This window comes from Aulonocara stuartgranti, assembly GCF_965226115.1.
Source record: "Aulonocara stuartgranti genome assembly, chromosome: 17".
Lineage (NCBI taxonomy): Eukaryota > Metazoa > Chordata > Actinopteri > Cichliformes > Cichlidae > Aulonocara > Aulonocara stuartgranti.
In genome coordinates this window covers 12242322-12371225 of record NC_138953.1, presented here as the reverse complement: position 1 = coordinate 12371225, position 128904 = coordinate 12242322, and the positions used below count along the sequence as shown (strand labels likewise).

General features: G+C 38.7%; 1 protein-coding gene and 1 pseudogene across 3 annotated transcripts; both read right to left on the bottom strand.

The window, feature by feature from the left end:
• Window positions 1–8476: 8476 nt before the first annotated feature.
• LOC309692176 (regulator of G-protein signaling 8-like) lies at window positions 8477–36691 on the bottom strand. 2 transcript variants are annotated; one of them, XM_082510419.1, is made up of 5 exons: window positions 36458–36691; window positions 17278–17387; window positions 15498–15559; window positions 11795–11961; window positions 8477–11206 (listed from the first exon to the last, which is right to left on the bottom strand). In XM_082510419.1, exons 2-5 carry the CDS (start codon window positions 17376–17378, stop codon window positions 11012–11014), a joined length of 525 nt encoding a protein of 174 aa, XP_082366545.1. In that variant the 5' UTR covers window positions 17379–17387; window positions 36458–36691; the 3' UTR covers window positions 8477–11011. The 2 variants fall into 2 exon arrangements, with proteins under 2 accessions (XP_082366545.1, XP_082366544.1); XM_082510418.1 differs by having other exon boundaries at window positions 17278–17391; window positions 36458–36688.
• Window positions 36692–49678: 12987 nt separating this feature from the next.
• On the bottom strand, window positions 49679–59046 carry LOC309693077 (annotated as a pseudogene). The gene is made up of 3 exons: window positions 58856–59046; window positions 50717–50792; window positions 49679–49839 (listed from the first exon to the last, which is right to left on the bottom strand). The product of its transcript is annotated as an uncharacterized misc_RNA (transcript).
• Window positions 59047–128904: the final 69858 nt, after the last annotated feature.

Genomic DNA, 128904 nt, shown 5'->3' with positions numbered 1-128904 from the left:
TTTTACCCCGTGTAACCTAAAATTGCAAGTCATTTAACATCAAAGGCTATCCATCTTAAGCCTAGTCAAGATCTTTTGGTTTCATTCAGCCTCATATGTCGATGACAAAAGCTCATCTTAGACTCAGCATGCTCTTCTCACAGTTCACTTCTGTGTAGGTTTTTGTTGTTGCGATGAAAAGACCGCATTGAGATTATCGCATCTACATGAGCTGCTGCATTGCTGCCTTCGCAATTACCATTGCCAAGGAGAAAATGAAAAATGACACTGTGGTCCAAATTCACCTACTAAAAACATGACCAGCAGGCAATAATATCTGGTTATTTCATAGTGAATTATACCCTGATGGAAATTTTCATAAGAAATCTTTTCATCTTTTCTTCACGAAGCTTCCATTAGCATAAAAAGTAGGTCAAGGAGCTAAAGAGATTCTTCTTATTCTTCTAATTAGGTTCACAGAGAGGCATACCCAAACTTTTCATCGTTTGATATAATTACGTGTTCAGGTTTAATTTTTCAATTTGAACAAAAGGCAGCTGAAAATGTTAAAGACACCTGTGTTCTTGTCCATGTGTCTGCACGTAACATGTTGTGAAATTCACCTACTTTTGCTATTATTATTAGATGATGTTACTTACCACATGTACAGCATCTGGATCTTGCATGACACCTGCAGTTTTTTTCCTAGTTGCTAACAATGGGGTCCTTTCACGTGTCAAGCTGTAATAATTCCCACCATCTGGTAATTAACTGTGAATACTTTTAGGAAAAAAATATTTTAGGGTGTAAAATTTAACTCTGTATTGACAAAAGAGCCCATAAAAATACAGATATAATATTAAAAATTAATTCATTATTATTTTGTGCAGTTGAATATTGTACCAATACACATCCTTCAAAATCCTTCAGCACAGCTAGGCTTGCCTCCCAGCATATTGTTTGGGGACCACTGGTCTGCAGTTTGTGACTTTGGTGGTAATGTCATTGTCATCTTACAGCTAGCTATGGTTGGGACACTCTGTTGGATATTCTAGGTCCTCTACATTGTTTGTGAGTCATTGCTGTCCATGCTAGCAAAGTTGCTGTTGCAGTTGATGGATACCATGGTAGGTAATATATGTCTTGTATCCTCTACAAAGCGTAGCATAAATGTATAAAAGTGGTTGCCATGGGTGGTTTTCATTCTAATAATTTGGATTGCACTGTTGTTTCCACATGAAGCCTTAACCAAGGGTTAAATTGGCTTCGCTATGTGGTGCTGATTGTAAATCACTTAAGCTGCAGAGTACAGCTGCAGAGTACATTGAACAGCTGATGACACTTCAAACTAACTAAACAAGTTGTCTGATGTGTAAGCTTTCAGTGTACTGCCTGGCCATAGATGTTTATGTCAGTGTATAGCCAAAAGTGAATCATTGTGTTGCTCCAGAATGACTTTACACCCGAGGAGCTGATGAATTCGTAGCAATCATTTTTCAAATAACAGCCCCACGTTTTCCTGCTTATCTGGTTGCTTGTGTTCATGGGCAGTTTGTGTTGAAGACAAGGTCAGCTAGAAACTCCCCCTCCCTTCCCAAACATCTGAGTCTCAGGTCATTGCCAGTGTTTCCTGGCATTACATCCGCTTGTTTGTTTGTTTGTTTGTTTGTTTGTTCTTTTCAGAAGGTCCATCAGAGTGGTGACTCAGTAAAGAGCGGAACAGGAGAGCAAAAAGCCCATGAATGGAAATATTTAAACAGAAAGATGAATTTCAGGGAAATTCCTGCTGGTTAATCTGCCCAGTATACGAGGTTTGCCTAAGAGGTGTTTTACAGGGATAGCCAAAATAAGACAAACGTCAACAAATCAAACAAACCTTTTTTTTAATGATTTTGTGCTGTCTTTTTTTTTAATATGCTCCACTATGCATAGACTTCCTCACCTGTTTGCACGGCTTCCTGGCTCAGAAACTGTAAAAATGATCATTTATATATTTAACAATACATTTACCCTGAGAATGAAAGAGAATGATTGATAGAAGTCGTTATTTAGTAAAGGCAATGAAACATTATGAAAACACCCCACTACACATAATGTAGATTGCTGACAAGTTGTACATAAATTACTGAAAGTATCCCATCAGTCCTATAAGGATTAATAGCACCGCTATAGATATTTGTACTGTGTTGAATAATGCAAAAAATGCACCATTCAGGCCTGTATTGTAGAGTGGTCAGTAAAATGCACACGACAGCACATCTGGAGTTTGTCAAAACAGACCTAGACTCTCAGACGACTAAAAATAAATTTCTCTTGTCTGATAATACAAAGATTGAACTCTTTGGTCTGACTGTCAAGTGTCATGCCTGGAGGAAACCAGGTACTGGTCATCACCTGGCCTATACCAGCCCTACAGTAAAGCATGGTGGTGGCAGCATCATGTTGTGGGAATGTTTTTCATCATTAGGAAATTAAAATCTAGTTGGTGTCATTGAAACATTCAATGAAGCAATGTATAGAAACATCCTTGATAATAACCTGCTCCCGAGCACGCTCGATCTCAGACTGGTGTAAAGGTTCATCTTCCAACAGGACTAAGCATACAGCTTGTGAATGTCCTTGAGGGGCCCGGCCATAGCCCTGAGTTGAACCCGAGTGAACATCTCTGGAGATATCTGAAAATAACTGCACAGCGATACCTGCCAAATCTGATGAAGCTTGAGAGGTCTGCAAAAGAAGAATGGGAGAAACTCCCCAAAAAGGTGGGCCAGTAGGTGTGTCAAGCTTGTAGCATCACACTCAAAAAGACTTGAGGCTCTAACTGCTGCTAAGGGTGCTTCAAGAAAGTGTTGAGCAAAGACTATGAATTCTTTTTTATTAATTTGTAAGAATTACAAGCCAACGTTTGTACGTTTTTTACATCACATTATGGGGTAATGCCCACTGATGTGAAACAGTGTATAGGTGTGAAAACTACATGTGAAGATACCTGACAACTGTAGTTCTGTAATAAATTGTATTCTATCTAGACAGACGCTTTTCATTCACTAATTGAACCAAAAATGCTGGGGGATTTTGTGCTTGGACAATTCAACATTTGTGTAGTGGTCATGTTCGGTCTCTCTGGGAGTCATCTGGCTTTGTGCATGTAAGAGCCTCATGGTGCTCATCTGTCTGATTGTTCTCTGGGGAGGAAAGAAGCAGCCTACAGCAGGGCCAGCCAGATGCTCTCTGTGACTGTTAAACAATAACTACTGAAGTGTGCTCCTTCTTCAGCAACACTATGATCTGTAACTACTCCCAAGGGGCATTTTAGACAGAGGTCAGACAAGCCTACAATGTGCAAAATGTCCTGACATTTGAAGTGACAATCTGTTAAATTCAGTTTTTCATTGCTGGTAATAACTGATGATGTGTGTTTTTCGAATAAAATGAATTAATTTATAGAGTTTCTTTTTTCTCTCCCTCAGTTCTAATTGTGATTTACATGTTTACACCGCTTACATGATTAGCATTCTTAAATTTCATCACTTGTGACTAGGAACTATAGAAGAAGGCTGGTGCACCAGTATACAGTTACAGGCATTACAGATCTGATTAAAAACGACTGCTTATACTAACAGCTGTCAGTCATTGTGACACACTTATAATCACAAAGATAAAATACCAGCGTGAAACAAGCAATGCCCACCAATGCCCACGTGTCACTTGACTTTATGCTGGTGCATGCTAACATTTGGTAATTCATAGTGAATTCTCATTGATGGCAATGTCATTAATCTGGCAGATGTTTGTCTACTAATTAAACTAAGGGGAAATTAAAATTTTCAGCTCATGATGGAGCAAGATGAAAAACCACTGCACAGGGATTCACTATCAAGAAGCCATAATGATCTTTAGCTTGTCCCAAGCCATTTTGTCTTGCAGGTGCCATAAAATGGAAACTCAACCTTTGGAAACATAAATATATTTACCAAATGTTTTGACAGGTCAGTAATACATGTCACAAAAATGGCAGAATCCATCTTTGGAGGAACAGAACTGGGCCTAGGCCTTCGAAAAAATAAATAAAATAAAATAAAATAAAATCAATCAATCAATTTAATAATAAACACATTACGTTTTCATTATGTATTAAATACATTCCCATATTAAAACTACCCCATTACTGTGTTTGTACGTGATATTACTGTGCTGTTTCATCTGTGAGCTGGTTTCTTGTCTATCTGTTACATAATAGAAAAATATTTTGGGGAGTAAACTCTACCACACTCCAAATCATTTGTTCAGACCTAATTTGAGTTGTCTAAAAATAAAGTGAAGAGCACAGTAGAGATACAGACAGTCCCCTCTAGATTCAATACTGTGCTAATGATAAAGGCCAGTGGTATTATAAACCCTTTCAGAATGCATTCCGTTTTACAAGTGTGTGTTTGTATGTATATGTGTGGTGTGTGTATATTGTGAAAATGTAGACTGTAATGAGAGCTGAGCAGGGTTATCTGGCTGAGCTGAAACAGATTTCACAGCAATGAATAACATATGATGCTCCCCCAACAAAAGCACCTCCTGCAGTGAAATGACAGACTTGTATGTGGTCCTTTACCAGCAGAGCATGCCTTGGAGAAATCACTGCTAATCATTAACTTGAAGCTGGATGGCTTTGTTGTTTTCCCCGCTGTAGCCCCACGGTTGGATTGTGAAATATCAGGCCCAGACAACAACACCGTTGATATTTGACTCTTGTCAACATCACATGCACACAGTATGAATGTACCTGCTACCTTGGAGATCCTAACAAACAGTCAGCAATGACAATATCAGAGAGCAGCAGGTATTATTGCTCCTACAGGCTGTTGTAACTAAAAAATAGGAGCTGACACACAAATGCATTAGCTTATATAAAAAAATGTTACAATTTGATTTCCAAATTACAAAAGAACATTCTTATAGCCGATATAATGCTGTATCACTGTGAATTTAAAATAAATCAGCGTTTTTCTTGCTTTGTGTTTAGAGTTGGACGTTAAAGACAGCCTCATTCACACTGGATCAAAAATATGAATATGAAAATATCAACATCCGTGTGACTAGAAAAAAACTGTGGGTTGCTCAATGATTGCATTCAAATATTTTTGCTTTCATTCACAAATAAATAAGCAACCAACTGGTCACCCAGAGGTTCATGTGAATACTCTTGATTGGAAGGCAATTCAGTGTTTCACCTGGTAGGAGGCAATAAATCACTATCCTGCAGCAGCTACATCACTGGTTGTGGAGACATTTCAGTTTCAATTCTGGGTCTGGCTGGACCAGAAGTGTCAAACATATTTTAAATCATGGCCCACATACAGCCCACTTTGTTCTTAAGTGGGCCGGACCAGTGAAAGTCCTCTTCCTGTTACATTTAATCTATAGGATAACTCACCTTTTCTATAAGAAATGGTTTAATTTCAACAGCACCATTCATTCTTTTTCCTTTTTTTGATAAAGTAACGCTATTGTTCAAAAGTCCAAAATCTATGCCCTCCTTCACTCATGCAGTGGGCTGGACTGGAGTCATTGCGGGGCCGATTTTGGTCTTATGTTTAACACCACTCTGACTGTAAGAATGTGAATATCTGTGTAATGTGAGTTTCTCTGCATGTACATAGTAACAGGTTTATGATTTTTGTAGATTTTCGCCATTATTATCTTAAACAGATTACTTATAATTGCTAACCTGACCACTCTCAGCTACAAACAGACAGTTTATTGCACCAAAATTGCTTTGGTGTGTCAAAATGGCAGCTTAATTTGAATAGTCACAGACTTCGTACCCATCTTTGAATAATTTTAAAGGCAGCAAGTTTGCAAGTTCCTGGTGTCACAGCTTCCAACCACTCATGTGGATACGCTTTTGTCACTGCTAAATGCTACAAAAAGAAATAATGTATGGCACTTTGATAAATTAAGTGTATATTGATGATGTCACTGTATTGCTGTGAAATAATGCATTAATGTTCCAAAATCCAGCATTTACAAACAGTTACATCAAGTGTGTTACATAAGTTCATCATCATTAGGCGCCCTTTCCTGTGCCTTTTTTTAGCACAAGCATTCACCCGATGTCAAGGAGAGCAAGAACAAAATGCCACAGACTAAGAAGTCTATTGGATTGGGAAGTGCTGTAAATGTTTAATCCTAATGGCTTGCTTATTTGAAAAGTGATTAAACAACTAATAGCTTAAATGAACAATAAACATATTGTGTTATTAAAAAGTACTAAGGAGTTAGTTTGTATTATGTTAGCCTCAACACTGTTAACAATTAATGTATAATATATTCCTTCACAGTAACAACTCCAATCCCCAAGTTAGCTTGTATCTCTACTACACATCGTTGGGTCTGTGTAAAGTCGGGTGCATCAGTCTTTCCTTGTTTTGATGTATGGGATGAAGACTGAAATGCATAGTAAATGTACCATAAAAACAAAACACATGGCTAAAACATTCTGTGTTCCAGTAATTTTGTATTTTTTGTGTTCCTGCACAAAATGGATCTTCGCGTTTATAGTACATCTCCCATTACCAGTGAAGGTTACCTAATAGAAACAAATGGGGTTTTTTTCAGGTTGTTGCAAAACAGGCAATCCAATATGCTTTGTTGTTTTCCCGACACTGCTTCTGTTGTTTGTCTCAGGGCTGAACAGGAGGAGTAATTAAATGTTCTCTCATCCTCACCATTATCCATAGTCAGGGCAATGCTTCGCCATGGGTATTGTGCTTACTATTGATTAAGAGACTAGAGAAATACAGACTGATTGAGAAACAGAAAATATATTTTGAAGCGAAAGAATAGATGGAAAGATAGGAGAAGATTATAGAAAATGAGCCACAATTTGCCGTTTGTTGCAAACCACCCAAATTATCTTTGTAGAGCAACAACTGGTCAAGACGCATATAAAGCCTTATGACTGTCCTGTACATTTACTGTAGAAATCTAGTTTCTGCACAGGGACTCACACGCCCCGATATTATTTTTTTTTCTAAAAAGTGCATGTTTGCCTTTTAGACAAAATATTCAATTTTTACACAAGTACAATGCTTTTACAGCTGCAAGAGCACCAAGACAGGGCTCATAATGGATCGCTTCGAAAGCTCCAGGAACACCTTCACGTAGTTTACGCTATCTCTTATGTTCAATTACATTACTGTAATTTACACTTTCATAACCACAGACAAGACTGGTCATAATGTGTTGAGTTGATGCTCTGCTTGCAGTTACTTCCGTTGTGAGATATGCATTGACTGCTTGCAGTCTGCTGGCCCAGATAGGCTTGTGTTGTGTCTACCGAGCAGGGCACTGTCCCACATTCAGACTGCTCTTCATTCCCAGAGTGACTAACACATTGACAACAACAGTAAAGTAAATGGATGTGTAATGGGGCAGCGGGCGACTGCGTCACCCGAGTGCCCCAAATACAAGGTATATGTGGTAGTTTCAACTAAGTAAAAATAGCATCATGAATGTTTGACGATGCTTCTGCTCTTTGCTTATTTGCTTACTTTTAAAAGAAAAAAACCTAAGTCATCTAGTCATCAGTCATCATATGAATCACTGCTGATAAAACTTAAAAAAATCTTACTTAGCATAGGATGAAAGGTGAAGATGCTGAGCAAAGTTCTCCATACCTAACCCATCAGCACGCATTTTAATTTAGTTTAGAATTGCAGTAGTAGTTATTGTGAATTAAAATGATCGACTCTGAGTTTAATAACTGGTAACTGTAATTCTTGAATGTGATCATCAAATAATCAAATATCAAACATCAAATGATTATAGAATAATTCTAAATGTTTTGAAGTATCACTGTTCTCTGGACAAGGATGTTTATTGCTAGAAAGAACAAAATGGAAATTGTTGATGTGGCTGGGAATTTCAAACTCAATATAAAAAGTGGAATTAAAATTGATCATGACATAAAGTTTGCATGTAGCTGTTTGTGGTTCAGGATGTTTGTAGGTTAGTTTATGGCATATACATAAGAGTCCTATTGCTTCATTTTTAAAATTAATCATTTAAATTTAAAGAAATAAAGAAATGTACATTTCTCTTGTTTTTTCAATTACATTCAGCTCATTTACTTCTTTGAATTTATGTGAGAAAGACTGAAAAGTCATTAGCACATGTGCTCAATAGATTGTATTTACTGAATATTTAGCATGCAAAGTCTTCTAATACAAAAAGCAAAATTGAACAACCAACAATTTTGCAATTTTGAATCTGTTCTTCAAACATTTAATTTTAACAGAGGTGTGAATCATGCAGATGGAGAAGTGGCTTCTCATTAATTAGAAATGTTTTGGTCTGCTTTCATTGCTGTTATAAAATGGCTGGGAAACGAGGTCAACCCGTCTGTCTGTGTGTCTGATCAGTGGATGAGTGCATTTTCATAACTCTAATACCGTTTTGGTATAATGAGAATGAAGTCACACAGTGCAACAATAAATGCAGATTAACTTTTTTTAATGCAAAAAGAAGAAGAGGGAGATTACGTTCATGTGGAGCACAGTAACATACCATATATGGCAGTATGCTTTTTTTAGTCTTTATCCGTTTTCTGGCATTTCAAACAGGCTGGCCTATGTGGTACACATGCACTAAAGAAAATATTTACCACTCTTTAAGTGCTCAGGAAAGTTTTGCATTTAATTCATTTAAAGGATTGGTAGGTTAAGGAGCACATCTAATGCAGAAACACATCAAATGCTGAAGGAGCACACTGACATATTATAAATAAAGTTATATGCAGTATTTGTTTAACATACTGTACATGTTTAAGAATATATAAACAGTAAATCTGAGTATTGCATCATGCAGAAAACTATTTTCAGCAAAGATTGGATGGAATTCAGTGGAAGAGTATCAGCAGGACATTGTATTTCACTGTAACCTTGATGGAACGTCTGCTGTTTATGCTGCTTGTTTTGGTTAATTGGGTATCAATCCATTATAGAATGGATTTAAATTACTCTTTAACTCTACTTGCAAACTTTTTTGCTAGTCGATAATCCGTAAAAAACTCATTACAGTTCAGTAACATATTTTAAACCGACCAAATCACCAGAAATGATGAAGGGAATCTCATTCGGGAATCTTTGACTGCCTAAACAATTTTTATCATTTAGAACAGAAGTGAAAGCTAAACTGCCTGTTGAGCTGAGTGAAATGAGCTGACAGATTACCTGCAGTTTAAGATACACAGTATTATGCAATAACAACATCGAAGTGCAATTGATTATTTTGGCACAGTTTCAGATATTAAGTGGTCACTCACTTAGTTGTTCATTGTAAACACACAAACTACCACAGCAGGTATAATTACCTGCATACAACAGTGTCTATTTCACAGACGAGGTAAGACAAGTAGTGGCAGGGCTGAGCAATAAAGCAATAATGATAATTACCACAATATAGTTTCCTCAGTGATAAAATATATCAGAAATATTCATAAATCCAGTGAACTCTTGAAAAGAGAGAAAATAAAGCAGAGAGACCCTCTTCCCATTGAAAAAGACACCCTGCACAACATTTGTGCTGCTTGCTGTGACCCATGTTTTATTGTGATAGCAACTTGGCAGAGTAATATAATGAAAGCAAATAAGAAGGATGATGCAGGGCTGCAAAGTCCACAAAGAGAGGGTTGGGAATAGATGCATAAGATGGAAAAGAACATACAACATGTAGGCCACCCAGTGACTTATATATAACCGGTGCTGTTTATTATCCAGGAAAACTTTATTTATTAAATTATTATATAAATTTATTTCAACCAATGAGTACTTGAAATGTGTTGCTTAAACCAACACCTGGTTTCTATGTGTAATAACCATTCAGGTTAGGAACAGTTACTGGTTGTAATATATGTAAAAGAATGTGAACGGGCCACAACTAGACAAATCATTTATTTTGCTATGAAAATTCCTACAAATTTCTGACCAACTGCAATCACGGAGGTAAACAAAGGTGCGATCAAAGAAAGAAAGAAGAAAGAAAGAAAGAAAGAAAGAAAGAAAGTTCAGTTATAAAAAAAAATAATAATAATAACTCAGTTTTAGTTTTATCTGCTTTTTGCAGATCAGTCCAAGTGGTCACATCATGACTACTTGGACTGGACAAGTCAAATTTGGGAAGTAGGCAGCTGGTGAGAAAAAATAGAGTTGGCAAGGCCAAAAAGCTTCAGATTCAGGTTGCAGAATGTTCACTGTTAGGATTTTGAAAATTCACAGTGCACAACCATAGTAATCAGTCACACACACACACACGCGCGCGCGCACACACACACACACACACACACACACACACACACACACGTACACAGATATGTTCTTGGTCATAATCCAACTACTTGCTGTGATATGAAGTTTGGTGTCTGGTCTCTCAAGTCTAAGGACCATTGTGAAATCACAGGTTCACAGTTGGTCACAACTGTACTTCCATGTAGTGATCAAGCAGTAACAATCCAGAGGTGCACATGGAGATTACCATAAAGGTTTTCTTTTGCTTTTAGGACTATTTGAACAACTCATTTGATTTCTTTATTGACTATAAAGTTTCTTTATTACAGAAATGCATATATCAATTCAAACCACCACTTACCAGTCTCTATTTGAGTCTTTTATTTGAGTCTATAGCCTATAATCACATAGTGCATGACTGATATAAAAATAAATAACTTACATAGCTAAAGAACTAACAAAACATAGCAAATATTGTGATAACTATCATTATTGCATGATACTGTACTTTTATTTTGATATTTCAGACAGATTGCTCAGCAAACCATTAGCTTATAATCATCCACACTCATTGTATTGTATATTGCAGTCCACAGAGACACGTTTTATCTAGAGGGATTGCATGCATGGAGCTGGTGTTGATAAAGGAAACAGTCAAGCAGGTCACCCCCATCCTTGCAGATTCACAGTATTAAGAGATTTCAAAGGATAAATGATCTACAGTAAAGGTCCAGTTTTATTGCCACTGTTTGTCAAACAGACCTTCGTTGTCCTCGCGCTTGTGCCCTGTTGACTATATCCTGGTACATCTTGGACCTGAGAAACCGTGGGTAGGAGTCTTTCTCCATGAGGCTGTAGATTTTACCTTGGACTTCATTGAGGCTGGTTGGGGTGGGATCCGCCAGGCTCTGCTTAGTCTTCTCCCTGGTACGGTAGTCAATGTTAATCTGCCAGGACAAAGAGAGGAAAGAATAATTTTGAAGAAAAGAGTCATTTACTTTCATTAATGTAATAGTCAGTTTGTTAATTTGTCATAATGAATAATAAAATGTCCCCCTTAACTACATGCATGAACCTTCTCTGACGTCTTCTTCTTTTCCTCCTGCCTGGCAGCTCCATATGCAACATCCTTTTCCCAAAATATGCACTATCCATACTCTCCAGTATATGTGCAACCAATCTTGGTCTTATCTCTCTTTGCCTACAAATTTTGTCTACAAACCACTCAACCTGAGTGGTCAGTCCCATCTTGGTCAGTCCCAGTGGACATCTTAGGATCCTCAGCGCTGCCACCTTTAGTGCCAGCTTCTGTCTTTTTGTCAGTGACACTGCCAAACCATCATAGCAGGTCTCACTACCATCTTGTAAATCTTCCCTTTCAGTCTTGCTGCTATCCTTCCTTGTCATACATCACTATCCTGTTACCATGATAAGAATCTTTTAATTTCTTTTGACTGGGTTTATCATGGGTTTAAAGTAGTGAATCATGGGTTTAAAATTAATAGTCAAGTCTGTAGAAAACTGCATTAACTCACCTCTCTTGGTGCCTGAACCTCAACAAACTCCTTAAATATCTTGTTTGCTTTTGACACCAGCTTAGCTGAGCTCTTGATTTTTTTGTAGTCTTCACAGGCCATCCAAAACTCAATATTCTCATCACTGAATTCTGACTTAAGAAATGTCCGGAAAGCTGCCAGCCCATCTGAGAACAAAAAAAAAAAAAAAAGAATCAAAAAGTTAAAGAATGTAAAATATAAAAACACATAAGACTCACGTTTCTGTACAGCAGCTCATTTTACCCTTTATTATCTTTTGGTGTATGATGAACATAAGCAGGAAATTGTATTATAGTTACAGCATAAATAAATCAGAACAAAATATTCCAACAAAGAGAACACATTTTTGGCAGCCAAGATAAGTGAGTAATTAATGTGCTCCCTGTTGACATTATGAGAAGTGGGGCATGTTTTTCTATGTGCCTCTGTCATGCTGACATGTCATTTCCGCCCTTTCTGCTGTTTACCTCTTAACACAGTGCAATGCAACAATACTGTTTTGATTGGCCTCGAACAGCATATACGCTTACTGTGGTGCTTAAAAATTTGTAAACACATTACAATTTTTTGTTCTACTTACCAACAAAAGCATGAGAAAAAAAATCTTACATTTTTTTTTCCAAAAAAAAGGAGAACTCAATTAAACCAAATGAGACAAAAAGTATCACACTTCATTTATTTGAGGATGACTGACAGAAGAATATGAATATGTTTTCTGTATCATTTGGGACCTCGTTCATCACAAATGAGTGCGAGAACTGGAGCTAAACATTTCCAGTAAAAATCACTGTTGGATATCAACTTAATGGACATTTTGCCATATTTGTCTCTAAACAAGTATAGGATGATGTCAGGTTTTTGCACATGAACTGTTACGTTTAGGTCGTTTTGCAGATTTTTTGTGTTATTTGAAGGTTGTTTGTAGATAAATGAAACAAAAGTAAACCTGTTTTACGTTAAAGATACACGAGCAATCCACTTCTATGGCTATATAAGCACTAACAAGCACATAGGCACAATTCTAGGTTCCTGTTAGACACCATCACCAGACTTCTTACCCCTGCTCAATCTGGTTTTCCTACCATGACTGTGATTTTTATTTTTTATTTTTTTGCTGGTAAGGTCAATGGTATCAGATCACAGTTCAAGCCAGGAACCTTCCAATCTGTCCAAGTGTCTCAGCCCACCCCATTGTCTGAGTTTTATCCTATTTCCATGACAGATCTGCCAGATATAGTTTGCATATGTGCACTTCTTCATGCCCAATTGATATTCGTTGCAAATGAGGTTCTACTTATCACCTCCACCTCCTGTCCATTATCAGCCTGTCTCTATCTTCTGTGTGCATGCCAGATTTCTTTAAAACAGTCACTGTCATCCTTTTGCTTTAAAACCTCTCCCCAGATCCCACCATTTCAGACATTTACAGCCCATTTCGAAACCTCCATCAATTTGCTAAATCCTTAAGAAAGTCGTGGACCATAAGTTACATATTTCTCCTGTCCTAACCCTTTTAGACATTTCTGGTACAGAAACATTAACGTTTTTTTCCTCTCGGTATTTTTTCTCCTAATCTGTTATGCATAAAAAAAGGTATTGCTTGTTATTTTGTTCTAACAAGTCACATATAGCTAACAGTGCCCACAGGTTGAATGCATCCAGATGAAACACACAGTATTCTTTTTAAAGCAAATTAAGGTTAATACCTTATTACAGGAACATCCAGCACTCTGTTCCTATTGATTTAACATCACTTATGTAATCCAAATATGTGTGTGTTTGTATCTACATTTTGTAGTGTGCTGCTCTAATTCTTGGTCAGTGGAAACAGGATACACAGGTGCATCACGCTCCCTGTGTCTAGGGAAATCCTCTAGTTTTGCCTGGGAAACATTATTTTGTTGTGTGTCAAACTGATGTGTTATGTCATAACCTCAATTTTAATGAAGCTGTTCAAGTGAGTATGACTTTTCAAGACTACCATTTGTTAGCCTAGTGTTATGGAGTTCATCACTGAACAAAACTGGGATGCAGCTGTTGCCACCCACCCTTTGGACTCCAACGCTTATTAATTTTTGCAAAAATCTTGTCCAAAACACGCTAATAACTACACGCATATTACTGACTTGTTAATATTTCAGTGTCTATTAACTGACAGCAATCTTAAAAGTGCAAGTAACACCGTGCAACAAGGATACATTGATTTGGATAGCACTTCAGTTTTGGTGTATGTATGAGAATTATGGTGTGTTTTAAAGTCTTGTTCTTTATTGTCTTTGCTGATGAAATGATGAGGAAACAACAGAGGGAAATATGTGTTTTTTAATCTGCCAGGTTTGTAACTGCTCATAAACCCTGGTATCTTTCACCTGGAAAAGCCCTAAATTGTACCGTATGTAAAGATGAATGAATTTCATATAATTGTACTAAGAACAGAATTCACAGACACCCAGCTAAAGCATTCACCTAGCATTTCAATTAAAAAACAAAAAAAGAGGGTAACTGTGGATTGACATTTAGTTAGCAAGGACACTAAAAATAAAGATGGTCCTGGGTGAACTTTAAAAAAGTGAAATGATACAATGATGGACACCCTAAACCTTTCCTGTAATCGAACTACTGGGATAATCACGTTATGGTTTTAGACATTCATCATTCACCCAATATCCAGCAGTTCAAGCTCACTCATCTTTGGTTATATTCATGTATAACAAAACAATGATTTTAATTATTTGAGACAATATTTGGCAAATGAATTGGCAAAAAAAGACAAACAAATAGCTAGTTATAACCTCATGTGTTTCTTTATCAAAAATTTTTTTTTTATAGTATTTCTCTCACCTTGCTACAGATACTGACACATTATTGCCACAATCATTGGTCATATAACTGGACAGGTATACAGTGTTTTTATTACCATTTTTAGGGAAGCATATGTTGTAAATTGTGTGCTTGATCTATGTACATGTATGCATACGTACAATAAGGAAGACAAAGCTGTCAGCTCATCAAATGTTACTTGGGGGTCAACAGTCCCAAAGGTATCATTAAACTCATCCAGTACTAGTTGACTGACCCAAGATTTTGAGTTGTTCCAGGAAACGTGGATAGGACCTCAATCAGCCTAGATTAAACGTTCACTTCCTACAAACGACGATTGATTTCTATATCAGTAAAAAAAAATTGATTTGACCTTTGAGGTTCAGCAAGACACGAGCATCCTAATTGTAGGAGGAAAATGTTCGAATTTGATTTGAGTTGATCCGACTCTCACCAAATGAATGTGCCCTTTACGCTTTTAGTTTAGAGTTTTCTGTCAAAGATGCTACGTCACATGGCTTGTCAGCAGAAAATAAATCCATGACCCATTTGTGCAGACAGACATGTGAGTTGTGAGTGCGTGCTGCTGTCTTTTTGGTCCAAGGGGAAGGTCAAAGACGAGGATGTGACTCATTATGCGGCACGGACTCTTAACAACAAAGAAATGACACACTTGCATAACATGGGCTTGAGAGGAGAACAGTAAAATTTGTTTTTCCTGAGTGAAAAAAGGAAAGTATTAACGAAACTGGTAGGGGCTTGTTTACTTCTGTATAAGGTGGCTTTCATTTTCTTGGGGCTGGCTATGAGTGTTCTGTGCAGTATGAACTGTTCCCTCAGAAAATAGAAAGTGTTCACTTACACTTATGAGTGAGGAGGTTATCGAATGATTCAGACCATCGAACAACTTCATCGGTTGATAGTCTGATGGAGAGAAAGACAAAAAGAAGTGCCTCAATTACATGCTAATCAACAACTATGCTTTAATGCATTTTGAGTCCCCTGCAGTGTTTTATATAAATTCTTGAATGGCAACTGAGTTTAATGCATGATTAATTCCTCCTCATACTAATTCTTCTTCTCAAGGCCATAAAATATTTCAAATAACAGGTTACTTTTAAAGATTGGAGGAGACAACAGAGCTACAATTAAATGATTAATGTCTTCCACAGCATGTGCAAAGCAGTCTGAAATATTTTAAAACAATGCCACAAGTTACTTTAGTGAGGATGTGTTAGAACATCTGACAGTGTACCTTTTTTCCAACTGGCCAAAATAATATTTACTTGATTACTACTAGCCTAAGTGCAAAAAGGTCTATGCTAAACAGACAATTATGCTGTACAGTTTGCTCTGTCTGTGCGTTCAGCTCATACAGTTAATGACATTGAGAAAAGATTTTTAAAAAATGGGGTATTTATATATATATATATATATATATATATATATATATATATATATATATATATATATATATGAAGATAAATATCGTTAGCTTCATAGCATAAGTGCCTAAGTCATTGACTTAGTCAAATGACTTAGGCAATTATGCTATGAAGCTAACGATATGGAACTCAATGTCCATTTATATGCAGCAACATGTAAGTAATCTATATATGATTAAGGGACTGTGTGTTTCATTGTCAAAAGAATAAAAATCATAAAAAGTGGCATGCAAGATTAAATTCAATGAAATACTTTGTAAGCAGATCTATAAAAGAGGACTTTTTCATTTCCACCATGAATCTGTATTTACATGCATTATGGTGAACCTGTACATATGAGTAACATGCACCTGACAAAGAAATTTCTTGGACATGCTTTAAAAAGAGACTGGAAGGTTGGCTAGATCAATTCACACGGCTTGAAATGCCATCGCCTAACATACATTTAGAAGGTTACTGATCCAACATTAAAGTTTTGATGTAACCCCAAAGTACAGTAAGCTTGACTTCATAATATGTCATATGATATAATGTAATTTCGAGGCCGTAAACACAATTTGGAAATACCAAAAATGGTTATATTTAACATTATATAATATTATTATATTATTTTGATATATTACATGTCATTGTGGTGAAATTAAACTGACCAAAGACAATGTTATAAAATGCTATACATGCTATAAATTTCAGCCAGTTGATAGGTGGGTGCTAGGCAATATGATGATATCATAATATCTGATATAGATAAGAATCAGACAGTTTCGAAGCCTAAAGTGCATTTGTTTGCCAACTTAGGTTGGGCAGACAAACAAACAATGGTTTAGTGCAGCAGTAACATTCATACAGTCATTACAGCGGGACATGCACCGCTGAAGTTATCTCCTCTAGTAAATGCCAAGGGTGATTCTTGCAAATATGTTATGACTTAGGACTTGCATTAATAATAATAACTATAATAATAAAAATAATACTTGTGTCATTCTCAGAATGTATAATACTTTTGCCGACATACTGCTCAAATGGAAAGCAATAAATTACATTCATATCACCTCAAATTAAAGAAAGTCTTAAAGGCAACTTTTCCTTGAAAGGTCTGATAATTCTAATTATTTCACACAACAACAGGTCAAGCACAAAAATAATTTGTAGTCTTATAAAACCAGCACAGGAAGGCTTGTTTTCTGGCAAACTCACTTCAGACACCTGGCTGTGGTTTCGTGGGCTGGAGGCAGGAATTCTGAGAAGTCATTGTAGGAGTCAGATTTGTGGGACAGGCAGCCTAGTCTGGTCTTCATGGTGCAAATCTTGCTGAAAAAGAACACAGTATTTAATGGTTTTCAACATTTATTTTTTAAATCATGAAAACTGACTTTTGCATCATTTTCCATATTGTCTTGGTACTTTGCAAGAGTCGCCACTTTATGTAACACTACCTGCATCAGGACTGAACTTGTGCTCCAAAATCATTCACAGCACTTTAACCACAACACAACTCCAACCTTCTCCACTGGACCCCCTCCCCCCAACCCCTTCTTGCTTTTCCCTGTGCCATGCTATTTATAATATACCAGAAACACCTCTGCTATCAAGAACCTTGCTCTTACATAGTTGCTGTTGCCAAGGTGGCTAATCATATGTTTTGTCTTTGCGTAATTGGGCTGTTCCTTCAGATGATGTATTTATGTTCTCAAATGTTGATGGATGGCCTGCTGAATAAGCTGATCATAAAGAAACAAGATGCAGGCCAACTGAATCCAAAAGACAGGACTAAACATGGACAACAGGTGCAACTCCATATGCAATGGCTCTGCCTCATTCAGAATGAAGCTTCAAACATCACTGATACCCAACTTCCCTTCCTGAGAAGGTGTTTTGGTGTGGCTGTATAATGCACGTAATGCAAAGTTTAAAATGATTTTCACAGAGTGTGAAAAGTAAAGATTTTTCATTTTTCAATTTTTCTGATCATTTTACCTGCACTATAGATAATAAAACAAATAAAAAATTTATTTTTGCCGCTATTCTGCTCATCATCTTATTTATTACCATTAAACCAATCACAGTGATAGAACTCCCACCCAATAGCTAGGCTTATTTGTGATTTCTCTATAAATGTATCATGTTTATAGTATTTAGATGACCATTCAACATGTGGGGAGTCTTTAAAAGCCCCACTGTGTATTAACACTCACCCCACCCCCATCGCCCACACCCAACCCCCAACAAAAGAAAAAAACAGCATCTCTCATGGACCACACTGAAACAAACCATATCTCCATCTCTCATCACAGTCTGTCCTGTTTCATTTGTACACTGCTGCTGCCATGTACAATTTGTCACTGTTCTGCCTCTGGGACAGATGGGTCACTCCAGATGGGGCATGGTTATAAAGATGCTGTTTTTTAAAAGTAAGTCTATACGGATAGTCTCAATAAACTGTTATTAAGTCTCAGTGTTGTCATTAGTACTACTTACTTCCTTACGTAATTTTAACTGTAAAATGCTACTGTGCTTAAATACTGTGTATTTAAATCCAGTGATGTCTGTCATCACTGAGGAAAAGACGTACCCTAACTAATAATTCTATGCTATATTTATTATATATTATATATTTGTGTAATTTGGCTTTCACCATGTCTTGATATTGTAGATCATTCATTAAATTTCAGGTTTTAATTTTCATAAAATATTTAGTTTGCTAACTGGAAAAAAGCTAAACTAGTTATCTATCAGTTGTTATACATTACATGAAGAAAAGTACTGAGCTACCTACACGTTACACCTGGAGAAGCTGCTCTGGAAGCTCATACTATGAAGCTCCCAGCACACAGTTTTTGTCCCGATGTGAATGCCAAGAGGAGTTTTGGAGAAACATTGGTGACTTTATGTGGCTTTTTTTCTTGGTGACTGAGTTGTTGTCGTTGGTAAACACTTCCACTTCCACACATACATTTGAGCATGGAACACACAAATGGACTTATTGTTTGCAAATACAGACTCAGTGACTAGGTTCTTGATTCTATTCAACTGTGGCACCTTTGTGACTGAAAAACCTTGAATCCAAAGATAAAGAGGTGCGGAAAAGTATCATTGTCCCTACCGTCTTTGACACTTTACCAGATGACTGCATGACTTTTGTTTTATCTGTAATAAAAGCCAAATAAAGTCACTCTTTGTTTGTTTCCAGTCTTTCAGCTGATCTACGGTAAACAGCTGCTGACAGTAGCACGTATTTGGGTAAAGATTTGTCTTGTCCACTCACTTTGTTGCAGTGTTACATCTACAGGATGTTTGCTTGGCTTTGGTGATAGTCCTGGTTTGTAAACATTTCCAGATTGGGCTACTTTATTAGACACTGTTGAGCTTTAGAATGACTCAAGCAGCTTGTGTCTCCATCCTTCTTTCCATTGTAGTTGTCCATCCATCATAAAAAGCCATTATCCCAGTTTAGTGTCCCTTTTTCTTCGATGATATCAGTGCAGCAGAGGAGTTGGAGCACTGGATTGTTTTGATGTTTGGACCTTGAAGTGGGAACATTGCATGAAATGTACTGTTTATTAGCTGACCGAAATCCATTTGTTGGACATAATGGGCTTCGTCCACCACATGAATTCCAAAGCTCTTTAAAATATCACTTTTTGTTTTCCATCTATCCACTCCTGGGTGTTTTGAGGGGTTGCATGCATGTAAGAGAGTGTACGTTCACTTATGTTTGGGCTGCACTAATGCAGAAGGTTTGTGGTATTGCTATTTAATGAAATTTGTTCAGCACTCTGCCATTAAGTGGAAGAGGTAAGCCAGTGAAATAAATCTATGTTCACAGAGGAGAACATGAGGTTACAAAACAATCAATGAAACCTAGAAGATTGCGCACTGACAGATTTGTTTGGGTTTCAGTTAAGAGTTAATGCTCTGTCAAAAACCTTTTCTATTCATCAAACGTAAATCTAAATAAAGAATGTAGGCGGGTTGTTTCAGATGCACTGCAGATGTGATGCAGCTTGCCCCAGAAACGCCCAAGTTATATATCGGATGTTATATATAAAACAAATCCACTCAACTAGAAAGGCAGCTTATGTGTCATCTATATGAGTCATAATCTCAAGGTGCACTTAACACAAGGTATTATTGAAAATTCATTTTCAGAGAGGAAAGCTAAAATAATAGGCAGGGATATTTTAAACATGATAGACTATGTATAGACTTGTAGTTAAGTAAAGATCACTAGTGAGGGCTGAGTTGTGCGTCAGTAGTTAGGAACATTTAAAAAAAAGACTGATGTTAGAATGAAACAAATATAGCAATAACACCAGAAAGATTAAACTTTAAAATATCACATGACAAATTTGTAATGTCATTTTTTAAATCAAAATTGTCAAATTTAGTGGCTGTTAAGCAGCTTTTACACACAATTTCCCCCACAAGATGATGCAAAGCTTTAAACCTATTAACATCCACCAGATTGCTGCCGATTCCTCTGATGCAGTAGGAGCATTTGGTCTCATTAAGCTAAAGAAACATAGTTTCAGATACTTAAACATACTTCCCTTTAAGCTCTCTTACATGTGTTTTGGCCTTGCAGTTCTTCACTTGTAGGATTTTGATTTGGATCTGCCATATAGGTGAAGATTTCATAAGAGTTGATGTGTATATAAGCAACCAATTGAAATATATGAGCTTAAGTGTTCAATGGTAATAGGATTGGTAAATTCCATCACCTGGATGGAAATGTACATGTGTCAAGTAGCCTTAAATCAGGTGTGGAACACGGAAACATAGATCTATACATTGCAGAAGGTGCTAACTTTTTTTTTTTATCACTGAAGTAATGTAATCACCAAATCCATTTACTTGTGTATATGTTTGATTCAAACCCGTTTTCAGTTCCAAGCTGAAATGAAAGCATAATGTATTTCTATTTAGTACTGTCTGTTATTAAATTCAATTTGGGAATACTTATTCATATTCAGCAACATAGTCATTTCTATTCCATTTTAATTTTGACTTACATTATTAAAAAGCTTAGCTTTGTCTCATATTTTCTTGGCTTAAAAGAATAACCAGGCTGTTTCTTTGAGATTAAAATCAAATGTTTTTCACATTTTATTTAATTCTATTAGTGGCAGAGGGCGTGCACAGGGCATTTAGGTGTGTGGAAACAGCAAAAGGTAATGCACATGCTTTCCTACATGAATAATAAAACAATAGTGTTTATAAGCTCCTCTTTTACAAATATTATATTTGCCAAGCAGTTTGTGGCAATAAATATCTAACGTAATCAGCTGCTTCTTCAATAAATTTCAATAAATGCTGCAAGTAAACCCCAAATCCACTTGCTGCAGGTGCTGTAAAGTAAGAGACCTTCTAGCCAGCAGAGCAAACGGTGCACTGCAGTCAACAGAGTCGTGTTTGCAGTGATGAACTTTTCAAATGTAGTAGCATGGCCTACTAGTAAATCACAAAAGTGTTGTTCACTCAAACAGGTGATTAAAAAAAGGAAATGAGTGAACATCCTTAGGTGTCAATTAATAATAGTAGTAATTAATTAATAATAGTCTGTGAGTGAATTTTACAAAAGCAGTATAAAAGTGAGAAAACTGAGAAGGGTGCACTTAGCAGACATAAACAATGACGCAAAGCTGCAAGACTCACAACAAATCTCACTTAAAATGCTCTCCAAGAGAATGAAGACTAGTTAGAGAATTGATTGGGATTCAATCCATTTTAGTGGTGCACAAGAAACCAGATCTGCCAAGGTTAGAGCACAAATGGGGAGTGTCGACATTACTTATTTGCTACTTTACTTAACATAATTTGTAGAAACCAAGCTATGCTTTTAAATGGCACTTCCTGCAAAACAGTGCAGTCATTTAATCATCCCCTTTATGATCAGTGAAAATGAAAGGTTATTTCATGCAGATTGCATAATATATTGAACATATTGCCTTTAGATCGCAATTAGTGATTTAAATTGAAACGCATCTGGTCATGAATTCATGTTTGGCAATAATACTCGAGCATTTAAATTTGAAATACTGGCACGTTAGGCAGCAGCTTTCATCCATTAGAAACTATGCATTATAGTTAGATTTTGTTTGTGTGCCCGTGCCATTCTTTAGCAGGCAGAGGCCATCAAGTGAAATTGATAAGGAGAGACATTTATATATTGATAAGCTTGTTTGGTGAGTGATAAAATTGTCAGTATCATGGCAACAGATACCCTCCTCCTGTCTTTTCTCCCTGCCTCTTCTTTGTTTAGACAAATCTGTATGTCCGTGGCTGTTGTGAGGTACATTCTTCATCTGCAGTATGATGCAGACACGTGCTGCTGCTACCACTGAGCTATTTATAAAAACCCCTGACAAATCCGTGTAGTCAGGGGGAAGCAGTGCATGTTCTATTCAGCCATGCAGCAAGGCTGGCTCCTGGAGGAAGGAGGCTAAAAACAGCAACAGCGCTCGAATGCCTCGGATACACACAAGTACGCCTCGTGAATCTAAAAGTACAGGAAGCATCCGCTAGACTTCCAGTGTCTGAGTTCCCTGGTGGGGTTGGTGGATTAAGATGTTAAAATGTAGATCATGGAAGCTGCGACTGTGTGTGTGTATGTATATGAATATTCTTTGATGTTACCTAACTTGGTGCAATGCAGGTTTTAAGACGTCTCTCCATGTCCTCATTTTTGCATGCCGACAAGAAACACTCTGCAGTTCTATACACTGTATGTGTGTAGTATCAGCTTTTAAACAAATCCTGTAAAAAGGGATTAGATTGATGTACATATAGCATATTCATCCAAAGATTTTCTACTAGTCAGCATGCTGGTGTATATTGGTAAAATGCATTTATTTGGTGCTAAGGAGAGGGACCGTATTGATTAAAAAATTTATGTTGTACTATTCTATACACTGCATGACCGCGTAGGGTACATGTACAGGGCCCTGGTGACTATGTCGGCAGTGACGCTGCGTTGACGTTAAAAGCAGAGGGCATGCGTGTCAGGTCATCTCTCAAGTTAAGAGAAGATAATCTTATGCACAGGTCACATCCCTGCTCTTGTTCCTGTTGAGTGCCAGTAAAAATAGCAGCCTGTCAAGTTAAAGTTTTATACATTGCTCTTACATTTTCTTCCTGCTTCCGAGCCCATCTCACAGCATACGTCATACTGTTTCGGCACTCTGTTTTGCTAAAAGACACTCACACTTTATTCCAACATTTATATGTTTCCCATTATTGTAAAGTTATTGTTTTCCACCATAGGTTTGTCTCTTCTTGATTGCCACTACTGCTATTCTGCGTCTACTTCTACTTTTAGAAGTACTCTAAAAATTGAAAATAAAAACTCTAGAAATCCTACAATACTGTGTCACCTCTCCAAAGCCAGACATCCATCTAACAACCCATGCATCCATCCATACTCGACTGCTTATCCAACTAGGGTGTTGAATTTATCTGAAAGTGTGGTCTCCATGTCTACCATCATGGACAGGTTACCAATGCCTAAAACTCTACCCTGAATATCAAATGTTTAGTCTAATTTAAAAAAAATTAAAAATCAAAGCTCATAATAAGAGCTAAGAGGATTAAAATAAGTAATTATTTTGAAAATATGTCTCATTTTGAAAATATATTTTCAAAAATATATTCATTCAAAAACACTTTAAATAAACTCTTTTAAATAAGAGCCTTAAAAGAAAAAATAAGACAATCATATAAACTAACGTAAAATGTGTAACAACATTAACTCCCAATGCTTTGTAGAGCTCACATTGTGTGACAGGTCATTCCAGTTCCAGTAAGAGCTGTCTATCTTGCCATTAAATTAAAGAAACAACTCTGAATATGTCACTGTCTAGGCCACACATAACACTGATTGAAATAATGAGGAACTGTTTCACTTTTAGCAGGGTGACTCAGCCTTCCCACTATTTGTTAGTATTATATAAAACCTTTTAAACCCCAGACCATGTTAGATGTCAGTAAAATGGTCTATTATGAGGGGAACTCTTGCACTGATTACTTAGGACATGAGACTTGTTAAGGTTGTTCCTGAGTGGTTCATACGCCAAAATAACCAGCTGCTGTAGTTCTATTTTTGTAAATTATATAATATGGACACTTTTTGCTCCTCGGCTCAGTCTGTTGTGTATAGTCATGTTCATAATAGAGCCATCCTTTAAAAACAATGATTTTGCAGTGTCTGTAGTACTGTCATTAATAATCATCATAAAGAAAAGCATTTGAAAAATATATAGTTATTATTATATGCCTATTTTATATGATATTTATATTACATAAACAATATATTATGCAATGTTACTTATGCTATTATTTTTTCACTCATAAAAAAAATCTTAGTTCTTTGTCTCAGTATCACCACATCACAATATCATTTGAGTACTTCACATCCACACAGGAACTGGCATTCACACATCTTTTAATTAATGGATCTATGAGTTGCTTAATTACTCCACTCACTCACTGTCAGCCTTACACTCACTCTTTTTCACACACATTAAGGAAAGTGTACAGTTGCTTATGTTATCTCTGCAGAACCACTTATGCATCCTGGCTGATTTGCTTCTGTGGCACTGTGTCACCTTGATGTGTGTGTGTGGACCTCTCGCGCTTTAGAGAACAAGTCAAAAATACTCTTTAACGATTCAGCAAGTTCTTCTGGACCAAGTATGGCAAGAAAAATCACACAGAATCTTTTTATGTACATACATTTAGTACATAGATAGAAGGAGAAATGCTACTGGAGTGCTAATATTATGCTTAAATTATTAGTGAAGAAACAACAAAAGAAAGTATTTTCTTTTGTCATTCAAATCCCCAAAGTACTAGAAAACTCTCAAATATTGGCTAGTCTGCTGCCAAATGTCACAATCAAAGTGCGATTGTTTGTCTAGCTCTACTCTCCATTCATTACATAAGCCTGTTTTTGCTGTTTTCGGGCTAATTAAGATGCACTGTGACTCAGATGACAAGTTATAAGGGTGACTTCTCGGCAGTTCAGCTTTGGCAAGTCCATCCATGTCCGTTCCCTCTCTGCTGCAAACTTGTCAGATTTGATACTTGAGTCACAGTAGCACAGCTGTGGTCTTGCACTTGTGCCTTCGCCTGTGTGCATTTGTGTACACTTGGCCACGAGAGCGGAAAACCGACTGCCCACAGAAGTATGTGTCAGACCATCTGATGTGTTGCCACCTTTAGCAACAACAGAAAGAGAAATCATGGCCGATTTCCGTTTTATTACTGGTCTCAGGACAGGCCAATTCACAACATGCATTGCCCTGAAGAACTGTTAGCTGCCATTCTGTTCCAGAAATGTCTGCAGACTAGATTCTTTCTGTTGTCAGAATTGAAAGCCAGTTCAACAAAAAAATGAATAGGTGATAATCAAAGTGTTAAAGAGAAAATAAGGACTGTTTTCTGATATAGAGTTAAGTCTATATATGTTTGGACACTGAAAAAAGTTTAGTTTTTTTAACTGGTTACAGAAACATATTTGGCCTGGAGTTGATTTGAGGTGTGGTGTATATTTTGCTATGGACAGACAACATTCAGTCAAAGGAGGTCCCCATGCAGGTGAAAAAAGCCACCCTTAGGCTACAAAAATTGAGAGAAATTGCTACAATAGTAGCAGTGGCCAAATCTACAATTTGGTACATCCTGTGAAAGAATGAAAGCACTGGTGAACTCGGGAATGCAAAAAGACCTGGATGTCCACAGAAGACAACAGTGGTGAATGATCACAGAAGTGAACAACACTCTGAAGGAGTATCTACCAAGCCTACCATAAAGAAAAGATGGCATGAAAGTAAATACAGAGAGTTCACTGCAAGGTGCAAGTCACTCATTTCATTTTATTCATTTATAAAGCACATTTAATAACAACAGGGCGTTGACCAAAGTGCTGTACAACATAACAATTAAACAGTGACATTAACAACAACAACTGACAAAAATTAAAAACAGATTAGGATAAAAGAATTGGTAACTCTCCTACTGTTTCGAAAGCCAGAGTAAAAAAATATGTTTTAAGATGCGATTTAAAAAGAGTAACAGTTGGGGCCTTTCTAATGTGGAGAGGTAGATCGTTCCACATTTTCGGTGCCACAACTGCAAATGCCCGATCTCCTCTATGAACCATCCTAGACTTATGTAAAGTAAGGAGCAGTGTTGGGGAGTAACGGAATACATGTACCGCCGTTACGTATTTAAAATACAAAATATGAGTAACTGTATTCCGTTACAGTTACAGTTTAAAAAGGTGGTATTCAGAATACAGTTACTTTTTTGAAATAAATGGATTACACGGCGGTACTTTCCTGTTTCATATTGTCGCAGGTCAGGACTGTTTGGGTTTTGTTTGACAGCTACGTTCTGTTGTTCCAGGTGGCAGCGTTGCGGTTGCCATGGTTACAGGGCGACACTCTCTCTCTCTCTGCGACTGTGTGTTTCCTGGGTGAGAGAGCGCCTTTTCATTGTTGTTGTTGTTGTGCTAAGTTAACAGGCAGAATGCTACAAGCATAGCTCTAAAGAATGTAGCATCATGGGCAATGTAGTCCGTGTTGCAGGGAGAATGGACTGCCATACACGTTATGTGTCTGTGAGCGCGAGGAGGGCGAAAAAGGGGAGTGGAAAGGTACGAGTTGTCATCGAGCAAAAACGGGAGCTGGAAGCATGTAAATATAATAATAACCACTGCAGCCAAGAAGAGTGCCTGACGAGCCCAGTTGTAAGTAAGCTATTAAGACTCGACTGTACACCGTGTTCATGTTTTCCTCCAAAAACAATAAGTTCCGTTGGAGCAGCCTTTCAACGCCTCTCTCTGTCTCTCGCAATAAAAGTTGACCCAGACAACAAAGTAAAGCTAGTTTTCGGCTACGAGCCGACAGGGACCCCGCCGTATTAGTCAGAGGTCCCTTTACTACAGTTCGGAGTCGCGGACCTTCAGTAATAGTAATAAATCACACAGCAATAGTACATTCACGTTGTTGTAAAAAGCATGATAATATATTAAGTAATCCAAAGTATTCACAATACGTTACTGTCATTGAGTAACGTAACGGAATACGTTACAGAATACATTTTGGGGCATGTATTCTGTATTCTGTAATGGAATACATTTTAAACGTAACCTTCCCAACACTGGTAAGGAGTAGGTGATCACTTGATCGAAGGGCTCTAGAGGCCGTATACAGCTGCACAAGGTCAGACAAATAGTCCGGTGCCTGGCCATTTAGCACTTTATAAGTTAAAAGTAAGATTTTGAATTTAATTCTAAAACGCACTGGAAACCAATGAAGGGAAACAAGCACCGGAGTAATATGTTGGTGTTTCTTCACACGAGTCAAAAGGCGAGCTGCAGCATTCTGTACAAGTTGGAGCCGGGCCAAGCTGGACTGACTGACACCCACATACAGTGAATTGCAGTAATCCAGTTGAGATAAAACAAACGCATGAATTGCTCGTTCCAAGTTTCTAAAGGATAGAAAAGATCTCACTTTGGATAGGAGCCTTAATTTAAAAAAGGACCGCTGGACAACTGAATTAATTTGTTTCTCAAATGTAAGTTTGCTATTCAAGAGAACCCCCAGGTTTTTTTACATGCATTTTAACAGCACATGTTAGGTTACATAAGTCCAAATCTGGGGCATTGAAATTACAGCTTGGTCCAAAAATAATTACCTCTGTTTTTTCCTCGTTGAAGGTAAGAAAGTTTGAGGCCATCCAGGTTTTAACTTCGTCGAGAGATTTGACTAACGATTCCATGGGCGTAGAGGTGTTTCTATTAAACCGAAGATAAATCTGGGTGTCATCGGCATATGAGTGAAAGCAGATGTTATGTTTCCTAAAGATTAGACCTAGGGGTAACATATAGATTGAAAAAAGAATTGGGCCTAACACGGATCCCTGCGGGACACCACAAGTAAAAGGAGCTGGGGAAGAAATAAAATCATCAAGGCTCACGGAAAAAGTCCTCTTGGAGAGGTACGACCTAAACCATTCCAAGGGGATACCTTTGATGCTCCAAATGGGAGATCAGAATGCTGTGGTCAACAGTATCAAAGGCTGCAGTTAAGTCTAGGAGCAGGAGCACGGCTGGGTCTCCTGAGTCAGTGATTAATAAAATATCATTAAGTATTTTTAAGAGGGCAGTTTCTGTGCTGTGGTGGGTTTTGAAGCCCGACTGGAACTTCTCAAAAATATGATGACTGTTTAGAAAGGATTGTAGCTGCTCAAATACAATCCTTTCTAGCATTTTTGACAGAAACGGTAGCTTGGAGACAGGTCTAAAATGAGCAAAAACAGAAGAATCAAGATTCGGTTTTTTAAGCACTGGCTGCACTACAGCGTGCTTGTATCCAGTTGGTACTACTCCAGAGCTGAGACTGCTATTAAAAATAGTTAAAATGTCAGGACCGACTACCTTAATAATCTTTTTTAGAAAATGGGTTGGGACTCCATCTGAGGGGCAGGATGATGTCTTTATGCTATTGCAAAGCTCTTCTACCTGGTTAAGACATACAGCCTCAAACTGGTCAAAAGCAGCTGAGGGGGTATATGTTAATGAGACATTATACAGCGATGGGATAGATGTAGATCGAAGCCTTTCTATCTTATTAATAAAAAACTGCAAGAATCTATCGCAAGTTTCAATGGAGCTATCTATATGGAAAGTGGGGGAGATATTCAAGACCAATTCAATAACTGAGAAAAGAGTTCGGGGGTTATTAGAGTTGGTCTCAATAATGCTTGCGAGAAACTTAGATTTTTCGGCTTTTACGATGACTTGATATCTAGATAGGCTCTCTCTCAGCAGCAGGAAAGAGACTTGTAACTTTTCTTTTTTCCATTTTCGTTCGGCCTTCCTGCACTGTCGCCTAGCTGATCGAGTTGAGTCGTTTATCCACGGGTCTGAGTAAGCTGTTGATCGCACTGATTTAAATGGAGCGATCTCATCAAGAATAGTCTCATAAGCCTCAAGAATAGAAAGGCTGGATTGGACTTTGCTAAAAATATCTAAAAAAAATAAATAAATAAAAAAATCAAACAGCACAGTTCTGGGAAACCATTGTTTGGAAAGATGAAACCAAGATCAACCTCTACCAGAATGATGGAAAGTATGGAGAAGGCGTGGAACTGCTCATGGTCTAAAGCATATCACGTCATCTGTAAAACACGGTGGAGGCAGTGTGATGGCTTGGACGTGCACTGTGACACTAGTGTTTATTGATAATGTGATAAAGGACAGAAGCAACCGATGGAAAATGTAAAGTGCAAAGAAGTGGAATATTATTGAATGCCCAATTTAGTCACATGATCTTAATCCAACTGAGCATGCATTTTACTTCTTGAAGACTAAACTTCACACATAAAGACCACAAACAAACAGCAGCTGCGGTGAAGGCCTGGCCGAGTATTAAAAAGGAAGAAACCCAGCATCTGGTGACATCCATGAGCTTAAGACTTGCCAGCAAAAGTTTTCAACCAAGCATTAGAAATGGCCAATTTATTTTCAGTTATTTAATTTGTTTTTTTGTTCACATGTGAATTTTGTTCCATTCCATTTTCCGATAACTTTGGTGAATGCTGTTTACAGTAAAGTCTGTTGGATTTTAGGCAGTGTTTCCCACTGTAATTGCATTGTATTGTACTGTGGCATGCTTTTATGCATAACAGCAACTCGAAATGTAGAGGGAACGTAGAGAGGTTGTACAATGGTAAATTAATGAATGAATGAACTGTGAAGGATAGAAGAAAAAAAATATTAAAATACTACAGCAAGTAACTGGGTAGCTGTGTGGACAGCACTAAAAGAGCAGCACAGAAAATGCTCTGCAGTAGAAACGGTACTAAGAAAAAGCATGAGAAAATACAAAACAGGGACAGATGTAAGCAATCCAATGGGCCAAACATACGTTTATGAAATCTAGGTGTGATGTGCGAGTGAATGTGAGTGCGAATGGTTGTCTGTCCCTGTGTGTCGGCCCTGCGACAGACTGGTGACCTCTCCAGCGCCCCCCGCGACCCAGACAAGAATAAGCGGAAGCGAATGGATGGATGGATGGATGGTTTAATTGTTTTGGGTCCATTTTTCTGATTCTTTTTCTTTCTGTTGGATTCATCATTTTATTATAACTTATTCTATTTATGACTGATAACTTAGACATCGCCATAAAAATGAATGGGTCTATATATAGTCACACCCATAAGCTAAAGTTGCATGTACAGTTGTGTTGATATGTAGCGAACCTTGATGTTGTTGCAAAATCAGCAAAAAAAAGAAAGAAATCCTATTATTTTTTCTTCGTTAGTCAAATAGCTTTAAAACTACAATTATCTGCCCTCTTTTGTGCCTTAAAAAATGTCATATCATTGTTATTATTATTATTCTTTTCTTCTTAGAACTTTGTAGTCATGGACTTTTACATCTTCCATCTCAGAAGCAACATTCTAAAAGCAATAATGAGTTCTAAAACTCCTCTCAGGTTTGCCGACCCCTGACCTAGGTGCTTATTATGGGTTCATTAAGTTGATTAAGCTCATGGTAAATCAACCTTATGATTAACAATTAACTTAATCAGATACATTAATAAACCAACTGCAGAGTTTGGTGATACTTTTCTTTGGCAATGTTTTGCTTTATAAGTACAGCTATTAAATATTTTGCATTACATATACAATATTACACACATACAGACACACAGACACTTTCATGCTTTTTTATACCAAAGTCGACCCCAGCAACAGCTGATGATTAGTTTTCTAAAATTTTCATTTAGTTAATCATGTTCCATAACGCCACAGTTCCTCAGTCCGCCAAGGCCTGCCATGAGAACACCTGAGCTCATTACTCACCTCACGACTCAACCTGGGGTAAGAACTGCCCAGGGGCTTTTCAGTACATAACACCCTGTTACTATTTTCATCTTCCTTTTACTCAAAAAAGTACATTCATGTACGGTCAGATTATTGTCACTTCCCTGCTGCAGGCTTCTCTTTTTTAGTTTATTGTGTAGGAACATAATCTGTGTTCACTTCACAAGCTCCAGCGGATTATAACTTAATCTCAGACAGAATACAAATGTACAGCACTGACCATTTAAGGGCACAGAACATTATCTGTTATTGCAGTTAGTTTAGGATCCTGAAAAAAAAGACCCATCTGTTTTATGAGTGCTACTACACTTTTCATGTCAAGCGAATATATAATGACACGCACAATTTTGGTCACCCACAGTTTGGTCAAAAGTTCATTGGCTGTGAGTGTATATGTAAAGGCTGACCTGAGCAGCACTGCTCTTTTATTTCCATCTTTTACAGTTTCAAAGTAACAAAGAAGGAAGATTGCTTGAAGCAAATGTTTGGGCACACTGCATGGTCTGTACTTAGTAACCGTCCCCCTCACCCCCAGCAAGTATCACAGCTTGTAAACAGTTTTTGTAACAGCCAAGAGTTCTTCTTGTCTGGGGGAATGTTAACCCACTTTTCCTGAAAAGTGCTAGTTATGTGAGAATTTTTGGGCCATCTTGCATGCACTGACCTTTAAAGGTCGATTTTCAGATTTTCAAATCTGATGTGTGGTGTATTGCAAATTAGAGGCTTAGAGAGTTTTGGCACCCCTTTTGCAAACATACTTTTGCTTTTTCCTGCTGAAATATACTATATTTAAATACCTTCCTTTACAGAACTTGTTTGCAAAATGGAACAAGCTTGTTTAGAACTTTACTTGATAGTTCCTAATTTTGTGGCGAGAATGCACAAAGCCTTGATATTTTTCCAAATGTGGCTGAGTGATGGACCAGAACACCACCAACCTGGATTCTCATAAGCTCTTTTACAGTTAACTGGAGAAGCAGTTCTCCAGAAAAGATCCCTCTGTCTTCTGAATCTCCAACCTTGACACCTCACTGCTATGTCTTCATTACATTATCAGGTGAGGAAAGGGCTGACTAAAAAGGTTTTACTATCATTGTATAGCCTTATGTCTTTTGGAGTCCAATTCTTACTTAACCTATACAACAAAGACATTAGAAGAGTGGGGTTGCTGATTTCAGTTATAAGCACTTCAATGGCATGCCATTCTTTATTTCTTTGTTTATTTTTTTTTAATTTTATAGGACTCTACATGCACTTTTAATGTTTTATGTTGGCAGCTGAAATTAATGTTATGGACTGTCATCACTGAGTTAGATAAAAGCTTCAAAAAAAGATGTCTGAATGTGGTTCAAAGATGGCTGCAGGAGCTGCAAGACAGACTTGTAGAAAGAATTAGTTTGGACTGAGGAGAAACAGAGATGTTCTTTTGGACCAATATTAGAAATTTAGATGATTCATTGTATTATGCACGTTGGAAATAAAGACAGTGATTTACATTGAACAGTCAAATTCTTATTTTTCTATTCCCCTTAAAAAATAAAGTTCCAAGAAGAAAGATGAAGATTCTTGAAAGTTACAAAGAAAGAAGTGAATGTAATGTAATATGAAAACACTGAAATAATTAAAAAGACAATTATTGGTGTGGGTGTCCTACCGTCCTTGCTCAAACATATTAGATATATAGTATGATAGATTGATATTTTGGGGGACTCATCACAGGAACCCTCTTTGGTGTCTCCTAATTTCAAAATTACTCACGTACACTCGTCACCACTTTTGTGCATCAATATGATCAACTTCTAAAGACCTCTACAAGTACAAACTAAAATATTGAGGAGCATTATAATTTCCTTAGCCCAGAATTAGAACAGTGCAGTTCATTGAAGCAGTTTGCTGCTCTGAGGGATAATTCATTCCGATTTTGATGCTGCTGTAGCAAAAGCATTTTGACCGGTGTACATTGGCTATCAGGGATAATGCTAATAGTTAACGTGGCACTAATGGTTTTGTCCACCTAGGTGCTTATTATGGGTTCATTAAGTTGATTAAGCTCATGGTAAATCAACCTTATGATTAACAATAAACTTAATCAGATACATTAATAAACCAACTGCAGAGTTTAGTGATACTTTTCTTTGGCAATGTTTTGCTTTATAAGTACAGCTATTAAATATTTTGCATTACATATACAATATTACACACATACAGACACACAGACACTTTCATGCTTTTTTATACCAAAGTCGACCCCAGCAACAGCTGATGATTAGTTTTCTGTCAAAGCATTGCTGATCTTGAAATTTTAGGTATTCACACCGACTGTGATAACCTGGTATGCCTCTTGAAATCCTTACATTCTGTGCTTTAATAATCTGTTACACATCTTTGCTTTCACCTCCCACAGTTCTCAAGTGACCACTGGGAGCCCTTACCACTGTCACTCACCTCGGGTGTAAAGGGAGGGCAAACAAGGCTGCCCAGTCGTTGGCCAAGTATTTATCTCAGAGCTATGTCAGATTACACTCAAGTAAATCTGCTTGTCACTGGCTGCACAGAACTATTAAAAGCACACGCATGTTTAGGATGATAAGGGCACGGCAATGACTTGCATTAGCTAGTGGAGAACATTTTGCTTAGTGATAAAATTAGAGCTTGTCATCTCCTGTGGGCTAAATCTGAAAATGATGAGATGTGACTAGACTAGAGTTTTTTTTTCTTCTGTTTTTTTCACCACTGTGTCTTTTTTCTCACAGTAGGCTAGTCTAGTGTTTTGTGTTTTGTCTTGCTTTACCTGGGTTCATTGGCCTAAGTGTCAAAACGCTTTGTTCGGTTAACTGCTCACTACTACAGGCTGTAAGCATGTCTCTTTTTCTCAGCCCGCCTTCAGTCATTTTTGTAATCAGTTTGTTACAGAGACTTATTTTGAATTGTAGAAAATCTGATTCACTCCTAGGCCTCATATTGTGTCTACTAAAAGCATTTCATTTCAGCAGGATTTAAAACTGTGTTTCATACAAATGTAACAAGAATACGCTGACTTCCATTGCTGAGCTACAGTGGTGCACTTGTGGTGACAATGCTAATTTTAAAAAATATGTGATTTTCTTCAATCTTATAAAAAAAGATTACAGTACAACAGAACTGTTAACATGTTCTGCAAAATGCATTATGGTGATTGTACTTTATTTGTAGAGGCAATGTCAGACAATCATACAATAACATAAAACTAATGTGTTAAGTCAAATAATCTTTTATGGGAAATGTAATGCCAAGGGATTAGGCCTTTTTTTTCTTCTTTTTTTGTGACAACTGGCAGCTGGGACAGGCACAGAACATGAGGACAGAGAGCAAAGAGAATGAAACGTGACAGAATTCCCTCACTGGAATTGAACTGGGTACATTGCATAATGCTCACCTTAAATCACTGGTGCACAGGGACACAATTCTGGCATATGCTCTATCGACACAACAGTGTTGTACAAATACGAATACATTGATTAGTGTGTAATAACATCTTCCCAAAAAACTTCTTCATCCTCATACACTTGAAAATAATCCATTAAAAATACCTAAGAGCAGGCATTTGTGAAAGTCAACATGTTGCCCCGCCCATCTTGAATACAGTGACTGCAATACAGTGATGGGCACTGGAACTCTGTCTAATCACATTGTATCCAAATAACAACAGACTGGACACATACTGTAAGTAGTTCTTATAGGCATTTGTGTGGCATGAAGGCAAATTTTAATTCATGCCTGCAGTTTCTGACTCAGGATATGAAGGCTCATACCTATGATGAATTGGAACCTCTTCTCAAATGATGAAACAAAGAAGCAAAAACGTGAAGCCAGAGGATCTACATAAAGCATTATCCTCTTCCTTCTCATCTGAAACTTCATATCCTGAACTGAATTCAGGACTCTAACACATAAAAACATGCATAAACGTACTCATTTATTATTACTGTCAAAATTAGGTATTGTCAGCAGATTAGACATGTGACCCACCTGTCACTGAACAGCTGACAAGGACAAAAAACACAAAACAAAACAGAACAACAACAGCAACTGGTTATAAGCTAACGTGTTAGCTAATTTTAGCCAGTGTGCTAAACATTAGTTTTTCCCTCTGATAAACAGTTTCATTACATTTTCACATAGTATGTAACTTATTAGTTAAGTGTTCCTTCAAGAACATTAACAACAAAGTTTCACTAACTAAGGGTAATAGAATCTCCTTCCCCACCCAACATATTGACACTGCAAACATACTGATACATTGCAAACATAGTGGCCTACACCCACTACAGAAAAACTGGAGGCAGAGTTGATTGTCCTATACCGGCCACAAGGATAATGCACTTTAGTTAGGAGCAATAAGCTAACAGAATTCAGTTGACTGCAATTTGCAATACACTGACATCTTTTGGTGAGATTTTACACAGTGTACCTTTACTACTATTACTACTGCCCAAAAAACACTCACGGTAGCATCGTTAAAACTGACTAATCTAAACTTTACTAGTGCTGTCAGCGTTAATCTCGTTAAAATAACGTTAAATTGTTTGCCCCATTCCCAACAAACTGCATGTGTTTGCACATTTTTCAGTGACATTTTGCACATTTTTTGATTGAAATGACTAAATGCATTTCTACTGGGGGTTAATGTTCTTTTTTTTTTTTTTTACTTTGCCCATCCAGAGTCTAGAACCACCACTGACAGGATGTGAAGCCTCCCTTCCAATGTAGAGATCCTACTATTAAAAAAGATTATCAGTATGACTCTCAGAAAATAGGGTTTCCTCGTCAAGTACAAGTAAAAATGGCTAAAGGTTCACAGAGGAAAATGATAGAAATTTAAAAAAAAGAAGTCATTCCATATTTTAGGGGGAATTGACCCTTTGTTAATAAAATCAATGGCTGAAAAAAGGTAATAAGGATTAAAAGGAGTTTAGGAAGGTTCAGGATGCAGCCTCACCCTCAGATGCCACTTGTGTAGACTTCAAAACCCTTCTCCGTTATTGATAGCAGTGCTGAGTGACATTTACTGGACTGAAAAGCCCTCAGAGCTACCAGAATCAAGGGAGGGAAAGTGGGAGGGTGTGAACTGATTTTCAGGAGTGCTTACAGGAAACGGAATTGAAAGCATGTGAAAATAAGAAAACACTTAGGAAGACATTTAGACTGGCAGTGTACACAAACACTCCTTAAAATTAGCTGCATGACACTGATGTTCATAACTTCAATTACTCTCCCATAATAGTTTCATTAGTGTTTCCAATATTAGCCCCAAAGACGTCATATCACTTAGACAACAGTGTTCTCCCTGATTTACTAGTAAGCCTCCATTCAAAGCTACACATAATAATCCGTGCTGTGAACCATCAAGAATAACAAAGACCTACATAATGCCTGGAGCTCGGTGTCTACAACAGAATTACATAACACTCTGTCACCCAATAAATTAATATGGATCCTTTACCTTGAGTCCGGTGTGAGAGAGCAGCTGGACTCTTTCTCCCCCTCTTTTTTATCACTGCCTATCCCCAACGTGCCTTTTGGCTGAACGCAGCCTCCGTCTAGCCAATGCTGTTGTGTATTTGTTTGAAACTGTACTGCTCAGCACTGAAGATATCTAGTGTTTCTGATGCCAGTGAGTGGGAGCTACATGCGGCATGCTCATTGGTGTGAAATTGTGAGGTGGGGGGGAGAGAGCAGCTGAGATGGATGGAGGCAGAGAGTGGGGCTGGAAACAGAGAGAGAGTCGTAGGGGAGGAGAGCTTTATTTTCATGGGGAAATCTCCAAGGACAGCCCAGAGCACATCTGTGGAGAGGAGAGGTGCTGTTCGGTGATGTCAGTGAGGTTGCGTTTGAAAAGATGGGAACGTAAATGTAGCACAGGAATACAGCTGTGCGTGGCTACTGATGCCTAAGGTTGACTACCCAAAATTCTCAAGAGGAAACTAAAACTATTTGTTTGAAATTAACACTCTAAGAACTGTTGAAATTGGTTTGATTGTGAGATATTTTAGGACATTAGGGCGATAGCAACAGAATTATCATTCAATCATTTAATTTTTTTTTTGTAATTTTCTTACAGTTTTCTCTCACTTTTTCTGGCCAGGAAACTGCATATGAAATTCAACCATTTTAATATAGCGTTTAATACTTGCCTAAGCCTCTGTGATTAATAAAGCATTTTGATGCTGATTTACATGATCAGCATAAAAGACAATCACTTTAATGTCCGTCCTCTGAATCACTAGAAGCTGTGCATCCGAACGAACTAAAATAAATAAATAAAGATTACGTAACCCAAAACCTAGTGTACACTCAGGAAAACTGGAACAATGATGATAACATGATTTGGTAGTCAACGGAAGCCCAGTTATCTATGCGTATGTGCAATTTTGGATAAAACATAAAGACAATGTGTGGAAGAAGTGGGATTGCACCTTCACTTGTTTGTAAGCCAAAAGCATATGGAAAACGGCACATGACAAGCTTAGGGCACATAGATGCGAGTGAAAGTGAAAATTATTTGTCTTACTGCAACATGAAGAGAAAGATAAGATCTGCAAGGAACTGAGAGTGTGAAGAAGGCAGTCTGGCTGAGAACCAATAATTCTTGCTGCTGAATAGGCAACTAAGTGTTATATAAAATCACACACATGCACGCATATGCACATGGACGCACACACACACACAAAGCAGTTAAACAGCACTGCCTACGTGCACATGCTCTGAGTTTCCTCCCGTCTCGTTTTCTCCAGCTTTGGATGTGCACTCACACATGGGTAAACGGTGTTACAGTGGTAAAGTGTAAAAAGATTTAGCAGCTTGAGTAATTTACACCACTATTCTTTTGAGAAAGTAAATCTACAAGCCAGTTAAAAACATTTTGCACTGGAGGTTTCAGGCAACGTTATGCAGTTTGATAAGTACTTTGTGTGAAGCATACTGATGCACTAACCCCCTCCAAGAGAGTGAAGTTAAACTGCTTGCTTTCTTGCTGTGTTGGCATCAGTTAAAGAAGATTAATTCCAACTGAAACTGCTTTTTCACTTCAGAGCAAAGTGAATCTCGTACACTACATATTAAGAATTAAGGTGTACAAAGGAAGTTTAAAATTGTTGTAGAAGTAGTGCATAATCATGCTGGGAGTGTGGCTGCTTTGAGGTGTACAGGTGTAGTGATGCACAAAGCTCTATCTGATAGCTGGCTGCCAGAACTAGATTTTTTAATGGTGTTTTTGCCTTTTTAGATAGTTTTTCATGGAGTCATTTGACAGATAACATAATATGCCTTGCTGTGTGATTTATTAGGGACATGTGAGATTCAGTTTCGGTGAGTGAAACTGTGGCATTTTAAGACTTTAGGCTAAAAAAGCTAGCTAGCCTCAGCTGTTAACTTAGCAGTCTTGTCCAAATATTGTAACTCCTGGCTCCAAAAAAACAACATGGTGGCAGCCATAAAAGAGCGTGTAACACAAGCCGACCTACAGAAGGTCAAGTTAAAACTGACTTTTACAGGGTTTATAGGGGTACATGTGTTTGGATGGCTAATAAAAAAAAGTTCCCTATGCTTTGCCCCAGGTCCGAACCTTTCTTCAGTTCCCAAACTCAAACAACTACCCATTCAATTCTTAGTTAACCTCAGAGTGATTCTTTTCTGAATCATTTTAATGTTTGGTGTCTGGCATATTGTGAGCCCATGGGCTGTAGTTACATAATATGGTTTTAAAAATTGAGCTTATAAATGCAATGCACATGAATGATGCTAACAAATAGTCAGAAAGATTGACAGTCACCATTGAATATTTTTACTGGCTTGTTTATACATATAAAAAACAGACAGCCTTAAAGAAGGAGTTTGGACCCAGAATGAGGGTCGATAAGTCATATGCTCAGTCATATGTCAGATTTCTAATCACAGATATACTGATAAAGCAGATGGTACTTATAAAAACATTTGTAAAATTCAAAGTCACTTAGAAAGCCATGAATTGCTTTACCCTTTGCTGTAAAACTGTTGTACTCCTTTATGAATAAGCGAAACAAAGTGGCACATAGTAGAACACTGTCTTGTCAAAAACTTGAGGGAATGTCAAATACTTCTAGCCCTTCACTAATATTACTGAAAAATCTAAGTATATAATACCAGTGGGCCTGGATAAATCACTTAAAGGACATAGTAAATACAAAGAAAAGATTAAACACATGGCTACACTTTTTATGGGCAAAAGGCAGTTTGTTAAAAAGAAAAAAAATCCCTTTGGTGCATTTCAAAAGAAGAGTAAAAACACTAGCAAGAAAGTAAAAACGCAAATAAGCAGTGATTCCTTGTTAAGTCTCCTTTTCAACTTGAACTTGATGAACAGGACAAATTTACCTTGTGAGTCACCAATTATGTATTGTGATAAAAGGGAGTGCAAAAAGCACACATCTTTGTCTATGCGCCCAAAACAGGAAATTGTGCTCACACACAACAATGGTTTACACAATCCATTTTTTCCCTCTGTGTGCTAATGTCATCTAGCAATTACACACATTACACAGAGCAGAGAATAATTTGAGCAATTCAAAGACCTTTTCATTTAGAAGAAGGCTGGCCACATAGAGAGGGTGTATAAAGAATGTTCACCCACACACATAGTTGGCCAGGTGCGACTTTCATGATGCTGTTTACATCACAGGTTTCCCAGTCGCCTTTGTCTCTTACTGTATCTCTGGGGGACTCATCGGAAATCCTCTCCTGGAAGCAAAAATCTTTACCTCATCAAGTGATTTATGTTTCACGTTGCCTGACACGCACACACCCCCAGCTCTGTTTGACATTTTACACAACTCAGATGTCAGTGATTGAGATTTGAAGGATGAACATAACAAAAGAACTAAAGTATTTCTTATATGATCATTATTATTTGTTGGGATATCTTAGTCTAAACCTTCAGCTTTCTTGATGTTGGCTAACAGAACTCTTTTTCAAGGAGAGCAATCCTTGCAATTACATTCTTGAGCTTATGTCCAATTATCTGTATGAGTAGTGTTGTATAGGTGTATGCCAATTCATGGGTTTCCAATATGCATTTATGTCTTTTTATAGTACTTACATTTCATTTCTAATCCTGAAGTCTGCAGCTATAACTGCCATTGCTGATGCATCTCTACCTTGCACTCCTTTCTTGTGTGGGGCCACCTGAGAAGTGTATAAATTCTGTGATTCCCAGTTGTGGCACCAGAGGCTAAGAGAGAAAAACGCTGAGCACCAAAGACCCAGCATGTACTGCGAGAGGGAAAGGGCACACAAAAACAAGTAATTACCAAGTGCATGCTGGGCCTGCTGTTTTAGTAGCATTCTGCATTTTTCTGTCTATCTAACAAGTGCTGTTTTAATGCATGTGCTTAATTTGGTTTAAGCCTCATGGCATGATGGAAAGGGGGAACATGGCTCAAGAGGAAAAAAAAAATCAGTGCCAGGGTGCAGAGTTAATGCAGGTTAACAAAAAATCACACTTCTAAATTTGAATTTTATTCTCAATTTGCACTACTCGTTTGGATCTTTTTTGTTTTTGAATCTTTTTTGAGCTCTTTTGATATTTGTTTAGAGTGCTAAGAGTGTTCACCTTTTGCCAGGCTGTCATTATACAGGTGGTCAGAAGTTTACATATGCTCATAATGGGCAACAATGTCATTATAATTTTTAGGCTTTTAGTGATTTCTTTGAACTGTTCTTTTGCTAGGGTGGAAAGATAGTTAATGATGATTGTCTTTTCATAAGTGCTGCTGAGGAGTCTACAAGGTCCCTTAATTTGACAAGGACAAGACCTATTAACTTCATGTTAGTAATCATGATTGACTACAGATGGTAGTTTCTCTTTGCCAGTATAAAAAAGGAATTGATTTGACATCCCTCATTGGATTGATTGATACTCAGAACAATGGAAAAGTCCAAGGAACTCGGTGAAGATCTAATATAGACATTTTCAGATGCAGATTCAAGATCATCAGTTCAAGCAATTGCATGAAATTACAAAATATTTGGATGTAAAACCACTTTTCCAACATCTGGAAGATCCAAGCTGTCCCCCACACTTTGCCAGATGACATCTAAAATAGCCTGAGCACTCCTCAGAGAAAAAACCCAAACAGTTCTTTGGACAAATGAAGCCAAGATTAAATTGTAACTTGTAACTTGAATGAGGGGAAGAGAAAAGTATGGAGACAGGAAAGAACAGCTGATAGACATTATGTAACATTGTGGGAGATAGTGTTAGGAACTGATAAGAATTTAGCGTTTCCAGTGCAGTTTGCACTTGAAGAACACATTCTCATCCTTTTGTGGAATAAAAATAAAAGTGTCTATATCCACACTGTAGAGTGTCCCCCTACTTTCCTCTTCTGACACACAACAACTGAAATTCACTGATTGTACCATAAAAGCAAATGTAACCAATAAGTGGGTTCAATAGGCAAGCAGACGAAGAATTCCAAGGAACGGAATGGGGACCTGTTCTCTACAAGAATCAGTTCTCAATTCTCACCCCTAGTTGGTATTTTTTGGCATGGTTATGCATGGCTGCCAGTGGAACTGGGCTGCAAGTGTTTACTGATGATGTTCCTGCTGATAAAAGTAGCAGGATGAAGTACACAGCTACACTCAGATTGAGCCAAATGCTACAAAACTGATTGCCAGGCACTTCACAGTGCAAACGGACAATAGATTTGAGAAACTGCAAAAGCATAAGGCACAAAATATGATGATATTTTATTTAATGACCAACTCAGTCACCTGGTCTCAACCCAGCAGAGCGCGATCTTCAGTTACTGAAGGCATTGACCGCAAATTATTTTCTTTCATGTATTAAAAGCAAGTCTTACATTTAAAATAATGGTAGAATGTTTGAATACTTTTAGGAATATATTCAACAAAAAAATGTGTAATGTCAAATGAATTAATGCAATACTTTCATTAAACTGCACTTCAGTCACATCTTGATTGTTTAATTTAAAATCCACTCTAAGGGTGCACAAGGCTAGCTACAAAAACTCTTATTGTCCAAATAGTTAGGACCTGGCTTTATGCATCATTGAAGCAACTTTTGCTCTCTCTGGACTGAAGACTAGAAGCTGATTCAAAGCACGATTCACTCAGTTGTTCATTATTCTTCTCTGAAGGGCTTTAAGTTCAGAAGTCAGCCCATATGGAAAAGAAATAGTAAAAACTTATATGTGATTACTCATGAAAGTGGCTACTTTCATGAGTAAATCATATAAGGATTACATGATTTACTCATGAAAGTGGCCACTTTCTCATTACTTTCATATATTGTTTTAGTAAGTATCCAAAACATACAAGTTTCATTATATAATTTTTCAAGGGATCTTATATCTGTTTTCACTCTTATATGCTTTTCATACAAGTTTCACACAAGACAGATAAAAAACTTAATAAGATTTATATATATCTTTTCCATATGGGAGGCTAAATTGCGGAGCGCTATTATTAACCCTGGAAATTTCCTCACCCTGTATGAAGATGTATAAATATGAATAAGAGCTCATTTAAAGTTACAATAATGTTGGATCAGTTTCTGCTTTGTTGGAGCTTGATTGAGTATTTTTCATCTACAATACCAGAGATGTTTTATCATTTTACAAGAATAGTCATGATGTTGCTCTTTGTTTTTCTAGTTATACTGTAGCTTTGTAAGGGGAAAAAGTACCAATAGCAGTTTCATAAAGAAAGGCTGTGACCTGAAAAAGTATATTGTTGTTGTCTTCTCTGGACTGTTAAGGCTCCACTATGAGACAGAGCACTATGTGGAAGATTTACTGGATTCTAATTCTGGTGTCATATCCCTTTCATCTATTTGTGGTGTTTATGCCCTACATCTTCATTATTCTGTCATACGCAGTAAAAAAAAAACACACACACACAAGGGGGAGGTTTATAGATTCGTTCAGGGATTTTATGTTACCCCTACTAAACCTGTACAATACAAAATTATTGTCCCCGCATCTAAATATAGAGATGCTGTTAGTCACTCTCTTTTCAATGTCTTTTCAATGATCCCATTTTATTTTATTGGTTCTTTGCTCATCTTTCTGCCCGTCACTCACGTTGTATTTTTGTTTCGTTACACACATCATCTGGAATTTCCCGAGCTCTCTCTCCAAATGGTGAACATATAAACCTTGGTATTATTTAATCAAGAGTTATCTCATTAGAAATGTATATCCAATGTCATTCATAAATGACTTTAAAAACAGAAACCACTGACCAATGTTTGCGACATAGGACCACAAATGAGTATATTATATTAAAATCAATAGAATTAAAATCACAACACAAAAAAAAGCATAACATTTAAAAAAAAATAAAAAATTAACAACTTAAACTGTGTCAAAAGCCAAGCAGAAGAAGTGGGTCTGAAGAGGCCTTTCTGTGTATATGTCTAATGAAATTGAATTCCACACTTTGGCCTAATTATTTGGTAAGAAAACAGTGTCATAGCATTTAATGGTTATGGTTACAAAAGGGTTTCTGTAATGCACATTTTCTGGGAGCTGTTTATTGTAGCTAATACCCAGAAATCTTCAACAGAAATTACTTGATGACCAGATATCGTCATCAGCGATGTGACAAAGGTGTGACAAAGGAGTGGTTCACTACGGTTTTTCCAAATGGCTTCATAAAGGGTCATAGAGACTATCTGATGTCATCATATTTATTGGCCAGAGACAATGACAATGTAGGCCACCATGCCACGTGCCACAGTTTAATCATGTCATTAATGTTACAGTGTTGAGGCAGAACAAAAGCTGAATAGTTGTGGCCTATATTAATACAGTTAGGGTGTAACTTTGCTATCATGACCTATTTGTGAAACAGATTATGTGGATTGGTGACCAACAATGGTTAGTGTCTACACTTCATCATATTACTTTTATCCATTTCAAACACTCCAATGGAAAAGTTCTTTTAAAATACATTATCATCATACAGTATCATTTGTGTTAACCCACACACCTGTTGCAGGATATTGCAAGGATAGAGTTCCAAACTAGCTCTTACTGTGTTAGCCAGGGCATTATGCCCTCACATTATCTGGCACGGAGAGCGACAAAGTGTCAAAGACATGCTTGAAGCAGTATTGAGGAACACAAGTAAGAGTGTCCATGTGCAGTGTTTGTGAACTGCTGATCAAAGCAGAGAAGACTAGAAGGTTTCTTGTATAACACGTCTCTTAGTAGCCAGTTGGTAAGAGTAGATATGTGCAATAACAAGATATATCCTCTTCCTCTTTGCTACAGTTAGCGTGGTTGTGATGTAACCAGTGTATTCTCTGCCAGCACATTGGAGTAGTCTGCTTCATCAGTGACTTTTTCTATTTCAACAGTTTGAGTAGAAAATAACATTATCAAGCATTGCTCACATGCAGAGATTGCATCCAAGATGCACCAGATCTAGTACACCTTTTTTTTTCTTTGAGTGTTTAAGTAAAAAAAGAGAAATGAAGTAGGGCAATTCTTCTTATTATTGATAGGCACCATACCTGTAGAGTTAGTGCTGACTCACAGTTTTAGGAAATGTAAATGGCTGTCATTAATCATCACCACTCATATATCTGTAAGCTGAAAGAAAAGGAAGTTGACCTTTTAGAATGCCCTTTTGCTCTATGTGTGGCTCAGTAGTCAACAGATAAGTAAAATAAAGCCACCAGTTTTTGAAAAATGTGAGCTGCTGTAACAGTTCCAGATTTTACAGCTGAATGCCCAAAAATGTTGGCCATGTAACAGTTGTGTGTGGGATGGAGAGCAGAATATTCTCTGCACTTTCTTTCTGAATTCTCCAGAAAGAAAAAGCAATGCTGATGGCTGCCAGGAGCCTGTAGGACTCTGGCTCTGGTGCAGAGTGTAGGTTTCAATTTTTTTTTTACTTTTGTTGTGCCAATAAAAGTATAACTGCTGAGCTTCAAAAAAATATAGAGAAAACAAGGGTTAAAACTGCATTTTCTCTTATTGTGACAGCCTTCAGCAGGGGTCAGCAAATGAGCTGTTTGTTTTGTTTTAATTCTAATGATGAAGGCTCTCAAATTACCTGTTGAGCGCAGCAGTGAATGGGTTTCCTTTATGATGCTATTTTTTGCAGCTGTCTTCTGTCGTTGTTGTGTGCTGGTCATTCTGCCTTTAGTTTGACCTTTATCAAACGCATGCTCAATTGGGCTTAGATCGGTCATCTCAAAAATTGCACACTCAGTATGACGTGTATAGAAGTACACGTCACCAAAACTGACTCCGTCACTGGAAGCCATGCATGCCCGTGCATCTCATTGCCTCCAGTGACGTTTACATGTATTGTAGTGTGCTTCAGACATTACAATCAAGCAATGGTAGATATTTGTATATTCATCTGATGTTTTTTAATTTAAATTTTAATAAAGGTCAGCGTCAGTGGACCGTTACAACACAAATAAAGCTAGATAAATGCAAAGAGAAAACTGTAATTATAAGAGCTCCAAAATGCAACAAAACAAAACAAACAAACACAAAAATCGTCATCATTGCGTTACAGTCTCAGATGTTTGTTGTTTCCAGTTAAAGGTTCCAGTTTTCCCTTAGATGTGGAATATGAGTTCTGAAAACAGCCATCAGACCCAAATATTCGATTTTTAGTTGTAACATCCACATAAACTCACTTACATCCTATGTTTTTATCCCTTCCTTTGCATGATTCTCCCGTCACCTCTCCTACAGACATGTTTGACCAGCTGGTGAGTTAGACAGAGGATTATATATAAGAAACATTCGAGACACACAGAAACCGAAATTTAGCGAGGGCCACACTCATACCAGTGCCTCAATGTCATTTACATAGAAAAAAGCCCTTTCTCTAATCATTTAGATCACTGGCTCTTGGTAAGCTGACTTTAATGACGACATAAAACAAGCTTAAGTAAACCTAATAATATTGGGAAAATAACAATTAGGTATTAATTTTCCAGCCCTTATTTTGAGTGGCAAATGTGAAAGCTACTTTACCATACATACACAGAATAAGGCTCCTAATTACAATGACGAGCAAAACCATGGGACATGCCATTGTCAAGATGTTATAAATTAGAGTGTGTGACACATATAATATGCCAGCTCATTCCAAGTAATCACTGCTCTGTTATCCATCTTGTAACCTTGATTAGTTTACTGACATAATTATGAATTGTAGGTCAGACGTGAGCATACATAAATCATCCGACCACTTGTGAATGGTCATTTCCATATTTTCCATGATCCTGACTTCTCTATGGGGTTTATGAATAAAGGCAAAAATTAGTTTGTACACCGCCTGCCGAGAAACCCAGCAGAGGACAGCTGACTTTAACAAGGTCTCTTTTTAAACAAGGATGATGAAGAAAACGGAACAAATAAAGTTCTAGTTCTTTGAATGTGGTTCCTGAAAATAACACATGTGCAAGTATGCACATATTTAATAAGCAAGCAGTAATAACACACACAAACAAACAGCAGTAGTGGAAGCAGATTTTTTGAAAGAGGCTTTAAAGTCTCCAAAGCAATTGGACCTGTTACCTGGCAACAGCACACTGCTAGAAATATACTTTCTTTCTTTTTGATTAACAGCCAGCTCGGAGGTACTAAGGAACTGAGATGGTGCAAACAAAAACCCGGAGTTGGCTCCTTAGCAGTGCAGAAAAGTACTTTCTAGAAAGTCCAGGAATAGTTACTGTGCATTATGCATCAGGGAGCTCATGTTAGCGAGGCTATGAAGCAGATCTTTCACTGTCACTTCATTATTCCAAGAAATCCCACACAAAAATGTGCATGCATTGAAAAGGAAAATTAATTGCTAGGCAAATAAGTGTTTTTCATTCATTATTAATTAGCGGGAAAAGTTGCTTTAACTGGAAATTTGTAAATTCTTTTCTTACAAAGTCTCTATTTAAGAAATATTCACCAGACAAATTGGTTTATTTTATTTATTAGCTTATCTGTGTATTTGCTCATTACACTGTAAACATATTCATATGTCTTTATTTTAATTTACACACCGTTTGTTGTCTTCACAACAATATTTTCTATTTTCCATGTAGGCTTTTTATACAAGAAATACATTTTCAATTGCTCAATCCAGTCATTTCTAAAATCTGATTAATTCAAAGTGCTGCTTTAATGGTAAAAGTGAAGAATAGTCTGTGATTGAATTGCCATAATCTGCCACAAAGGGTTCTGCTGCTCTCCAGTGGCCTCTTCAATCCACTGCACTTTCACTGTTTAAGCCATCTTGTGTGATGAATCGATTAGTTTACTCCTACTGACGACAGACGGAACCACAGCCATTACTTAATGGACCAGTATTGATGTACAGAGATTGCTAGTGGTGACAGTTATACAAATTCTCAGTCTTCTTGTATCACAGCGACTCATCACAGTTAAGAGCAGACAGGTTAGTTGGAGGTGATCTGTGGCATGCTGGTGGAGCGCAGTGTAAACCCCTGACTGCAAACAGGAGAATAGTAAAAAATAAAAATAAAATGGGAAGCAAAGACAAGGAACTGAACAAGGATGTGAGAATTGTTTGCACTGAGGATGATGCCTTCACTGGATGCCCTTCAAGTATTATTTTTGATCTGGGGATATTTTATGCAAATATTTATTTTTTCTTTACTGCTAAGGCATTTTAGCTTTTCCTTTCTTTATATTCCTCAGTTTGTCATTTAAAGTGAAGCTAACTTAACATACATACAGTTTCAAAAACCACTGGTTAAACACTTTTGTTAAATAATAGCCAAGTGATGACTAATCAATTAAATGCTAACAGAATTATGCTAGAATATAGTTCGAGTGTTTTTCAGTTTCATAATTTAATACTTCACAATATTCTTGTCAAACAAAGAAATGCAGATCTCAGTTTTAAATAGATTTCACACATTATTGTATGTAAACAACAGTTAACAGAAGGTATGGCCTCCTCTGGGGATGACTTAAGTAGTCAACTGTCTGTGCATGGACTGCAAAATTGTGATTTGAAACAAAAAAGTGAAAAATGTATTTCACAAAATAAAAAGTTTTTTTCAATGTCCCCCATAGTAACCATGACAATTTCAGTTCCTTCTGTTCTGATTCTTAGGACAATCGTTCATATCACTTTGTGAGAGTTAAGGCTATATTAGTGGTGGCTTTTACGCATATAATCACACAGATGAGAGGGAATCAACACAAGGAGATTTATAGATAAAAACCAACAAATGGGAAAGTCTGTGAATATACAGAGATGGCCATTTAGCAGCAGCATACAGAGAATAGTAATGTGCACGATTTCCACAGCCAGTAATAAAACATAAAGCACAGTGGTAGGCAGTATCCAGCCTTTTTACTGGGCAGGTGCTTTCAAAAAAGCAGATCACTAACAAACTAATAAAGGTAAAAAACTTGCACATGTCACTTGGAGAGAGAAACAAGATTGATTTCTAAAAAAGTAATAATGCCTTTGCAAAGTTTACTTGGAGGACTGTCATAAAGTTGATGTAAAGAGCCCCTAAGTCTTTTAGGAAAAACACAGAAGGGGTTAAAAGAAACACTTTAGAATATTAGTGGAAAAATGATGCATAATTATGCATGCTCACTGATCAGTGTTAATAACAAAAGTAATAACATTTGGTGAGCATTAGTATAATTTCAAGCATTAAAACATAATATATCTGCCATTTGCAAACCTACTTTGCTTTGAGTGGGTGTGTCCTTTGTTTCTGTGAAGCAGGACACAGCTGCCTCCACTCAGCAATCGGCACTGGAGGACACCAGAGTTAATTTTTTTACTACAGGTTTCTTATTAAATTTGCCTTCTTTGATGCAGTTCAGGGGAACATAAAGTACAGAAAATGTGTTCTCAGAATGCAGCTGTTGCACCTTTGGAGTTCTAAAGTAATATTATGTTGTGGTAAGCTGGATAAGATCGAATATTTTTATGGCATGACATCCATTAGGATGTTAAATATGAAGCTGCAGTGCAGCAGGGAAAAAGGAAGATCGCAGAGAAGATTCATGGATGCAGTGAAGGAGGACTTGCAGAGAGCTGGTGTGACAGAGGAGAATGATGAGGATAGAGTGAGATGGAGGCGACCTCTAAATAATAAAACTGATTTTCTCAGTTAGCTTTTGATAATGTATAAATAAATCTGTCTTTTACTACAATTTTATAACATATATAGTCAAATAAATGAGAGTAAAACAAACATATTAAACTTGGAATATTAAAACAAAAGTCAAATCCTGACCTTAATCTATGTGCATATATTGTAGCACCTGAGACGTGTTGGGGAGCTGCAGGTGCTTGCTGTTGAGGACAATAGCAGTGAGCGTTTTGTTCATGTCCATGTACCATCGTGCAGTGCTGGAGCTTTAGCATCCCAGCTACCTTAAAACTGGGGAAATACATACATCTTACAATATAGGTAGTTCTATATAGTAGTAATATAGTAGTTCTTTTATCAGCTCCACTCTGACAAATAATAAACACAGTTAGGCCTTTTTTGGCTATCAAAAATGCCTCCATTCATTATAGACCCGTAAAGGCTTAGAAGGAACGCTTTGCACAGAACATTGCGAGTTGGTAAACATATTTGGCTGCTGACATAAATACGTAATGTAATCCTATATGCAGATAGTGGTTAGACCCATATAAACTATTTTGAAAGGGAGCATGTGTAGCTGATCCAGATGTTGTCAGTTAGATCCATCAGGAATACGGCCCCAGTGATGAGGAACGAGAAACCCCCTAGGACCACTTCTCCCCACACAGACCACTCCAGAGACATGTGGCCCATAACAACAGTGGCAGCAGCTCCTAAAGGAGAACACAAATATTTTTAGAGTAAATAAGAACTGCCAAAATGTGACAAAGAGTTTTTTTTAATTAGTAACACAGTGGAAATTTAAGGTAACACAAACACCAAACAAGAAAACTTCTCCTTTTGAAACAGTTATTGTATTTCAAAATGTACTAGGGAAAAAAAAAGACTGTAATATTTTGAAGACAACTGGAAAGGAAATATGAAGAGTGTACTCTCTCTGTGGTGTATACAATTATATGGCTTTGCCCCCATGTCAGGAGCATCTGAAAAGATGATTTACGTCCTGTCATCCATTTTCAAATTGCTTTCTGCTGTATAGTAGAAAACAACTAGGAGGACGTCAAGCAAAAGCAACACATCCCCTTAACATCCCCCTTACTATGAGAACACTTCAGCTATATTATTATATTTAGGAAAAATCAAACAGATAAAATGACCCTTTGTGTATTATCATGTGGAATCTGTGAGGTATACTACGTTTATATTTTGGGTTTTTTTTTACTTTGTTTGCTGCCTTTTAGCTACAGAAAATATTGAACAATAAACAACAAAAACTCATTACTTATAGGGTGGACAGGTAACAAGAATTTGATGGATAGTGATATTTCTCACTTGTGCCACATGGTGGCGCAGTGTGACTGGTTTATCACAAAGCTCCACAAAGCTCCTTTGGGCACATGTGAAGGAGCATTGAGACCTATGAGAGCATATGAACCTGGGGGCTGTGACTCTTCGGAGCATTGATTATTTTTACCTCTTCCTCATTTTGTTTTGTCCTCTCGCTCTCCTCTGCTCTTATTAACTGAACCTATTTGCTACATGTTCATCATATATTTCCCAATCAATGCAAGTAGCCTTGTCGAACTGTACTTCTAATTGCTGAAGGGTAAATAGGAACTAAACCCGAGTCACGACCATCAGTCAGGTTGGTGCAAATGAGAACACCCTAGAGACACAGATCCACTCACTCAGAGCTTTTTATCTACCAAAATATAAACACAGGTTATGTGTTTCCTTTGATTCCTGAACCTTCCTGGCCAATCCATGCTAATAGTCCAGCATAAACACCCCTAAGGCCAGTCTGTGTATCTAACATGTACTTAATCAATCCCCTTGGCTCTGATTTTCAGACTGGGGTCAAAAGAAGACTGAATAATTAAACCAGTTTCCAGAGCAGTGTCAACTGGAGGCTTAGCAGGGTCAGCCAGAGCTAGCTGTAAAGGTTCATAGAGAGAGATCAATAATGTAACAGGATGTTCACACTGCAGGAGTTCATTTAAAATATCAAATGCTTTGATTAATTGGATATGTGAAAATATTTTTTAATTTAAATCATCAGATAGCACATTGAAAGCCTTCAAGAGGATTGTGCCTACGTCTTTTCTGAAATATTTTCACTGAGAGTTTGCCATGGACAACAAATGAAAGCTAGCATAAAAGACTAAATCTGTTGTATTTACATGATGCCCTTTATGTTATTTCATTTGTACTGCCCTATTTAAAAAAAGGTTAAAACTAACTGCTTACTGGAGTAAACCCAGCATTGCTACATTATGCTCAAGATAAGAGAAAGCTAAGGTTAGAGAACTGTGATTCATGGTTGATGGAGTGAAAATATCAGAAAGGTCGCAAGTGTGTACGATATGATCCCCAATCATAAACGGTGCTTTACAAATAAGCACGATGATTTGTGCATAGTTTTGATTACTCAAAAATGCACACTCCAATCCACAGACAAATGCAGGAATATGCATTCATGACTGACACACAGTTTGAAGTTTATCTGCACAAATGAGATCATCATCACTTTCAAAAGCTTCCTCTGCCTACAAATGTCTAAAAAATATTTGTGACATTCATTTCACTCTGTTTTTTTTTTTTACTTTTCAGTCCAAGGTTACTGGGCTTCTTAGATATACAGTACCTGTGCAAGGTTTTGAGTCTGCACTGTCCACTGACAGACCGACATGACCCTCCAGACTAATAAGAAGGGCACATCTTTCCTTAGATCCCCTCCTGCGTCTTTAAATATCCACATATGTTGAACTCAGGTCCCCAGTTTAACACCCATCATCAGTTTTTTAAGAAGATCACGAGTTCTAATATCATAGTTTAAAGGTTCAGACACAAGCTGCAGATTTTCAACCTTAGACAGGGAAAAATTGTGACCTCATTCATGCTGGCTTTTCACACTTATTAGATGGCATCACACTGTGTACAAGGTTACAGGTGGGGGATGTGAATTAGTACATGCTGTGTTCTGGTATATGATGAACACTGATGCTAACGTGGTAGCCGGTGTGTTAAGGTGACGAAAAGTGGTCTCGAGTAAGCATCAGCATGCGAAGGGTTGAGAAGTTGTTTATGTTGCTGTAGTGGAAATCTAAATTGAACTATATTCAATCCTGGACATCCCTGACCTGGAGAAGGGAATGTCCTCACTGAAAACTGAATATATTATTCAGGTGTTTGATGTGCAAATGACTTGAACTTACTCCTTTAGACCACAGATAAATAGATGGGTCGTGGTGCTCTGTAACATCGTCTCCTTGACAATCACACAGTACAAAGCAGAACTCAACACATGCATTTTGTCTCATTCTAATACCAATAAGCTTTTTTCCTTCCACACTCCAGGGCATACAGTTATTAATATGCTGAATATGAAAATAGTAAATTATGTTGTGCTTTTCTTCCATATTTTATCATGTTGGTAATCCATATTCATATGTTCCCTATCGGTTTCCACCAGGTTTTTTCCTCAGGGATGTTTTCTAAGTGTGGAATAGAGAAAAAATACAACAGGAATCTTTGGGGAAATATCAGACATGGGCCCTACAGCTTGACTGCATGTTGGACTGAACCATTTACAAGTGAAAGGCATACAGCTGGATGTGGTTTACACAGAGTAATTGCCTTTGGTTTCTGGGGAATACAGATATGTATCAGTGCTATAATCAATAAAAGTGCACTGGCTGGATAGCAGCAGCAGCTGCTATACCCATATGGGGATGAGAGTATGAAATTAAATAGTCTAATTAATGCTGTTCCTATTGTCTGCTGTGCTTTGGGGTTTGCAAAATACTGACTGTAGAATAGGGTGGTGTTTTTTTTCTGTCTGTTTATTCAATTATTTTTTGTAATGGAATGTGTATAACATCCATAAGCTTTAATGAATTTTTTATTATTATTTACAAGAACCAGAAGTAGTTATGTTTAATATGGGACTGCAGTAGTTGGATTATTATGTCTTGCAGTGATGTTATGAATCTGATTATTTCTGCTACCATTCACAATTGTCATGTCTATGTAACCTTGTCGTTTTTGCTCTTCCTCGCAGCAATCGTTGGTGTAAGTATTGGCAGATGGCATTTTTCTTACTGACAAACTTTTAAGGTGCACTGAGGTTTTTGCTTCGTATTTGTATCAGCGTGACATAATCAGCAGACTTTTTGAATGCCAACGAAGGAGCATTTGTTTGCCCCTTGACCACGTTTTCCCCCAGACAGCACAATTTTCTTCTATTACTAATGTCAGGAAAAAATATGTATGTTTATACGCATTAAACGCAATAAATGGAATAAAAGATTGTAACGTGACTGACGGAGGCCTTTGTTTTGGAAAGCTCTAATAGATACAGTATATGTGAATCAGTATATTTGAATATTTTAATGTAATAAGTCGTCAGGAAATCGTATGCATGACTACAGGGGGAAACCTGTTTCGATTCGAATAATAATAACAGAATAACCAGTAGTGACTAAATACTTTAAAATTGAAATATATTACCTAAAGCTGCACCAGTAATTACCTAATGGCTTACATGACTTGCATGTAATGTGATAGCAATTGCTTATAGTGACCGATGACCATCCCCTCTAAGCTTTACAGAAAGCTTTTAAGTGTTTCATTTTTTGCTGGGAATTTATGACCAGTGCCTTTACTGTTGTTGGTTTACTCTCACCAGTGTCATTGTGGAGACAAACTGAATGACTAGCTGATGAAGTAGGTCAGCTCATACCAATGCTGACACTTTGCTTTTTGGAGGAGATTAAATGTAACTCAATGAGAATGAATAAATTAATCAGGAGGTAAAATGGATCAACTCTTCGTTTTTACTGTATCTAAGATCCCAAATTGAAACCTTAATGTCTAAAGAGGCGTTCTTTGGGAGAGTTAAGTTTCAACACTGCAGACCCACATCACAAATTTCCATCACATTGTCACATGATTAGGGTCATTAAGTCGAACTGTTTGACCACATTCATGCTTTTGTCCTCACTCCTTGGTTGTATTTGGTGCTGATGAACTGACCCATAGAAAAAAAAATTTAACGAATGAATTAACCTGACAGAAAGGAAAGAAAACTTTAACAAGTCTTGTATAACTTATTTTATAGAATGTATTTTTACATTTGAAAATAAGCAAAGGTCAGAGGGTAAAAAGTTGTTTCTATCAAGCTATTTTAATGTGGCCTGGAAGCTGTACAGGGAGTGCAGAATTATTAGGCAAATGAGTATTTTGTCCACATCATCCTCTTCATGCATGTTGTCTTACTCCAAGCTGTATAGGCTCGAAAGCCTACTACCAATTAAGCATATTAGGTGATGTGCATCTCTGTAATGAGAAGGGGTGTGGTCTAATGACATCAACACCCTATATCAGGTGTGCATAATTTTTAGGCAACGTCCTTTCCTTTGGCAAAATGGGTCAAAAGAAGGACTTGACAGGCTCAGAAAAGTCAAAAATAGTGAGATATCTTGCAGAGGGATGCAGCAGTCTCAAAATTGCAAAGCTTCTGAAGCGTGATCATCGAACAATCAAGCGTTTCATTCAAAATAGTCAACAGGGTCGCAAGAAGCGTGTGGAAAAACCAAGGCGCAAAATAACTGCCCATGAACTGAGAAAAGTCAAGCGTGCAGCTGCCAAGATGCCACTTGCCACCAGTTTGGCCATATTTCAGAGCTGCAACATCACTGGAGTGCCCAAAAGCACAAGGTGTGCAATACTCAGAGACATGGCCAAGGTAAGAAAGGCTGAAAGACGACCACCACTGAACAAGACACACAAGCTGAAACGTCAAGACTGGGCCAAGAAATATCTCAAGACTGGTTTTTCTAAGGTTTTATGGACTGATGACATGAGAGTGAGTCTTGATGGGCCAGATGGATGGGCCCGTGGCTGGATTGGTAAAGGGCAGAGAGCTCCAGTCCGACTCAGACGCCAGCAAGGTGGAGGTGGAGTACTGGTTTGGGCTGGTATCATCAAAGATGAGCTTGTGGGGCCTTTTCGGGTTGAGGATGGAGTCAAGCTCAACTCCCAGTCCTACTGCCAGTTTCTGGAAGACACCTTCTTCAAGCAGTGGTACAGGAAGAAGTCTGCATCCTTCAAGAAAAACATGATTTTCATGCAGGACAATGCTCCATCACACGCGTCCAAGTACTCCACAGCGTGGCTGGCAAGAAAGGGTATAAAAGAAGAAAAACTAATGACATGGCCACCTGATCTGAACCCCATTGAGAACCTGTGGTCCATCATCAAATGTGAGATTTACAAGGAGGGAAAACAGTACACCTCTCTGAACAGTGTCTGGGAGGCTGTGGTTGCTGCTGCACGCAATGTTGATGGTGAACAGATCAAAACACTGACAGAATCCATGGATGGCAGGCTTTTGAGTGTCCTTGCAAAGAAAGGTGGCTATATTGGTCGCTGATTTGTTTTTGTTTTGTTTTTGAATGTCAGAAATGTATATTTGTGAATGTGGAGATGTTATATTGGTTTCACTGGTAAAAATAAATAATTGAAATGGGTATATATTTGTTTTTTGTTAAGTTGCCTAATAATTATGCACAGTAATAGTCACCTGCACACACAGATATCCCCCTAAAATAGCTAAAACTAAAAACAAACTAAAAACTACTTCCAAAAACATTCAGCTTTGATATTAATGAGTTTTTTGGGTTCATTGAGAACATGGTTGTTGTTCAATAATAAAATTATTCCTCAAAAATACAACTTGCCTAATAATTCTGCACTCCCTGTATGTTGAGCAGGAAGCAAATCTTGTACCTTCACCAAGTGCTTTGGGAATTTGTTTTTCGTTAGAGTCTAACTGCCAAAAATAGTTTACATGCTGATGTTTTTGCTCTTCTTCCGAATTATCTCTCCTTCTATGTTAAGAGCAGAAAATTGAATTAGTGCCACGTGCGCATTCTTTGGAAACTTTTTTTCCTTCCAACTTCATATAAATTTCAAAAGTCCCTCAGGCCACAAGTTGAAAAGGTAATTTGCATCAACATGATTGAGCATCAAATGAATGCATCTGCTATAATTTGTGTGAACAATGCAGATCTCATTCCACCGTGTGCATCACAAAGTGATTGTTATTGCAGAGGTGTGAAGGATCTCATTTTCTCCTTAATGCCAGTGAGGCAGGATACTGTAAGGGCTCTCCTGCTCCCCTCTCTGTTCCAAACTTTATTTCATCTCTGAATTCAAGTTATGTGAACATGGTGGGACTACTGATGTCGGTCTTATGCATGCTAAGACCACTTTGCCCCAGTTGTACATGAATTTCTCTAGAGAAGATGACACTTGCATGACCACTTGCGGCCATGTCACCCCTACTTGCGACCCATATATTGATGTGAAGAAATATAATGAAATTTGTCCCTTGAAGTTAGTCTAAGGAGCTTGGAAAGAAAAGCGTCTGGACTTCTATAAGTTTTCTTGAAGACATTTCACCTCTTATTCAAAAAGCTTCTTCAGTTCTAAGAGCAATTGGTAAAGAGTCCCAGATTTTAAGCCCTATAGGAGTGACCCCAGGAGGGTCATGGACCCCTTTTTGATCCTATACCTAATCACATGAGCCAAGGTGTGAAAACGGGTGTGGGTCACAATAAGCCAAGGTTTTGAGTGAACCCACTGTGAAACCTAGCCCCGCCCTATCATGCGGTTTATTGAGGTTAAATGGTCCAGGATGTTAGTGGGCTAAGGCGTTTGGGAAAGGATATCAAAACTGAAAGTTGGGGTCCTAAGCAACACATTTTGGACTGAGAAGACAGATGGTTTGAAAGAGGAGTGAAAGAAGCCATCTATGTCCACTGTGAATAACCATCTTTGAACAGAGGCAGTGGCTTATCATTTATACAGATTCATACTCCAATGGATGGATCAGAGAGCAACTACGGGTTAGTATCTTTGGTGTCACGGTTCGATATTTTTTCGATACAAAAAAATGTTCATGCCTTTTTAATTTGTCATTTATTAAAATTATAAATATATATTTTAACTCAAAAGTACAGTTTTTAAATTTATTGTTGCTGAAACAACAAAGTAATAAAAAAACTAAATCTATCTGATCGAGAAATCACTCATCTTTGGAAAAGAGAGTTTATTACAGAGAAATGGCTCTTTCCAAAATACAGTGGGGCAAAAAAGTATTTAGTCAGCCACCGATTGTGCAAGTTCCCCCACCAAAAAATGATGACAGAGGTCAGTAATTTGCACCAGAGGTACACTTCAACTGTGAGAGACAGAATGTGGAAAAAAAAATCCATGAATTCACATGGTAGGATTTGTAAAGAACTTCTGCCCTGCGCTCAGTGAATCTGCATTCGACTACTCCGCCTAGGCTTCACTGTCGAGCGCAGATCCACTGAGCGCTCAACACAGACAGCATCGTCAGAAGAAAAGTTGATAAAATAAATTAAAAATTTTGTATTGTTCGATACATATGCGTACCGAACCGAAAGCACTGTATCGAACGGTTCAATATCGATACGAGCATTGTTGCACCCCTATATATATATAGGGGTGTAAATTAAAATTAATATATATATATATATATATATATATATATATATATATATATAACATATTTAACAGGCTCTTCTTTGTCTTACCTTTTGTTTCATAATGATCCAAATCTTTTGAACTGGTGAATGTTCTGGACTGGAGGCAAGCCAGTTCGCCACCTGGACTCTTATATATGCAAGACCATTCACTAAAAAAAAGATGCAGCATACATGGTTGTAAAAGCTGTACATGCCCTTTAGAATTGATCGTGTCTTTCCAGATGTGCAAGCCACCAATTCTTCAGGCATGGTACACCACAATACCATCTGAGATGAAGGCTTTTGAACTGAGCACTGATAACATGGAGATAGATCCTCTCCTCTTTAGTCCAGAGGTCAAAGGCATTCATGATTTTCTGAAAGAATTTCAAATTTCAATTCGTCTGCCCACAGGGCTTTTCCACTTTTTCTCAGCTCATTTGAAATGAGCTTTGGCCCAAAGAAGATGAAAGCTTTTCATGTTCCCACATTGCTTTTTTTTTTGCTTGATAGATCTTCGACCTGCATTTGTGGATGCATACTGAGATTTCTCCAGATTTTTAGGCTATTTATTGATAGCCATTTAGACAGAAAGATTATCCACCCAAATACCCAAGTGTTAAATACTATGATACTTTTTCAATGACAACCTTATTTCCAGGTAACTCAATTCCATCCATGTTCCATCTGCAATGTCATTTGTGAAACACACTATGGGCTAATGAGATGCATCACTGACTCTTCCTATAAGGAGCTCATGATTAATAGAACTAAATGCTACGTTTTGAGCAGTGGAACTATAAAAAAAGTCCAAAAACATACATTTAACTACTTTTGTTTGGCTGTTAATTTTTGGACTGTAAAGACATCTACAAAAACTGTGATATTCAAAGATGCTGAAATTTTGATCTAGTATATTGCCTAACTGAGAACACAATGGATATATATATATATATATATATTTCAACTACTCCTTAGAATCGAAGATGTTAAAAAACATGGTAGCTTGTTGGTATTGTGGAGAGATATCTTAGCCCCTGCTGTCTGCTTAATGACGATGTTCTGCTTTATTTGTGCATGCTCCATAATGAAAACAACCCAGGCAATCTAAAAACCTTACTCTTCCATTATCTTACAGCGCTAGCATATTTCATTTCATAGCTCAGTAGTTCACTTGCTCAGTGGTGAGATTCTTCTGAGTTCCCATGAGAAACTCTGTCACAAAGGCTCTATGGGCCTCATCATGGAGCAGAAGCCATAGATGCAGAGCAGTACTGTAGGGCCCACCCATCCAGCCTGGCAGGGCACATAATGGCTTGCCCAGAAAGGCCTATTGCCACACTTCCTGTTCCAGCAAAAGCCCATCGCTCCTCTCCCAGTCCCTAGAGACGTCTAGCTGCATCCGGCGAGAGCACAGCCTAATTTAGGCAGTTTAATCTGTTGAGATATAGAAGCCCCAGATAAGGCCAAGGTGAGACTGACTGTGAACACCAAGCCGCCTGCTTTGCCATTGTTGTTTCTCTTCTCTGAAGTTTTCCTGGCTAAGGCAAGACAGGAAAAAATGTGAGGCTGTGAGTGAAGATACATTAAGATGAAATATGAGGTGCTGAGCCCCTGGGGCTCCAGCAGGTTATAATAAATACTGTCTCCTATTCTGTCTTTATACAAAAACACCCTAATTTTTGCAGATATTGTGGAAGACGTCAAGCAGAGGAATATGTATGAGTCCATGCATGTGTGTGTAGAAGTGTGCGTGTATGTGTATGTGAGGTACAGCTCAGTAGTGTGTTTACCTGCCCTGAGCCTGCACACACTGTTTATCTAACCTTTTCCACCATTAGCCAGCACAGTCCAGCAAAAGGTGTTAAATCCAAGCATACAGATCATCAAATCAAAAATCAAAAAAATATTCTAAATAACTTCCCGATTTTATTTTTACTTAATAACCACTTTCATACCTACTTGAACCCATCCTCATTCCAAATTAAATGTAACTGTAAATAAATGCTACAAGGTTAACTTTAGTTGGATGGCTTCACAATGGACCCTCAATATTTTGGGAAAAAATAAGTAAGTCAGTTATTGCTCAGATGAGAATCACTGCACTCTGCAATTTAAAATATCCAGCAGTGAATAATGACTCACCAGTGAGGTGTCAACAGAAAGCTCTGCCTCAGCTCAAACTGTCAGGCTGCCTCCATGACTAAATTCTCAACATCAAGGTCACAGCAGAGAAAATGTTATTCACATCCATATATTTCACATTTAATGTTATTGTGTTTACAGCATAATGTACAGTGACTACAGCTGGGGGGCGGGGCATTTGAAAAAAATATGACCTTTCAAATTTCATAAAATCATGAAGCCTGGAATGATATTCTCTGCTGTTCCTCCCATTCTCTTCCATTCAGTACATGCTGTACAACCGGTAATATAGTTGGCAGTTCGTCTTATAATCGGAAGGTTGCTGGTTTGAGCCCCGGCTCCGACAGTCTTGGTCGTGTCCTTGGGCAAGACACTTCACCCGTTGCCTACTGGTGGTGGTCAGAGGGCTCGGTGGCGGCAGTGTTCGGCAGCCTCGCCTCTGTCAGCGCGCCCCAGGGCAGCTGTGGTTACAATGCAGCCTGCCATCACCAGTGTGTGAATGGGTGAATGACTGAATGCAGTGTAACACGCTTTGGGGTTCTTAGGGACTAAGTAAAGTGCTATACAAATACAGGCCATTTTACAACCGGTAACATAAAAGTCCACATGATCATTACTTTCCAATAAGGAAAGTAAGTTGTTTAAGTACTTAATGTCATTTAACATCTTTAAATATAGTTGTTGCTGTTGTATTTTGGTTGCAGTTGTTAGTTGCGTCTTCACCTCTGCTGCAATTACTTTTCAAGGATACACGGAGGAGATATCAGGAGACACAAGGTGGATGAACACTCACATTACATAATGTATGTCCAGGTGTTCAAAAAAAGATGTTAAACACACATAAATAAGTACGTCAATATAAAGGATGATTATATTTTCATTTTTTGCAAGTTGTCCGGGCAATATGCATCATTTAACAAATGCTGCATATTCACATGCATGTCCCACATGCTCCTTAAATATTAATTAATATGAAAAGTAAAATTCATGGGTGTTTTTCTCACACACAAATTCTTAATGCAAAAACAATTTCCCCCATAACATAATGAGCGGCAAAACAGCTGCATGTTACAGATAATCTACTTCATTTAACCACAATTCTACAGTTCGTAATGAGACTTCTTGAATAATAAATCTTGATGAACTAAATACCATAACCGATTCTTTTATAAATTTAATCAGCGAATGGGTCTTTTGTCAGTATGCATTAATTGTTGCACTTGCAATTTGCTGTACAATAAAAGACATTTCTAAATGTTTTAGTATCCTCCTTATTTTCTGCTGTTTGTCATTCTGTGAACATTCCTTCATAGTTTGTGAAATCATAAAATCATAGCAGGTGTCATACCGCTGCAGTGGAGATAACACAATTAGTAATAAGAGCACTGTTCCTGTTGCTGTGTATTCTGTTTCTGCATATAAATCAAACTATTTGGCAACTTTATGTCATGATTCCCCAACGATGCAATGAAAGGAGCTGTGTAGCTTTTATCCTTCTTATGTTTCGCTCATTTTTTCTGTAATAGAGAGAAAATGAAAAAGAAATTGTTGTCATGTTGAGCTATTTACCAAAGACATGAGGATACTCTATTTTTATGGTGTTTGGATAATACTTAGACTGGTGCTGTTACAATTCTGTTGCATTTTTCATACATTATTTGCATTAAATATGGTATTGAAAAAGCAGCAGCAATATGCAGCACTAGGATCACTTGATCCTGAACCTCACTTTCTGAACTCATTATGCTCCTGATTATCTCGGACCTGCAGTCCATTTCCCATTATATTACAGCAGACAGAGATGGACCTCTTTCTCATTCTGAGGAGCCGGCTCAATTTCTTTCTCTCTTTTTTTCAGTAATACTCTCCATGAAGTCTGTGCTGGAACTAAAAGAATGATCAAAGGTAGAGGATCTATCTTCCATTTCCCCTTCCTTCCATCTGTAAGTTTAAACTTAAAGATAGTGTTAGACAGTGGTACGATAGCATGAACAGAGTGCAAAGCCGTGGGAGGCAATAGCAGGCAAATGTCTGAAATTGCCTGCTGTGCACAGTAGGGCCAAATGGAGCGCAGCGTGCTGAAGGACATCTAAAGGCTCCATGGCACTGTATTGCTGTGTGTCACATGAACCTACTCGGAGAAAACTTTGTAGAAATGGCTGTGTGGAATTTGATTTCGGAGTGAACACGGGCTGAGATTGACACTTTGTTGAGTAAGCTCTGAAGCGGCCTGGCTGACCCCCGTTGTGTTAAGCCGCACAAGCAAACCTTTCCACAACTCTAATGTAACAGAACAGAGCAGGGAAAATGCATAAGCCAGAGTGTTTTTCTTTTAAAATTTGGGAACTCTTTTTACTGTTTTTTTTTTCCAGCAGCATTTCACTTGGGTTATTCAATTTCTTGTCTATGCCCTTGCTTAATATTTCAATTAACCCGTTTATCCTCTTCTTCTCATGATTCTGAATTGCGCTATAGTGAATGTTCAAAGGCAACCCAGATGCATTGATTCAGAACGCTTCACAGACCAAACCTTTCTTCCCGCAATCTGCCTTTTTTCCTTCTTTGCTGGCAAATCATGTGAGGCTGCTGCAGTCAGGAGCCTGACTTTGAAATAGTGTCTTTGTGTGTGTGCATGTGTGTGTGAAGGTTTGTGTGTGTGTGAGGTGTATATTGAGGTATTTGTGAGGCTCAGATAAGCATATGTGTACAGTGGCTCAGCTACGAAACAGAACTCCCGCTGTGTCGAGTTGATAAGACGTGATGTCCAGTGTTTCTTTTCTCAACCCTCCATTGTGGTTCTTGTTGATTTCATTGGACATTGTGTTGCACTTATAATAATGTGGCTGAAACTATTTTCTGGTTTAGACAATGAACACAAAACAACATATTCCAAAACCACTTAAGCAGTTTTTTTCTTCAAATTACTTAATATTTACATTTGACAGCATTTAATTGCACAGTTACTATACCAACAGTTATTAATGTTTTGTATATAAAAAAAAAACATTCAACAACATCTAATATACCTGTTTAATAATTTAACTTTCAACTACTCCAAACCTAAACACATTACTCTAGATAAAGATAATGCATATGTACTGTATTCCACCAAATATGAAATGAATTTAAAATATTAAATTAGCATCATAAATTAGTACCAAAACATGCTGAGAGCATCCATCGGAAGCATTCAGGGAGATCTGTGAGCCAGATGCTGGCCAGTCAAAGTGCAGCACTAGATGGAGCTCTTGAATCAGTGTACACCTGTAACATCACTCCTCATCTCTGTGATGCAGGGTTCTCGTGACACATTCCTGACAATTTTGAAAGTCTCTGCTTCATACTTGTGAGGGTGGGAAGAGCAGCTTGTGATTGACACGCTGATGGACAGACAAACAGTTAAAACCTCAAAACCAGCTGTCCTTGCCATGTGGCCATCTGCCGCTTCCTGTCTAACTGGATGATGAGTGCTCCGATTGGAATGTGCGCTTGACTGCTAAATATTTTGTCCCCATATGTTTAAATTATGTTTTTTTAGAGTTTCTATACAGTTGCAGAAATGTAGCAGAATTGTTAATAGCCCTGTCAGTACAAGGGGTAAGAGTCAACAGATCATAGCTATAGCTATGATTTCTGCCTGTGTTGAAAATATAACTTGGACTGCACAATCATATAAAAAGCTATGTTGCTGGCTTGGTGCTAAGCCCCTCTGACACTTTGTTCATTCAACCTTCATGCAGAATTTTCTGGCACTGACATACTGTAAAGATCCAAGATTTCACAAGTATGTAGTTACCTACAGTAATGCGGGAAAAAGCGAGCTTTGTTTACTAAACTCCGACCTGAATTTATTATATGATGGACGTCTCCATCTGGGTATCACTGTATGATCGATACCAGGAAAGATATGAATCATACAGTACAAGCAATTTGTCTCCGGGGCAAATTCATGTTTCTCATTCTACCTGTCAGTCAGATGAAAAATGAAAAATCACCTTTTTCATCATGTATTCCGGTGTAACACTGTCTTGCAGCCCCGCTGAATAATCGAGACATTTTTTTAATAATAAAGAGATTACCACAGCTTCCAATGGAAATAGTGCTTCACCAGTAACATCAAGGAGTTTCTTGCAGTGGTCTGACAGGCAAATAAAAATTCTACTAGTACTGTGTTCCAGCGGCTATAAGAATGAAGGCCATCATTCCCACTGAATAAGTAGAAACGAAAAACTTGTGAAATTCAAATGTCACTGAACATCAGCAGATGAAAAGCATTGTAAAGCTCACAAGGAGCTGCTTCCGATCACCACTTCACATTTGAGTCAAGTGGACCTGTGGCTGTCAGCACTGAACCCAACCCTGTGACATTTAAAAGGGGAAACAAGAAAGGCTTTTTCTGTCCAGTCGCACAAAATGACAGTAATATCTCCAGGTATGTGTGACAGGGATGATAACAGTACCGGTAGTTGGAATTCAGAAAAAAAAAAAACTTTTTGGGAACATCATACTCATCACCAGGGTATAAAATGACCACATGATTACGGCCATGGGTAACAAGTCTAACAAGTTACCAATAGAGAGATAAAGACAGTGATTCTCATGTGACTGTCATTAATCAATAACCCCCCCACTCTAGAAATAAATTTGAGTTGAGAGCCCAGCCTGTAGGAGGTCCACAAGATCACCAAATGGGCAAGTTCAGCCGCCAGATCCATCAACAACAAAGATGGACGGTTGCCAGCCATTGGAGGTGTGGAAGAGGTATCTCTATTAATTCAGAGCACCAGATGATTTGTTTCACTGAATCACCTAAAAAGTCATCCTTGAAACTCTTTGGAAGAGGAAAGGCACTTTCTAAAGAAGTAACATGGGCATGAATTTCAAGTCCATGGAAGTGCAGTGCAGTTTCCGTGTTTTACATCAGCCTGTGACAAAGATCTCCCAAATCATGAAAAGTCACATAATAGCTGACTTTTAAAGATGAATAAATTCACTTACCTGTAATTGTTAAACCTTGGATTCACCACAGTGTATAATTCTCTCCACAATGTGATAAGCACATCCAAACAGCAGCCTGAAGGAATTTACATAAGGCTTGTTGGAGATATATAAACAACAAGAAAATAGGTCATCTGACTCCTTATGCCAAAGCTGAAGAAAAGGTGATGAAAAGGTGAATCAAAGGTGCGAAAGGTTCTAAATTCTACGAGTTACAGATGTGGTGTGTGACAACCCGATAACTCATCTGCTGTGAGCAGCATCAGGTGGAACAGCGGTGCTTTGCAAGCTAGTTCAATGTAGTTTGGCAGGCAAAAGAAGAAGTCTATCAGGACATTGTCCAAAGCCACAGAAAAAAAAAAAGATGATGTTGTATCCCATGAGGGAGACTCCGTGGCTACTGTTGCTGGGTAGCAAGCCAGAGAATGTTCAGCCCCCAGCTGGGTTGCCTAGGAGAGACTATATGATGTTGAAAAACCTGAAACACCCAGTGCCTCCAGGATACGTAACTATTCCCCAGAATCAGCATCGCCAAAGGTGGATGCGTTAAATTAAAATATTTTATGCTTCATTTCTACCAGTGGCAGAGTGTACAATGATCCTAGGGTCACAGCTATATTATCAGTTTCAACAGTCCTTAGGCAAGTATTGATTTGCGCTTAATGCTAACACCATAATCATAACATCCTGAGATATAACGTTTACCGCATTCAAGCAGAATCTTCCCACTTGTCATTGCTATTACAAATGTTTGGTCATAAACAAGAATACTGGGGGGAAAAAAACACAATGATGTACATTAAAAAACAAAAGTAGTCGTTCTAAAAAATCCTGAGTATCAGTACAACACTTTGTGGTAATCTGTAAAGTTTAGAGAATTGTCAAGGAAAAAACTCGACTGTGATGCAGCTGATAATTTCTGGAGTTAGTGGTTAGTGTCTCCTGGTCCTATAGAGCAGCGGTTGGTACCGGGCCGCGAGAGTTGAGGCTCGGGTGTGAAATGGATGGTTTTTTATTGGTTTTTAGCGTTATTTTGTTATCATTTTTATCATTAACTCGGTTTTCCTGAGTCTTTTCCCGTGTGTTATGAATAAATCTTTTTTTTCGGTACCGGTATTAGTTTTATTTTGTTGTATTTATCCGCGACACCTTAAAGGCCGGTCTGTGAAAATATTGTCAGGCATAAACCGGTCCGTGGCACAAAAAAGGTTGGGGACCGCTGCTATAGAGGTCTTAAAGAGGTCACGGATTACTTAGTACCAAATGAACAAGTTTGAAATAAATAAATATAAAACTCCTTATCCCAGTATCCCTACTAGTTAGCTCACATCCATTAGAATCCATGCATTAAAACTCATTAGAACTCATTTGGTAAGGATGCAAGGTCTTTTGCACCAATCAATCAAGGTCATTGCAAAGATGAAACCACTCCAGTACTGGAGGGCTCTTAGACTGATGAGTGTCAGCGGCCTTTGGTGATCGCTGGAGGGCTAATGTTCCCCTCACTGGGGTCCCTCCTTCCCTCCTAACAGATGAGTGCTGTTCTGACAGAGAGAGAGCTGTAGGAGGAGGAAGGAAATAAAAGCTGACATATCAGCACCCTCTTGACATCTTGTCAGACTTGTCCTGTTTTGCCTCGATCCAGTATCCGGAACTTCTTGTTCTCCTTTTCAGTGCTTCTTTTCCAGTTCCTCTTTGCCTCTTTTCCTTGTCTCTTTCCACACTTCATTCTCTGTGCATTTTGCTTAAAGTAATGCTCCAATAATCGTGACAGAGGAGGAGTAGGAGGGGGAAGGGTACAAAGAAGGAAGAGGAGGAGATTAGCTTAACAGTTATTTGGTGTAGAATTATTTTCCCCCTGCTTCTTTTTCGGTTCCGAGCACCACTCAGGCTTCTGTTTGACAGCTCTTATCCAGATCCTTCAGGGTGCTTCCTTCCGCAATCAACTAATCATATTCTTTACAGTGCTGCCTTGTGAGAGACTATCTATATTTGGCTCACATCCAAACAGGAAGTGGTATTAAGTGCTCGTCATTTGGGCTGAGATCTAAGAGCCCTAAATGCTTAGATGGGATTTAATTTGGATCGCAGTAATAATTGACATTATTGGGATAGAGAATGGATTGCATGTTCTCGCCGTGTCTCCAGATGCTCCAGCTTCCTCCCACAGTCCAAAGATATGAACATGAAGTTAAAATGGTGATTCGAAATTGGCCTGCATTTAATAGTGAATGGTTGTCTGCCTCTCTGTGTTAGCCCTGCGATAGATTGGCGACCTGTCTCACCTTATGACAGCTGAGATAGTCTCCAACCCAGAAGAAAATGGAAGGATGGATAGATCTTCATGGTCTCTTTTTTTCATAGAGACCAAGCAGGTCATAACATTGGATACATGCATTGTTAATTTTAACCTCTGCGGTGTTCCCAGTAAACGTGTCACTTTGAGTGTTTTCTTTTAATAACTAGCACAATTTTCTGCCACTGCCATTAAACCTTATATGTTAATGGGAAACATTAAAAACGGAGGAGAACGAAGAGTCCACAAAAGGTAATCAACAGTCCATTTTAGGGAACTGACAATGGGTTCACACTATGCTTGATTTAGGCATTAATTATTCTAATGAAAGCAGGGAATCCACTTTAAGGTCAAGTCGAGCTACTGGCAGATACATTTGGTGTTGAAAGTCATACTGTATGTTAATTAATACATTCGTCTGCGAGAGGTGGTGTGCAAAATGTTACTTTTTAATGACCTTGCTGATTACTTTTGGTGCGATCTCTTAATGAGGCTGCCTCATTATGATTATTTGTATGGTGTTATTATCCATGTGAAAATAGCAAACAGTCAATTAATTCTCTGTAAATTGCATTCAGTAATCAACATTCACCACTTGACAAAGAAAAGATGGCGACAATTCACGAGCGTTTTAAAATGCTTTACTTGAAATTTGGAAAAGGAAGAAGAAATGTTTAAAGTCAGAAAATATTTTGAATTTGATGGCTGTGACACATATTTAAAAATTTGGAAAAGGGTTATGTTTGTCACTGAGTAGCATCCCTGCTTTATGTAACAAAAGCCTTTGGGAGAGTAATGTTGTAACATTCTTGGATTATACCATTGTAGCTGCTGAACAGTCCCAGCTCTTTGTCATATTTTTGGTTTTATAATAATGCTCCAAATGTTTTCAGTAGGTGAAAAGTCTGAACTGCAGGCAGGCCAAAACAGAGTTTATTGCTGCAGAGCCATGCTGTTGTAATGGATGCATTTGTGCAGTTTAGCATTGTCGTGCTGAAATGTGACAGGCCTTCCTTCAATAGATTTCATCTGGAAGAGCATGTGTTGCACTAAAACTGTACATACATTTCAGCATTGATGGTGCCTTTCTAGATATGCCAGCTTCTGGTTCATTAGGCACTAATTCATTTCCATACCATCAGGGAGGCAATAAATTGACATTTTTGATTTGTTCCCTTTGTTCTATTGAGAATAAAACATTTTACTGTGGCTACGGCTGTAGTTTTTTTTTTCTTTTTAAGTTTCATGTAAAGTATTTTTTTTAAGTATTTTCTCAACCTGATTCGTATCAGAAGTCATCAATCAGCTGTATTAAAGGACCTGCGCAGGTGCCCAGCCCTCACCAGATAGTAAGCTATAACAGAGTGGTAAATGGGATCCCCAGTGTGTCTTCCTGTTCCAGTGCTCTAACACTTCTGTCTTCCTGTTCCCAGCCACTCCGTTCCAAGCAAAAATACGGATGACTTACCCTGGCCACTTACCTCCTTCAGCGGATCCCGTTCCTCCAGTTCGGAAAAGGTTTCTTAACCACCAATTCTCGCCATCCGCCAACCTGCAAGATTCTCCTCCCCCTCCAAAGTAGGCTGGAACATTCTCTCTCACAATCTGCTCTGCATTTTCATCAGCACTCTTCTCTCCTTGTGGAGCTTTCTCTAGACATAAATAGTTCCCTCACCCCCATGAACAAATCCTGCCCTGCCTGCCTTTTAAATTAAATAAAGATTTCAAAACTGCTATTGCTTTTCAGGTTTTGCTTGCATTTGAGTTCTTCATTCTACTCTTGTGGCAATGGTCCATAACACCCTCTCAACATTTTGGGAATTGGTGTTGTGTAACGGGGTGGTTGCAGGTCCATGAAAAGTCCCCAGATATATACATTAACTAATAATTCAGATTGGACGGGCATCATTAAGGCCGTGACATTTTTGGAATATCACCCTAACCCCCATTCGACTTCAAAGGGCAGCAGAAAAGCACCAGAAAACATTTGAAGAGGATGACCTTGATGCTAATGAAGAAGAAGGCCTTGCTATCCAGACTGCTCATTAGTCTACAGAAATGGGAAAATTCAAGTTTAACAACAAAAGGCTTGAGAATAACGATCACTCTTTGATTAAAACCATTGTTACAAAGCTGCTCTCATTGCCCAAGGTGTTTCAAACAACGGGAGCAATGTCATAGGATTCAGGACAATAACGCTTTCAAACTGACATCAATGTGAAAGAGGATATTATACTTTAATGAACTTTATTGAAAGTGGTTTTAAAAAGGACTTCAGGTGATTCATTACATTAAATATTCTGTAAAACTGTGCATAGGGTACATTTTGTGCGAGTATACATGAATTTTGGGGAAATTAGTAACAGATAATTATCAGAAGATATTTTTTGCTTTTTGTTTGGATTATTGACAAATATCTTATAACTATTATTTATTTATATTATTATCAATTAAATGTATGGTTCACTTCAGCCCTGTGTGACTCTGCGAGCCTGTATCCCGCTTTAAATACTCCCACAGCAACATCTTGCTGTGAGTTTCCATATTCTGGTTGTTTACCATCAGCACAATAGCATAAGCTATACTAGCTTGTTAAATGAGGGGACGGAACCAAATTTGTTGAGTGATTAAGTGACATGTTCTTGTCAGGAGCAGCTGGTATGGAAATATCCTAGTCAGAAACTTCAAGCTTAGATGTCTCTTCCCCAATCATGTCTAAAAATGGTCGTTTCCTCTTTTAGAGTTGCCTTCTACAAAAAAAGAGAATAGCTTAAAAAAACAATTAAAAAAACCCAAAGCATTTACTTCTTTTCAACTATTAATATAACAGTTTATTTCAGACAGAAATGAACTATGGTGGAGTGTAATGTGTGTACATTGTTCCATTAGAGATTCACACCTCACTTTAAAAATGCACATTTTGCCACGTCTCTAGGACTTCTTGACTTGTGAACACGAGCATATGTGCTGCTGTCAACACTGGAGTGCTCCTGCATCAACTAGAGAAAGTATGTATGAACTTTGTGAACTTGCAAAAATGTTGGTTTGAACTTTTGCACCACTTACTCCGGCGCTAACAGCTTTGAACCAGAATGCAGACCTACAACCCATGCTCTTCCTCAGCCACCTTTTCCATCTTTTCTAATTAATTCTCCATGGAGCTTCACACCTGCGGGGGCCAGAGCGGCTCTGCTCTCTTGTTTCAGGCTACAAGAGACAGTAATGGATGTTCATCTATACAAAAAGAAGTATCCCAGGTCGCAGGGATGGGGGACAAAATGAAAACTGAAGCTCGCTGTAGAGCTGTTTTTACTGTGGATTCATTTGTTAGAGTCCAGAATTGAACTGTAACCAAACCCGCCCCTCCCCCATGACCTATCCCTACTGGTCTGCTTTTTGGACTTGTTTGTCAACAAAGACTTGTTGTTAGCCTGTGTTGCCAAGGAATAAAATTGGCACCAATTTCGAGAGAGCCACACAAATAGCTAGGATAAGAGCCTGACCACTCATGGGCAACTGAAAAGGGGGGGGGAAGCAACCAAAAACAAAGCAGGTATCCGAAGCGTAAGTGTTTACACCTGTCGCAAATAGCCACCTGGCATCATAGAAAGGGAGAAGTGCAACAATTATGCAAATGTCTGTGCAAACTTTCTTTTCCAAGGCATTCATATGGTGCACATATTTGCCTCAGTGGATTAGGTGTGTGAGGAATAAAAACAAACCAGAACTTAACTTAAAAAAAAAAGAGTTGAAATCCTGAATGATTTTGTTCATGTAAAGTGTAATCACCAGATTGTTGGTTCTGCAAAGCTGCTAGCTCAAATTCCGATGTTGTGAAGGTGTAGTGTAGTGGCCTCTTTTTCAGTACCACTCGAGAAAACACAGTAAACGTTTGCATGCTGTTGTCCTGGAAGGTTTCTTTTTTTCTTAACCAGACATCAGAGACATTTTTATCCATCACGTTTTGTTCCTAACTGTGCCATTCAAAATGCAGAGAGGACTTTATTTTCTACATGAGTGGAAGCACAGTCTGACTGCACATGTAACCTGCTGTGACATGAGCAGAGCTAATCTTGTGCCACTGTGTTTCCGGAAAAAAAACACTTTTGCCCTTTTACCAACGTTTCAGGCAAGCTCATCACAGATTCGGGTGTGCCAGTCAGCGTGAAAGTGCCCTAAATTTCATCCCCTTAAACTGCTGGATAAAGATGCCACCTTGGCTGCTCACACTTGGCACCCAGTTGTTTCTGACTGGGGGCCACATAGAGCGGAGCCAATGAAGCAGAGCGTCTCATTTGATCTGCCAGGGCTCCGTTCCCTCATCCAAACAGAACAGTGTGAAAAAGAAAGGCAAAGCTAAAAAAGACATCTATAATTAGTGAGTCAGTCAGGCTTCGCCTCTCTCCAGCAACACTCTCAGCTGGCCGAGACCCCCAGTACAAACACGCAGTCACTCACACCCACTCTGTCCACCCCACGCCTTAGATTCATCTAGACTCATACTGTGGTTTGTAATTGCTTCACAAGCCTGGTTATTGAGAGCCAGCCTATTAGGAGGGCACCGGAGTGGAACATAACATTTTCAGTTTCAATTAGGTCCACGAGGGCACACATAATCCACGGGGGCGGTTTCGTCCCCTCGGAATGGTGAACTGATGAACTCGTGGGGAAATGACGCAGCAGCGGTCGAAAGAACTGAGCTGAGCTGACTGTTTCCCTTGCATATGGCTGCGAGATTTGTCAGCCTTAAGTGAATTAGTGTGTGTGCTCATTGGGATGTGGAGATAAGTTTGGAGGGAGCGTTTCTGTGTGCAGTGAGAGAGCTAAGCCATAAGAAGGAGGAAATTGCACCAGTCTGAACAAACTGAATTACATTTACGCTCATGAGGCTACAATTACCTTGTGTGGCCTTTTTTTTATGTGTCTAACGTGCAGCAAACCCCTACAGATTGGGACTCCTATGTCATTCAATCTATCCTGTTCTATTGCCTTTAAGTATAATGCTAAAAATGACAAAAATCACTTATTCTTCTGTGATATTTTTAAAGCTAATAATCCATGAGTCAGAAATGCTTAAACAAGTCTTCAATCAATCCCTGAAGTGTATTGATTTCTACTATATTTGCTATATGAACAAAGTTAGTGGCAAGCACTCTGAAATGAGCTGAAGCTCAGTTAGTTTCATGCTTTTTATTGTGGTGCCTACTTTATGTGTTGCCTACCCTATTGCTCTGCACAAATTTGGCCTAAACCTAACTCTCTATGCAACAATAACTGTGTGCCCTAGCGTACCTCTTGCATCCATTCATGGCCTTCTTTTCTCCAAGAGTAAACCTTCTTGGGTTTCTGTATTAATGAATTCCCCTTGTAAATTCCAAGCGCTTGCATGAAGTTTTGTAGACTTAGGAGACAGATGCTCTGATTAAATCTGAGTGCGTAACAGCCCCTGGTGCTCACATAGTTTCTGTTTCCCCCCCTTTTTTGATAATGTGCACCCTCCGGCTTCTAACCTTCATATCTGTGCCATCCTTGCTGCCTGCCAGTTAACTAACTTCGCAGTATCTGAACTCCTTGGCTTTCCTTCACCTTGCAGTCCCTCGTAGCCAAAAAGTCTTCTGAAGCACTCCACCGGCTTCCTCCTTCTTGCACTCTCACATTCATTCTTCCTCCTTACAAGCATGATGTGTCAGCCTGCAGCAGTGTTGTATACCATTATAAAACTTTTCACCAGAGTTGAGCCAGTGCCCATAGCGGAATATCTCTTACCTGTACTATGTAGACTTTAACATTTACAGATCTGCTCCCAGGAGGCTGCTTTCACATGTAACGCTGTGAAAGGAGGAGGTAGCTAAACTAGCAATTGTCTGGTGAGGCTAGGCTACACTTTAATTAGCATAAACTGTACTCACAGAAACATGATAGGCTGTGTTATCCATTACACCATCATCTTTTATATCATTATTGGCTCGGACTGTGTTATTTTGTGCTTGTAAATGATTGCGAGGTAAAATACTTTCAGGTCTGCGTGCCAGTGCTGCAGTTGGGTATCACTTTACATGTAAATACAGAAAAAAAAAATTGCAGAACAGCAATTATCTTTAAGCTATGCGCATAGTGTTTTGACAAATTGAAGCTCCACCCCCTGAAAAAAAAACCCCAAAACAGTATACTGAAATTTCCCTGTACAAAAACCAAACTGTTTCACATGGGTGAAAACAGGGAGTAATCATTTCTCCCATTTTAGGCTGCACAAAAAATATGTGGATTTATTTTTTATTTTTTTTACTCCTGTCTAGCAAACCTCTGTTTGGCAGATCTTATGTCACTCTTGGCATGAGTGCCCAGTAGAAGTTCACTTATGCAAATAAGCATTTCTTTTCTTTTTTTTTTTTTTTGGAAAAAGAAAGAATACATTTAAAAAAAAATAAAGCAGTAGCTTGTTTTTGTAAAAGCATGCTACAGAGAAATGACTCTGCAAAGAAAGTTCTGCTTGAAAAACAGCAATTACCACATACAAGCCCACGGCAGTGAATATGCGCGTAACCCCCTGCCCCCCACCCAAACAAACCCCGAACAAACAAAAAACTGCTTCGCCACTGTTTTTTTGTTTTTTGTTTTTCCAGAGGCATGGCTAGTGGCCTCTGGCTACCCCTGAGCTCTGTCCCTGGACAGCCCTAATATATAAACATAATGTTTGAGCAGGATTGATTAAGAAAAAGTAATTAAGCATTACAAAACAATGAAGTAGGTGGTAAGGAGAAGAAGGCTGTTTAATTAGATGAGTGTCAGGAGGTTGACATGATTTAAGCTTCTTCCCATGGGCCATCAGGCCACTCAATACCCACAATAAACTTTAAGCAGTCACTGAACATTGCTGATCCCTGTGCAATATCTATGTAAGTGCAATAAGCAATAGTCAAAATACCTCCATTGGCTACCTATGTTATTGTTAAAGCTGCTATCATTAGAATTACAACATTTATAGTTTTTATTCATAATAAAATTAAACATGTTCTTTTTTTTATTAATCTCTTGTTCTAACTGTATTTGTTAAAGAGTATGTTTATAATTCTCTTTCAAGATTAGCAGGGCTTCCAATTCCGTTGTATGTTTGTGCTTATAATGACAATAAAGATTTTCTTACCTTCTGATTTTTAAAAAGAGGGGCAAAACAGGGGAATTTTGCACAGGTACTAATGAAGGGTTAAGATTTGCAAGGTGTCTGATGCTGTGTTGAATATTTTCAGTGTTGTCCCACTACCATTTTGTCAGACTTCTTGAAAGCCCAGATTTTTCAAATTTTGCTGTTTCTCTTTTTGTGACAGACAAACAAACAAACCCTCACTTTAAATGGCATTGTGTTGTGTGACCAGCCACAGAAAGCAAATGACTCTAGCAAAGACTGACAGCGGGCAGCAGGCCCACTCACCAACGAAGGCGAGCTCTTTTATGTGTGTATTTATGTGATCGGTCAGGCCAGAGAGGCCAAGCGTGGCCGGGTGCCCGCCTCGGCTGGAGCAAACGAGACAGGACAGAACGAGCCATTTTCTCAAAACCCCCTCTGGTTAAAGTCCCTATTTTCACACCAGTCACCCTGGGATTGCTCTGTCTCTCTCTATGAGCGACATCCTGATGGCATAGAGGGCAGCAAACCCAGAAGGCAAAGAGGGGGGAAGCCAGGGGCAAGGCAGCAGCAGAGAAATGTGCGTGATTAAATTAAAACTTGGGGCCACAGAGAATATTTTTGTTTGAATTGTTCTGTTTGGGCTTCTTCGTCAGCTTTTAGTAGAGACCAGCAGACATAGCTCTCCGGGGCACTAAGATCATGTTGACATCTATCATGCTTATGTTCATCAGGCGTTGTTTACTCAAGTTCAACACAGATGGAGCCAGGTTGGATGTTGTTGTCTTGTCAGGACTCATAGGTGTGTGTGTGACCTTTCCCTGACCCCAGTCTGAGCCTGACTGACCATGGGGCGCACTTTAACTCAGCAAGTTGAGCCTCTCTCCCCCAGGTCCTCTTCACCACTGGAGCGGAGGGTCAAAGAGCTTGGCTTTTCTTTAGGTTCAGACTGAATGTCCCGAGGGCTAAATTGTTAAGAACACATTGCCTTGTGTGTACCACTGATTGCTTGGGAAGCTTTCCAGGTATTACAGCACAGGGCATGAAGTTTGTTCTTTGATAACTTATCCACTGTCTTGCGTTTATTTGTTCAGTATTCAATGCACTGTTGTTTCTTTGTAGTTTCTTTGCCACTGCTATGGGTATTTGCATTTTAAATATGTTTGTATTGCATATATTGCACTCACCCTGAGAATGCATTGGACTGCAGCTTCAGGAAACGCAGAAAATAGAGAATAAAAAAAAAAAACCTACACAACACAATTAAGAAAAAATCTTTATTAGGTGGAAAATGCATAACAAAACCACATAGACAGACACACTGCAAATACAACATAACCAAATACAAAGAAACACTCTTTTGAAGTGAGTCAAAAAGGTAATGAACTTGTTGTTAGACCTGGCAGCCACAAACAGTACAATTTAACAATTTAGTGCCGTACTTGATTAATGTAGTGCGATTCACATGCGATACTGCTAATCATGTTATCTTGTGTTCGTTTGTCTATGTGGTGTCACTGTTCTGTGTTTATGTGTGTGTGCGTGCACCTCTCCACTCTACACAAATAGGAGAGAAGAGAAAGACAGAGAGAGATGACATGAGGGAGTTCATTTCCCTCTCCCTGCCTGAAGAGAAAGTGACATGTCTATATACCAGTGGGAGAGCACCAAATCATATTTCACCTCATTAAGTGATGAATGGTTTACCCCTCCTCGATTAGTGGATATTGTTATATTGTAGAATCAGCTGAACAGGTAAAACAGTTTAGTCATATGTTCATCATAACTTTCCCTTTTTATTAATTCCCATTTAAAGTATGTTTTAACTGAAAAAAAAATGATTCCCTCTTACTTCTTACTTCCTAAAAGCAATCCAGTTGTGTTACTTAATCTATATTTTTGGAGAAAGCAATACGTTACACGCCTAATTATATGACTTTTGTTTATCACAAATCACAAAGCCTAAAATGCACTGTCAAGAATTATCAGTTAACAATGTCAACCTTTGACTACAATCCCACACACCAACACAAATTTGTATCCTAATGAGGACACATACAGCATGCAATCTTTGTTTTATTTTTTATGTATCCACAAAACTGACAACAAAAAGCAACGTTGAAAAATTGGCTGAAGAGATTTTAAAGCGATTATCAGTCAAAACTCCTCGGATTTCCGTCAAGGCTGTTGGAAAACCATTGCAGGTGACGACCTCATGAAGCTCATTGAGAGAATGCCAAGAGTGTGCAAAGCAGTAATCAGAGCAAAGGGTGGCTATTTTGAAGAATCTAAAATATAAAACATGTTTTGAGTTATTTTACACTTCTTTCTTTACTACATAATTCCATATGTTTTCATTCATAGTTTCGATACCTTCAGCAAGAATCTACAATGTAAAGAGTAATAACAATAAAAAAAATCCATTAAATATGAAGGTACCAAACCTTTGACTGGTTGTGTATGGAAATGGAGGCTGGATTCTTACAAGCCTGAATGCTCATCACAGCTTTTGTGACCTGTTAAAGTTCAGGCTCGGGCTGCTTGGCTGGGGTCTACATTCATCCAGCTTTAACGTTACTCTTTATTCTTCGTTAGGTTTGTGTTAGCATACATATTTTTGTTCAGGTGTTAGCACAGACCTGCACAGCTGACACTGTGTTAACAGTATAATGCAGTTGTTCTTGTCCTACGCACAGTGTCATGGTCCTGGGCCATGTGGGCCCAGTATTCTTAGTTTCTTATATTTTTGTATTTCGTTCCTTATTTAGGCCATGTTTCCTAAGTTGTCCTGTTGTGTTGTTCCTTATTTGACTTCCCCTTGTGACTTTTATCCCCTGTGTGCCCCTCTATGTATCTGTGAGCCCTCATCTCCCCTCCTTGTTTCATTCCATGTTTCCCCAGCCCACTATGCCCGCGCTCTCTCTCTCCTCCTGTTTGCACCTGTGTACTTCCTGTTTTACTTTGACAGTCTCCCGTCAGTGTTGTTTACTCCTGCCATGTCTTGTTATGTTTATCTGTGTCAGCTGTGCTCCCATGTGTGGCCACTTCCCCTGATCATCCCTCTTGTGTATTTAGTCTCTGTGTTTCATGTAGTCTGTGTCGCGTCGTCTGTGTTACCACCCCCTGTGTTCCGTATCTCCAGCCATAGCTTTTCCTTAGTTTATGTCCAGTTTAGGTTTCTGTTTGAACTATTACTCTTATGCTGCCCTCACTCTGTTTTGTTCACTCTGTTTTGTTCCTTTCATCAGCCAGAATAAAAGGCTCGCTTTTGTTTAACTCCACTCCTGCATCCTCGCTTGTGTTCGCTCCTGGGTCCACCACACACATTTCCGCACGGTCTGCCTCCGCAGACAGTGACACACAGTTTGCATTTTATCATTTCGCTCTTGTGCTTTCATGCATTAAAAATAAAAGTCATTGTTTTTATCTTCACCTCTGAAACTTTTTAAAATATCACTGACATAAGCTTGCACTACAAGTGTACAGGAAGATAAAGACATTATAAAATGTTTATGTTTTTCTATTCACCTGTCATTCAGATAACAACATAGCTGTAACTGTAATGTAATTATTGAATTTAGTACAGTAATGTGTTTACATAACTGCTTTACTGAAAAATGTAACATTATTACAGTAACATGTTACTTTGAAACAACTGTAGAGAACCTGTTACTGATGGAGATGTAAAGGGATAAGCTAACAAAACAACAGATGATTCGTAACTAGAAGTCATAAGTGATGAATTACTTGATCACATGGAAATTAATACTATCATCGCTGCTTACAGGTAAGCGTAGATTACAAACAGTGCAGGTTTATCAGAACTGTCCAAGTACGCACTTATTAGACAGCTTACTAGTGACTTCACGTGCCTAAGATAGATATAAAAGATTCAGTAATCTACTGAATCTACCAAGGCTAAGAGGCTTCATCCACTGTCTTTAAGAATGTGGAAGTCCTCATAAATAATTGCTGTCCAACAGTCAATCGATCTTTATGTAGGCTGACTTGAGAAAGAGAGAGTATTCTGTCTTCTTCCTTAACTTAAGCTGCACAACCAATATTGAGTGTAGGAATGAACACGTTACAGTCTGCAGGCTTTTCATGTAAATAAATAATTTCTCTTGAGGACCAAAAGCAGTAACAGTAACACAGGGCTGCAAACTGTTTGATTAAAAGGAGTGCGGGATTCTGCTCTCTGATGAATCAAACAGCTATTTGTTTGAGCTTATGTGTTATATTAATTGATTTTGCTATGTGGTATCTGCAGTCCCCTGTAGTCCACACCGAGCCTGGATTTTAATCAGTGCAAAGCATTGATCTTTGTGTTTTGTACTAATACGTTTCCACATTCACTGCAAAATCAAACATGTTAGGAGAGGCACACACGGATAACATAAAAAACATACACACACATAATCATTGTCACACATATACACACAAACCCCACAAGCCCCATGTTTAGAACACCGGAACATTTGCGCAATAAATATGAAAATAATCACATACATATTAGCCGTTTATGAATTATCAGTGATTTTTCTAACAAGCCACCAGAGCCACGTTAATAAAGTCTTATTGACCGATATGATTGTTTTAATGCTGTATTAAATGTGTTCTCTGGTGAACTTGGAACTATGAAAACCCATGCTTCTACTCACATTCGTTTAGTCATGCTTCCTTACTGTATATGCAAAGGGCAGACAGGAGTCACATTATGTGCAATAACACAATATATGATGAATAATTGATTCCAGGCTCTTGGGTGACAGAAGGAAGATGTTGCTAGGACAACCATTTAAGCACTGCTCTCTGTCTCTCTCTCTCTCTCACACACACGTGCGCACAAACACATTTCCACAATAAGGCCCTCTAACTTGCTCTGTCCTGTCTATCTCTGCAGGTTCCCATCCAATGGATGTCATTTAATTCTTTAACTTCCTGTACTCATGGACACACACACACACACGAACAATATCCTCTGTTTTTGCCATACAACCTAAATATGTCACCAATGTGTGAAGATGCATATGCTTTGTACCGTCTTCTTTTATCTGCAGAATTTTATTTCATTACCAGTGTGAACTTTTTTAAAACCCTATACAGTATGCCTCGCAGTTCCATCAGCATTTCATCAGTAAGACTTGCTAAGAATTTTAATTATGGCGCCCGTATTTTTATAATTATACAGCAATTAGCCATCAGGACGATACAGTGTGCATAACTGCAATGTTTCTAAACTGAAAACTGGAAGCTGGGCACTTATTTTTTTTTAAAACTCAAGAATCAACCAAATCCCTATGTTGAACAGCAGATATTCCCGGTGGGTCAGTGACAAGTTTATTAGTACAGTAACAAAATACGCTAAACGAATTACCCCTGTGTAACACTCTAATTACAAAAGAGATTCAATCTAAAGCATCAGAAAAAACAGCTAATTGCCTCTCAAATCCAATTCGTGGCTAGTCATTGCTTCTGAGAAACTACCAGGTTTGGTAATACAGAGATTTAAATGCAGCAAATGAAGAAGAAAGTTTCATATAGCTCCCAGCCCATAATGTAACACACACACACAACCTGTGAGGGCATGGAGGAAGTGAAAAGTTGCAGTTATTCTTGGAATGTAGTGATTCTGACATCCTTTTCAGAGAGTGCACTGGTGCTGGAAGTTAGTATGTTATTAATTAGTGAGCTTAAAGAAGTCTTAAGAAAACAGCGTTATGCTGTTATGCAAGAGACGCTTTTGTCTTGCAGTGAACACTTTGATCTGATCGGCTGAAAAATGTACTTAATGGATAAAGGCGATGGGTCCAATAGAGAGAGCAAAAAATGTCTTCCTCTTTCCTATGGTGAAAAACTCGTCTGCTCAAAGCACCAGATTCCTTTGATGCTTAATAAAAAAAGAAAGAAAAAAAATCCTAGGTGCAGCTGAATGATGCAATGTCGAGCCGTGCCTGCTCCTGTCAGACTAAAAAAAAAAAAAAAACAGATGGAGAAAATGAGCCTTTAATTCACACAAAACTAGATGGGGACCTTCCACATATTCATGTGTGTAGAAGGGGAAGAGATGGCAGATGCTCTGACTCTTCGCATGAGTCCTTCTTTCCCCGTCTCTATCTTCCTTTTTACCTCTGTTGCTTCTTTCATTAATCAGCCTTTTATTAAACAAAAGTAGCTTCCAGCACTGCCTAAAAGCTGCATAGATAATCTTGACATAAAGACAGTGTATTTACCCTCCTTACCCTCTACCTCTGCGTCGCATTCGGCATGGTAATGGAGGGAAAAGCTCTTGCAGTACATGAAGACTGATTGAAAATACCAAGCTTTGTAAATATTACATACAATTCCATTTAATGGTCTGTGAGCTATTTTGCCTCAGAAAGCTGAACATCTGCTGCCAAGTACAGTCTGTGCAGAAAGAGGTGATGTGCATGGACAAAATGAATGGGGAGGTGAATTATCCACTGCGGAGAGAGGCTGGAATTTAATTACCGCTGTTTGACACTGACTTTAAGGACGCGGGCAATTTTCGAGGGCCATTGTCTAACTACTCACAGGAAAAGCGATACAGCCGAGCAGGACAATAAAGCATTGCACAGCAGAGAAAACTGGGCCAGGGTGTACTTCCTTTGAACAACAGACAATTTAGAAGTTCGAGTTTACTAGTCTATGGCTGAGGCAAAGGCACTCAAAGGGGTGGCGGGGGATGGTGGGGAGTGTAGTGTGTAAAGGTTTGATGTGTATAACAATGACAATGAGCAGTCGAGCTGGAAAGGAGCCCTTAATAGGTACCTGTCTGCCCTGGGGACCGTACTCTCCTCTTATTGGTCATCCATTCACAAGACAGCGGCACATTCTCCTCACCGCCAATCAGCCAATTACAGTCTCTATAACAGGAGGCCTGCTGGCAGAAAGGCAGTCTTTACAAGCCCAGCATCTCAGGCAGGGGAGACGACCCTGTCACCGGATCATAACTATGATGAATATGGCCGTAGGTTTATGGCAAAGCCACTGTTTCTGGTAATGTGAGGAGGGTGTGAAATGGCCATTCATTGGGACCAGTCAGCATGACCCTATCTGAGACACTGGAAAAACTATGTCAAATACTGTAAGGTGATGAGACGGGTAGGAGGAGAAGTGATGCTAATCCAGACATGGGGAACACTTTGTAGTATTAGAAGGAAGTGGCTTTATTCGTTTTGCTTCTCACTTCCTGCTAATGAAGGCAGTAATGAGAAAGACGCTTGTTAGGTGCTGAGCAGAAGGGCAGAGAGAGAGGTTATATGTTGCTACCCTTGCTTTTAACATTCAGCTTTTTATAGAGTAGCGGCAGTCCATTTCATCCTGCAATTATTAATCTGTCCATTTCAACAAGGACTCTGATTCCAATCAGCATTAGCTGCTTGCCTATTTCGCTCGAGTCTATGTCTCTTTGATTGCTAGTGAGTCCCAATAACTCTGCAGCACATTATCTACCCTGCAAGTGATCCCATTCGTTTAGTGAGTAGGCAGATTTTGATGTCGGAAATTACAGCATCTTCTGACACTGCAACATTTGGAAAGTATGGCCTGCAAATTCTATATTTGATATATACTCTGTGTTATTGAGTATCAACTCCTAAATAGTACACATGTTTGCTTCCAGCACAACAACGAACTTCTTCATCTATCTATCCATCCATCCATCCATCCATCCATCCATCCATCCATCCATCCATCCATCCATCCATCCATACATCCATCCATCCATCCATCCATCCATCCATCCATCCATCCATCCATACATACATACATACATACATACATACATACATACATACATACATACATACATATGCTGACAACATAGGAACTCTCACCTTCTAATCAGGCATCTGAAGTCTTTGAAATAGTTGCCTACAGAGCCAAATCCATAAACATGTTGTTGTTTACATGCACTTAATTAACGTGCAAACATTTTGGGTAACTAGGACAAAACAGACTTTCTATACTATTTTTGTCCAAGCGAAAACAGAGCAAAGACTTCAAACGGGAAAACAGCAATGGCTCTGACAGCGGTGTGGGGAAATGAAAGGAGGGATCATTACGCCCAAGCGTCCTTACATTCGACATAATTTTCAATTTAGAGCAAAACTGAGGTTAGGAGGAAGATTGGATTTCGCCCAACCAATCAAATCAAGTAATAGAGAACAAAGCATCGTGTTCAAAGAGCGACGATAGACCAATCTTTTCATACGTCAGTGATATTAGTGTAACTTTTTACAGCAGGACATTTTTCTTAGAAAGACCTTGATACGGAAATTTGGAAAAAGGGTTGTGAAAGGTAAAAATGCAATTCAGTTTATTTCAGTTTATTTATTTATTTCCCGCGAATTCACAGCCTCAACTCAAGGCGTTTTGCATTGTAGGGTAAAGACGATACAATATTACACACATATAAATGATCCACAGAATGAATAACTGGCCCGTATGTCACATTTCACAACAACATGTATAAAGTGTCCCATGTGTTTACTGTTTACGTTTCTTTAGTTCTGTTTGTGGTTTCACATGTTTATGTTGCCATTTATAGTTGTTGAGAAAAAAATGTAACCTCGATATCATTACTGTATGTATTACAGTATCTCTGTATTTCCAGATAGCTTAATATTTGTAATTTTTTTTCTCTTCTGCTTGATTTGGTTTTGAATCACTTATGTGAAGCTATCTATTGATTTGTTACTGATAAATGTGAAGCCCTGGACATCAATATGGCCATATATTATGAAAATAATTCATTATGTTAGAAAGAAAATTAAATCTGTGTAACACAATGCAATGTTTATGTAGCCTAATTTATGAGTCAAACTGTAATAACGTCATGGTTTTGGATTTTTGCCATAACTGCTGTTTAAGTCTTTGGCTTTGATTTGGGTTCTTTTGTCATTGCAGTTCTGAATATTAAGCTTTTCCACCAACACAGGTCCATGAAAATCACAGAGAGCATGTCCCGAGGTGCACACAGACCTGTCTGCACAAGAATACCCAGCAGAAGGTAATCTGTGTTTGATGATATCATCGTGAGATATCATCACCGTTGCTCTTTGTAGGAGTGTTTCCTTTGACTGTCTTAATTAACTGCAGTTTCATAGGGTTACCTACAGGGTCCATATGGACATCACCAAAGAGAAAAGACTTGCATTTATTTGAGCATGTTGCACAGCAGGCTATGAATATTAATTATTCATTGTAATATTTTATTGTTCAAAAACAGAATGACTCAGTATTTGCAGTTATTGCCACCTCTCTAAACACCTCCATCTGCAGTGCTGCTTTAAAAGTTGAGTGCAAATCCATGAAGATGTGTCCACAGAGAACCTCTTACACTGAGTTGTATGTTCTCATTAGTATTAAGTACACCCCCCCACAGGGATCTGCTGCTAGTTAGTTAACCAAGCTCCTTTTAAATTAGCAAGATGACACAGCCATCTTAGTATCTGTGCATATATGTTATCAGCGACAATAGCCTGCTTTTCCTCATACATAATTCAAGCAGCACACAAAAGATATGTAACTCTGTGTTGCTTGAACACCATATTTCTGGATATGTACTGTACATGATGGTATTAGCACAAATTTCCTGTGCTTAAGTCTATTGAGAACTTCTTCTCTGATATTTTGCTTGAGCAGTTTTTAATGAGGTTGGTGGACTGGTCAACACAGTTGGAGAGAGATGAAAACCGAAGATTACTTCACTATCAGCTGAGGGGTTTAACCACTGGCCACTGTGAATAGTGCAGAGCAGAGATACACTGGACCTCTGTTGACACAGGTATAAACTTGCAGCTCTTATCTGTTTAAGTCGAATGGAGCAGAAGATAACGCATTATGCATTTTACAAAAGAATTCTGCAGATGCAATGTTCTATGCATCACAAAATTCTCCTACACAATATATAAATTCTAGCAGCATGGCTCTGCCTGCGCAGACATTTGTCAATCTATCGGGTCAAGACCAATAGTATAAAAGGTCTTAAAAGACCTTAAACATTTTGCAACTAGTAGTGACTTGAAATTACAAGTCTCATATAAACTGTGTACTGTTTTTTTTTTAGCTTTATTTTATATGGGTGGTTGTAACTTCAGAGGTAAAGCAGGCTATCTACTAATTGGAAGATTGGTGTTTGAGACTAGTCCCGAATATCCTTGGGCAAGATATTAACTTCAAGTTGCTCTTTGGCACTTACACATAGAAAGAATTGCTTGTGTGAAATGAGGCATATTGTATAAAGTGATTTGAGTGTAAGTCACAGGCCTGAATATGTACTTGAAGCCATTTATAATTCTTAACTTGTTTGATCTGCTGATTGCCACAAACAAGCACAAGCAGAGATTTTGGACTTTTAACATCCATACAGCACAAAGTAATTGAGAAATTAACAATTAACCTGTTGAACCCCAATGCCCCCGATATCGGGAGGAATAGGGAGAACATCTGGTTTCACGGGATGTACCACCAGATGTCCTATTTAATTATAGACATGTGTGGTATCCACAGAAATGTCAGAATCTCAGCTAAAGGTCACAAAAACATTTCAACAACCACCAAACAGCTAAAACAGCAAACGATTAAAGAGCAGGTTAACGGATTCGGCACAAATGTGTGGATCCTCCTGTTCACCTGACGACACGTACACAGATATGTGAACATTGAGCTATTAAGAACTCTTAATTTAAGTCCACATTGTCACATCAAGTGTTTCTTTATCATGTAGAAAATCAGTTAAATATGTAACTTCTTTACACTGACAGAAAGGGGAGTTTCACTGGTTTGGCCCTTTTAAGAACAAAGTTAGATGTATGTGACCCACCATGTAAAATGAATTTGACACCCCTGATGTAAAGAAACCAGGAGTGACTTGAATCTCGAGGCACAGTACCTTACAATAATAATAATAACTTTATTTATATAGCACTCTTCACAGGATAAGAACCACAAAGCGCTTCACAGTAATATAAAACTGATATACATGAAACAACACAATCGACTGCTCATCCCCCTTGGGGACCCCTCACTTCTTCACATATGTCTGAGTGAGGGTGATCTCAAGTTAAGATCCCAACTTGACATTTGTCAGTGACGTGGAGTTCTGTTGCTTTTCCTGGGTACTTTAGTGCCAGACTGGATGTCATACGAGGACAGTCTAAAAAATGTGGATGACAAGACCATCACCAAAATGTAAGTGTTGACAGATGTCAACATCTGCTCGCTCTTTGGGGAACTGCCTCATGTAGCTCAGAACTGCACTAAGTAAAATCTGGCGTTTCCTCAAATCACAAAATAAAAAGTGTGATTTGAAATACAGCAATACGAGGAACTTGCTGTGGGTTAAGTAAAAATCTAAGTAAATGCCTTTTTTGGTCAAATAATGGAAGCTTGTTATAACCGTGAAGCACCTCATAAAATATAACTCTTGGAGTCCATCTGGTGACTTTAATATCATAAAAATAATCATTCTTCCTCGCGCCGCACCTTTTTGACTACTTTTTTTATTACTTCCATCACTTGTCACCAGAGACAAGAGAGATGCATGCAGTGTATCCCTGGCTCTGTAATCATCCCACTCTCCTTTTTTTCCTGAGTGAGATGTGCTTCCCCTTTTGCCATCAGTCTCCCGCCTAACTCAACCCAGCCCAAAAGCCCTTTGATGTGTCACTCCACATCTCACCCTCAAAGCTGTGAAATCTCAATTTTCTGATAAGAGCAACCTCAATTTGTCAGAAGATACTATTTATAGATCTGACAGAGATAGAGCTGCATGAGCTGCAATAATTCTTAGCAAGCACTTAGAGGCCATTGTCACTTCTTCTGTGAAGCAAAAGCAACGCTGCCCCAGTCGATTCACCCGATAAAGATGCATTGAGGAAGTAGATTTAAAATGATGCTCAGCAGCACTTTTATTTTGCCCCGTTATTAGACACGGGTCCAGCGTGGCCCAGCTTCCTGTTTGAACTCGTGCCTCCTGAGGATTGGAGCTCTTTTAATATCTCATTCAACCCACTTTGTGGTTCTTGGATAGTTCTGCTCCTTCCACACACCAGTCAAGAGAAAAGGTAGTAGTTTCAGCAGCCTTTGGCATAGGGCAGGCACATAGTTTCACACATATGCACACACACCACTTCTGGGACAGCTACTCTGAAATTCCTAAAACTTGCCATTACTCATACAGAACAACAAAATCTGGCACTAATTATAGGTAAAATGGAGACATATTTCAGTTGGTATGCTCCCAATTAATTCTAGCTAAATCCTACAATAGGGTAAGCCTGACAGGCTTTTCAGAATCTGACGGGAAGGTGAACATGCAGGGTGCCAAAGCTAGAACGTATTTATCGAATCCTTGCTCGTTTACAACACTGGCACAAAAATGCAATACATACACAGATGGGAGAGCAATGCATTCTTCAAACTCTTGCTTAACATGTCTTCACATCACTGATGACCATCCTCCGAAGTACACCGTAAAGTACAAGATTCTAAGAGATTTTCCTGATCCTTCTCCAATCCCCGCAGGGAGCTTGTAGTGAAAGAGACTTAACAAGAGACTTAACAAGTACCGGCTGATTAGCAAGTAGGCTGTGTACATTTGACATCACGGTGGTGAAAGCGAGCGAGTTCTTACCGAGTTCTTTTCAATGCTTGGAAGAACTAGAAATGTGTGGAAAATTGATAGTGTGGGATAAAATGATTTTGTGTGTCATACAGATGCATACATAAAACAGATGATTTAAGTAAGAAAAACTTTTTTGCATTCGTACGGTGGGGACACAAACCAACTTGCAAACTGCAAAAAGCTGCCTTGTGAAAGCAAAAAAAGGAAGAAGAAGAAGAAAAAGTCATGCAACAGCGTGATAATGGGCCCTAATCTGAAGTAAGACATGAATATGAATAAGCATGTTTGCTTGAATAATAATCACAAAAATTGAGTGCCTTTCATTAAGTCATTATTTTGAAGATTTCAAATGACAAACTTTCAAAAGCTGTCTAATTATAATTCTGATCATTCACACTGCAACACAGACATTAAATTTCACTTTGGGCGAGATGTGCTCATGCAGATTAAAGTAATTTACAAACATTAATATTTTAATACACAACTCTGTTGATGGTTGTCCAGATGAGTACTAGCCTGGAGGTGTAAAATAAATGAATAAAATCATAAATGATCTAGTGGTGCCAGAAATGTTTGTCAGCGGTTAAGTGATTATTATGTGATGAGGGAGTCCTTCAATTTTCAAATTAAGAACTAGAGAAAAAGTCTCCGTCTCCTTGGAGGAGCTATGAATCCAGACTGCATGCTTCCAGTTTCTCCTCCTCAGTTTAAGGTTACTGCCACACAAGGGGGACAGTGTGTAAATACCCATGAAAGCCTTAAAAGCATTGACTTGACAAAGGAGAAACAGAGTGCTGTGATTTACAATACAAGTCATGTTGGTTGTTGGTTAAAGTCATGGAAGCTCATTTCCATATGCCACTGAAAAAAAGTATCCATAACTCAAAATTTTGAGTTATTTTCTCGAAATTTTGACTTTTTAACTCAAAATTCTGAGAAAAGTAGCTTGAAATTTTGAGTTAGCTCTGCAATGTCAGTAATAAAGTGAATGACGGCATTTTGTTGTTACCCTGAAGGATATCACGTAGAGGAATGCGCACTCAAAACCAGATCGCAACAAACCGGTACTTTCGAGAGTACGTTTGCTGATAGTAACGCCATGTGATTCAGCTACAAGCATTTCATCATTTGTGTGAAAATACTTAGCAATTTGTGCATTCATGCCCAGCTGTAATCCAGATATGTGTATAATGAATAGTGGAATTGTAAAGCACCTTTGAAGGTCTCGAAAAGCTCTATATAAATGCAATCCATTATTATTATTATTATTTAAACCAACTGTTAACTGTATATTTCTGTACATTTAAGTATTATTATTCATATTGCCACATTCATTGACCTTGTTTATAGGTAATTCCATTGTTTAATCAACTAATTTAATGTTTAAAAGCACTTGAACAAGGCAAAATCCCATGTAAAATTAGAGCAACAAACAGTATTGTCATTACTGAAAATAACCGTATTTTTATGAGAAAGTTATTTTCTGTTATTTTCTGTTATTTTCTGGTATTAGCTATTCCCAGCTGTCGGAATATTACTGTTTTTTTAGGATTTTTTTTAACAGTGTAGCCTAAGAAAACCTAGAACCTTAACATTTAAATAGTCTGCCAGTATTATATTGGGGTGGTCTTAGTAGACACAGAAATGCCTGAAACTGGGTGAAATGTGGGGTTACCATAGGAGGCATTCCACTGCTTTCACTTCATAGGTACAAGAATTGACTTCAACTGGAAAAGGTGACGCAGATAATCATGAAGACAATGCAATGGCAGTGAACCAAGCCTGTGGTTCTCTTCAGTTGAATATGACTGGAATATGTTTCTGAGTGGCCTGGAGTTGGATAGATATTGCCTTCATTAACTGTGAGGGTTGCAAAACTGAACTGCTTGTCTCCATTGAGTCTCTCCTCACATATTCTCTATGCATGGATATTCTTTAAGAGCCCGAGAATAACAAACAGACCCAGCTGGTAATGCAGGATCATGAAAAAGCACTTTAAATCAATTAAATGTTTACATTCCAGAGCAGTAACCCATATACTATACAAAAGAGTGGCCATAGCTCATTGATTTTCTCTGGAGCCAAATGGACCAAGATCTGAATGAGATGGTGGAGCTGGTGTATCAGTAACATGATAACACTGGTTTATTTGAGGTTAATTTGAAAAAAGAAAGCATTTTGAGGATTAACATCTGATAAATGATGGTACCTCCAGCATATTTTCGAGAGGTGTGTTGGAGATTCCCTGTTAAACCTGGAATAGATCCTGAATGAGCAGGGCCTATAATATCTTAAAGACCTTTTGGTATTAGATTATCCCAACAGAGCATGGCGCTCACAGGCTGCAGGATTACCTGTTTCTAAAAGCAGAATGGGAGGAATGCCTGCAGCTTTCAAGCAGCTCCAAGTTTGAGTCTTAGAGACAGACATCCTTTCTCCTTTTAAAATTAGGGTCCAAACTATTCTTTTTCCTTCTTTCTTTCTTTCTGTTTTTATAAAGCGTATAGTTAGGGCTGGACCAGGTGACTATGAATCATCCCTTATTTATGCTGCTATAGGCCCAGGCTGCTGGAGGTCTTCTCATGGTGCACTAAGGACTCCACCACTGCATGTCATTAACTTTTGTCTAGTCTCTCCCATTGTCTGGATTTTGTCCTTGTTCACACAAGGAACATTCTATCTATTCTTACTGTAATTCAGGCCAAATCCTTAAAAGGTTCATCTAAAACCATTGATCAACATCAGACATAATCATCAGCAAAACAGAAGCGAAGCAGCAAGTCACCAATGAGTGCAAACTTTGCAGGTAAAATGAAACAAGCTTCCTTCGGCCTTCACCACAACACGAGGGCAGTCAGTTTTGGGACCCATAACTTTTCCCAGAGGTGCCTTACTCTGTAATAATCGCCAGCTACACCACACAGCAGGGAACCCCTGCTTTTAATGGAATGGTAGCTACAGTAGTCAGGCACAGCATAATTTAACAAAAAAACATCTTAACTTTTATGGTGTATATGTATTGATTTTGGTCACTTTGATCAAGTTTTGTTATTAAATAAAAAACAAAAGTCTGTTTAGTTTATTTAAAATCCCATGATGTCAACTTCTTTATCCAGAACTCCAAAATAAGTTTTGTTATTACTAGTTAATTATATGGTCTTCCGGGTTAACCCTGCAAAAAATGTAAATGTGAAGAATACATGAAAACAATTTTTTTATTGTTGCTGATGTTATTTTTTATTTTTTTTGCAGGTAACTGCTTTTGCCATCTGAAGTGTGTTATCCTTGCACAGTGTGCAACACCACAGTCCAATTAAACAAAGTGGTATCACAGATGTAACGGCTTACTTTACTGTAACAAACACAATGACAGTTCAGATTTAGCCCTCTCTGGCTTATAATTAGCAAAAATCAGGAATAAAAAAACAGATATGTGAGAATTTAACGCTTTGTTATATTTTACATTTTTACCTTGGCTCTTGCCACCGTTCACCTTGTGCAGGGGATTAATTGGCTGATTAAAGTAATTGATCCTCGTTTCCAATTCGCTAATCACAAACATTTCTATCTACACAGGACTATAGAGATCTTTCACAATTTCACAATTGAGTGACTATGTCAGTGTTGTTTATGTTCTCCTTTGTTTACATTTAATGATTCTTGAATTCTTATTGAGGGCATATACACAATATATAAAATAAAAATGACATGTTTCATTTTGTATTAGTTTTAAGGTACATTTATTATGTTCAACTTCTGACAATAAAGATATAATACTGAATTCAAAATTAACCCTATATTTTCACTCATGAGTAAAAATTTGCATTTAAACTGGACATAAATGATTTGATTTATATTGTGACTATATATACTGTATCAGTGTCCACGGTTGTGAAAAAGGAAAAAAATGTGGTTTGGTTTTTCATGTATTGCTTAGCTCGTTCTAATATCTATCCATTAGAGTCCGAAGAGTCCTGGCTCTATTTGTTTGTAGAAAATGCTTCATATCGTAGGCTAATGCATGTCAATATGCTTTTTACATGCCCTTTGTAAGTAGAAACTTGAATATTGTTGTGATTGTGACATTGTGTGTGTGTGTCTATGTATTTCCAGGGGTTGTTTTTCTAATCTAGTTCTAATCCAACTGTATGTTGCCCACTTCCAATAATTTGTCCTAAATTGCAACATGTAACTCCAAGAAGTTTTTGAAGATGTTTAGTCAGATTGTTTCTTTCTATAATTGTGACCTAGAGGTATGACATTTTGGATAGGGTTGTCTCTGCAGCTGCGCTATAGGACACAAATTGGTCAAATTTGTCATAGCACAAGTATTACGTGAAAATCATTTTAGACCGTAATACAAATACAAATGCAGGCCATTTACAAATGGAGGCCATTTACAAATGCAGGCCATTTTACCGTAATTGTGTGCTTTAAAAAATGATCAGGCATCTTTATCCCACAACCAAATAGCTGTGTTACAGTGGCTTGCTAGTTTCTGAAGAAATGATGAAAGTATGCACCTTTTTTGTCACAATGAACACGGAGTGAACATGGAGTACATCCACACTTGTTTGCAACTAGGAAGAAAGCATGCTCACTGACTTCACCAGTCAAAGGCAGTCCAGAGAGGGACCTGTGGGCCAGCTCTCTTCTTACTTGGTAAGCAGACAGCGCTGATGTCAGTGCATAACATCACCATTCAATGCCAAGATAAACAAACAGCAGCTTGACTCAAAGGAAATCAAGGAATTCAAGAGGCTTTGCCAATCACTGCCCCCACACAAGCTGTGTTTTACAGAACAACAACTTCAGCTGGCCTCTTGGGGGTCACATACAGAATACACATAGGGTGGAGAGAAAGAACATATATGATTTCTTAGTTACTTTCTCATCTTCCCTTTTGACAGATTACTCTCTTTAATGGCACCACTGTAGATCAGAGGGAATAGAGAATGTTTAGTTTTCATTTGATTTTTTTTTCACTACAACTGTGTCGCAATTTACCTTGTACATGCAGCAGAAATATTTTTATACAAAACTGTCTGCAAATGATCTACAATAATAAACCTAAACTTTAAAGCCCAAGATGCAGTGGCAATATTTTTCTGCTGAAGGTTTATAGTAATTTAAAATTGCATACTTTTACTATGATGGCTTATGTCTCCAGATATTGCACTTTTATAGTTATCATTGCTACCTTACCGCAATGTTTCACAGGCAATATTGTGAAATAGATATTAACATAAACTGTTTTTCTGCCAATAAATGAAAAATAGCATTCTTAAATGAATAAGGGTGATGACAAATATGACATTAAAGTACCAAACCACACCAGTCTATATCTCAGTGGAAAAACTAATATTAACAACAACAACAATCTTTATTTATAGAGCACATTTAAAAGCCTTGGGCATACCAAAGTGCTTTACATAAAACAATAAAAGGTTCAAACATTGATAACGGATAAGTAAAAATAACGAGTTATGTTCATAGATAAAAGCTACCAATAAGAATGACTACAGCACATGGGTAATAGCAAGATAAAAGCTGTACCACCATAATAAAAGACACCAATAGAAAGATAGGAGGGAATTAATACAAGAGGTCAATAGGTCACAGCAACCAAACAAACAAACAAACAAACCAGCAATTAAAAGGTGGAGAAGGCAAGTTTAAAAAGATATGTTTTAAGCTGTGATTTAAAAGAATGAATAGAATCAGATGCCCGGATGCCAATCGGGAGATTGTTCCACAGCACAGGTGCGACAAGAGCAAACGATCGATCACCTCTAGTCTTAAGTCGAGATCTGGGCTGAGCCAGCAGTAACTGTGACGATGACCTTAAAGCCCTAGCAGGAGCATAAGGGTTTAAAAGGTCCTTAAGGTAGCTGGGTGCAGTGTTGTTAGTAATTTTAAAAGTAAACAACAAAATTTTAAATTGAATACGATATTTGACAGGCAACCAGTGCAGATCAGCAAGGACAGGAGTAATGTGGGCAAACTTGCTGGTTTTAGTTAGAATGCGAGCTGCAGCATTCTGAACTGTCTGTAATCTCTGTAAAAGGGAAGAGTGGAGATCACAATAAAGTGAATTACAATAGTCTAGCCTCGACGTTACAAAGGCGTGGATGAGCTTTTCGAGGTCTTTATGCGGGATATAGCGCCTAGCCTTAGAGATAGGACGAAGCTGGTAAAAACTAGATCTGACAACAGCAGACACTTGTTTGTCAAGTGAAAAGGAGCTGTCAAATAAGACACCCAGATTCCTGACAGTATCAGAGAGAGAACAACTAAGAAAACCAAAGGCATCGCGGAGTTTGGCACGAAGGGCATTACTACCAAAAATCATAATCTCGGTTTTCTTCTCATTAAGGATAAGAGAATTCGACAACAACCACTTCTTGGCCTCAGACATGCATTCTCGGAGGCTATTCAGAGACAGAGCAAGATCGTCGTTTAGCTCAAAATAGAGCTGGATATCATCTGCATAATAGTGATAAGCAATATGGTATTTCTCAAAGATGGCACTTAAAGGAAGCAAGTATAATGAGAAAAGGGTAGGGCCCAGCACAGATCCCTGGGGGACACCACAGCAAACAGGTACAGCCGAGGAAGAGGATGTAGCCAGATGTACCGTAGAGAGCCGATTGGAGAGATAGGATTTAAACCAATGCTGGACTGACGTTTTATTATTATATATATATAACACATCTATTGTGTGTTGGATAGTTTCCTCTATTTTTATGAACAGGGATGCAAAGGGATGAGTCAAACATGTGGGCAGAGGGTCATCTTCAAATTTTAGTACCTTTTTTGGAAATAGCTCTATTTTAGGCTTTAATGAGCTTTACCTTGCATGAATACACTGCGCCAAAATGTGATGCAGCCTTGTTTGGGGGCGGGTTATGTAAATGGCACAGAAGTAATTCACTGCAGTGAGTCTGAGAAGTGGGGTGAGTCTGAGTACAGGGTTTCACCTATGCCTCTAGTTCTTTAGAGAATATCACACTATGCCATCAGAGGAGATGATTTGACCAGAGGGAACAGCAGAATGATGCATGTGTACCAGCTTTCCCACTTTCAGTAATATACAGGGTGTGGGATTGGGCACTTCTGACGCACTGTGCCTGTGTTTGAATAGTGGCACCAGCATGGCTGAATGAACTTTTTCCATAACCAGTCGTGGAATTGAAATGTCATTTTTAAGGACAAAAGCATGCTTTGCCTAACCTTTGGGCTATAGCTGGCCCAATTTGTCTGAAATGGTAATGTGTGTCCATCAATGAGGAAAGTCCTGTTTTTACGCTGTCGTCACACAACTCAGATACTGTACATTTTCGTAGTGTACACAGCTGTTCACTAAGAAAATGTTTCTGTGTAGATCAAAATATTCAAATTGTATTTTGATGATGCTGTTGTGGAAAATAATCTAATCTTTAGGCTGTTAATCATTTACACGAAAAACATATTCAAGTTCATTCAAAGGCTTTGCTGGGGACAAAAAAGAAGTGACTTCTACTAAACTTCAGCAAAGTTTTAGAATTACAAGGTTTTTGCAGTTTGAATGTAACTTTTAAATAAATGTCTCTTTAAATGCTTTTGAATCGTCACAGGTGAAACAAAATGATGCTCTGTGACTTTTTATATGTAAACAATGCCAACTTAGCAGACTAAACTTGTTTTCAACTAGAAACTATGCTACCAGAAAATGTCACCCTTCATTACCATACTGCCTCCACTGATGTAAATTGTAAATAACAGTTTTCGATAAGCACTGCCAGTTGTTTTAGAAATGAGAGAAATAAATATACTTGTGTTGTTTTTAATTTTGTTCTATTTATTAATTTTGTTCTTATAAAAAGTATTGAATATATGTTATGAGAATCAAAGTCAAGTCAAAGTCAAAGTCAACTTTATTTGTCAATTCTGCCACATGTACAGGACATACAGAGAATAAAAATTTCGTTACTCTCAAACCCTAGATGAAATAGCAATGAACATTTAAATATAAGAGAGTGATTAAAAAATGCAAATAAAATAATAAAAAAGTAAAAATTTTAATAAATACAATACAAATTAACAAGAAAGCTATACAATATACAATATACAGTATTCAGGTAAGGGTAAATGACATTGAGTGTAAACCAGGCAGAGTAGTGCAAATAGGCAAATAATGGAAAAGAATGGATCTTTTTTTTCTGTGAATCTGTGAATTTTAGAAGCACTTGAATAACACAAGTAACAAATATTTGGTGTTTTAAGGCAATCAGTTTTCATGGTTATTGAGACTCCTGTTCAAGTAAACAACTAAGAAATCATATCTTGCTGGAAGTTTCAAATTAGTTTGTTTTAACTAGTAATTCTAAGTAGTTTTTATTAAGCCAAGAGTACATCTGACTTAAAATGTTAAGTACTAAAGAGCATTTCTTTCTGCAATCTACAATATACATATATAAAATATATATATAATTTGTTATTTATTTGTTTTTAAATCAAAAGGTTTGCATGTGTTTTCTTACTTAAGTTAGCTAATTAAAGTTTACAGTGTATATTTGAACATGTGTGTGCTTTTGACCCTGTGTGAATTTGAGATAATCCAAAACAAATTCAATCTTGTGCACCCAGTTCTTGTTTTTTTAAAGTCATTAAAGATGTATGCCATGCAATCATTCCACTCCTGAAAAAGAACAGTTGAAAGAAACCCTTAAAATGACATCCATCCCCATGATAAGAGTATGTAAAAATTTGACATAAAGACGTGAGAAATGCTTCACAGGATCACTGTAACGGGAAGAGGTTCTTGTGTATGCTTGTCCGCATGCAAGTGTGGTGTCCCTACTGTGTCCCTGAATGGGATTTGCAGTGACAGGCAGGTGGATTTTGAGATGAAGTCCCGTATGCATTTTTAATGAATCAAAGATAATGCATGCTGGACTACTGGTTTGTTTTGTTTTTTACGTTTTGTTGTGCCTCTGTGCTTATTTTAAAAGAGAAAAAAATGGCAGAAAGACACGAAGACAAATAAAAAAAGAGAGAGAGAGAAGGAGAGAGAGAGGCAATGCAGCCCGGGGGCAACATCATATTACCTTCTCAACGTGATGCAGCATTCAAAACATTGGACTCACATTCCACTCGGGAAAGCATGGTGCTATTATGCCATGTATAGAAACATGCTGTCGTCATGTATCAATTTACCAGTGAACCATAAGAAATGCCTCAGCAGCAAGAACTGACCCAGAAATGTCAAACAACTCTCGCACAATGTCCTAAGATGGGAAGAAATTATGCAAGGAACAAACCTGCTGGCAGAAGTGATCAACTACAAATTATTCTATTCAGATTCACAAAGCACTGGCTAATTTGAAGGAGTGACACCACATTTCCCACAGGCCAACCGGCATGCCTTTTTTCCGCCTGTATTTACTATTAAATACCAAAGAGTGCATCTAGCGATTGAGCATGAGGGAGATATTAATGAAGGATGGATTCCATCAAGGCCCCCACACCACCTCCAGCCTTTCTTACCCACTCATGATAGTTACGCAGCCTTTACAGATTTGGCACATATCTCCTAGCAACCACAGCTCATGCCAATAACCATAGAGTGTCTCTGCATAATAACTAGAATAAGAATCCAGAGTACCGGGCTGTGGTCGACTCCTTTGTCACGTGGTGTGAGCAGAATCATCTGCAGCTCAACGTGGCAAAGACCAAGGAACTGATCGTGGACTTCAGGAAGACCAGGAAACACTTGACCCCTGTTTCAATCCAGGGGGTCAGTGTTGACATTGTGGAGGACTATAAATACCTTGGAGTACACATTGACAATAAACTGGACTGGGCTAAAAACACCACAGCACTTTACAGGAAGGGCCAGAGTCGTCTCTATTTTTTGAGGCGACTGAGGTCCTTCAACATCTGCCAGAAAATGCTGAGGATTTTCTATGAGTCTGTGGTGGCCAGTGCGATCCTCTATGCTGTTGCATGCTGGGGGAGCAGGCTGAGGGTTACAGATGCCAACAGACTCAATAAACTAATCCGTAAGGCCAGCAATGTTGTGGGGATGGAGCTGGACTCCCTCAAGGTGGTGTCGGAGAGGCGGATGCTGTCCAAGATAAAGACAATGTTGGATAACACCTCCCACCCACTCCATGACATGTTGGTCAGTCACAGGAGCACGTTCAGTGAGAGACTGAGATTACCGAAAAGCACCACTGAACGACACAGGAAATCATTCCTGCCTGTGGCCATCTCCCTGTACAACGCATCCACTTAACACACTGTTTGCTGCTACAACTACACATGTTTCTTTTCCAAATATTTATTTATAAGTGACTTATGTATGTATGTATGTATATATATGTATATATTGTACTATTCTTAGTTAGCGTATTGTCTGTCTTGTCTTAATGTTGGTTTAAAATGGAGCACTGTAACAAAAAATAATTTCCCCCAGGGATCAATAAAGTATTCTGATTCTGATTCTATCCAGATCTATGAGCTTATATATCGGCACAGTGATCTTTTGATCATAATGCTAATGCCTAATGCTTACAATGACTGTTAAGTTTGTGATGCTTTCTATGTTAACTTGTTCTTAATTCAGGAAAGAGTCAAATGAAAATTGCTATTTTATCTGGCAGCGTGGCTGTGTCTTCAGACCTGTACAGCTATGACACTAAGTCAGATGAAATGGGGTGGAGGCAGGTTGCAAAGAGGCTTGCCCGTTTGCAAGTGCTGTGGTAAGCAAAAGCACCTTAAACAGCAGATATCCAAGTGAAGTGAGTTCAGCTGATGTAGGAATATGACCAAGTGGGACTACTGTATGTGGTATACCTGAACTAATGCCATGCTTGGTTTTTGCATCGGAGTGGCTGTAGCTCAGAGTGGGTCACCTACTAACCGGAAGGTTGTTGGTTTGATCCCTGCTGCAGTCTGCATGCCAAATGTTCTTGAGCAAGATACTAACCCCAAGTTGCTCTCCGATGACATACGATGATACTATATGAAAGAGTACCCTGAACAGCATTGCTTCGCAAAATGACTTCTGTTCAGTAAATCTAAACGAACTTTAAGTCAAATAACAATTCAATAGCAATTCAGTTAGCAAATAAATTGATTACTTCTTATATTATTACTTGCTTTCTTACTATTACTATTACAGCTAGTTATTCTAGCATTTCACTTTGAAATATTAGTTCACCAACAGTTTGCCTTGGAATCTTCCTCTAAGACAAATAACAATGAGTTTCCTGTGTTCAATTTTTAATTAATTTTTAAAAGCAGCAGTTTGACATTTTTAAAAGTAGGATTATTTGCTTTCCCGTCTAGAGTCAGAGGGCAAAATCAATCCTACTGACATGCCTGCACTAAATATGAAGAAAAAGCCAAAATATAGCTCACCTCAGCATAAAGGCTGTGGGTAAGAAGACATAAGGAACCTGCTACAGATAACAAAATTGTCTTGCTTGTTTGTTTGTTTTCAGCAAAAATGTAAAAGTTGCTGTGGCTCAGACATGCACAATACACCACTCACCACTGGGTGCAATGATCAGATTTCCAGCATGTAAATTCAGGGCCTGTTCTGCTCTTTCTGCTGCTTAACATGTCTTTACCTTCACATGCACAAGTACGTCTACAAATATGATGATAGGTTTTGGAACAAGAGACTATAGCCAATAATGCTCATTCAGTTCCTTAGACCACTGTTACAGCACGATCAGCGGGGCCTATCATGCGGTGCCCCGCGCTTCACTCGGACTTTCTGACCACGTCATGATCCACCTGATCCCCGCGTACAGACAGAGGCTGAAGCTCTCCAAACCTGTCGTGAGGACTAAAAAACTGGAGGAGCTTCGCACGTGTTTGGAGTCTACAGACTGGGACACAATGGAGGCTGCTTGTAACAGCTTGGACGACTTTACGGACACTGTCACCTCCTATATCCACTTCTGTGAGGACAGCATTGTGCCATCACGCACCAGGGTGAGTTATAACAATGACAAACCCTGGTTTACTCCTAAACTCAAAAAGCTGTGGCTGGAAAAGAGAAAGGCGTTCAGAAGTGGAGACAGGGACTGCTACAGAGAGGCCAAGTACAGGTTCACTAAAGAAGTGGACATTGCTAAACATCAGCACTCTGAGAAGATGCAGCAGCAGATCTCAGAGAATGACTCGGCCTCTGTGTGGAAAGGTTTTAGGAATATCACCAACTACAAGCCTAAAACCCCCCACTCCACTGATGACTTGCTCTTGGCCAACACCCTTGACGACTTTTACTGCCGTTTTGAGGAGCCATCAGGCAGCCTTCACACCTCCAACGGCCCCAACAAAAGAGACACTTTGGACACTCATTCCCCCACCTCTACCCCCTCCATAGAGCCATCACCACCATCAAACACTTCACCTACAACACCCCCCTCCTCACCCCACACAAAGGAGGATTTCACACCACCTCCCACCACAACTCTTCATATTCATGAAGCAGATGTGAGGAAGCAGTTTAAGAGTCTGAACGCTCGAAAAGCTCCCGGCCCAGACGGTGTGTCCCCTGCCACCCTCAGACACTGTGCAAACGAGCTGGCCCCAGTGTTTTCTGGCATTTTCAACTCCTCACTGCAGGCATGTCATGTGCCTGCCTGCTTCAAGTCCTCTACCATAATCCCTGTCCCCAAGAAACCTAGGATCACTGGACTAAATGACTACAGACCTGTGGCTCTGACATCTGTGGTCATGAAGTCATTTGAGCGCCTGGTTCTCTCCTACCTCAAGACCCTCACGGCCCCCCTCCTGGACCCCCTGCAGTTTGCATACAGAGCCAACAGGTCTGTAGATGACGCCATCAACATGGCTCTACACTTCATCCTGCAGTATCTGGACTCCCCAGGAACCTACGCCAGGATCCTGTTTGTGGACTTCAGCTCTGCCTTCAACACCATCTCCAAGGCAAGCTTTCCCAGATGAATGTGCCTGATCCCATCTGCCGGTGGATCACTGACTTCCTGACAGACAGGAAGCAGCATGTGAGGCTGGGAAAGAATGTCTCGGACTCCCGGACCATCAGCACCGGCTCCCCTCAGGGCTGTGTTCTTTCTCCTCTGCTCTTCTCCCTGTACACCAACTGCTGCATCTCCACCCACCAGTCTGTAAAGCTAATCAAGTTTGCAGATGACACCACCATTATTGGACTCATCTCGGACGGGGATGAGTCTGCCTACAGGAGGGAGGTTGAACGTCTGGTGTCCTGGTGCAGCCATAACAACCTGGTGCTGAATGCCCAGAAGACAGTGGAGATTATTGTGGACTTCAGGAAGCACACAGCCCCACTCCCCCCCATCATCCTGACTGACACCCTCATCACCTCTGTGGACTCATTCCGCTTCCTGGGTACCACCATCACCCAGGACCTGAAGTGGGAGCCCACCATCACCTCCGTCATTAAGAAAGCCCAGCAGAGGATGTACTTCCTAAGGCAGCTGAAGAAATTCCACCTGCCAACACGGACGATGATGCAATTCTACACTGCAATCATCGAGTCCATCCTCACCTCCTCCATCACCGTGTGGTACGCTGGAGCCACTCTCAGGGACAAACAGAGACTGCAGCGTGTTGTGCGCTCTGCTGAGAAGGTGATTGGCTGCAGACTCCCATCTCTGCAGGACCTGTACACCACCAGGACACTGGGGCGTGCAGCTCGGATCTCAGCTGACCCTTCTCACCCTGGACACAGTCTGTTTGACCTGCTCCCCTCAGCCAGGAGGCTCCGGTCCATTCGCACCAGAACCTCTCGCCATAAGAACAGTTTCTTCCCCTCTGCTGTTGGACACATGAACAATAACCGTATGACTGTACCCACCACTAACACATGACCCTACGCTGTGTTCACTGCATCATTCCATGTTTGGCATTGATCACCACCTGCACTCATATATATATCTATCTACTTAGCACTTTTAATTCTTATTCTTATTTTTATTTTTATATCTATTTAAGCGTTTATGACAGTATGTTTGCACTAAGCACCGCAGCAATTTCCTAATGTTGTAAACCTGCTCAACATTTGGCAATAAAACCCTTTCTGATTCTGATTCTGATTAAACTAGCCTGTATATTGCGCCATATAGCACAAGAGTTTAGAGCACCCGCCACACATTTCCTCAACATTTTATCTCTCTCTTCTTCTGTCTTGCTTTCAGCATCTCACTCTTTTTTGCACACTATATAAATGAAAAGTGTGACAGCACTCCAGGGATCATTTTACAGCAATTTCACTTCATATCAGATGTGACGATATTCATAAGAGGGCAGCAAATGCATATTCACTGCATCCACTGCTTTTTGATTTAGTGTCTTGGTCAAGGACACTCCAGCTAGTACATTAGAGATGTGCATAGAGATTTTACATTTGTATTTTTTCAAACAGCAAAGCATTCTGAGTTCTTTGTGTGCATGTGTGTTCGTTTGTTTTAGTAACAGATGAATCTGGCAAAGACAATCCAATTTTTGTTTTCATTAACTTCTAATTTAAATACATTTAATTAATATTAATCTCCCTGAAAAACTATTATAATTCACACTAATGTCATATTAAATATTAAATTGGCACTAATATTGGTTTACAGTTTTAATAAAAAAGGGATTTAACAAGTTAAACTGTAAACAACATGAAAATAAAATCACTATAAACGGCACTCAATTTCTCCCACGTGAAACCTGCATCTGTGTGACACACAGCCCAACCAAGCAGTAAACATAACGTGATGGTTAATTAGCTAGTAACTACATGCCCAGACCTAATGTGGGCTAAGATAAGGAAATACCTCAGCAAACAGGCATAAAGTATCGCAAATAACAAAAATAAAGACTTTTGAACGCAATGTTTTTAATCCAGTTTATAGGTTTCTGGTTTTTAGAAGTGGTTAGAACATCCTACTGCTTCCACCAGCTTGCCTTTTTCCCGTACATGCACACGGCTGTCAGTGATGTAAAGAAAAGATGACTCAACGAGGCCACTTTCTTCTATTTCTCCACGGTCCAGTTCTGATGGTCACATCCCCATTGCATCACAACCAGCATTAAGGTTTTCCACTAATTCGAGCTTCAGCAGTTTTTTTTTTATTGGACCAGACCACACAGCCATCCTTTGTTCTCCACAAGCATCCATGAATGCTGGGCACTCAAGACTCTGCTGCCCGTTCGCCAGTTACCTGTACCAGTTGTTTGGTATCATTTTGGTGCTAACTGCTGGATAATGGGAACACCCTCAAGAGCCACTGTTCTGGAGCAAGCAGTAACCTCTGTAGCTGAAAAATAAAGCCAAAGCACAAGTACAAAAAAACTGCACATAGAATTCTTGTATTGACAAGTTGAGGATGGCTCTTAAAGAGGCAAACCCCGCACAAGCTCATATGACTACAAGGATTACATAGATTAAGTCATTTAGTTTGTGGGTTTAAGATTGTCTTCTTTGATTGACAGACACCTGTAGCTAGTCCTTGTCTGATTAGGCCTCTCCTCTGCTAATGTAAGTTGCACTTTGACTGTATGCATGGTGCTGGTAGTTTTTTGAAAGATTTTTCAATTAATTATATGACTAACAAGGAAACCAATCATGTGCATTAATTTTACTTTTGGTATGTGACATCCTTTATTTCTTTCTTATTTATTACTCATTAACAGATCTGCAACTTATGGATGGAGCTTGCTAACCAAATTGGCTATAGTTAGTTAAAAACTCCAGGCATTTTTTTGTGCATAAGACACGAAAAAATGCCTGGAGAACGGCAGCAGGGAGAGAACAAACTTTAGATGACAGAGAACTGGATGCCGTGCTTGTTGAGGCGGTCGACTAGTGTGGTCTTTGCAAACGCAGCTCCTGGAGTATATACTCAAAACAAATTGCCCAGCTTATAGCATCATACTAAAAAGACTGTATGTATTGTTAAGGTTCAAAATTGAGGAAGGAGAGTACAAACCAGCCTTGGTCCAGAAGCTCTTTGGTCAAACAATGATTTTAATGAATACACGCGTGGGAAGACACTCTGTACGCAGACAGCCAGTAGTCCTCGACTTAATCAAAGCATGAACAGATATTTTATAGCATCAGGGTTTGTTTACTGACGCCCCTTCATGCGTCACCGGTACATTTTATACATAGATCAGATCAACATCATCATGACTTTTCACCCAGAAAATCATCTTCTATTTTCATGGCTTGGTACTTTCCGTTCTTGTCTCAAAGTGAATTGTTCCTCTTTCTTGTCTAGACATAACTGATCTCTCCTCTAAATAAGTCTAACTAATATGTGTGTATGTGTTGACCTCACATGCTCCTCAAAATAACCTACACTTAGACTCTGCTTTCGGTTTCAGTTCTGCAAAAGGCACACTCTGCAAACCTGCAACTTCCTGTCAGCCTGCAACTTAGTCTCTCTGAAAGACACACACTGTTCAACCCCTGAATGCAATATAAACTCCAGATTATATTATTAATGCAATGGTAATAATGACAATTATTTAACAATAGCAGTAAAATAATTTCCCTGCTCCACACTCCCTCTCTCGACCTCTGGAACACCAGAGGTCGCAATACATTGTGTCCTCGCTCAGACCCTCTCTGGTGGTCTCGGACCTCGAGATCTCCAGGATCCTCGCCCCTCCTGTGGTCGCCGAGATCTTCTGTAAAGGAAACAAAACACCTTTTCTTGCACCTCCCTAACTTATCCTATCTGGGACTCTTTAATCAAAAGCCTGATCCTAATTATCTTCTTAACTTATTGACTTATATGTATATTCTTCAACGTTACTCATCACCTTAAAACTCTTTAAGCCCTGCTTTCACGTCCAGTTGCTCGCTCTATTTTCCCTTATCTGATCATCAACATCCTGTGCACAAATTGTCGCTGCTGCAAGTTCCTCTACTCCAAAAGAAAACAACCATTCTAATCAATTAAGTTTAAGCATATAAGCAATTACTCCTGTATACATTTCATCATAGCTAAATGCTGCCTTGAAACAACTCCTATGTGTTAACTTCATTTTAACCTCACATTTCCTATGTTATAACCCGTATTTGGTATAGCCTTTTTATTTCATTTTGCTCCTTTTAATGTAACAATACCTTCTAATTCTAATTTATCAGACTTAACCAAAATATATGCTTTCCTTCCTCTTTGGTCCTTCTTTAAGTTCAGTTAAAAGCTAAATGAATTTGAGGCCTTTTGCCTGGAATCAATACTGTCATGTGTGTTTCTTAACTCTGTGTCTGTAAGCGTGTGCAATCCTTCATGAACTCATATTATCCTCACAGTAGATTGGCTAATCATAGCGCTAGCCAAAGGCTCGTGACCCTCCAGAGACAAATTTGAGCCACAACTCCTTTAAAAGCACAAAATGCAATATGTATAAAAATCATTTCTATTTACAAGCTCTCCCCTTTATCCTAAAGATAAACCTATGTAATATCTGTATGTGTACGCCTACATTATAACCACTTCTTCTAAAGATCAAAAAAATCAAACCTGTTCTACTCCTTCAACCCTCACTAATTTTCCCTCTAAGATTTATTCACAGCTTTGAAAAACCGGCATTGTATCTTCTAAACAGGATTCAGTTCTGTCATGGTCCTGGGCCATGTTGGCCCAGTATTCTTGGTTCCTTGTATTTTCGCTCCTTATTTAGGCCAGGTTTTCTGAGGTGTCCTGTTGTGGTGTTCCCTAAGTGTTTTTTCCCTTTGTGACTCTTACCCCCTTGTGCCCCTCTGTCTATTTATGAGCTCTCGTCTCTCTTTGTGTTTATTCCATGTTTCCCCCAGCCTGTTATGTCTGTGTTCTCCCCTTGCTCTCTCTCCTCCTGTCTGAACCTCTGTGTACTTCCTGTTTTACTTTGACAATCTCTCGTCAGTATGCGTAATGTTGTGTTCACTCCTGCCCTGTCTCGTTATGTTTATCAGTATCCCCTGTGTTCCCCACCTGTGTGTAATCTCTCTGTGTTCTCTGGGTGTATTTAAGTTGTGTCTTCTGTTATGGTAGTTGCTGGTTCGTCTGTGAAGTTTCCCCTCGGTCTCCCTGCGTCTCCTGTGTATTTCCCCGGACCTCCCTGCATCCTCGTTTCTGGTTTGTGTTATTAGCTTACCCAGTTTAGGTTTCCGGTTTCTTGTTTTTCCACCAGTGCTGTTTTGTGCCCACCGTTGTAAATAAATATTCACCTGCACCAGAGCTGCCGCCTTTTGGGTCCTTTTCTACAACTCCACACGGCTTGCCTCGCAAACCGTGACAAGTTCACTTTTAATCCTTTAACCTTAACTTAAAAATAACAGTTTCAGTTTTACCATATCCAAATGATCAAAAACCCCAAAAGTCCTAAAATGATCCTAAATTATTAAACAATTAAATTATTAAACCCTAAACCCCCCTTTATCTTGATACATTTCATGTGTCAAGATACTATACAAAACTTAAAAATGCTCAGTTTTCCCCACTCATGTTCCAATCTATGTCATGAAAATAAACTTAAAACAGAACAGTTATCAGTCATGTGTTTCTTCAATTAATGATAACTGAGTTACATCAAAAATATTTCCCCTTTAGCATTTGGCATTCTCCCAACAATATACTATAATCCCATAATCTAACCCCAGTCAACAAAACAAAACAGAAATTTTCTCTGGTAAAAACAAATTGTTTGTCCACATTAATTCATCCTCACATTCACTCACATGCAGTCACACATTCACTCACATGCAGTCACACCATGTATTTGCTGATAGTGGAGCTTCCCGCACGATCAGATACTCCACCCTCAGCAAAATGAGCTCAGTCATTTTTTATTTTCCATAGGAAAATATTTCTTTATGCTTTTGGACTGGATTGACTCGCATAAAATCCTTTTTACAGGGACTTACGACCTTGATCAGTCCCCACAGGTAGCTCTCCTCAGCCAATTGTAATCTGGAAAGCCGCCTTATATTTGCTCTTCCCGAGAACTTTCAGCGCCGTTATTCACTGTTGCAGGCCTGCTTAAAACAGAAATGAAAAATAGAGCTGATTGTTAGCTCATAAAAACAAAACAAAATCACCTGACAGGTTTTCTTTAAGTGCACTGTTACAAAATAATGGGCCCAATTTTAGACATGTCCATGTTTCCTAAAACTCCCTCTATTAAAAACAAAAACACCAACCCAAACCTAACTGACAAAATCAACCCATCACCACAACAACCTTAAACACACAAGTCTTGCCACCACATAATTTCACCTCCTCAATACACCGAAAGTCTCATTAAAACCACACAATTTGCAAACAAAAATCACCCCCTTTAACATACTTAAATTCAGCATAAAACCCCCTTACGACAACGTATAATCACTAAACTATAAACTATTTCCTACCCAAATCTATACTTCTCTTGTCTGCCATGCTTCCTCGTCTGAAAGTCACTTCCTCAGTCACACACACACACAGGAAGTTCCTTCGTCACCACTCACTCCAACTAATTTGCATACTGAGTCATCTCTCAAAAAGCTGTAACAACAGAAACATATGTTTAAACATTCCCAACTTATTAAATTATGTTATTTCTTTCTACAGTTATCACTGGTTTTGATCACTCAGTACGAGAGAGCACTCCTAAGTCACTCTTTTTAAAACTACTTTAATCACTTTTTGTTTTCATAACTCCCTTTGTCATATGGCTTCTTCTCAGGATGGGGACAAGTGCGAGGTCAAGCTGTAAAATTTTAAGCCAAAATCTGGCCTGTTTTCTCCCAATTATGCTACTCTAGTGGTTTTGGCGCCGTACTCAAAATTCCAGGTTGAGAGAAGTCCACCTTTATTTATCTGTAATCTGTGTTGACACACTAAAACATACAATTAATATCCTTTTCTTTTCTTTTCTCAACACCTCCATTCGCTTTATCTGCCTAAAGTTTAACTCATCTGTTTCTCTCTCTGGGTGCTCACTCGTCACCTTATATGGGCATGCAAACTTCCTGTCACCCAGCTGCTCTGCTGTTTCTCCAGGCTAATCAAACTTATTTTGTATTTACAATCTACAAACCCTCTGTAATTCTACTAACTTTTGATCTAAAATGTAGCATCATTCACACAATGATTTCATAATCCTCTCACACACACCTTTTAAATAAACTAAACTCTTATAACATCACTCATGCATCTCTTAAATTAAAAACACTTTCAAACTTTAAAACATCCTACTTTACATCACCAAAGAAATACCTCTCACACCTTTATTCATCATTCAAAACCTTCTAGTCACCGCATTCACACAAGAAATTGAAAAAATAAAACACACCAGCAACTATTGCTGGAGAGAAGTTACTACTGAAAGTAATATGTTAATCTTAAGTATACACAGTGCACTCAATATATTTATATATCTACATCCAACTTCAGTCAATTACTATACATCCCCTACGGCAACTCAAAACTTTATTTGTAGTCCTCTAATAAACATAAATGGCATTTTAAACACACACTCAACAATGTTTGCAGCAGTATTTGTAAAACCAACGGTGGCTTAAACAGTTCACTGCTTACTCATTTGCATTTTCACACTCACACACACCGTCTGAAAATAGCTCCAGCATTGCCTCAGACTCCTTTCACACAGAGATCTATTATTTTATATTCACAAAGACGTCTTATATTTACAACTGCACAGATTTTATGCCTTTTAACACCTACCGAATTTCGAAAAATTTAAGTTAACGGTCTAACCGATAAAAGTCCAACTTTTTTGTAATCAATTAACCAGTATCTGTCCAACAGTTTCTGGCCTCATCTCTAAAGTCCCTAACTCAATTTAAAAGTGTCCAACACCCAAGGTCCAACCTTTGCTGCCCAAAAAAGCGCAGATACCGTTCCAAACGGTAAGGAGACTCTAACTCCTAGCTTAATTCCAGGATGCCCTGTACCCCACAGTTAAGCCAAACTGAACTAACCCTGTTCGCCGACAGGTCAATGTCGCGCGTCCACGACAAGGAGGGAGCGTAACCTCCGGGCTCTGCGCTTCCTACCAGTCCAACTGGCGTTCTTGAGTAATTTATAATACTTTGAAACAACAGTAAAACACCCAACAAAGTGTAAGACTGAAGCAGGTCCAACCTTATAACCAAATTTGGACTCTAACCAACAAAATAACCAATTCCCTACCAAACTACTTGAGACTCTAACTCAATTTCTTTGGGACTTCAACCCAGTATTTAAACTTTTCTTATCAGACTCTTAACTACTTTCATTTCTTCTTAGCAGAACTCTAACTGCTTCAACTCATGAGATTTTTCATCAAAATCAAAGCAGACATTTACCGGCAACTTTTACTGAATAGACATTTAATTTTATCATCCAATTCAGCACACTTCGGATAAAATCAACAGGCCTGTGCCTACCTCTTTTTAAAGGCGCCTGTCCCCTCAGTTTGGTTGCCGGGTCACGCCTGCCTGTCTGACCACAACGGACCATACATCACCGTCTACACCTCCAATCCTCCCTCCTCAACCACCGGACGAAGCCCCCAAATGTTAAGGTTCAAAATTGAGGAGGGAGAGTACAAACCACTCTTGGTCCAGAAGCTCTTTGGTCAAACAATGATTTTAATGAACACACGTGTGGGAAGACACTCTGTACGCAGACAGCCAGTAGTCCTCGACTTAATCAAAGCATGAACAGATATTTTATAGCATCAGGGTTTGTTTACTGACGCCCCTTCATGCGTCACCGGTACATTTTATACATAGATCAGATCAACATCATCATGACTTTTCACCCAGAAAATCATCTTCTATTTTCATGGCTTGGTACTTTCCGTTCTTGTCTCAAAGTGAATTGTTCCTCTTTCTTGTCTAGACATAACTGATCTCTCCTCTAAATAAGTCTAACTAATATGTGTGTATGTGTTGACCTCACATGCTCCTCAAAATAACCTACACTTAGACTCTGCTTTCGGTTTCAGTTCTGCAAAAGGCACACTCTGCAAACCTGCAACTTCCTGTCAGCCTGCAACTTAGTCTCTCTGAAAGACACACACTGTTCAACCCCTGAATGCAATATAAACTCCAGATTATATTATTAATGCAATGGTAATAATGACAATTATTTAACAATAGCAGTAAAATAATTTCCCTGCTCCACAGTATATAATTATAAAGGCTGTAATTGCCAAAAATGCTCTGGATACTTTCTGGATGAACTGTAAAATCTCTTCTCCCAGAAATGTTTCATTGTGGTCAGTGCAACTATATTTGTAGCAAATGATTGAGTGCAACAAGATTAAGAGTGTAACTGGAATTACGAGACCTATATGACAATATGTTTTGAGCTCACTAGCTGAATTGGTTAAATAGCACAACAAAGATCCTGCATATAGAGCTTAGTTTAGGCTTAGGCTTTAGGTTATGGTGGGCAAGTTCAAGCAGAGTCAAGTTTTAAGGCCTGCTAAACGAGTCCTTGCACCACAGTGCCGACTGCGGTATTCTGCAATGTTGTGATTTGATTGTGGTTTGCTATTAAAGCTCTCTTTGCTCATAATGGCTCTTCTTTATCCACTATAATATTATTCAAATGAGAGCCCAATGGCACACTTCTCTAGGGTATAGAAAAATCCACCCAGGCTTCAGATTAGTTCGAGGGCCCCATGAGAAATAGGCTGGCTAAATGGAAAGCCGTTAAGTTTTTAATTTCTATACTTTCTGAAAGAGTAAGAAGAGAAGGGAGAGCTGTTACAATGGAGGAGAATCTTAATATAGAAATATAATGACATTTTAGCAAGTTGTGAGCAGTGGTGCCTGTCTGCGTGCAAATAAAAAGATCAATTTGGAGGGAAATGATTTGTTATGCTAATTTGTATTTTGTGAAGTCTCAGCTGAGATAGGTCCCTAATTAGTAGGAGAAACGGCAGCAGCAAATAGCCTAAAACAAATGTGCTTTTAGCTTAATCCATGCACATGTACACAGCTTTACAGATGCCTTGAAATGATAAGATTCAGTGGGAATGATGTCACCTTTACATTTGCTGTTTTGCCACCAATGACCAGTTATTACCAATAGGTGGCAATCTGTCCTTGTCACTCAATGTGTGCTGTGCTGGAGCATATCTGCAGAACTTTAATGTATCCCAACTGAGATTTTTATAGCCATGTTTCAGGGAGAATAGGTGAGGACATGGAGAGGGGGAAAAGCCAGAGAATGGTTCAGAGGAATGAAGGAAAGACGACAGGGGTGCTGAGTGGTCAAAAACTACACCGTCTCCACCTGCTACACCTTCTGCCAGAGTAAGACCTAACCGCTTTGGTGTTTTTAAAATTCCTCATGAGGGACTAACCCTCAATGAATGCCTCGCCTCTTTGTGATTCCTTGTCACACTGTATGTCAGAAGTTCGTCTATTCTGCATAAAGGTTAGCGGCAAGGACGCAATGGGTATAAGTCGTTTTGGCTTGTTCCTCATTAAAAGGCTAAAATCAAATGAGGACTCGGGGGCACAGAGATATGGCTTATGATTGCATATTTTAATGAGGCAGTGGTTGTGCCTGCACAGCTGGCTGGCACAACACACCAGGGTCTCAGTCAAAGCCCATGCAAAACAAACAACGCCAATCAACCTTATGCCTCTGGATGCCTCTCTGTGTGAAGTCAACTCAACTCAGCACAGGCGGGGTCTTAAAAGTCTTCTCCTTGGCGTTGCTGGCTCCCATGTTACTGCACTGACCTGAAAGCAGACAGAGGGCAAAGCAATATAGCCAGTGTCTGCTTGAAAATAACAGTCTAGTAACTCCACTTCCAAGCAATTATGCAAACACTGAATCTCTGGTTCCTATTGTTAATGTGGAAGGAGAGACACCACACGGCTTTCAAACCACACGGAGAACTGCCAATCCCACATGGGATGTTAATAAAACTATTTCCTGCCACTGACTATAAAAGTAAGACTTTGAATTCGAAGTGAACTGTAGGGAAGGGCACTGGAAATTGCTGTTTTTTTGGGGGATTTTTTTTCAAGCACGTAGCAATATACTTGATGAAGACTCAGTATATCTTAGATTTCTTTCGGAAGGATTCCCTTTGTATTACATCAGCGTATCTAATTGTCTATTTAACCTTTTATTCATCAGAATTTGTAATGAGATGCAAAGTAAAACCTATCTTTACCTACTATAGAATTGTTCTTTTTTCAAGTGTGTCAAAGGCCTGCGGTAAAGGTTAAAATAGTTGAGACATTCTCCTCACAAAGATGCTGTTAACAGTGAGGGGCCAAAAAAAACCTGCTCTTTAGGCTTTATGCTCTCACAGGAGGGGCTGCATGTTCTCCAATGAGTACATATGCACGATGACGTAGACTGTTAGGAGAAATGCAGCACGACTTCTCGCCTACATTCAAACATTGACATGAATGAATATTGACAGAGATAAGGTGGTTTGTCATTTATGTCCTACACAGAGCTATACGTATCAGAGATATATGTTTAATCTGATGAAGTGAGACAAAAAAAACAACAAAATTGTATAACAAAATATGCACTGATCAAATACATCTCAAAGGCCTTACTCACAGTCTCTCTCCTGACTAAACCCAGCATACTAGAATGAGTTGCATTTACATCCAAAAGATAATATTATGTACAGTCAATCACTGTAGGGATTATATCTTTAATATTACATTATCGTTCACCATCGCAAACAACGTTCCACGGCAGATAGGCCAGCGCAAAACATGATATGGCAGTAGCATGCTATGCTGATTAAGCCATCTGTTATCTTCATATCGAACATATCGGGCAAACGTTAACTTCCTTACAGCTGTATTCTGAACACAAGTAAATTAGATTAAGATCTGGGAAGATTAGAGCTTTGCTATACAGTATGACACATTTAGCTGATACGGTTTTATCTAGAACATCGGTTAATGACAAAAAAAAAAGACAATGTGACTTATTACCTCCTGACAAAGATGACTGATTAAGTGTTTTTCGCATTACAACCATGAAGGTTGAGGACCTTTCTGTTGAGGACACATTCAAACTACAGCCTAATTAATTCAGCATTAACACATAGCTTGTAACAGGAAAACTGCATTTATTATATTGCTTGCAAACAATCACTTATAACATTTGCAATTTTACAGTATTTCAAAAACATTTTAAAAACACATGAAATGTACTGGGTCAGGCAAAGTACTGAAGTAAAGCTCTGGTGTTTTAGTGCACTGGCTCTTTTGCTGTCAGCTGTTAGTTATATTCATGCAGGTGCACAATATGGCCACTGTAACGTCTCATTTTCAGCTAATTCCTTCCCTTTTCACCCTCCACAAAGTACAAACAAATTGAATTTTGAAATATGCAGGGCACATTATGTCCTTGTTTATGTAATTCCTGCGTGCCTGTATGGCAAAACGACACGAGCAGCACAGAAGAATGGGTGTCGCTCGACTGGAAAGAGGTTAATGACTGTAATGTGTCTGAAAATGTGGGTTGTTACTTACAGCTTGCTGTTGTTAGCCTGCTCCTAGCCATGTTGGCTCCCATGGGATGCGCTTACAATATTACCCACACCTTTTCCTGACCCACCTGCTTTTTGCTCATATCACATAGGTAAATTTTGCCTGAAGAAATTGAGTGTGAGGGCACCTTTACTGTTTCGTTACATTGCATGCCACTACATTTTGCTGCCACAGCTCCCTCCATCACCTTGACCTTCTCTGTTAAGCTTTTAGTGTACTCAAATAGGTTTTGTTTTTTCAAGAGTAGTTTTGTTAAAGGAGGGTTAGTTCTCCTACAGTATAGTTTTCCTCTCATACACCAAGAGTTTTTACCACAAAATGAAGCTAGAGTATGCAACTGTTCGCAAATAATACATGTTCAAGTTTTCGTGCATTTGTTTCTGCCTGATATACTCGGAAGCTACCAAATAGCTGTTTCTCCTACATGCACAGATGTACATCAATATTAATTTCACACATACAGTTACACAATAACTACGGATCAAAAACACAGGGCCGTGGGTTTTTTTTTAAATCTGAAAACATTACCATGAATGTCTTAGTGATGCTCTTGAAATGAAGCACATAACACACATTTTCTGTTGATACAAATCTGCCTAATAATATCATAATTCATCTCACCCTGGTCATCTACTGTTTGAACTGTTACCATCAGGGAGATATGGTACAGAACAATTAAAACAAAGACAATCAGAGCAAAAAAAACCCCAAAAAAACAAAACAAAACAGGTTTTACCACAGAGCTATACAAGCTTTAAATGCTGCAATGTCCACTTGAATGTGTTCTGTGCATTTTGGCAGAATGGAGCAAGGTTGTTTTTGTCTGTTTTTGCCTCTTACATAATTTTATAACATTTGTATGACTGCACAGTTGAAGTTGCACTTAATTTTGCTATAAATGTTACAATGTCAATAATACATATAATCATATATAATTATATATTTAGACATTTATAATTCTATGTCATTACATACAAGGAGCTTAGAAAGAAGTGACTGCACATCTTTAATTTCTTGAAGACCTTTCCCCTCTCATCCAAGAGGCTTCAGTTTATTAACTTCAGTTGTAAACCCAAATGGTGGAGAGTCCCAGGTATTTAAATGCTAGCGGGTGTTTTCCCCTAAGGAGGTTCTTTGACCCACTATTTATCATTTGACCCATCACATCAGCCAAGGTGTGAAAAACAATACCTGGAGCTCCCCATTATTTGGTTATAGAACTGAACTTGATGAGAGGTGAAACATCTCCTAGTCACTTTCTTTCTGAGCTCCTTAGAGTACCATGACCTGGGTGACTGAGAACCTACACAGATATTCTGTTATATTAGTCACACAGGCCTAGAAAACAGCTAGCAACCCAGTATTCTCTAACAGGGTGTCCCCGACCACAATGGAAGTTCCGTAACTGGTTGTCGAGTGGTTGCTGGATCTTTAGGTTGAAACGGTTGCAAAGAAGGTAAGGTGTAGCGATTGCTTTGTTGGCCATCTGATCACGAAACACAAGAGAAAAAATGTGTATTTCTTGAACAGTTTGTGAATTGTTTCTAGAGGTTGTTAACGGAATTAAGTCATTCTCTGCAGTCCCTTAGCAAACATTCAGCAACATACATGTATCTGTGTGACTGAGGCCTAAATATGTAGTTTCTTTTTTTTTGACATGAGAAAAATACTCCAAAGCAGTTCTGTTAGTAGCAAGCGTACTGAATAGTAAAAGTAGCCAAGTGAAATATTGTGTTTTTTTTGCATAGATGGCCATAACTTTCATTATAGACAGCATGTCTGTGCAATTAATCTAGAAAATAATACAAAATGTGTTTCGTGCCTGCCCATGTATAAAGCAAATCAAGTGTTTTTGGTGCCTGTTTTTTGCAGTAATATACCTGAGTAGTTCTGGTGCCTAACTGCAACTAAAGAGTACATAAAAATCCATCTGAAGCTCGATGAAAGAAAGTGTAAAACCTATGGAGCAGAATGATCTATGCCATCTCCAACCAGCTCAACCTCAAAAATGGACTTTTTCATGCTCCACAGACAAATTTGTCTGCATGTTTAAGAGTAAATTAAATTTGACCAGCATTTCACAAACTGCGTTGCATTATCAAATGTTACTGACTTGATGATGCTTTTAATATTCTGACTCAAACAAACTCATTCTCTACCAGTTGTAATGAAAACTTTTTTTTTCCTTAGATAGCCCTTGCTTTAAATCTGTACTATACTTTTTTTCAGTAACTCACATGAACCCAGCAGCACACTTCAGGATATTCTTTGCTGTGATTAAGGGCATTTCAGTGCCACTGACACTGCCTCGGCTGTTCTTCATGCTTACTGCATCGCTAGTATGTTAGGTAACTTTCACTTGCTTACTGCATTTATTAAAAGTGCCATTTCATCCCAAGATGTCAGAGTAGAAACTAAAACTCGGTGAAACTATAATTCAGTACTCCATAATCCTCCGAGCCTTTCAGACCAGGTTGTCAAGCCTTTCACTGTTGCAATTTTATGATTTCTGAGAAGTGACCCTGTATGTGTCACTTTGCCTTTACATGCTTGCTTGATGGAGCAATTAAGTGAAAAAATGCTTGTCACTTCCAAGCTGACTGGTCAATAAGGCTCGGAAACAAATCTTAGTGGACAGCGTGCTGACACTTATGACTGTAGTGGAGCTATAGCTCACACTACAGCACTGCCACCTAATTCCAAGTCATGACCAGAGCATACACAGACAACAGGGGGGGTGGAGGACTGTCATTGTCATCCATGCGCCACACAGTATCTCCATATAATGAGCAGTGGTGAGTTGCTTGTCTCCACACCATTGAATGTTTCTGGCCTGGGCACAAAAGTCAGTTAAAGTAGTGACAGGACTTGAGGGTACTGGGGATGAATGCCTGAGCAGCTGCTGTGACCCCATGTATTTGACAGTTTTCTTTTCCTGCAGAGGAAAAATGGGGCATGTGAACTAGGCAGTTCCTTTTAGATTGTCTTCATAAGATGTCATGGGTACGTGTAGTATATATACAACTGGAATTCCCCACAACACAATGCCGTCTATTAAAAAAGCTTAAAACTTGAAACTGAAAATCTTGATTTCCATATGAGGTGTGCAAGTTGAAACAGACAGTGAGGGAGCAGACAGGGAAGCAGAGAGAATGTGATTGGATCATCATGTAACATAATACAGGGAGTGCAGAATTATTAGGCAAGTTGTATTTTTGAGGAATAATTTTTTTATTGAACAACAACCATGTTCTCAATGAACCCAAAAAACTCATTAATATCAAAGCTGAATGTTTTTGGAAGTAGTTTTTAGTTTGTTTTTAGTTTTAGCTATTTTAGGGGGATATCTGTGTGTGCAGGTGACTATTACTGTGCATAATTATTAGGCAACTTAACAAAACAACAAATATATACCCATTTCAATTATTTATTTTTACCAGTGAAACCAATATAACATCTCCACATTCACAAATATACATTTCTGACATTCAAAAACAAAACAAAAACAAATCAGCCACCAATATAGCCACCTTTCTTTGCAAGGACACTCAAAAGCCTGCCATCCATGGATTCTGTCAGTGTTTTGATCTGTTCACCATCAACATTGCGTGCAGCAGCAACCACAGCCTCCCAGACACTGTTCAGAGAGGTGTACTGTTTTCCCTCCTTGTAAATCTCACATTTGATGATGGACCACAGGTTCTCAATGGGGTTCAGATCAGGTGAACAAGGTGGCCATGTCATTAGTTTTTCTTCTTTTATACCCTTTCTTGCCAGCCACGCTGTGGAGTACTTGGACGCGTGTGATGGAGCATTGTCCTGCATGAAAATCATGTTTTTCTTGAAGGATGCAGACTTCTTCCTGTACCACTGCTTGAAGAAGGTGTCTTCCAGAAACTGGCAGTAGGACTGGGAGTTGAGCTTGACTCCATCTTCAACCCGAAAAGGCCCCACAAGCTCATCTTTGATGATACCAGCCCAAACCAGTACTCTACCTCCACCTTGCTGGCGTCCGAGTCGGACTGGAGCTCTCTGCCCATTACCAATCCAGCCACGGGCCCATCCATCTGGCCCATCAAGACTCACTCTCATTTCATCAGTCCATAAAACCTTAGAAAAATCAGTCTTGAGATATTTCTTGGCCCAGTTTTGACGTTTCAGCTTGTGTGTCTTGTTCAGTGGTGGTCATCTTTCAGCCTTTCTTACCTTGGCCATGTCTCTGAGTACTGCACACCTTGTGCTTTTGGGCACTCCAGTGATGTTGCAGCTCTGAAATATAGCCAAACTGGTGGCAAGTGGCATCTTGGCAGCTGCACGCTTGACTTTTCTCAGTTCATGGGCAGTTATTTTGCGCCTTGGTTTTTCCACACGCTTCTTGCGACCCTGTTGACTATTTTGAATGAAACGCTTGATTGTTCGATGATCACGCTTCAGAAGCTTTGCAATTTTGAGACTGCTGCATCCCTCTGCAAGATATCTCACTATTTTTGACTTTTCTGAGCCTGTCAAGTCCTTCTTTTGACCCATTTTGCCAAAGGAAAGGATGTTGCCTAATAATTATGCACACCTGATATAGGGTGTTGATGTCATTAGACCACACCCCTTCTCATTACAGCGATGCACATCACCTAATATACTTAATTGGTAGTAGGCTTTCGAGCCTATAGGGCTTTGGAGCGTGATGTCACGGGGGTGGGCGTGGAAAGGATTTTGGCCCGATCCGCCATTTTGGGGGTCTAAGTAAGGAGCGAAAGCATAGCCATGGTTCGTACTTGCTGTGTGGTCGGCTGCAATGTTCGATCTTACGACCGGCACGGGAATAAGTTTCGATTGTCTTTTTATGCTTTCCCAACCTGGAAGCAACATGAAGGAGCTCATGTATCGGATGTTACCAAACGAAGGCGTCTAGCCTGGATAGCAGCCGTGAGACGAGCTGATATCAAGTTCTGTTACGTCTCCAGATATCAGTTGGTGTGCTCAAGACATTTTCATTCCGGTAAGTTCTAAATATGTTCACATCACACTTTATAGCTGAATAACATCATCGTTGGTGGTCTCGGAAGTTATAGAAATTGCGATCAAACATAGAATGGAGTGACTTGATTGGTTGATGTAAAGACAATAAATGAAATGAGACAGGAAGGACACAAATTGGCGTTAATAATTTACCCGATTATCAATGTGTTAATTTACATGTACTTTACAATTATGGGCATATAATATGATAACGATATTTTAGCAGTTCAATGATAAATGTGTAACATTAATTATGGTGGGGGGTGGAAAATGGCTATTTCACTCGATGCACTCCAGCTGACTTACTTTGGTATGAATGACGACGTACTCAGAGTTTGGCGGCTTGAAAATAGCCAAATCTTGCACCCAGCCATTTGTGAATTGGATGTGCGCCTCCAGTGACTTGTAATTACGACACTGGTTCGCTGTGTAAGCGCTTACTCCACAAACAAGATACGTGAAGATATCGGGGTAGGACAGTGGCGGTAAGTCGTCTGGGTCTTTACTCCACTGCCGTATTTCATATGGGTCCAGATTTGCGATGCACTCTATTTTTTTTTCAAGTACCGCTGCTTCGCCTCTGGACGCAATCGGTCTCTATACCGTCCGTTTTCTTTTGAGCTGCTTTTAAGCATCTTTCTTGTCGTCGTCATTCCAACACAGTGTGTTTGTTTTGATTCGTAGACCCCGAAAATGGAGCTGCGCTCCCACAATGCATTGCGGCGTGACGTCAACTCCAAAGCCCTATACAGCTTGGAGTAAGACAACATGCATGAAGAGGATGAAGTGGACCAAATACTCATTTGCCTAATAATTCTGCACTCCATGTACTAAGATCAGCTGACATTGTCATTCTAAGGTAGCTGTGCGCTGAAGATAATGAGAAATGAGAGCAGTAGGAACATCATCGGCTAATGAGCACATTGAAACCGTCTGGTGGACAGGTAAGGAATGTCAGGTCTCCAGGGAATTGCATAAAAAAAGTATAGTGAACAATGAAGAACATTAAGTTCCAGTGTTCTGAAGATAAATACTACATAATAACCTATAAACCTCTATGATCTTGAAACTCCTCATTTCAAAAACTTTTTCTAAATAACTTTAAATTTTGATTAGTGATTTATTATAATTTACTCGTGAATAGTTAGAGAACAAAAACATCCTCGGCCATTAGTAATTAGAGATTAAGTATCGGAATTTCAGGAGCGGGACCACGCCTCCAAACACGCTCCTTCTGGTTCTCATCTATATAGGTTCCCCCACTTCTACAAGTTGTTCATTCTCCTTTACGTGCCCCACCCTCACTCCGCTTTTCAATTCTTTAACTTCTCCACTTCTATTTAGCAAATGGGGATCTGCCAGGCCCGGGAGCCGCCGCCAGTCCCCTTCGAGGCCTTCCCTAAACCGCAGCTCAATTGATGTCCAAGACATTCACCTTTACCACTAAAACGCTGTCAAACCTCAAATGAGGACGTGGACCCAGCTAGTGAATTAGCTAGTGAGTCTAACACTCAACTAACTTTCTTTATCAAGGTGTATGACATAAATGACAATCAACCACATAAACATAAGATTTTGATTAATATTTAATGAAGTTTTGAATTATGAACAACAATACGGTCTCTATATGTGTTTTGTGCTGTTGCCTCACATTATGAAGGTCCCGAGTTCAGCTCCACCATCTGGCTTGGTTTGCATGTTCTTCCTATGTTTGAGTGGGCTCTCTCCAGGCACTCTGACTTCCTCCCACATTCCAGCATTAGGTTAACTGGTGATTCCAAATAGCCCATAGGTGGGAAGAGTTGTCTGTCTCTCTGTGTTTTATATATATATATTGTTCCGCTCTTAATTTATTGCAATATAGGCGCTCTTTGCGATGAGCTAATTTTATTTTGAAATTCGTTTTATTTTGAAAACCAGTTTCAGGAAGTGACAGGATGTCAGCCATGTTTGTTTAGTTCCTAGCAGATCACATGTGGGGAAATTTGATCCAGCGACATCTGCCTTTTGTTTGTGCCATCGACACCACCATCTGTAAGTTTTCATTTGTATTGAATCGTAGGATTGTATTTTATGTATATTTTGTGGAAATATTTGCTGTAGATGAATACTTTAGTAGCTGTGTGCTAACGCTAATGGATGTGTATTGGAATCTAATTTTGTTGTGCTAATGATGCTAGGTTAATTTTAGCTTTGTTATTTGTATTTCAGTTTTACTCCATGAGGAAATACTTGCTAATTAAAAGGAGTTGGACGCTACATCCTGACTTCGCGTGTTATTTCAAGTGGAGTTAGGCTACTGCTGAATTGTGTAGCGTACACACACAAGGAGAGCAGGATATATATATATATATATATATATATATATATATATATATATATATTAGGGGTGCAACGATACTCATATCGATATTGAAGCGTTCAATACAGTGCTTTCGGTTTGGTACGCATATGTATCAAACAATACAAAATTTTTAATTTATTTTATCAACTTTCCTTCTGACGATGCTGTCTGTGTTGAGCACTCAGTGGATCTGCGCTCGACAGTGCAACCTAGGCGGAGTAGTCGAACGCAGATTCCCTGAGCGCAGGGCAAGCTAGCGAGACAGAAGTTAAGCTCTCCTTGCAACATGGCAAATTGAACCTCCCCCACCCTAATTCAGATCTGGTGTTTGGAACTATTTTGGTCTTCATGTGAAGTATGACCCTGAAGGTAAGCGGGTCATGGACTAAAGTAAAACAGTATGTCGGATGTGTCATGCAATGCTCAATTACATTGATGGGAACTAGTGTGTTAGCACAGTTAGCTCGTTAACGTGTTGGCCGTCTAGCCCCACGCACGGGGCGATCCACGGTACCTCGTTAACGGAGATTTGCCGTGTTGTGGCGTTAACATCATTTCAACAGATTAACGCTGACAGCACTAGTGGGAACACAACGAATATGACTGCACATTTACGCCGACATCATCCTAGTGCAAAGACAAGTGGAAGCAGACAAAAACAACAAGCATGCATGCTACAAACTTTACCCGAGTCATTTAGACAGCCGTTAGCACATGAGTGTCCTTATGGGGACCCGATATGTTTAATATGCTGCTGAGAATATAGCCCAGAAGAAGCGTATAGTATAGCTTTTATTTTGGAAAGAGCCATTTCTCTGTAATAAACTCTTTTCCAAAGATGAGAGATTTCTCGATCAGATAGATTTATTATTTTATCCCTTTGTTGTTTTCGCAACATTAAATTTAAGAACTGTACTTTTGAGTTAAAATATATATTTATAATTTTAATAAATGACAAATGAAAAAAGTATGAACATTTTCTTATGTATCGAAAAAATATTGAACCGCGACACCAAAGTATCTAACCGAACTGAACCGTGAATTTTGTGTATCGTTGCACCCCCAATATATATATATATATATATATATATATATATATATATATACATATATAATATATTTTATTTTATTGTTTACTCTATTTAATTTGTAAAATATGTACACACACACACACACACACACACACACACACACACACATATATAGACACACACGTAGATATACATATTTATTTAGTATACACATTCAGTAACATGCATACACTCTTATATTGTACATATATTTATTCATATAATTCTCAGATTTAGCCATCCTTATATTTTCCTTGTTCTTATGTTATTGTATTTTTGCACAACTCTGTTGCTTGTGAAGCTCACACACAAGAATTTCACTCACATGTACTGTACCAGTGTACCTGCACATGTGATGTGACAATAAAAGGGATTTGATTTGTGTTACCCCATGACAGACTGGTGATTTTTCTAGAGTCTACCATGCCGCTTGCCCTGTGGTCGCTGGGACAGGCTCCACTGCTGCCACGACAATGACAAGCACATGAGATTGAATGTAGGATCTCTGCTAACTGAGCTAGCTAGCAGCTAACAATTTGACTTGATCCACAAAACCATGTCAGATAAATGTAAATATTTGGTTTGTTTGAAGATTTTGATTGATGGTATGAATTCATGTAGTGTGCATTCTTATTTTTTAAAACAAATATAATAGAATAGGATAGAATAACTTTATTATTCACATCAATGGAAAATTGTCTATGGTTCACCAAGCCATAAACAAATCATCAACACACATTCATACATACACGCATACAAAACTTAAATACAACAACATTAAAAACACATCACATCATCTCTTATTCAGTATACCAATTGCTCTTAGCACAAATGATCCCTTCCACACCTTCTAGCTAGAGATGTCTTAGATGAAACTTTATTAATCCCTTGGGTGGGTTTCTCCGGGAAATTCGATTTCCAATAGCACAGCACCGACAGAAGTTACAGAATGTGAGCAGAAATATACCATATATACACATATATAAATACAGAGACATATATAAATACAGAGTATACAAAAGGGATAAATAGAATAAATAGGAATAAGAATACAAGGGCATTGCACATTTCAAGTATTGTGAGTCTATTGCACCGTTGGATATTAACAATTAAAGTATTGCACAGTGAAAAGGCACTACAGCTTAGTTGTTCCCCCCTCCTTTGTCCTCCTGTTTCCCCTCCCTCTCCCATCCAGAGAGAAGTTAGACAGTTTGATGGTGTGTGGGACAAAGGAGTTTTTAAGTTCTTTACTTTGGGAGAAGCAACCTGTCACTGAACAGACTCCTCTGGTTGTTTATGGCCATGTGCAGAGGATGCCCAGCATTGTCCACAATGTCCAGCAGTTTCTTTAATGTCCTTTTCTCTGCCACTGTCACCAGAGTGTCCAGCTTCATGCCGACCACAGAGCCAGTCTTCCTGATCAGTTTTTCCTGCCTGGATGAGTCCTTCTTTGCTGTGCTGCTCCCCCAGTACACCACAGCATAGAACAGTACTCTATAAACCACTGACTGGTAAAACATCCTCAGGAGTTTCCTGCAGATGTTAAAAGACCTCAGCCTCCTGGTTTGGCCTTATAATGGTCTATAATGGTCTTATAATGTCGTCCTGAGAGCATTAATTCAAATTCAGAATAAAGAGGGTGCTCACGGTCAGCAACAATAGACTGGTCTTCCCTCAAAACAGCCTGATGATACAGCTCATCCAATAATTTGTCCAGTGGTTCTGACAATCCTTTTCAATTTGTTCGTAATTGCCACAGTTAGGTTACCAGACCAGACTGAAATATTGAACATAAGGATGCTTTTAATCAAGCCGACATAAACTCTTTCCAAAACATTGTGACCAGCTCAAAAGCCTTTTAACATCCTCATAAGAAACAATCTCTGATTAGTCAACATTAACCTTAAAATTAAACTTGTCATCAATATATGTTCCCAAATACTTAAAGCTACTAATGACTTCCACATACTAACCAGAAAGTGAAAGACCTGTTATGGGGCCTTGGAAAGTTATTTAGAAGCAGTGATTCTGATAACAGGTCAGGTAAAGCGCAAACATTCTGAAAGCTATTGATACATTTAAACACAGAGACCAACAGAATACAACACAAGCACATGAACACAAGTTGAACTGAGTCAGGAACCATATGAAGAGCACATGAATGCAGGGTTAGTCATCAGTGCTTCAAAAAGAATGCTTGTCATACTCCCACAATGATAATAAAATAATGGCTTTGCGTGTAGAAATCCAATTAGTGCTCACTGTAATCCCTGAGGTATTTTACATAGTTAAGTCCATTGGGTAAATGTTATTTTATGTTATGCTCTAATTGACACTGATTGTTGTCGTAGGTTGAACTGCCATTATGTAATAATATTTTTCTGTTGTTCAAACGGTGTCATTTTAGATTTTGACCTACGGTACCATTAAATCTGTTCAGGGAATACCCCCTTTAGATTTTCTAACCTTTCAAGGAGAGCCACAGCTTAGAAATTGGCTCCACATCCTCAGTAAGCACTTCACCACCTGTAAGTAACATCCTCTGTGGAATAAATGTGCAAAAACCCAGTAAGTGAGATGGGTTTGAGTGGAGAAATGAAGGGTTTTGGATGATGAAAATAGAAATGCTAATGTGTAATGTCTAATTGCTATTTGCTTAAATTGGCTGACACAAGCACCCATCTGCCGAAGGTGTGCAATGCTGCAAAGTGCTTGCTAATTAAAATACTTGAAAGATAATTTGGGGAATTGAAAATTATTTAATGCTCATTTGTTTAATTCCAGTGGATTAGGGGAAAACGGCATGAAAACATGAGCTGTGTTATTATTGGATGCTATTGTGCATGTAAGAAGAAAGGTAACAGAGGAAGTTAGGGTGAAAAGGGATGGATGGTGGAGAGAAATGCACAATATTTATGAAGCACTGCCAGGTTAATGTCATGCAACATTTATTGATGCAGTAATGTTTAATTTAGCATACGCTCCTGTAATAAGCCATTAGGTGTTGTGCTATGATTAAGAGTTTGGTGCTGCTGTAATGACAATCAGATGCCCTTGAATATCTCACTAACACCGTGTCTGCTGCGTTTAGAGGCAGAAAATAAACATAAATCAAACGGAAAATGGACTTAGATGCAGTGCAGTTGTGCTGGCTATCGATACCACGAGGATCTGTCATTCAGTGACTGGCTATAAAATATTCAAAATTTCAGGCAGGAACATCATTGGATTAGCTTTGATAATGGATGCCATAAAATCCAGCAGCGCCATTTTAATAAATCTGTCACATTGTCAGAGAGTTGAAATTATAAAAGCATCCTGTAGAGCAACAGAAGAATTCTTTCTGGCCAAAACTCTCGCTCACACACAACAAAGAGAGGTCTTGGTTACGACGTTATAGTTAGATTTGTGGAGGATCTAAGTTTACCACCTATCACAGCCTTACAGCAACAACAAAATGACCAGTGTCAGCTCAAGGAGGGTTGACCTTGCAGATAAACCAGCAGACTTTCCAGCGTTGGCTGTGATTGCATGGCAGTGTGTAAATGGCCCGGTGTTCTTTTGTCCTCTGTGATAAATGCCCGTCATTTGCTTTTAGTTAACCTGACAGATTGTATATGTTTCAGTTGTCTCTGCTGGGATATTCCAGAGCATCTCTTTTGACACTCAGAATGGCTGACAGTGATTTACATCAGGTTTAAAGAATAGATTATCATATCAGACACTGAGACGGGTCGCTGAAATAACTCAAGGAAAACAGAGTTGGATCAGCTGGATATGATTCTATGCTATGCATATGGATGGAGATACTGAAATGTGTCCCTTTTTCTTGTCTGCTCTGCAAGAAGGCTTTCTGTTGGAGGCAAGCTGACCCAAAGCTATTTCTAGAAGGACTTTAAAGTTTGTTCTGATCATCATTTTCAATGGCTGTCACTGCAACAGCTCAATCACTGCATAAGGATAGGACTACAAGGGGTCACATTGTTAGCATCGATTTCCTCGCCAATGACACGACAATAAATGGCCATTGTGCAGAGAAGCCACCATTGTTGCTTAAGGGAGTTGTCCTTCTCCTTTTTGGGTCTTTTGTATTTAAGAAGCATGCCCATACAAAAAAGAGAGCCACTGGTTTGATGATGGCATCTTTGTGTAATGAAGTACTAAATTTATCTTATAGATCCTTATGCATCTTCCACGGTGTAATTGCAACAACGTAACAATAATGCTGTTTGATTTACGTCAATAACTCATCCATTACATTTAGGTCTGGCAAATTAGCACAAAGGAGGACTGCAGAACAGATGAGCTGGGAGATGGAGACCATATGCACTGTAAAATTGCCCCATTATTAAAGTTACATCAGAGGGACATTATAAACAACCCCTGCCAGGGGATTTATTAGTCCCGAGAAAAACAGCAGAGGGTAGTAGCAGGAACAATGTCCTTTCTCACTCCTTCAAAAAGCCATTACTGTGCTGGTTTGTGTAGCTGCATGAAGCAATAGAACCACGCAGGGACACAACGTGTGGAGAAACTTTAAAGATGGACTTTAAAAATGTGGGATACTTTTGGGATACTGTGCCTCGTTTTCAAATTTATATAATAAATGACATGTCTTGGAGATTGAGAGACAGTCTGTTGTGGTGAAGCCAAAGCTGAGCATGAAGGTGTTGCTTCACTGGTCGGTGTGTGTTTCTAGTCTCACCTTTGGGCCATGAACTGTGGAAGGGGATCTGGGCTCACTCTTACATATACTAGGTTAAGGCCCTTGGTCAGAACACAGAAAATGCCCCTCCGCAGCAAATGGAGCCAGTTGAGGTGGATGTCTCTTAGGTGAGGTGTTTCAGGTTAGAGGGAGGACCCTCTAGTGTGAATCCAGGAGAGGGAGGAGTAATTATTTATTTTGGGTGGCTTGGAAACGCCTGAAGAAATGCCTTTTATGCTCTGCGGAGAAAGAGGTTTGGGGATCTCTGCTTAGACTGCTGCCGTGGGACTTGGACCCTGACAAGCTTTTGAAAACGAACGAGGGTATGGATGAATGGATGGGACTATGATTTACACATCATATTGCATTAAATAAAAGTTGAAATGATTCAACATGGATTCATTAGGAATGTTTACTGAAGTATTAAATCAAGTTTGAAGTCATTTATTTACAGAAGTCAAAAAATGCCCTGCTCGAACCATTAAGGCAACACACAAAGTTACCCCCTGCTGGTCATTAGAGATAATACAGGAGAATTCTAGCACTTCTAATTGACTTCATTTTTGAGGCCCTGTCTTTATACAGTTTATATAGTTATGGGTTCTTTTGAGGGCCAGACCTTCTTTGTCTTTTTTGATCTTCAAGTTATTTTCAAAGCCTAAAGTTATCCTGTTACGGTGTGTTTCCTTCACACAAAATCAGAGGATGGAGCATAGCTCTGAAGAATGAAGCATCTTTGCTTCTCCTGAGTTAATTGAATACTACTATAAAAATGGATTACTGAGATCTACAAAATACAAAATACAAAATATTATATAATCCTTCATTTTCAAATGTTAGTAAATTTTACACTTTGTGATTTCCTGGTTTAAATATCATGCATTTCTTCAGTATTGTGTATATACATGTTTTACCACAAAGGTTTTTAGTATGTTTGGGAAAAAAGTCATAATTAAATGCAGATATAAACCCTACATATAAGCAGCCATCATGGTAATGTCTTGAAACGGGGGGCAAGTGCATTTTAATGAGAAAACTGACATGATTGCCAGGCTCATTGTATCTTAATGTATGATTCATAATGACCTAAAGTGACATGGAACCTCGATCTTCTCTGACAGCTAAGAAAGCAGTTGTGGCATAACCCAGGGAAAGACAATGACCCCACTAACTTCAACACAGATTGGCAGCACATGCTTCCCAAGGTCGACAGACCACTAGAGCAACAGCAAAGGTTATTTCATTGTATTTAGCCACTGACTACATTGCTTTTCGCACAGGCTCTAGGCTGATTTCAACAAGCCTGTCCTGCTGAATTCCTTTGAAACGTTTTCCAAGTGCAGTCTGACATTTGTTGTTTTCTCGGGGAATTTAATGCTGTTTCCCTTTTTCACTACCACAAGTGTCTTGTGTAGATTAGAAAAAGCACAGGCTAACAAAACCAAAAACCACTCCAGTCCAAAATGTAAGGGCAAATTCCCCATCACTACATTGTGCTGTCACTTTGACAGGGCATAATACTTATTAAGCTGACAATGCCATAATGACTTGAGCCTCAAAGAGAAAAGCATTTCATAAGGGCCTGAGCTGTGGCATTGGTTAGAGCAGTTGTGGAGATAGTTAGAGTGAGCTTTTTCTGACCTTGTGAGGGGTTTTATTAGTAGAAGTATATATAACTTAATGTATATATATAAGTTATAAGTTATATATACGTCTATATAACTTTTGTCAGCATAAAGTTATTGTGCTTGTTCCTGTAACAGGATGATATCCTGACTCGGCACTGTCTGGAACACACACCTTTCTCTGGTAAATTTCATCTCTTTATCCGATGAAGGGGGAGGGCAGACACCCAGAATACACTTCCCATGGTTAAAAGAGGGAGATTAGGGAGCTCTTCATGTGCACAGCTGTATGCACGAAAGTGGTTTTCTTATGTTGATGGAGTGAGACAATTTGTCAAGAATGACCTTATCCTTTTTGGCATTCGCTTTCCATCAGAGTGGCGAGCACTGATGGAGCGAAGGATTCCAAAATGTGCTTTGTTAGGATGCCACTGGCTGACACCAAGCAGAAAAACAAGAACATTGCATCATCTCTTCTATCACTCAAAAGCATTTGAAGCTCTTAGATCATGTTGCAGTGCACCAAATTGCACTGACAACCACAAGTAAATTGCAACTGAGTTTTAAATGGATTAATGTGTGTAAGAAATGCTCTTTTCCAACCAAATTGGCAAAGGCTTCACAAATTACGGGAATGCATTTCACTTCTGAAGAGATCACATTAGGGCTAAAAAAAAACAATACACAGCACAGTTTCCAAAAAGTTTGCAGGCTATGTTAAAAGTAAATAAAACAGAAGGCAGTAATGCAAAATTGAACAACTGAAACCCTTTAATTAAGCCAAAAAAAGACAACCATTAAAATGCTGAAGTGGAGAAACTGTACAGCTTTTTAAAGGCTGTCTAATCATTTCTGAGAATGATGCCTGTTTTACATAATTTGCTAATGCTGTATATAACAGTGAAACACTGAAAATACTGAAAATACAGTTTTTGCAGCATTAACCACACATACACAGCCTCTAACTATGTGGAATGTATTACATTGGAATGCAATTTAAAAGCAATTCAAAAATAACCTTTAACAACACAAAAACACAGTATCAAGAAAATAAAGAGAATTCCTTATTTTTACAGGACAAGGCCAAAATCCAGTCTTATGTTACTGAAGTGAAATCCTGAAGTGGCCCTATGTTAAAATAAAATGGCAATCACTGTATGGGTTCATGGAAACACTTTTGGAAATTAATGTAAGTGAACTCAATTTGTCACTGCATCCACAAATCCACAAAAGTGCCAATTCACTTAAAAAGTTGGCTTGTTTGGTTACTGACTGATCTAGTAGAAATTATGCCATTGGCTTTCATTTTTGAACCCTCTTAAGTCTGGGAGTTTCCTCTATTAAGTTTGTGGCAGTTTCGACAGACTTAATGTCATATTAGTTTGGATTAAGTTATAACTGCAATGTTAGTTAACATTAGCGGCAGCTTTTTTTTCTTTGAGGCAGCAACCACAAACTTTGTAGAATGTGATTACATGTCACTGTGTTTGATCTGTTTGGCTATTTGACTATGTGATCCTTGTTTGATTACACAGCCAACATCCAACTGCATATTTTCTACATAAAAGATGACAGTTTTGTTTGTTGGCAAAACTTTCATCTGCTTATTTTCCACCTTCATCTCTCAGAAAGAGATAGGTGCCACTCACTGTCAGGGTTGTGATGTTAAGGCCGAGCGAATAGTGACCCCGGCCGAGTCTCCAGACTCTGAACTTCAACATAGAACAAAAGCAGTG

Bases quoted from the DNA above. Each gene is read 5' to 3' on its own strand.
- LOC309692176 (XM_082510419.1), bottom strand. From the start codon at position 17,378: ATGAAGACCAGACTAGGCTGCCTGTCCCACAAATCTGACTCCTACAAT. The intron at 15,560-17,277 runs GTGAGTTTGCCA...TCTCTCCATCAG, and splicing joins ACCACAGCCAGGTGTCTGAA to ACTATCAACCGATGAAGTTG. The intron at 11,207-11,794 runs GTGAGTTAATGC...TTGTCCTGGCAG, and splicing joins AGGTTCAGGCACCAAGAGAG to ATTAACATTGACTACCGTAC.